The sequence below is a fragment of the Schistosoma mansoni genome, chromosome 2 (genome assembly GCF_000237925.1).
Source record: "Schistosoma mansoni strain Puerto Rico chromosome 2, complete genome".
Classification (NCBI taxonomy): domain Eukaryota; kingdom Metazoa; phylum Platyhelminthes; class Trematoda; order Strigeidida; family Schistosomatidae; genus Schistosoma; species Schistosoma mansoni.
Window position 1 is genome coordinate 9,292,261 of NC_031496.1, and position 144,179 is coordinate 9,436,439.

Genomic DNA, 144,179 nt, shown 5'->3' on the forward strand with positions numbered 1-144,179 from the left:
ATTTCGGATGATCTTGACGATTTTCTCAGGTACTCCATAGTGTCGGAGAAGTTTCCATAATGTTCTCCTATCCACACTGTTAAATACTTTTTTGTAGTCAAGGAAGTTATTGCATAGTGACGAGCCCCATTCAATCGATTGTTCAACATTGACCCATAGTGTCGCAATTTGGTCTATGCGCGACCGATCCTTACAGAATCCGGTCTGCTGATCTGGAAACCAGACGTCTACTGAATCTTTCATCCGGTTCAACAACACGTTGTGGAAAACTTGTCCTGGTACCGATGGTAGTGTTACATCTCTGTAGTTTTCACATGTGCTGAGATCTCCTTTATTTTGCATCCTCATGAGATATCCCTCTCTCTAGTCTGTCGGCACTAGTTCTTTCTCCCAAATCTTCCTGAATAGAACGTGGGGCATGTTTGCGATCACTTCTATGTCTGACTTTAATGCTTCGGCTGGTATATTGTCGGGTCCTGATGCCTTCCCACTCTTGATTTGTCCTGTGGCCACCCTGGTTTCCTCTATAGTTGATGGAGTGACATTTACAGGAATGTTTGTGTGTACTTCTCCGATGTCCGTTGGGTTCGGTGGGGCTGATCTGTTCAGAAGTTCTTTGCTGTTCGTGGATCCCAGACATACTTTGTCCTCTACTGGTCGCTTTTTTTACCATATTTGCGTGCCAAATTCTTTGTTGCATCAAACAGCCATCACATATTGCCTCCCCTTGACGCTTCTTTCTTTGTAATTGCTGGGTCGCCTTTGTATTTCGCCTTGTCTGCTCTAACGCTCATCTTCTCTCCCATATTTGCTTCAATACATTATGTTTGTCCTCTGGCTCACAATGCTTTTGTTCCGCAGTTGTTAATTGCTATTTTCTTGTTTTTCTTATGTGAACCCTGCCCGGGTTTCCGATAGAGTTCCATTCCTTATAATGATAACCGTTACAGCAACATGATCTTAGTGCTTATTTGATCGCCAAGTTTTATTTTGTTCACAACCAGGTGGTGATCTCAAACTGCGTCGGTTCCCATCCTGGTTCTCACATCTATTGTCCTGAATGTTTTAGAGATACTAGTACGATCTACTTAATTTCCCTTAGTGCTATGCGGTGATGCCATGTAGCTATATGTTTACATTTTTAGCGGATAATCATGACACCCATAGCCATTTTGTTGAAGGTACATCAATTTGCAAATCTCACACCATTCTCATTCCTTTTTTAGTGCATATCGTTCCATGATATCTTCATATCCGGTGTTGTAATTCCGATTTTAGCGTTCAGGTCTTATATCATGATGTTCAGTTACCTTTCCTGACAAATCTCCGTGATTGGCTGCAACCACTCGTAGAACTGATGTTTATCGTCACCACTGCTGTCATTGTGAGTGCATAACACTGGATAACATTCTTTGAAATGTTTTGAGGATTATGAATCCATGGGATCCACATCCTGTAGGTACATTACGTGATTCTTTACGCAACATCAGCTCAACTCCTTGTGCGCGAGTGGCCTTTTTCTTTTTGGCGAACAGAGTACAGAAACATCTCTCCTGAATCTATCCTTTTCTGTCCAGCTTCAGTTCAAAATATCCTACTTGTTCCGACCCCCAACAAGTTATCTCTCCTTGTTTCCGTAGCTATCTGTCCGGTCCTTCTGGTCTTTCACACTGTCTGAACATTCTATGTGACCATATAATTTGTTGCTCTGGTCGTAAGAAAGAGCACTGATCTCGTTGTTTCAGAAGAGTTTCTGCCTGCTCCACGAAGCGTCGTAATCCTTGTGCAAAAAGATCCTTCAACCCTCAGGCAAGAATTTAAATGCTTTTAATTGTTTTCTCTGGTACTTTTTGGTAAGATTGTCTTCTACAGTATGAGGTCTCTGACCCTAAGCTCAACCCCCCTTTCTCTTCCGTGCTCGAGACTGGCAACAATCCTAGAAGGGTCACGAGTGGAGTTGTAGTCACTGGTCAACAAAAACTTCGGTACCATTAAAATTAGGGATGGAAGCTCACATGTTTGTTTACGTCTGCTTCCACTTCCTTCAAGAAAAATGATACCTAGATGTATTACAAATGATGACAAAATTGCTGAAACTACCCCCTCCCCGGCAAAACAATTCTGACCTTAACCAATTCCACAAGTATTAACGAAACTGCTACCTATTCTCTAAAAAGGAGTGGCTTACACTGAGCCACGAGACGTCGGGAAATTTAATTTTTCTACTCACTTCGATATTACAAATATATTAATTTATTTATGACAATCTTCCAAATGTTCAATTTATTTGAAATTATCAAGCCAAACCTTGGTAATGATGCCTATGCTCTAGCCTGTTCCTTTGTAACTGCTCTCAGTTTCTGATTCTCTTATTCTATGCCTATTCTCACTCCAATAATATTATTCATATTTAAACCCTTTTACTCTTTGTTAGCCCAAGCATTATACCTATTACCAAAACGTGGTGACAACCATCCATGTCTCAACACTCCTTGAACGCAACTAACTATGTTTTCTTTATATCTAATAGACGTTATGGGATAGGAGGCGGAACAATTATCTTTGTTCGTTAGAACATTCAGGCGTGCAAATTTGGGAATGAACGTCTTAATGCAATAAATGACTGAAATTTACTTACTGTAAATTGTGGATAGCAAAATTATCAACCGGCATGATGCATATGTAGACCACCTCATGCAAATACCTGCTCTGACAAATCGTTGAAAAACATTTTTTCATTGTCTCGCACCGATCGCATACGCTTAAAATCATCGGGGGGTGATTTATCTGCCGAACATTACGTGGAATTCGACTTCGGTACCAGGACTATATGGAAGGATAGTTAAAACAATAAAACTTTTTAGCTGATTCCAATAAGTTCGGAAGCCAACTAAGTGGAATGATATGCTTGATTTAATACATATATTCAATCAACATCGACCTCACCTCAGTGTCTGTTGGTCATGAACATTTTATGAGTGATCACAGAGTCTTACTGGGTATTTGTTGTTCTTCAGACACTACACCCTCGAACTCTAAAGCTGCAACAGTGTACCAGTGCAGGTAGTTTAATCAACAAACACGGAATCACACCGTACTCCTATTAAATGTCTAACACGGTAATCTTACTTAACTGCAAATAACACTGACACTGTGTTTTCAGACTTATACCACAATCTGACATATTGGGCTGACTGCATTACTCCAGTTGATGACCATGTCAGTTATAATATTTATAGAGGCCAAAATACTTAAAAAACTTTCAAGAAAATGCTGAAAAAATTAAAGTGTCGTGGCCATAAGCACCATGACGTATATGTGCTTTAGAGCATACTTAATTTGGTTACAGAAATGGTTCGTCTCAACGCAAGTATCTTATGACTATGGAGAATAAAGCTTTCGGTAATAAAAACCCAGATTTACCAATACTTCGACCTTTCACATCCTGTGTGAAATCAGATTCTCGAAATACATTCAGATTCCTCACAGTTGATGGCAGCATTGTAGACAACCCTGACACTAGTTGTGGACAGTTCAGCCTCCATTTCTCGGAATGCTACAACACAAAATCCAAAACCATTATTAGTGCACCCCAAATTTTTACATCTTATCATTTGTGATCGGGGCGGTCAGATAGCATTTCTGCATCATTCATGAGATGCAGTGGTAGAGAAATCCCATTATTCTTTCTAAAGCTGTTCAACCTGTCCACCGACTATGGGGCCCATCCATCTAAATGGGAAACATCACTCGTCACCACCACATTTAAAGCTGTGTAACGTAGTAATATTTCTAACTGTAGGTTCACTGACTTGACACCCGTGCTATCAGGAATCATGGAAAAAATCACCCACAAACAGTTATTGTCACTTTTACCCTTGACAAGCCTGACTAGCTGATCTCAACTTGGGTTTATGACTAAAAGTTCATGCTCCACATCGCGCTTAGAACTTTTAGATCAAATTATGCAGAGAAGAGATGTTAGTCAGTCAGCGATAACTCTATGCCCCGATTTTATTAAGGCCTTCGTCAATGTCTCATACGACTTCTTAAAGATTCATTCGTCTGACAAACGGAGTCCCGTTTAGTCCTGGTGCAAATGTTTTTTTGGCAGACCGTAACCCAATCGTTCTCTTTGAATCTGGTTACTCTAAGCTTATGAATATAAGCAATGTGGTTATGAAGTGAATTGTGACCGGTACACTACTCTTTCTCCTTTCCACCAATGACTTGTTCTCACTCTTTTAACACGGCACACTCTCCCTTTTTGCTGATGATCTAAAAGTGATTCATACATACTCGTCTCTTACCGAAGAAATCTACATTTCATCAGTAATCTGTGAAAACATAAACAAGTAATGCGAGTGGGCTTTGTCGCGGAATCCGTCACTGAACGTTGACAAAAGTGGATTTATTTATTTTGACTGTAGCTTTGACTTAAATGTGGCTCTACAAAAGCAAATAATGAAGTTCCTCAATACTGTTCGTGACTTGGGTTTGAGGTATTGCTACAGTTTGGACCTTTCTGAGCACATGGCATCACAAGTATTCAAAGTAAAGAGCTCACAAGATTAATATTCATACATTTCGACAACATCGAATCGAGATTATTATTATATATAAAGGTATTACGTTCATCCTTAACAATGGTATTCTAGTTTACGGCAATTGCAAACATGCTGACTCGATGTAAACTGAAGATGTTCAAAATGGATTCACTCAAGCTATTTTTGGGTATTCCGACAAAACGGATTACCATCAAAGATGTCAACGACTCCAGTGAGAACCTCTCTCGATGAGGCCCATTAGACCAAGCTTTGTGTGATGATTAGAGGTATTTGAATTATTACTGTTATTATTATCATTATTGGCCTCTCGACACATTAGATATTCTTTTCATCTCTTCTTGTTCTTCTAAACATATTTTATTTCTTAACATCCATAGTCTACAATTAAAAACAAAAAACCCTATGTTACACTTAGACAAATAAATTCTCAGATTTTTTTTATAATCTCCACAACATACATATATATATAACACATAGAAATTTATATTTAAATTATCCTTTGCAATTAATTGTGACTATTACAGCATCATTCTAAATTATTATTATTATTGCACTAATGTTTATACTAATACCCGGTTTCACTCTGTATACTGTTACATAAATCTACACGTATTTATCCGAGTGCAGTAAAGGTTTATTATTATTGTTACTATTGTTGTTATTATTATTATTTTAAATTATTCGTTTATCTCAAAAGTCTATAACCATTACAATATTATGATCATGGTTGAACCCTTTCACTATGTGTTCATTTCTTTTCTCTCTTTTTTTCCTTCTAAATAAATATTATTCTTAAGATGACGAAGCTTTGGATTAAGACAATAACTTGTGTTACGCTGAATTCAACTTATCAGACTCGTTTTATCCTTACTATGTATATACACCTCATACACACTGATTATCTTTTGCACTTAATTGAGACTTTCATAGCATCACCCAAAACTATGACTGTACACGCACAAACATTTATTCTAACGTCATATCTTACCGCAATAATAAGTTATTTACTTATTAATTTATTCTGTTTTATTTTGTTTTTATTACTCGTTTTTGCTATACATACATAGTTGTTTATTCTTGTTCTGCGTTAAGATATTTATGTATTCCACGTCTCCTTTATTTCTATTTCCTTAGTTTCTTCCTTTCCTCCTTCAAACTCAATTCAAAATTCTTGCCAATTACGCAGAACCTGATTTATTATTACTATTATTATTACTATTCTATTATTATTATTTTATTTTCCTTTCCCTTCCTTTCTCAAACATGGCATATGTAATGCTAACATTATTGAAAATTGTGTATTATTGCATTTTTTGAAGAAACCCGAAATGGTTTCTTCACAGCACTTATGTACTCATAAGGTGTTTGTGAATAATAATAATAATAATATACTAACTAAGAATCCCCAAAATAGCTCAATTTAAACCAAACAGATCCAGGCGAACGCAAACGAGTGTATTGTATTTATAACTCAGAATCGGGCATGCATTGAGTCGAAAAGAATCATTAGTTCAAGCAAAAACCCCACCCTGTCCTTATATAACGTCTTCTAGATGGTATTTCTTACTCTTCGGCATCCACCCCTTCGCACTTTATTATTTCATCCCCCAACTCGATTCCGAGGACCTACACAAACGTACGCTACGTCACCATGTGAGACTAGTCTCTGTTGAAGCAAAACTATAACCTAGCCCAAAAGTCCTCTTGACGACCATTTTTTCAGAAGGCGGTTTATGTCACTTATTAAATATCTGTGTGATTACCAACGATTCACACGAATAAGGTCCGATATATATATTTAATTGTGTGTTAAACAAGGCAGAACTTTTGAGATTTCATGTGTTTGTTAAATGCTTTTTATGTAGGTACCCAAAGTCCGCCTACGTTCATATTTATTATCACTGTCATTATTATTACCACTGTTGTTATTGTAACTGGTCACTTGACATATTGGGTGTCCTCTTGTTTTTTTCCCTCTCCTTGTCTTCTACACAAGTTGTATTCCCAACAGTCCAAGATTTGTAGTTAAAAACACAATGTCTTATACTTCACTAAACTTAACTTTTTCAGATTCAATTTGTATTCATCACATATATATGACCCATACAACTTGATATTGGATGATTGTTCTTCCTAGCTTATTAAGACTTTCGCCGAATCACTCTAAACTACCACTGTACAAACTCATATTCTACCATTCAATCTAACTGTATAAACAAACCACTATTTCGTCTATATATTTTGCCATGCACATATTATCATTTATTGTTATTCTGTTTTGCACACATGCCTATTAACGTAAGTACATATTTCATTTTTGTTTTCCTTATTCTTTCCCACGAACATGAAGATAGTGGCCCATCTCTGTTAATGCGATAATTTAGCGCGCTGGAACCTTGTGAATCGTCTCGCTCGACTGCATTTACACGTTAAACTCGGCTACTGTTCCCTATCATCGAGGAATCATGTTTCAAGTCCATTAAAATGCTGCATTTGCCAGACACTTTCAGTAGGTTATTGACAGGACAATGTTCAAGTTTGCTTGGGATTCTTGTTCGGATATCATCATCCTCAGGTGAATGCAGGCTACAGATAAACACGACGCACATATCTGGTCTTTTGTCATGGAAGACAATCTGAATCCTTCTGTTATCTCCTGGAGAAGACATAAGTACGGGTAACTGCCAGGACCTATTAATGGACGATTATTCTATATATATTCTTATTGTATAATTATTCAGTGACTAGATTATGTATATCTATATTCATCTTATTATAAGCTTCATTTTGACCTATTGATTATTATTATACGATTTACTGTTCCTAAACTATACTCAGTTTATTGACTATTGTCTCTCACGCTCACAGCCACATTTGGCTTGATTTTGTACAAATATTATTTTCTATTTTATGGTGTGATGTGGCCTGTCTGTCTGGTATATAAACAAAGTATGCTTGAAATAAGCGATTCGCATAGATTCGCATAGCTGAAGCTGTCATTGATGTTCTGGACTCAAGCGGACGGGCTAGGCGGATTAAGGGCCAATAAGGACGCGAGATTACTCATACTGATTGGACGTCCTTGATTGTCATTGTGTTAAGGTCGGAGAAGTCGTATTTCTATTTGTGGATAACTCACACGAGTTACGTCCTTGTTTAATTTGTAAGGTCATAACAAATTAGCGAAGACCTTGAGCAAGACACAACAATCATTCTTTGCTCATGATTCCCGCATGTTTCACCCAGTTGTTTGCTTGTTATTTCAGTGTGATTACCAATGATATCTCCAAACAAGGTCCGATATCCATCTAATTGACGGTAATATGTAGTAGAACCTTTGAAATTTTGTTTGCTTGTTTTTTCGCTTTGTTTCGTTATCTTTCTTGTCATTTAAATATCACAAGTCTGATTGTGTTTGTATTTATTATCATTATAATTATTACCAAGATTAATCCCCTGATACATCTGATATTATTTTCTTCTTTCTTATAGTTTTCCTTGACTTTTACCTCCTACGCAAATTTTATTCCTAAACATCTAAAGTTTGCAACTAAGGTCACATTATCTTACGCTGGACTTAAATAAATTAGCTTTCGGATTCACTTTATCCTCACCACCTATTTATGAACCATTCAAGTTGAAATTTGGCGGTTATTCTTTGCAATTAATCAGGACTTCCATAGCATAATTCTACTTTATTACTGCACGAAATCTTATTCTGCCACAAAATCTTGGTGCATTAACGACTTATCCCCTTGTCTATTCATTCCCTTTCTGATTCGTTTTGTAATACATATATAATGGTTTATTCTTATTCTGTATCGCAAACACACTTGTTAAGTTATTTAACTATTTAACACTTATTTGCTTCAATTTTTTCCCTTTCCTTCGTTAAAGCCAACTCAATTTTCTCCCGAGTTCCACGGAACCTGTTTAGATATGTAAATATTACGTAAACGTTTTCGTAACTTGTGCACAGTTACATTTCTGAATAAACTCGAAGTGCTTTTTTCGCAAACCTTATGTACCAACAAGCTGTTTCTGAACAACAGTAATAAAAAAAACGCCCCCCAACTATTAACTAACGAGGTTTCAAAGCGATCAAACAAATATCAAGTACCAATATTCTATCTCGCTTTACATCCTGGAACAAACGAAATGGTCTACTCTCTTCGTTATGTTTGCCATCCTCTCTCCCTCACATTTTAATTTAAGGATCATTTAAGGTTACCATTTGATTAAACATTGTCCTAATCTAAACTCCGCGTACCACATCCTGTTAGCGAACTATAACTTTACGGGAGACACGTTAAAAGAACGTTAAGCTGTTAGAGCCTATAGGCTATGGAGTGAACAGCGATGCAGTAATGTATATTATACTAGAATAAAGTAGGAGTTTCAAAGCAAAGTACAGGTTGATATGAAAATAGAGATTGAAAGGTGCTTCAAATAAACGATAGAATAACATGAAAGTATGATACTCATAACGAAAACAATATTCAACGCAATAAAATGTGATCGTGAAATGTATGTGGAAAACGGTGAAGTATCAGGGACTTACGTTACTTCGGGGTGTTAATGTCTGTTGTGGGAAGATATTGATCACTTTAGGCTGTCCGTTTGAGCGTCTTTGATTTCTACAGAACATTGTTGGATAACAGTGACAGGTATTCATGGAAATCAACAAATAATTAATAGTAGTTAGTTGGTATGACGTCCATATTTTGATCTAGTTCGTTATCGAAGCACGGGCGATTGAACCACTGGTGAATTACGATCCAAATAACAAGAAAACCGAAACCCAAATCAGCTCCCATGATTTGTTCATAAATTACAAGTAATTAACCCTGAATATGTTGCACTAATAAAAATTATAACAATTACACATCAGTCTTCCAATTATTAGGTTACTGGAGCAAAACATCCCAAATGCAGAGTCGAAATAGGGTAAGGTTGAAGACGTCTGAGGTCAGAGTTATAAACAAATAAGTTTAAATTTTGAGTGAAGCAAACATACCTTAAACATAGCTTAACAAATGGTACTAAACATAACAATTAACAATAAGCCAAATACTTTCATTTCTTCCTATAACAGTTAAGCAGCAAATTGAAAAACTCGAACACAAGCTGAATATATATCCGTCCCAATGATCTGGCATTATGTATGGTCCTTTATACTAGCTATTAAATATTTCAGGTTTTCTATTTAGAAGACTTCAAATTACCGAGTAATTATATGAAAGAAACGATAGTTGAGTATTACACTATGATCGAAACATATATTGAGTGAGAAGCTTTTCTACTTGAAATGATAGAATAAATAGAACGTGAGGTTTTTGAGAAGGAAGGAATGCAACGTTACACTCTTTGGAAGACCATGGTTTCTGACCTACAGAATCTAGCTTTGGTCGTTGGTGGATAAACTGGGTGTAAAACTTTGTTTGATACGTTTACAACTCTGTGATTTGTTTTTTGGTATGATTGGAAGATTTTCATCAGTTGAAAAGTTGTAAAATGTACTTTTCTTGCCCGTCCAAATCCGCTTCCTAGAGAGGTGTTCAATAAACATGTCTGAGGTAAAGCATCTGAAACTGTGATTATCTGTGACTATACAACGAAGAATCTAGTACGGAAATGTGGTTAACCAGTGTTATGTCCCGATAAGAATAATGAACGGTAACTTTGGTACCCATTTATGGACCAATACTATGCATATGTTTTTTATCGTATAATTGCTAAATAACTAAACTATTAATATTCACGTCCCTCTGATTATGAGCTTTATTTTGACCTATGAACTATAATTATACGTTTGACCTTTCTTGAGTTATGGCCTGTCCATCAATTACTACTATTTGGATAAATCTTGTACAAATGTTATTTTTTATTTTATGGTACGATGTGATCTGTCTGGTTGGTATGTAAAACTAGTTGTAAGATCCATTTCGAAGGTTTTGTGTGTGAAAATCCCTCCATGCATACGTTTGCAGCTTTTTCTCTTTGGTTTCACTAGTTGTACGTTTTGTTAGTCTTTTTGATACCATTTGAGATTGTAGTGTTTCATTTCATAATAGTTTTCTCATTTTTTCTTTCACTTTCACTGAGTTTCTATGTTTCTTCCTGAACTGTTTCTATGTTGCTTTAGTTGATATTTAATCTTGGCGGCAGCCATATTGATCGTTCCCCCTTTGATTGTGTTGCTTAATTTGACTGGTTGTGAATTTAAGCACTTTCCCAGAGTTGGGAACACTTTGTGTTATAAAGCAACAAACTATTATCTTTTGAACGGATGTTTACTTTATCTATCCAGAAAGGATAGAACAACACTTATTTTTTGGTGCCTTCGATCGATTATTGTGGGGACAATTATTGGTTGAATAACTGAGTGGTAATATTTGTTTGGAACTGTTACTTCTCCAATCAACCTGTTCTGATTCTGATCAGGATCCAAGCGTCGCTACGTACTTGGACAGTTATTCTTCAGCCAAACTTAGTTGGGATTATACGCTGGTGTGTTTGAAATGAATGATTCATATGGCCGAGGTTGTTATCGGTGTTTCGGACTGGGCTAGGCGGAAAGCAGGACAGATAAGTACTCTAGACTGTTCGCACAGGCTTCGATCGTCATTCGTCCGATCGATAAGTCACTGCTTGTAGGTGGCGTCGAGTCGTTATGATCAACACTACAGGAAGATTACGGGCCAGGTATCGAATTGGATTCCTCGGTATGCCAAAGGCCAGAAGGCTGTTAATGGTTACAATAAGATATATTTGTTGGCGATTTCGTGGTATCGAAAGAATACCGAGACGTGCCAACGTTCACGGGCGGAACTGCCGAGTGTAAGCAAGTTCTTGGAAGGTCACAGGCACGCAGCTGAAACTTCGAGAACTACTACAACCACCATTAAGAAGTACAAGTATTTATAAATAATCGTCTACTGGAGATAGTTTCTTTAACCCGTTACCATCGGCAAGAGTCTACTATGCTTGAATACAAATCAGCTTACTTCTGAGGGTGAAACTGGGAAAATCCTATGAAGCTCAATAGAGAGTACATTAAGAAAGTTATCAAACTGCAACTCGTTGCGTGCGCTATTTTGGAATCCTGATGGGAAACGGAAAAGTGGGGAACCAAATAACACGATGCACCGAGAATCGGAAGTAGACATCAAAAGGATGAATAACAACTGGAAGGCACTGTTAACGATTACTCAGAACTGGTTTTGATTGAGAATGCTGGTGGGTTTATTATGCTCCTCCGCTAGAGGTGACGGGCATAGGTATGTTTCTGTCCAGGAACTTATTACAACATTATTGTAACTATAAAACGGGCACTTTCTCTGGTTATCATTTTGTGATTTCTTAGTTTATTGTTTTTCCTGATTACGTTATCACTCTCTTTCCCAACTGTTTGACCTTGCAAAATATACACAACTTTACAGGAAATATAAGATGAACCAATTATCTACCGAATTTCAGCTTGTTACCTCGAGTGTAAGTTCGGTACCGCCTGATTTCGAAATAGCTGTTCAGGTTCCACCAAACGAAGAATTTGTTATGATATAAAATCTCGACAAATGCTGTTTCTAATTAATTCTTCATACAAATAATGATTTCGAAAAAACAAGTAAATCCCTCCGGAAAAATGGTGTGTTTAAGAGAAAGGTGAAGAAAGTAACTTATGTCACATCTCCGGATTTGATTGTCTATTTGACTTACCCTAATTAAACTACAGAAAGCCGGATTCTGAAATGCCGTGTTACAATAGAACGTTAGGGGATGAGTTGAATTGCGTTCATGGACTAGGACATCTCTTTCCAATTTAAGAGAACTCGGTATCTATAGGTTTGCGAGTGTATATGCATATGAGTATGGTCTTTTTACTCGGTAGAACTAGGATTATATGAAAATATGGAATGTGTATTCATCAACGAATAACTCATGTTTCATCACTTTGGGTTCCCTATGATCCTTAAGTAAGCGATAACCCCACTATCGGCTTCACTTTAGTTTGTAAAGCTTAACCAAAGGCTCCTGTGGAAAATAGTGACAGGAAATTGAAATTAGAAGTAGTGAACAAATCCCCGAAACTCGTAGTTCTGTAAGTCTTCTACTTTGACGCTGATCGCATTAGTGTTGCTGGACACGCCCTAGCTGAAAGCGCTCACTCAAGCATCCGCGTACATTGAGTTACGCATCTTTCGCAATAACTGGTCAGCTAATATAATGTGTTTCTCAGCATAGCGGTCACCTTCCTAACGTGTCTTTGAATCTCTTCGTTCCAGATTTCCGTTTAGGCTGACTTAAGGATCTATTGCTTGAAAAACAAAGTATTTGACTGAATGATAAATATCATATTGATTATCATCAACTTCAGACACTTGTAACGAAGTAAACTGTATCGTCAGCAGACTTTGCTTTTACAAATATATAAGCTTGCAAATTCCAGTAGGCTGAAATGTATGGTGTAACTTCAAAAGAATCCTTTTAAAGCACATTTGTAAATACTAGCGTACTAGGGTTCAAGAGACTAAATAAGGCTGCTAAACTTTCCCAATCTAAGGTCAAATCACACTATACTGTCACTGCATAACCTGGTTGACCTGAACCTGATGGTCAGACTGTACTGCTTGAGCGGCTAACTTTAGGAAAATACAGAATCTTACCATGTAAATAGTTTATTTAAGCACGAATAGAATAAAACAATCTAATAAATGACCGAGTACCGCACACATTAGTCATGTAGCATGCAGTGGTTAGTTTTCTTCAACCAGTGATGCCGATAACGAGGTCCTGTATACCTCTCAATAGCACCCTATTTTAACCTGCCAATATTTCTTTGAATTCTGTTTATCCCGTTAATTTGGGAGTTCTCTTGAAGATGCTGGTTATTCGATTCTACTAGACACAGAAGCGCGTTGGATCCGTCCATAACTTCTTGAACTATATGATTAGACGTCCTGCATTTAAGTGTTTGCGTTACCTATGTCTTTTAAAAGGATAGGATGAGAAGCAATGTACGTTTGCAAGTATCTGTTTCACAACACTCGAAATAACACCAGTTTGAAATAACATTTCGAAAGCTGTTCCTGGCAAGGGGTATTAGTCAGTCATATCCTTTGGTTATGCAATTCATTTGCCAAGCTGACTACTCAATCACCCTATTTTGGGGTAGCCACTATAGAAAATATCGGAGTAGTAGCACAAAACTTCCATAGGTCTGGGAAAACAATCGCATTTATGTGAAGATCACGAATTATCACTTGACGTTAGGGGAAACCCAGAAATTCCCCCATAATCGAGAGGTGGGAACATTGTCAATAATATTTCCAAGGTCTGTCAGGCAAATAAAATGGATAATATAAAGCGAAATTTCGGGAGTACACTGGGGAAATTTAGAAAGAGTCTGTGTGAATATAGACTACCATGAATCGCATTGTAACCCTAATTAACGCAGAAAGTTTTTCACCAGCTCAATTTCACAGTTTCGGGTTTTCCCTAAAGTCATATAAAAATTCATAGTTTTCCGCAGTCTAAAGGAATATTGTGAAGGACCCAAAATCCATTCGAGCGTTTTGGTGATTTCCTCAAAATAACTCGCACGTTTCGTGAAAAACTCCTGACCATGAAGAATTTGGGGGATCTAGTCTTATTTCCCCTAGATTTCCTGTTGCTGTCTTTCTATGGTTTTCCTGTCGTTGATAAAATCCCCCGAAAATAGGGAGATTGGTAGTCTGGGGCAAGTAATGCGGAATTTTCCCTATGTAAGCGAAAAATGCCGAAGTTATGCCCTAATCCTCTTCAAAATTAAAATAAAGTTGTCTACTGTTTATCAATATTAACACGTCGAATAGTTAAGTTCGCTCGAAATTCGGCAGGATTGTCTACCAAAGTAATCACTTTAATAGACTTCCTAGGTATACTGCTGTACACCTAAGGCGTTTGCCTTTATTTCCCCCAGGACAACCAAATTTTCTACCCATTTGTTGTAATTCAAACAATTGATTTTTATGATGTGAATAATTTGTCAACAAGTTTCACACAAAGTTCTCAATATTATTTAGGTTTCGGTGACAGTTAAGTGTTAGTATTGCAATTAACCCGAAAGATTGTCTTCAACCATAATCTAAAATAATGTAGTTAATGCGAAATTTGTTAAACATGTGTTTATTAAGGCTTCTTAGTTAAAGTAAAATACTAATGCTTAAATATACTCTCACCTTTTTCCAAATACAGGCAGATGAGATCATAGTTGTGTGTTATGCATCGTCCCAGCTGCTATCTCGATGTAAATCTGTGGTCGAAGTGAACTCTGGCTTTAAATTTGGATCAGTGTGGCTAAACTAAGAAGTGATATGGTTTCACAAAACGTCCAACTGTTGATCCGGACCTTGCTAGATCTAAATTAGGTTCCTTAGTTTTAGTTTTGGTAACTGGAAACTGAGTAGCATCCTGATACATTTAGCAGCACTGAATAATACACTCACTAGATAACAATCAATTGCTTCGTACTAATTGAATGGTCCCATTGTCAGTTTGTTTCACTATTTTTATTAGTTTTATTTCTTTGTAATCCTTTAAAGAGTAACATATTGAACAAACAGATGGGTGCATTGCTTCAAGCTAACAAACTTCGTTCAATTTTTGTCATAATGACTATGTTTATCTCTATGTTACAGGAACCGTTTCCGAAAAGGTCTCAGATAATCGAACTGCCAACTGATGGTCCTACATGTTCACATGGTCCTATGTTGAAAATAGTTGATCAGATCTCCAATTCATCTCAATATGCTTGTTCGGCATTTCGTGATAAAGGTGAATGTGCGAAGCAAGACTTGTACCACAGCAGTACCTTAAAAAATTGGTCATTGGAAGATATATTCGGAATAAGTCAGTCAGATAGAGCCTATTGTTACACTTGTGATTGTTTGTTTTCATTGTCATTGAGTGGAAAAAAACATGAAATGCACGAGTATAGGAAAAATCTATCAAATAATCTGTTGGGAATGCCATCATACCTGTTAAAACCACTGGAAGATTCTAAGGCTCATGCAGTACGTCTTGTATTCTACTTACCCACAAGTCTTCTAGCAATATTTTTTCTCTTTAGATAGTTTGAATCGACTGTATTCCATCATTCAAAAACTGTCAGTAAACTATGTCATCTGTATTGGTTCACCACGTCTACATGACTTCATACAACTTCAGCGCATACATAGAGGACAGTTATTAGACTCATACTTATTAGATATGGACTTTCGGCTGGTAAGTGCATATTTATTTTTTGATTTCAACAGTCTAGTTTCTATCATCTAGATCGTTTCTCACGGTATAATATGGTAAATGGGTTTTTCTTCAGTCAAATGGAAGAAGAAAATTTTCGTCATTTCATGAAGGATAATATAAAACCTAGTGATAAATGCTCCATATTTTGTGATCCTCCATTTTCTGCACCATTATCGCTAATTGTGAACCAGATCAGATTTTTAAGCAATTCAATAAGACAGTATATTTCAAGTTTCCAAAGTAATGTGCAATATACGATAATTACACACTTTTAGTTACTAAGAGTAATTGCGAGAGTTTAAATGAAAACGATATTCCATACCTGCTAGTTCTCCCATTTTTCTTCGAGAAAAAGCTGCAGAAGATTGCCCCATTTTTGAACTTGCTGGATTATAAAGTAATCAAGTGTTGCTAATACTATTACACGTAAAGATCACTTACGAAAACCACTCAAGATTGGATTGTGATATCAGTGATGATCAAAACCACATGAATTTAAATAATAAAATTGGTGATAATTCAAATAGAGGACGGAGGCGCGACTCGATTGTTCGCTTATTTACAAGTTTACTTCCTTCCTTGGTCCATCCACCTAAATCAATTGAGAAATGTTTCAGGTATTTCCTAGTTATTTAGTGTATATAAACTGAATATCATGTTTTGTGTTGTTGATTGTCAAATGTACAGATTGGATAATCGTAAAGACGGGATTTAGTATGTAAATGTTTTAGATGACGTCGCTTCACTGAATAAAAAATATGCAAAAATTGTGTACTAAGTGTTAATACAAATACAGATAGACATAAGGTAGAACATAGCAACTATTAATTTGTAGAAAATAAGCCAATAGAATAAACATAAAGAGTTATTGTTGTTTCTGTGTCACACCGCATTAATTTCACCATTCCCATCTAGATAAATGACGAAATCTCGAGAGATCATATGAAGATTTTTTACTTGTAGTAGCTTATCTTAAAAATGAGGAGAGCGAACAACTTTGATGAGCGTCGTATCAAGTGATTCCCCGTTGTAGTATCTGGCGCGACTACTAGAGTATAGATTTGTGTATCCGACTCTGAACCACAATATTCTGCCTTATGGTGACAACAATCGAACCAAAATATGTTTTTGTTCAAATCCTCAGTAACTTTACGAAATTGTTTGATGCATCTCCCAGCAGCATACTACTGTACATGAGTTTGAGGTAAGCATTGTAAGTACAACTTGACGAAAACAATCATATGTACGCTTCGAAATGTGATGTAGAGTGAAAGTTTGATTAAAATACTCATAACCAGTCTTAATATGCCTTATTTCCCAAGATTCTCTCCTCCTGAACTCCAATTAGTCGTCCCATGTTTATTTAGTCTGGTTTCTGTCTGGTTACCACCGCAGGATTTCTGTTCATTATTATGAACAAAAATGATCACCCAATTAGGGTTAAATATGAATATATTTGCATCAGTGGAGAAATGACCAAAACTGCAAGTTCATTTTCGAAGCCTAACCAAATAAAATCCTCAGCGATTCAAAGAATAACCCACTAGCTTTGGTTTCCTATGTTTTCATGAGTTTAGGATTGAGAATTAATCAGTGAATAGCACTATCAATTGTTAAAACAGAAAAAACAATTATCTAATACTTCTTAACATTAAATGTTTCTTTGTTATAAACTCATATATTATAGTTTCAAGTATAATGATTGGTTCTTGACATTTAGGTTTTGTGAAATTTGTCAACGTTATTCGCACATAACAAATCTACACTGTTCTAAATGTGACCGTTGCACCACTAGAGTGAGTTTTACCTAAGAACACTTTATCCAATATTACTATGACATATAAATAACTGTTCAATGACCTGGTAATATTTAAGCATCTGAAGTGAAGTACTACAAATTCGCTTTCCATCTGTCGCCTCGGAAAACTTGTTTTACGTGCGTTTATCCGGGGACCCTGTGGTATCTTCTGTTTTTTCTGGCGTCGGTGTCGCAATAAGCGCTAGAGCTGAAGCAGCACCAATCGATTGAATCCCCATTAACAGTCAGTTATGTGCTGTTAGATTAGAAAGTTCCATCAAAGCAAGAAAAAACCGGTGTGAGAAACGATGTCTTTTTGTCATCTCCGTCTGTGCTCCGATAGATTGTAGCCCAGATGCTACCGAGGATGAGTTTTATCACCAGCTAACAGTTATTCTACAGAAAGTTCGTTCGACAGATATTGTAGTACTAGCCGGAGATTTGAATGCTCAGGTCGGGCGTCTAGGCACAAAAGAGAGTAGTTTAGGTGGTCTATGGGGACTTGTTGGTCGCAGGACAGGTAACGGGGACCGTCTACTGCAACTGTGCACAGACCACAACCTGTTTCTGGCTAGCACTAACTACCGACACAGTCATCGCCGATGTGCCACCTGGCGCCCTCTCTGCATCTCAAGTCTGGACCCAGATTGATCACATCGCGATCAGTTACCGCTGGCGTGGTGGTGTACAAGATTGTCGCTCCTTTTAGAGTACCTATCTGAACTCTGATCAAGCCATTGTTTGCGCTAATCTTACCTTGCTTTTCAGTGGCCAACAAATTCGTCGTCTTAAACGGATCGATGTCAGTAAATCGGTTGCAGATTCTGTTGCAACTAAATATCAAACCAAGCTAGCTTCTAGGCTAGATAACACTTCACCGAAAAGTATAAATTACCATTGGTTGCAATTGCACGACGCCATGAAAATGGCGAGTAAAGTCGCTTCCGGCTTCGCGAAACGTCCCACTTATAAGCACTGGGTTTCTCCTGGCTTCTTACAACTCATCGAAGCCTGTCGGTCTACTCCAGATGACCGTGAGTTCGACCACAAACAAAGGCTGTTACGTAATGAATTTGGGCAAAGCTTGCCTAAGGACCAAGAAGCCTGGTGGTCGTAGCGTGCCAATGAGTTGGGAGCAGCAGCTGCATCTGGTAACTGCCGGAAGCTCTTTCAACTCATCTGAGCCACTGGCAGCAAGAAGTCTGGTGTGAGCGACTGACGACTGACCCACCAAATGAAAAGGAAGTTCTCGAAAAACTTCAACTCTCGAGAAGCGCTACAAATCATCGGGACCAGACAGCTTACTTCCGACCCTTTTTAAAGATAGTGACGACCTTCTGGTTAAGGAACTGACCGTTGTTTACAAAGGTTTAGGAGTTAGTGTTCCAACGTCGTGGAATGAGTCGACAATTGTCCCTATCTTTAAAAAAGGTTCACGTCGTTTCTGCAACAACTGTCGAGGAATGAGTCTGCTTCCGATTGCGTCCAAACTATTGGCTTCCGTCATACTTCGTAGATTGTTCAAAACCCGAGAAAGATTGACTCGCGAGGAACAGGCTAGTTTTCGTTCTGGTCGAGGATGTATTGATCATATCTTCACCCTCCGCTAATGTTAGAACACCGTCATACAATCGTAGTGTTTCTTGATATCAAGACTGCCTTCGATTCGTTGGACAGGACTGCTCTTTGGGATTGTCTACTGAAGAAGGGTGTGTCTGAGAAGTTTATTAACTTCCTAAAAGCCCTATATACAAACACCTCAGGTAGAGTGGGCATACAACCACCTTTCTCCATTGTTCCATCCAAGCAGTGGGGTTAGACAGGGCTACCTAATCTCACCATTCCTCTTCAACTTTGCTATCGATAGCATTCTGGAAACAGCTCTGATAGATGTAAGTAATGGTGGTGTGGATCTGTTGCCTGGAGAAAGACTTCTCGACCTTGAGTATACGGATCACATTATCTTACTGTGCGATAATACCCAAGCCATGCAATCCGCACTTAATCAGTTAGCAATCAGTGTCCATAGGTGCAGTATGTGCTTTGCACCTTCGAAATGCAAAGTACTTCTACAAGACAAGCAGGATTCTAATCCTGTAAACACCTTGGGTGGTGAGCAGATTGAAGTAGTCGAGAAGTTCGTGTATCTGGGTAGCTACATAAGTGCTGGTGGTGGCATGAGTGATGAGATTGATTTACGTATAGTGAAAGCCAGAGCGGCTTATGCCAATCTGGGCCATTTTTGGAGCCTTTGTAATATTAGTCTAGCTGTAAAAGGTCGGATCTACAACGCTTCGGTGAGAGCAGTTTTGCTCTATGCTTGTGAAACCTGACCTCTCCGGGTTGGGGATGTTGGACGACTCTCTGCATTTGATCATCGTTGTCTCCGAAGGATCACTGACATCCAGTGGCAACACCATGTTAGTAATGCAGAGGGTTGGCATCATGTGTTTGGGCGCAGAGACGATAGTTCAATTGATGTCACCATCTCTAAACATCGACTTCGATGGATTGGATATGTTCTACGAATGTCGTCCCAGATAATTCCACGTCGTGCACTATTTGCTGACTCTGGGATTGGTTGGAAAGGGCGGAGAGGTGGTCAGTGTGTGATATGGTGTCGTCGTATGAGAGAAGGCTGTACGGATTGGCTTTTGTCGATCCTTCACGACTCCCTAGTTGGGGTTCTAGAGATGGTGCGATACAGTGGCTAGAGAGGTTATCAGATATGGCTCATAATAGAAGCCAGTTGCGATACTGCTGTAACTTGATTTTACTTCGAAAAAGGACGTGACTTTTTAACTGGAATAATTCTCTCAGGCTGTACTTTTGCTAATTGAACTATCTCTCCCATTATTATTATTTCACTATCATACACTAATTTTTATTCGTTACTGTTCCTTTTTTTCTTACACACACCTTACATTCTTTATCTCCTCACATTCTCATTATTATTGTGTGGAGCATATGTATCTAGTGCCTCTTTGTACCAATACTTACGTGTTTAAATAAATAAAAATAAACATCTGAATAAGTATACACATCCTTTCCTACTTCTTAAAGTTGACATACTCTGAATGCTTTCACACGGAAAAATATCTGTTCGTATTTTTCCATACTGTACTTCGAACTGTGTCTGTAACTTTTACTTCTTTCATACAATTACTTGTAATCACAATTTCGCTCACTAAAGTATCACTACCATAAAATCTAGCTGATTTGTAATGTCAGTGTGTCGGGATTCTATGTGAAAGGTCATCTGGTATTTTCAAATAATGGGGCGGTGGCCCAAAGGATATGCGTTTAAGTTTCATCCAATAATTTCCGTGTATGAAACTCACTCCACCTACTTCAGTTTGGGTAGTATCACTAGCTCATACACCTTGAGTCTGGTTCATACTCAAGTACCAGGTGAATAGATTATTTATCTTATTCCCAAATGATATTCTCTTCATTATTCACTGAAAAATATTAACAGTGCATTAGTATACCGTACCATCATCTTGCCTTAGTTCTCGTTTAGTCTTTATAACAGAATTAATTATTTTACGGATGGATGGCCGATGTTTTTAAAATATTTAATGAGTAATTCCTATCAACTTTAAAATAAAAATAAATATATAGTGTTCACTCATTTTTTATGAATATTTTCCATTTCAATATCCTAATCTAGAATGGACCAACCTATGTACACTGTGATAAATGTAATCGTTGTAGACCTGCAAAGAAATTTCATTGTAATCAATGTAAACATTGTGTATCTATCAATCAGTGTGTTCATCAATTCAAACGCAAAAAGCTCTCTTACAATACACCTGATAATGTTTAATTTGTAAAGTAATATTTATTCAATAAAATATTTTTCTACTTTAAAATCTTTAATTTTTTGGAATGGAAATATTATGCTTGATTTCATTGATCATGTATGTTGACCGACATTTGCACATACACTTATTAGGCTAGCTTGTGTTTGATGAGGATTTCTTGTCGTTATTTTGCTTCTGTATCTTATCTTTGTAATTGATACTTCATACGAGAATGGTTAGATTCTTGTTTTGTTTTTTTAATTGGTGTATTTAAGTACCTATCGGATGAGAGCTGTCTTTTACATTGTTTTCTTTAGATTAGCTTTAAAATGTTCCTTAGTGAACTTTTACGACAATGTATAATCATAACTAAACTAATATATAAGAATGGCGGACATTTTTACCGAAAATGGAATAATTCATGTTAACTTATTAGAAATTTACTTTTAAATGACCTCGTTAACAGATTCTTAAGTTATTATGTGCTTTGATTAGTTTCTGTACAAACAAAGGTATGAGTTTTTCTTATATGGAATAGTTCTTAAAATATTGCTTTTAGATGATAAGAAGAGTTATCTTCAATAAAGGAATTTCTACCAAACTTCACCCAATTTTAAGTGTAACTCGATTATCTCATAAATATCATTTTCTCGTTGTTACGCGTAACATTACACAAATATTCGCATTTCTGACTGATTGTTTGTATACTTGGTTCGCTAATTCTTATCTAGTTTTGCTGAGTCTTATAAGCTTAATTAGCCTAGTAGCATATCTTTAAGTGGTTCCGTTAGCCATTTGTATTAGTCCCATGTTAGTGGGACATAGATTGGATTAAAACATGTTTCATGCATGATGATGTTGCTGCGCGCTGATTGGCTAATTCTAAACCGATCAGCCCGGGCATATTATTGGAGAAAAAATCTAGAAGCTTCTTATGTATATACTATAAATATATGGACGTTATTCAAACTAGTGACTGCTGTTCACTTACTATTGTTTTTTTGAATACAATTTCATTCCTGTTCAACGTGTTCTGATTTTGGGGTCTTGTTGAGTGTCATTGTATAAGAATACTAAGCAATAGGAATAGCAGGGTCGTTTAGTAGCAAAATACAATTATAACATCCCAATAGCAGCAAGGGTGAAGATTGTTTATGTAGACTACTTCATTTATCTGGTGCACTGCGTTATTAGTTATGAAACATTTTAAAACCTGAAGTGAAATCCCATGAGAAAACTGTGTATACTTAGTTCTCAGTTTGTTTTATTATGCACGATTTTTAAAAAGCAATCAAGGGAAAGTTGTTGGTTTGCAACAGTAATATTTCATATAGGACGTAAGCAGATATTCTATCATCATCCCATGTGCTTCTATTTCGCACACACTTAATTAAATATTTTACTTTTCGACTGTTATACGCTTGCGTCGTTAGTTTTAAAACGTTTTTGGTTTCCTTCCGATGTGCTCAATTATTAAAATTCTTGCCCTCAAGTAGTTTCAAATAGCTAAGATATTATCATGCAGTGTATGTAGACGGAATCACATTGCTTTTTCCCTTTTAGATATTATTTTGTCGAGTATTGGTCTGCATTTTACCTCAAAGTAGTTTTAGGTACAAGTTAAATTAGTTTTAGAAACGAGAGGTTTCCATTCATGAATCCGTTGCTTGAACGTCATAATTACATAAATAATAGTAATGGTGTACCTGCAAGACTATAATTTATGGGCAAGCCAATAAGATTTAAGATAGCAAGCTTTGGATTTTGACGCGCAGTTCATTTATCCATCTGAGTAAACAGCATTTTGGCATTGTAGCTGACGCGAGTTCGTGACGGAAACTGTAACTCTAACTCTTAAACCCTAACTTCTAACTGCTCACATTAATTTACAACCTTCATTTAACCGTAGTAAGTAGATGGATATTTTTAAGGCCACCAAAGCATCGCTCAGACGTCGTCCATAGATTACAGTCTCGCTTGATGTACCTGTTTTATCTTGAGACTTGTTCAGTTTGGTCTACGGTAATCGCCATTAATGGACAATCGAGGTTATTATTATACGAACGGAATCTGTTAAGAACTTGATAAGATGGCAACTGACTCACAAAACTCTCTCACAGTAATCCAATTGATGGAACCCATAAAGTAGACAGCAGTATAAATAGAAACCTGATGTTTAATGAAAATCAAATTAAAGTGGAATGACTATATATGCAACAACTAAATAGAACTTTGGAATAGACAAATTAGCTAACTTAAGGTAGTAATAATGAGTCAGAAAATAGCCAAAGTCGTGCACCAACACGAATTAAGAAAATTGTGATCCCTGTTATCGTTACAAAAATGAACGAACATTTATTCACAAACGTTAGATGACGTGGATTCTTCTTAGCAGTAACTTGTTTATTAAGTGTAGGCTTGTGTACATGTTCGTTAAGTCACACTATTCTTATGAGTTAGTAGTACTAATCAGCTGCTCAAACAGAACTAAGTTGGGATAAAGTTTGAATTTATCACTTAAAAGCTAAAAGTTGAACGTGTTAGCCTCTGCCAAGGAAGTCCTACTCACTGCCTTCTCGTGGCAGGGGTGTTGTTCACAAAAGTGAGAGGACGAAAAGCGAATGTCCGGCGCTTTAACCGGGTTGGTGGATGTGGAGGATCCACCTAGGGGAGTTGGAAAACCCTGATTCCAAACCAATGGTGCACATGGGCTCCAGTATCCTGAATGAACGAATGGCGTATGAACCAACTGTTGGTCACCGGCTACCATGGAACTGCATCTCCTTAAGATGCTCCACTGCCTTGTGGACTAGACCTTCAGGTCAAAGGCTCGGGGTGTGGTCTCCTTAGAAAACCACCTGCTTCAGTCTGGGCACGTGGGCAGTATCACAGCCCTCACACAAATCAAATGAGATTTGTGTGACGCATATGTATCTGGTGCTTCCTGCTTCCCCCCACACACACACTAATTGCAAGCTTTGATCTTAGTTCAAACATTTACTTTTCATTAATCCCAAATCTACTTATCTTGTCAGTTAGCTTGATTGTACTTTTCATTTCTTTTATTTGTTTTTGTAGATTCCGGCATCCTACATCTTCCATGAGATCCTTATACTTTAAATTTAGGAAAAAAAATATGACCAACTGAATTATCTTGTTTGATCTTTATTCATTCTAATCATTTTTAAAGAGAATATTCTTTATCGTCGTCGTCGTCGTTGTTGTTGTTGAGTGTATGATCGTGGTAGTATTTCGTTATTTTCAATTAAGTCTAACAAATTTTTTATAATGCTGTTACCAAATGTCAATAGTTTTTATTGTTTTAAATATTTTCTTGTATGTTTCATCATTTTTTCAATGATATTTTTTTATTATTATAATAATACTACTGCTAATTTTAATTCATTATATAATATGATGATTATTTCAAATGAAGAGGATACAAAACAATTTCACCAATCTTATTATCAATTACCATTGTATATAAATAAACATTGTACATATTCTACATGTTTCAATATAAGTAATTGTGTTCATGAAATGATTGGTAAATCATTACATCATATTCGAATTTATATGTATCCTTTAAATAATAGTTTAATGTTTACAGGCTTTAGTCAACAATTTATATCTTTATATAATACCGTTTTATCTAGTAAATATTATGTAAATCAAATTGAAGAAGCATGTATTATTATTCCAGGATTAGATTTATTATATGCTTATCCAGATAATAATCAAATGATTGATTTATCTATGCGTTATTTACATCATTTGCCAAGGTTTGTCTTCTTTTTAAATTTATCGTTATATATAGAAAAAAAGTATTTGAGATAATTATGGAGATTGAAATTCATATAGTTTCAATGTTTAACCATGGTAATTGTTAATTACTTACGCTTGTTACCCCTGGTCGAGGAGCATGGGCCGCACACCAGTATTCTCCATCCAACTCTGTCCTGGGCAATCCTTTTCATATCTGATTCTATTTCCCGGCGTAATGGGGTCGCTTACCCCATGCCCAACTTTCCTCTTTTACTCGGGCTTGGGACCGGCAGTAAATCTAGAAGAGCTACAGGCGGAGTTATGCCAATTGCTAGTTTGAGCTTTTCCAGTGAAATAATCAAAGTGTATTTGTATTGAGTTTAGTCATTGTATCAACTCTCTTGTTTTACTATTGCGTTAAATATTTTGATTTGGATAGATAGGTCCGGATCATAAAAAGTAGACTTTCATATTGTTGAGATCATGAGTCAATTGAAGCTAGACCATCATGGAAAACCTAGAAGCACTGGACGGCCGTTTCGTCCTATTATGGGACTCCTCAGCAGTGCGCATCCACGATCCCGCCTCGCGAGATTCGAACCCATAACCTATCAGTCTTGTGCGCGAACACTTAACCTCTAGACCACCGAGCCGGCATCCAAAGGTGTTAATGTCTAACTTCAACCAATCCACGGAGTTGAGCGACTGTTCACCAATTGTCTTCAGTGAGTTGATATGTTCCAGCAGACCTGGTTGAACTCCACTAGTTGCATTGCAATCATTTAAATTTCAATCGCTAAAGTTTTATCAAATATAATGCCTTCTATATCATCAGCACTAATTTTTTGTCAAAATTTTCGTTGAAATGTTAACAACTATTCACAGAAATCATTATAATCATTTTTGTGTCTTTATTTCGTTTGTTTCTTTTACTCAAGCTGGAACGAAGGGAAAAATCATTTAATTATTAATTTTCTTTCAAATGAAAAATTAAAATATTCTGCTTCAGCTATTGTTGCCAGTGCTAGTCATACAAGTTTAACGTTCAGATCGAAATTTGATATAGTTCTACCGGCATTTAATCCATTGATTAATGTAATGAATCAGCCTATTCATGGGAGGTAATAATAATATGGAATGAATTATTTTTTCTTTATGTAGCTTCAATATTTAGTGTTTTTCCTCCAAAGATCTAAAATTTAGTGTGAATTATCAGCATAGTGTTGCAGAGATTGTGGAATTCTATGAAAATCATGAACCGATCGATGTTGGACCACAATTTGGAATCCTGGAACCACTGGACGGTCGTTTCGTCCTAGAATGGAACTCTTAAGTAGTATGCATCCAGACCCTCACATACGCAAATCGAACTTAGGACCCTCAGTCTAGCGCTCGAACACTTGGTCTCTAGATTACCGTTTACAGCTTCTCAACTGTATCAAGTGAGAGGCAGTTACCCACCGAAGACATTGGAAGATCGTAGCTCAATATCGTGGATTCATTAAACATTAGCACCATTGGATGGTGACTCAGTGGTCTAGAGGTTAAGCGTTCGTATGCGAGACTGAAGATCCTGGTTTCGATTCCTTATCGCGGAGTCGTGGATGCGCACTACTGGAGAGTTCCATATTAGGATGAAACGGCTAGGTTTCTAAGGGTTGTCTAACATTGATCGGTTCGTGATTTCACTGTAGTTCAAATATTTTACTGTTGTTTTCATGGAATTCAATGTATATCGATTGTTTGATGTTAATCAGAAATTTTAAAAACTGCCCCGTTTGACTGTTTTGTTATGATTCATCATTTCTCAGAAATCCATACATCTATTCACTTACATTAACATCTTGCTAATATGATTAATTCCCATCAGATATCAGTTATGCTTTGCAGTTAACAACTTGCGAAATAGAATGAAATACCTGCACTCTCTGTTTAGTTTTAAGTGTTTCATTGTTTTGTGTTAAAATCGTCAAGCTAAATCGGGTCCCTCTGAAAAATCATCATAGACGCTCTAATATTTTCGTTTTTTCCAGTTATTCTATAAAGTAAAATTCTTAATGCTTACAGTTTCACGTTGTTTAATAACTATTAAATATACTGTTAAAGTACTACACGAAGTAGACTCTGAAGAGGTAGTCCAGCAGGACAATGACAACTCCGCAATTAAATCATCTAGCTGTGAGAACTCAACACCACCTAAAGCTCCTCAATGTATATATTATTTTATTCTTCGTAATATTTCTCGTGAACTTCATTTGAATTATGTGGATTCACCTAAAACCTTTTTTAGAAATGGTTAACTTTTATGTATTGTGTTCAAATTGATACATTAGTTAACTTAGTACTTAGAATAAATCATTTTAATCGAATATATCCCATGTTGTGCTTTATCGTATGTATTAATGAGTGATAACTTTACGGTTAATACACTTAGCCTTCAGTCACTGGGTTACAGATTTGAATTATGTTTCTTCGGCAACTGGATAGTATCGTTAGCTTTTGCACAGAAAGTATGGTTGAAAACCTATTACACCTTTCTGTGCTTAATATCTGGGTTGCATCATCTTATTCAGCTTTTAATTTTATCGGATGATAATTCTAATAAATAAAGGTAAACCGGATATTTGACGAATAACTGTTTTTCATGTAACAACTTTAATATTTTGTTTGACTATGTTGAGAAATACTGTTCCCAAAAACTACCGGAATCAACTAAGGAAGAGTTCTTTGCTGGACCACGCGCGTACTTCTGAATTAGGTGTCATAAAGCTCATCCTGAATAACTATTTCTCAATAATACCCCAAAAATACTCATGAATTTTTTTGCGTATCATCGTTGGTTGGAGAGGGGAATAAATCTGTTTCTTTTTGTGTTTTCAGGAGTTAGGGGGCTAGATCAAGAGTCATTAGGGGATTGGTACAAGCTAAAGTACATTTAAATTTGGTTCACTCATTGTATCAACTCTCGTGTTTGCCAATACGTTGATATTTTGATTTCTGTAGCTGGATTCGAGCCATAATAAAATGTCAACATTTGTGATTTAATATTTTTGTTAAACAAAGCTCTATAAAGCTGGTCGGCTACAGTTCAGAACTGGGGTGAAAATATTTTTCACAATGTAGGTTTTTTCTCTTGCGTTTGTTAGTCAGAATTTCGCAGTCGAACTAGTTTTCCTCATCCACTTCCTTGAAATAACACATGTCGTTTAACTGGGAAAAAACATCGAGATGTTGATTTTTCACTGATTCTAAAGTAGCAGTCAGTGTTATCTGGCTGTTAGAAGTTAAATTTTGTCGGTTAATAAAATGTAGAATATTTTCGTTTTTCAGCAACGTGTTATATAACTGATTACTACGGTCATCTTAAGAGAACATACGTATCCTTTATAACGGCAAGAGATTATAGTTTTCAATCTTATTTAGAGGTTTGTTGATTTAACACTAAGTTTAAAATCGAATTATCCTTCGTTAATTTTTATGCATCTCTGAATACATCAGCTGTAATAACTGCTTTTCATTATTTCTTATTTTTCTTATTGAAAACCTCGGTTAGACGTACTATTTTTTTAATTGTTTTCCAATCGACTGATCAAAATTTGATCTACCAAGTGCAATACCTCCTATTAGATTCTCGCACATCAAATCCAAATTTAATGCGAACTATACTTGTCCTAGACTCTTCATCAAACCAATCTAATACAACCTATAATCAACGTTTTGTGCTGGTATCTGAATCACCATATCGTCAAGGTGTAAAAAAATGGATAGACTATTCGGTATCATTGTGTTCTAGTGAATTTTGTTTGATAATTGATGCGGACAATTTAAATCGTTTTAATTTGTATGACAGTCTAGCTTGTGGTTGTATCCCGGTGATTGTCAATGATGATATTGTTTTACCTTTCTCAGAAATTCTTGATTGGTATAAGTAAGTTGATTGCTTTTTTAAAACTAAATTCCTAACTTGAAACCTGAAACATGTACTTAAGGGCTCTTCAAATTTTTTATATTTTAGATATTGCATTGTTAATTATTAGTTGGGAGTTAAGTGATGTTATTTATTGATTGATGATGAATGTTGATTGTACTCAGATTGAATACCTTATTAATAGGTTATTGAATTACTCTTGGAACTATGTCCTAACCTTTAGCTTTTCGTCAATAAATGCCCGGTTATTACTCTTATTGTCAATACAAAAAAATCTGTGTAATTTCCTTCTGTGAAATTCACCATTTTTTGTTTTTGATGTAGGTTTGTTTTCTGAGCTGGATGGTTTGGTCTTGGAGCTTTCATCTTCCTTCTGAACGACGTCATCAGCACAAACTTCAGGTAGAAGTGAAGTGTTTGAATTTCTCCACATGTGATTCACGGCTTGTCCTGTGCACCTCGATGTTGATTGGTTCTTGTTGACCTTAAATCTATCATTGTTTGTTTCTTTGTTTTGGTTGTATCTCCTATTGGTTTGATTTTTGTTCCTATGTTTCTGCATAATTTTCTTGATTGGTTGATAAATTGGATTGATTTCAATGTGCTTGTTTATTGCTGATTGACCTGAGTGCCAAGCTTCTAAAAATTCTCTGGTGTTTTTGGAATTGCCTCTGTCCAGAATCTCCACATTTTTCCAGTCGAATGTGTGTCCGTAGTTGTCCACGTGTATTGATATGAGTGAAGACATGTCGTGGCGTTTGACTGCTAATTTATGTTCGTGCAGGCGAAGATGAAGGGGGCGTCCGCTTTGTCCGATGTAGTGTTTGTCGCAGTTGGCACAATTTATTTTGTAGATGATGCTTGGTTTATCTTCTTTTGTCATTTCATCCTTTGGTTTACATAAGACTGAATGGAGGGATTTTGTTGGTTTGTGGGCAACACCTATTCCGAAGGTTTTCAGCAGCCTCGTTGTCGTTTCCGATATACCTTTTATGTATGGTAGGGTGATCCTTTTGTTGATTTCTATACTTGATTTCGTTTCTGATGATGGGTGCGACTGGTATTTTTTGATGAAATTGATTGGATAGCCGTTCTTTTGGAGGATGGTTTTCAGGTATTTTTTTCCATTTTTTCGTGCTGTAATTGTGTTGCAGTGTGTCCTCGCCCTCTTGAACAAAGTTTGTACACAGTTGGTTTTGTGAGTTCTTGGGTTGTTGCTATTGTAGTTGAGAATCTGATCGGTGTAGGTCGGCTTCCTGTGCACTTGAGTCTCCAGTTTTCCTGTGTCGGTTCTGGTGATTAATATATCTAAGAATGATAGCTTGTTGTTCGACTCTTGTTCAATTGTGAACTTGATGTCGCTGAAGACGTTGTTGATCTGCCTGCAGGTGTTTTCTAGTTCATCCTTTTTGAAGATGACGAATGTGTCGTCTACATAACGGATCCAAATTTTTGGTTTGATCACTGGTAGAATCGTGGTTTCTAGTCTCTGCATTACTGCTTCTGTGAAGTCTATAGTACTACTAACTCAACGGATGAAGGGCAACAACAAACAGCCTTGAAGAAGCTCAGAACCAGAAAAGATATTTTCATCGTTCCAGCGGACAAAGGACGCACCACAGTGATTATGGACAAAGAAGAATACATCAAGAAGGCCGAGGAAATACTCGAGGACAAAACACATACAAACCGATGGACATAAATCCAGTCAAAAAACTAGACAATCGTATTTCAAAAACTTTAAACAAGCTCGTCAAAGCAAGAGAAATAACGAAGCAAGATCAATAGAGGATGAAATCCAATGGACCAGTACTCCCTCGGTTCTACGGCAGACCGAAGATACACAAGGTAAACATCCCACTACGTCCAATTGTAGCACTACCAGGAACACCACCCACCTGAGCTACAAATCTTCTCCACCATCTCAAAACCATTTCTTTGTCTCTATCAAACTAAACTTTGACACTAATCATATGTTATTGGGCTATCAAATAAGTAGAAATCCTAAATACCTACCTCCTTCTGGAGTACCATGCTTTGTACACGTAACTCAAGAGATAACAGTAATTTGTAATCTTATTAGGTATCTCTGAATACTCTATCTGGAACTATTATTCCATATCTATTTAAGTTTTACGCTCGGATATTCGAACAAACCATGTCCGCCTAAATTAAGCTGTGATGTCATTATTATTTGCATGATTTTATCTAACTAGGTCCAGTCTAGGTGACTCGACATTGCGTGCGCTGGTGGCCACATTGCAACTTGATCGATAGAAATCGGTCTGTACTAAGAAGGACCTGACATACATGACATTGATCACCACCCAGTGATCAATCAACTGTAAATACATCTCAGTCCTACAGGAGGTCAGTCGCGGCCTGGATAGCTCAGTGGTAAGGTCTCTGCTTGTGAAGCTGGGTGACACGGGATCGAATCTGTCAGGGAGCATCAGTTCCCTCAAGATTACAGGCGCACCTTGCTGACAAGGGTCAAGTAGCACGAAATCTAGGTCCAGGGTTTCCTGTTGACTACCTCCAACTACCATCTTAGCTCCACAATTTGTTGAGCATCGATTGCACGAAATCTGTATTAGTGTGTTTTCGAGATGTTAAACAACTAACTGTAAATCATTTGATCGTTTTTATTGCTTCAGTATTAATTGATCTCGTACATATCTGTGAAACGAGGCATTCAATCATTTATAAAAATATTTAAAATCTATTAGGCATATTCGCTCAGGTGAAAAATTCCTCTTCATCTGTCTACCTTTTTCGCAAATATCAAGCAAAACAACTTAAATATAGTCTCCAGTCTCATTCTCAATTATTTAATTTAAAACTGAAGACAATTAGTTCAGTAATATACTCTCTTAATGATGTTACTAATTAGATGCACTCTACATGAAAAGTAAGGTGATGCGAATTCGTATAAACTTCTGTTATTGAAGCAGATATTGCCTTACTTCCTCTTTTAAATAGGACTTCGGCTACTCGTTGCATCTCTGCAATCGTTTCGCCAATATAAATTTTATATACATGTTCAAATTCTTATGGGAGTGAGGATTTTACACCTCTAATTGCCAGCCAGTTGCTCTTTTAAATCTTCTGGCAGTGTTTTTCTAAAGCCTCAGGCGATGAAAACGCTACTAGTAACAAGATAGCTTGAAACACATTTTCAGTGTCGGTGACAGTGTTTGAAACAAATTGATTCATACTGATTAGATTAATGTTGCTCATAATAAAGTAAACTGGTAAATATTCCCATAAATTATTAATATTTTTATTTCTGTTCAAGTACTGGTTACCAGTATGGTCATTTTTAATGTCATTGGACGATAATTGACATTAATGCCATAGGGGGGGTGAAGAAATTTCAGTACTAATAAAATAGTTCTATTCTATTCTATTTAGAAAAACATTTACCCACACAGATTCATTTCTAAAAAAGTGCTTATCAATTTTACCACTAAGCAAGAAAGCTATTAAGGAAGCCGAAAAATTGACTATTTTATCACATATAAATGACGTAACACAGAATCCCACCAAATTATTTAGACGATTACAAGTGAATGTAACACACAAACCAACGAAAGCACTTGAATGAATGTTATATAAACTGAATAACCCATTGACAAAATATAATGCGTCAAACATCATCTACTTCATAAACTGTTTTAGCAGTAAAATCATTACATCAGTCAAAGTAACCACCTTACTTTTCGTTTACATGAACACTAATTAGGTGGAATGAAACTTTACTAAAATCTTCAACGACAAATCTTCCTTAGAATATAAACCTGTGTTATGATTGTTTTGCTAATTTACGACCCGGCTACTCCTATTGTTTAGTATTCTTATACAATGATACTCGACAAGACCCCCGAAACCAGAACACGTTGAACAGGAACGAAATTGTATTCAAAATAACAAGGGTGGGTGAACAGCAATCAATCGTTAGAAAAACGTTCATATATTTACAGCATATGCATAAGAAACATCTAGGTGCTTCTCTAATAATCTGCCAGTGCTGATTGGTTTAGAATTAGCCAATCAGCAAGCGCCGTCACGATCATGCACATAACGTGTCTTAATCCGATTTATTTCCCGCTAGCAACTTGGGTAGAACGTTTCATTTGTGGTCATTTCAGTTGGTTGGAACTATCACTGTAAATGTTTTAGGATCAATTTAGACTTTTAAAAATGTATAATTGTTATACTTGAAATAGTCTTTTTAAAATCTTTATTTCTTCACCGTAAATAAATTAGAATTGCTATTCGTATTCCACAAGTTAAATTTCAAAAGATTCCATCTATCTTATCAACATATTCATCAAAAGAAAAATTTCTTCTTCGAAAACAGATAATGTTTATTTATCAACGTTATTTTTCATCAATAGAGAAAATTATATTGACCACTTTGGATATATTAAATGATCGTGTATTTCCTCAATATTCACGGTCTTATGCTGAATGGAATTATCCTAATTATTCTGAGGTAATTCACTATATTTTTCCCTAGTTTACTAGTTTTCTTTGCCAATTTTAAAGCAATGAAAGAAACATTTTATATCATTAGGTAAAATAAACTCAGTTCAACAAAGAACAGTTTCTCTTTAAAGATATTTACCATAGTAGTAAAATATACTAAAAGTATCAGACAATTGTCCTTACTCATATTCTAAGCCCCCAAATTCCCTGGTACGGCCGAGAGTGGGAAGAGTCCGCTCTCCATCTCGAAATGCTCTCACATGGCCATGCGTTCCCAAGCAGTACATTATATAGAACGGTAGATTGATAGTTAAATGACACTTATTTCCCAATTACTGGACTCGATTAAGTTTGACTGATTAAGTAGTGTCATCTGTTCTTACTCGAAATAGTGCAATTCAAAGTTGTTAAATACATGAACGTGTACTTAATCACTGACTTATTCAATTTTAATCTTCAATTGCGAGCTAACGGTGGATAAACCGTTACAAACTAGAAGGCATTGGACAACCGTCTCTTTCCACGTTGCTTAACTGTTAACATCCACCACCTTACACGAGATTGAATCCGTTAACTTCCAGATGTTACCATAATCGTAACTCGTTCCCGCTACTAAAATCGAATGTTCAGCATTTCTAAACGTCACTCGATTTATTGTCACTCAATATCATCTTTGAGTTGCTATCTTACTTTTGTCTTCGTTGAGTCAATGGTTCACTACCTCTCATAAAAATCTAAAGAAATCCGTGTCCAATTCGGATTCTGTTAAGTACACAATTATTTGTTTAGGGGATTCCGTAGAGACTTTGTGTAGTTTGTAGGTTATTTTAATTGTGGACATTACTTATTCTTGTATATCAAATGTTCTTCCCAAATTTCCCGATTCAGGTTGGATTACCTATATCTCCAGTATTGTTTTACCCAGCTAAAGCTTTTCCACGTACTGGATTTACCGCTCTCATTCGAGCTCATAATCATTTCACACTACTTTGTATGTTGTTAAAATCAATTCAATCTGTAAAATCCTTGAGACGGATTGTTGTTGTATGGACAAATAAAATATATCCAGTTCCTGATTGTAAGTCTTGATTAATTACATATATTCTCCGTTTAGTGTTTTGACAACTGTAATGCTACACATGTTTTATATTAATTTTGAAATATTTAACGGAATAACATTTGTACATAAATGTCACACATTGATCATCAGGATGTCCCCTTATTGGATTCAGAACTGTTAGGACTGAGTGGATATTGGGGTAGGGGGAATGTTGGAACTTTTAAAATTATTATATGATGAGTTATCTCCATTTTTACTATACAATTACTAGTTAATTCATTTATGTTATTTTTAAGTTGTTCTATTTATAAGCTTGCGTTTAGTATATTAACTATCTATATACATTTAACTATTCCTAAATTATCGTTAATTAAATATTCCTCTCTTACTCCATTCTCTTTTATTCATAAATTATTGTGTATAAACTAAGACTTCTTATATATGGTATATTGTGGTCAGGTAATAAATGTACATAATCCTCTAAGTGTTCAATTTACAATAATAGAGGTCTTGTTTGCTTATTGTGTTTTGACTTCTGGCTGGCTATCGGGCGCATATGTATCCGGTGCCCTTTGTACCAATATATATGTGATTAAATAAATAAAATAAATCGGGCTAGAGCGAAGCTACGGTTCAGACCAATAGGAATAAAAACAACTGCAGTCGCTACTCAGGGCCATTTATAATTGGTTGAGGCGTGTCATCGAGTAAATTGGTCAGTGATCTAATAAACGTGAAGCATTTTCGTATTATTCGACTATATCTAATGATTTGTTGTAGGGTTGCATAAGAAGATCAAATGTCACAGCAAGAACACAGTTTTTGTAATCTACCGACGTATATATATATATATATCCATTTTGAACATCGGAATTTCTGTGAAGTACAGTGTGCAACGTGATCCAACCCCCAATAATTCGTGCTCCTTTAGTTGCGATAGACCAGTGTTGTTTGTTGAAATAAGCTAACTTTGGTCTCTTTCAATAAGTTTCAGCGATATTTGTTATTTGGATTAAATGAGACTAGGAAAAGGAAAAGAACTTGCGGCATCTAGTGTATCTTGATTAAAAATGAGAAGTTATCTCCGTATAGACAACTTGTAAAATATGTATCTGATTCTGGATAAAATTAAATTTCTTTGAATCGTATTGCTTATGTTCCGAACTTATTGGGGCTTTTTTCTTATTTATTGCGATTTTAGCTACATTATGGCCATCTTTAATAGTTCCTTTAAGTATAGTCCGTTCAGCTTATGGTTCAGTGAATGGTCGTTTTTTTCCTTATCGACAAATAAGAACTGAAGCTATTTTTTCTATTGAAGAAGATACATGCTTACCTTCGGTTGAATCAGTCGAACGTGCATTTGAGGTAATTAGATCATTTAAAAAATTCACTCATCAACCTCCAAATAGATTTTTTGGTGCAATGTTTCAATATTTTCCTACATAAACCTTTTTATTCCTTTTTGAATCAGATTCTTCGATTTTTAAACTTTCTACTTCTATTATTTCGATTCCTTTTGTACTCCTCTTTGTTAATTTCATCTAACTGCCTTAATGTGTAATGGAGACTTACTCTTGAAGCATTTGTGTCAGACTCAACTTTAATTATGATTATTGTAACAGTGATTAGAAAGCATAGGTTTAAAAAAATCGAAAATGATTTAATCCTTAATCGATGTTAATAAGATGTCTTTTTTATGAAGATATTTATAAAGCAATTCATGGAATACTGAGGACTCAAATACAACTATATGGAATTTTTGAAGAAAATGAACGATAAAAGCATGTTTCAAAGCTAATATAACATAAACTTCTATAGGTACGAATACCTTAGTAATATAGTAAAAAGGCAACTTTCAGTTTAGCGTTCATAACATACTGACATAGTGTAGAAACTATCAAAAATTACGGATCATTAAACAGCCTTTATACTGTACTTTCGAATTCATTAACCGACAGTCATGAACTCGATTTAAACCGAGCTTAATACCTTCAAATCTTACTATTAACGAGTTTATCACTCAGTTATTGAGTCAAAATTTATTCTGTCCATAATAACCAGTTTATGATTCAATGCAATTCAATCCAGTTTCTGATTTTAAAAACTCTACTTATATGTGTTGTGTCCCGTGGAGAATTACGAATGATAACTTTGAGGACTGTTTATGAACCAATGTGATATATATATTTCCTATTGTAACTTGAGTAGCTAAACTATTCGTATTCGTGTTCCTCTTATCCTAAGCTTTATTTTGATCTATGAACTATTATTATACGACTTACCATTCTTGAGTTATCCCTAGTCCATTAATTACTGTTCCCCCTATTCACATCCACATTTGGCCAAATCTTGTACAAATGTTATTTTCTATTTTATGGTACGATGTGGTCTGTTTGATTGGTATATAAACCCAGTATGTTTGAGAATAATGATTCATAGCACAGAGGCTGTTATTGGTGTTCTGGATTTAACTGGCTGGACTAGGCAGATAGCAGGACTGATAAGTACTCAAGACTGCTCATACGGCTTTTGTGTATCATTGCTACGATCAATAAATACACTGTTCTATAATTGGCGGTCTTATCACTCGTATATAACAGGGTACGCACACACGTACTTACACGATATAACAATATGCTAATTCCTTACTAGAAAAATTAGTAATATTAATCTAAAAGTCAGTATTTGTTTAAAAATTGAATCTTTAAATCATCCCAATTATATTCATCTCATTATTTTCATCTCGTCATATTAAGTCAACGGACATTCGCTCTCAGGTTCTTTTCTTAATATGAAAGGCTGATTTTAACAAAGGACATTTTCTTCAATCGAAATTTTAACCATTCAATTGTGGTTAACCTCATCTGAAACTTTAAAAAAAACTTTATTCCTCAATAAAAATGTTCAATACTGATCTTATAATTATTATTACTTTGTAGTTATGGTGCCAAAATCCTGAACGACTAGTAAGCTTATCTGATCAATCTATCTGGAATTTATTTGATAACAATCAATCCTTTTCTGCTAGTTTTTCATCAGTGTTTTTCCATAAAGTAAGTGATTTTGATGAATTTAAGGTAATGGTAATAATAAATGTAATTAAGTAGGAAGAATATGTTTGTAAAATCTCACCGATTGAATTTGAAGTAAATCCAACGTTTCACTCGGCAATCTAGTCCAAGCTTTTTCAACGAAATATAATCAAACATCAAAATTATCGAATATAAATAGTTAACTGAATACTAAATAGGTCATTCAATCATGTTAACAATATATAAGAACTTTCGTCTAAATTAGAGCGAATAGTTTCACAGTATTTGAGCGCCGAGTTGGTGTAGGACATTAAATAAGAATAATATATTTGTAAAATCTCAGCGAATGTTAACAATTCACTTAGTATTACTTGTTTGAATCTTCCCATTGATTTTTAGGACTGCAACTGGTCAGTCTCTTATTGGCATATGTGCATACTGTGCGTATTGCCTCGATATAGCCTTATTTCACAAGCATTGTAAGCAAAAATGGATAGTTAGAATGTTAATAACGTTTAAAGTATCTGCTTTAGTGTTTATCAGATATGTGGTGTATAACGAAAAGTATGTTAAGACAACAGATTGTATGTACACGTAAGTGGATCTGAAGTGTGAGAAGAAATTTCATTGACTATTGATCGTCTCTGATCAGTGAATTTCGCGAAAGAAAACATACAAATGTTATGCATGTCATGAATCAAATACGTCACAGCACGCATAAAAATTAAGATAAATAAACAAATTAATAATAAAGGAATGAATGAATGTTTGTGTTATTTTGCCCTTCCAGTTAATTGTTCAACATATTCAGATAAGACAACTGATTAGAACAGTTGGATGTAATTGTTGTTATTCAGATAATAAGTGTAGATAAAACGGAATAAGGAGTTCAGGTTTACTTATTAATTATTAGTTGCCACGGGATAGCTAATTGTATTCCATCTCTCCTATTAATATTACTTGGATTTGTCCATATGTATAAGGCTTCAGCTGTTAGTCTTCCTTTTATAAGAATTAAAATCTTTTTGAAGGATTCTTGTGCCATTGAAATCAATTGTATGACCCGACTCTACTGAGTATGATGCTATCGCTGATTTGTTTTCAAGATTTTTTTATATCATCTGAGGATTTAGGAATGTGTATTAAGCACAATTTGTGTTCCTTCACTTTCACATTCAGTTGTCGTGATGCTTCACCTATATATGATTTCATAAACACAATTTTGTTTATCCACCTTGTGTATTGGACCTTTGATTCTTACCAGTTTTGACTATTTGGTTGAAAGGAAATATAATGATTGTTTGAAAATTAGTATATTAAGAAAGCCAACATATGCAGAGAAATTTCTAGATTATAAGTTATCACATCACCACTTCACCAAAGTGACAGTGGCCAAGAATTTGATAACCAGAGTTCAAAAACTCGTCACTGAACCAAATGATCTAGTCACTGAAATGAATTTAATTATATCCACACTGATGATGAGCAATTATCCGAGGTATTTTACAAAAAGAATAATTAAAAACGAAGACCAAAACGATATTTAGGAAAGAGTTAAACAAAAAGAATGGGTAAACACAGTGGTGATCCCATACCGTAAAGGCATTTCATAAAAGATCAGAAATATCATAACTCTTCAAAATATAAGAGTATTCTTCCAAACAAACAATACTCTAAGATCAAAACTTTAAACATTGTTAACATGATTGGATGACCTATATAGTATACAGTTAACTGTTTATATTCAATAATTTTGATGTTTGATTATATTTCGTTGAAAAAGCTTGGACTAGATAGCCGAGTGAAACGTTGGATTTACTTCAAATTCAATCGGTGAGATTTTACAAACATATTCTTCCTCCCTAATATCTTACATTAACTCAGCGCTCAAATACTGTGGAACTATCTGTTCGAATTCGGACGAAAGTTCTTATAATAAATACATATCATTGTATTTATTATAATACACTTTAGCTTACAACGACAGGATTTTTTCTATTCAACGCAAACCTAGGCTATTAAATTTATAACAGCATTATTATCTTACTGAAATCAGTGTACCGGGTATCACTTTTCAAGTAATTTATCGTCTAGATATTAGTCTATTCATACTAAAACACTACATAAATATTCACGTGCCATAATACTTATGCTCTGATAAATGTTTGTATTCTTGATACTACGTTTGGGAAATCGGATCGGAATGTAGAAACAGTCTTAAGGATTCATGTCATGTATTATCCGCATGATGATGTGTGTGTATTGATTTCTCATAAATGTTGTTCGTGATGAATTTTGTTTTCTTGTTTTTGACATTCGGAACTGGATTTGATCTGTCTCTGTCGGTATATAGGTTCCTTGATTGAATCGATGTGTCGTCTGCAGTCGAAAGCTTATTACTTTTGAAAGTTTTTAGAAAACAAATTCACGAAATACGGTTCGCTTCATTTGGCACTCGACAGATAAATGTATATGTCTTCCAGTGTTCACATTGAGACCCGTACCGAGTACCTATCGCTTCAAAAGTCAGTTGTTGGTCACCAGCTACCATGGGACTGCATCTCCTAAGGTTTTCCCACTGCCTTGTGGATTAGACCTTTAGGTCGAAGGCTCCGGGTGTGGCCCCTCAAGAAAACCACTTGCTTCGGTTTGGTCGCCCGGGCAGTATTTTAACCCCTATGCAAATCGAATGATTCATATGGCGCATATATATTTGGTGCCTCCTTTTACCAATGTTTATCTGTTTAAATAAATAATTATAATGCATTGGGCTTCAAGATTGACAATTTTTTTAAAATTCTCAGCTTTTGGTATTTGTCATTTTATGTGTAACTTTTAGCTGTGTAAACCGCTAATTTTAATTGATGTCAATAAACTAACAATATGTTTGTTTTTTCTTTCCATCTTATCCGGACAATCAGCATTATTTACATCTGTATACAGATCTTTTAGCAAGTCCTATCAAAGCATTTATAGATGAATTAGATACATGTGAAGATATTTTCTTTTATTGGTTCATTATACAAACATCTGATGGTCAGTCGGTATTGAGCAGCAGTGGCAGTAACCGTTCACCGACAAACAATAATCACAATTATTCATCTAATCTATATCATTTATCAAGTGAATGTAATATTACACCGAAACATTGTTCATTTCATGTAAGTCGATTGAAATCTTTTTTGCAACAATTTGACCGAACAAATTATTATCCAATGAAAATTTCTCATATAACAGCTGGTGCCTTATAAAAAGTACTATTTTTAATGTTATTAATACCACTACTACTAATAATAGTAGTAGTATTACAGCTCATCTAATTATTTATTTTGTTTGATCTTTTTCAGTATTGAAATATGTTTATTCTATTATTGATCAACAGATTGTAATCTTATTCATTATGTTGTGTATATGAACAATTATTTATATCTCATCCGCTTCTGTTTCTCTCAAATTCAAAATAAAAGCCTTCAGATTATTGTGGATTTCTTTGTTATTTAAGCGAAAAGTGTGTAACCTAGTAGTTAGGGACAACTGGATAATATGCTAAGCTCTAATTATCATTTTCTCGGTATTGTGTAGATTAAGTGATACTACTAGGCCGCCTTGATCGAAAATGATGGAACCACGCATTGTCCAAGTGTTGAGATGCAATGGTTGACAGTAATCAATGTTTCGACAATTAACTCATCACTTTACTGTTTCTGATGTAATTTAAAGTCCAGAATTTTTTTCACTTATGTAATTTTGTACCTTTGTAGGGGCTGGTACCATGTCAAACCCGCATAAGTTATTCTAGCCTCTGGACAGACCGATTTTTTGGTTTTATCAAGCCACATTTTTATTTTCACTTTTATTTATTTAAACACATAAATATTGGTACAAAGGGGCACCAGATAGATATGCGCCGCACAAATCTCATTTGATTTGTGTGAAGGCTGTGATACTGCCCAAACTGAAGCAGGAGCTGCCCGTTTATTAATCCTGACCGTATTTCATATTGTCGTGTGTGTGCTATTTACTTACCCTACTCATTCTGTGTCTGTAACTTATTTTTGTTCAACCATAAATACCGATTCACGCTTGGTTAAATTGAGTTGGCTCACATACCTTCACTGTGCATCATTTCGTTCCGCTCCCTCCGCATTGTTTTTTGATCGTCTGTCTGGATCAATAATTGTATGAAATAAATGTGTTCGAAATCCATTTTCGTATTTGATTTATTTAATTCTATTATTCACTAACGCAGTCTAAGTCGATAATTGTATACGAGGATTGGCGACATGTATATTTCGACAACAATAAGAAACGTTCTAACTGGAGTCACATATTGGGCCACTAAATCTTACATGATACGGTTAAATGAAGCGTAAATTTATACTTAATTTAAATTTTGATTTATAGTAACTGATGTAATGGTCAATTGGTTTCACTTTTAGACCAATTGAGCAAGTACATTCTCGTCTAGTCATTTTTATATTATTTTTAAATTTATGAAAAGAGTTGTGCATTCAGTAAACTAATAATAATCTTTTGTAGTTCAGTGAAATGTGAAGTAATGAGGTAATGGGGAATGAATCATACTGTCTTTTAATTCTTACATAACTATTTTGCAAGCTAATAAAAGCATTGGTCATTTAAAAGTTACTAGAAAAATGTCATCAGTTTAGAAATCTCAATTATATGGACATCGAATGCATTTCAACCTTATTGACTCTGAAAATCCATGGGACGGACAACTAGGAATGATCGAAGCAGAATTCATCAAATAAAATTTGTTGAAATGATATACTTACAACTATGAACAAGAAACTATCGTCTCCACCGTAGTATTTTTAGCAGTCTTGACTTTATTAATAATGAAATTGCTTCTGTGCGTTTTATTGTACAATGGTAACTACGCATCATATTCACCAGCCATCTGATATTGATATAGTTGTAGTGCACATGAAACTTCAGCAAGATGAATATTTTGAACAATAAATTCCCGACCGTTGCTGCTACCTCGACGTGGTGGTTGGGCTTGCCTATCGTGATGAAGCAATCGAGCTATGCTGGCTGGAACAATCATTCCTCGAGGTCCTACCATGCCAGACAGGTCGGTTGAAGAGCGGTAAGACTAAAAGCAGCAATCCCAAGGTCCGAAGGCGAAGTCGTACTACCGACTGTACAGAGGTGTGACGGCAGTAAGGTGTTTCCTTCAGACAACCAGCATGACAGCGATGCTGCCTTCCCACAAGGAGGGGTGGGTTAGGAAAGGTCGACCCTAAAAATGCACACCTCGCCTTATCCCACGGATTTCCGTCTCCGGCGGTAAGGTCCTTTGAAGAACAGAGCTAACACGTCAAAACCCCCCCACAAAAAGGCCGTGCGTGACCGGCCTCAAGCAGTTGTCCCTTGGGCACTGCGGTCACGCTCCCAGGTCGTTAAGACCAACACTAATCCGACTTCTTTTTCAGGTCCCTCAAGAAATACCCTTCCACGGTGTGGGCAGCCGGGAAGTGATATTAGCCCTCATACCCGTAACAGCACACGAGACCAAGTTGGTCACTTTCAATTCCCTCCTACTCCTAATAACTCTCTTATCTCCACGACTAACCCTTCCCACGTCCTTTTATCACCTCGCACCGCTAGGGCATACGATTCAAGTACACGGAACGTTATTCCTGGTCTCCTGAAACCACGCTCTAAACTATATATAGGAACTTTTAATGTCCGAACATTGTGCCAAATAGGACAACAGGCTTCCTTAGCTAGGACTCTAGAATCTTACACCACCGATGTGTGCTGCGTCTCCGAAACGCGCATACAAGATCCGAGTAGCGTCATTCATTTGACCTCACTTAATCAAAATAAAGAACCATCTCGATACACGCTTCGTGTATCTGGAAGCCCTGATGCTGCTTCCCGTGGCCTCGCTGGAGTAGGTATAGCATTAAGTCCTAGGGCAGAACTAGCTCTTTTAGACTGGATCCCAGTAGACAGTCGTCTATGCGCTGTCCGACTAAACGGATCAGTAAGAACTCGGAAAGGTAGGGAAACTCGTCGTTGCCTCTTCGTCGTCTCTGCCTACTCTCCCACTGACTGCAGCTCAGACGATATAAAAGATGAGTTTTACAGGAAACTTTCTGACCTTCTTCGAAAAGCTAGGCGTTCTGATGTAATAATAGTGGCTGGTGACTTTAATGCTTAAGTAGGTAAACTAAGTGAAAGGGAAAGACACCTGGGTGGATCTTACGGTGTCATGGCTAAAAGAACAGATAATGGCGACCGTCTGTTGCAGCTGTGCTCAGATAACCGCCTATTTCTTGCAAATACTAACTTTAAGCATAAGGAAAAACATCTTTTGACATGGCGACCCCCGAATTCGTCTCAACGTTGGACCCAATTAGATCACATCGCTATCAGCCACCGATGGAGGGGCTCCATAGAAGACTGTCGCTCATTCTGGAGCACATGTTTAGACTCAGATCATGCTCTAGTGCGAGCACGTATCTGTCTGCGTCTTACTGGACGTAGGAAAGACACTGCAGGGAAGCCTCTAAGGGTTCTACTTAATGATAAGCAAGCTAAGAATATATTTCAGGAACAACTGGAAAAACAGTTAGACAGACATGCAAGTTGTGCCCACCCCGAAGCAGCGTGGAATGACATCCGTAAAGCTGTGGAAACAGCAGTGATATCCGCTAGTAAGGTAAGCCATAAGGTCAGGGAGAAACAAGGGGTCTCGGCAGCATCTACCACACTGATAGATGCTCGAAAACTCATCTTACCTGGCTCTGAACATAACGAAGAGCGGAGTCAGCTTAAGCGAAGGCTAATAAGAAGCCTACGCAATGATCGTGAACAATGGTGGGTAGCGAAAGCAAGAGAGATGGAAAAGGCAGCGGCAATAGGTAACAGCAGACAGCTATTCAGACTTATTAAAGAAACCGGCATTAGGAACCCAACTATTAGCGGAACTATCTCAGACAAAGATGGGCATATCATTCATTTTCAATCCAGGAGATTGGATCGATGGACAGAACACTTTAGGGATCAGTTCAACTGGCCTTCAGCCACACTTCAGTTACCCACGATCCCCAGTCGTCCTGAATGGAAAATTGAGGTAAGTCCTCCAACTCTCTACGAGGTTGAAAAAGCTATAGGAAATCTGAAGCGAGGGAGAGCCGCAGGCCCTGACAGGTTTACCCCTGAGATTTTTAAGGATGGTGGTCCAGTACTAGCAGTGAGATTGACTGAGGTCTTAGGTAGAATCTGGGAACTGGACGTAATTCCATCTGACTGGTCCCAATCACTGATTGTGCCAGTCTATAAGAAAGGACAAAAGTCCTCCTGTGACAATCACAGAGGAATCAGTTTGACTAATATAGTGTCTAAAATATTAGCTTCAATAATACTTAGGCGCCTAACCAAAGCTCGTGTTTGTCAGTGAAAGGAGTACCAAAGAAGTACATTAACCCCATAAAGGCTCTCTACTCGAACACAACTGGTCGAGTTAGAGCCTATGGCGAACTGTCATCAGAAGTGGTTACCTCAAGTGGTGTTCGTCAGGGCTGTCCACTCTCCCCATTCTTGTTTAACTTTGTCGTTGACATGCTTTTAGAGATATCACTTTCATCATCTCAATCTCCTGGAGTTGAACTTTTACCGGGAGATTCACTTGTTGACTTAGAATACGCCGACGACATAGTTTTATTCGGTGAAGACGCTGACAAAATGCAGAGTCTTCTGACCACTATAAGCAACAATACAGGCATGTTCGGGATGCGATTCTCTCCCTCGAAGTGCAAAGTGTTACTTCAGGATTGGGTTGCATCGACACCTGAACTAATGATAGGGAGTGAAGTAGTTGAGCGTGTTGACCGCTTCACTTATCTTGGGAGTCTCATCAGCCCTTGTGGTCTGGTGTGTGACGAAATCTCAGCACGGATACAGAAGGCTCGTCTAGCTTTCGCCAACTTGTATCACTTATGGCGTAGGCGAGATATCCGTCTAGCAACAAAAGGACGGGTTTACTGTGCAGCAGTTCGTTGCGTCCTACTTTATGGCAGTGAAACATGGCCGATAAGAGTAGAGGGTATTCGTAGGCTACTAGTATTCGATCATAGGTGTCTTCGACTCATTTCTCGTATATCTTGAGACCACCGAGTAAGTAATGCAGATGTTAGGAAACGGGTACTAGGTAAGGATGGCAAATCGATTGATGAAGTGGTGAAACTTCATCAGTTGAGATGGCTGGGACACGTGTTACGTATGCCCAACCACCGACTGCCCCGACGTGCAATGCTTTATGGTGTAGGAGTAGGTTGGAAGAAAGCTAGGGGTGGCCAGACCAAAACGTGGCACAAATCCATGAATTCGCTGACAAGTGGACTGAGTCATGTTGGTAGGTGTAGACTACCTGGTTGGGATCCGCGAGATGATAGCAACTGATTGTTAGAAACTGTTATATCTGTGGACGAGTGGATGATTAGTTAATGGGTGAGGTGATGAGACCGCCAATTAGGAAGCTGCGAATTATCGGTTGGAACGGTGACACACGAAACCGTACGAGCAGACTAGAGTGCTAACCGGTCCTGCGATCTGCCTAGCCCAGCCAGTTAAGCCCAAAACACCAATAACAGCCTCAGTGGTATGAATCATTATTTACAAACATACTGGGTTTTTATACAAACCAAAGTAATCAATAACTGAGTATAACTCAAGAATCGTATGATAATAAATCAAAGATCAAAATAAAGCTCATGATAAGAGAAACACGAATATGAATAGTTTAGTTACGTAACAATTGTACAATAGGAAATAGGCATAATACATTGGTCGATAAATAGACCTAAAAGTTAACATTCGTAATTCACCGGGGGATATAACAGAAACCTTGAATGACATGGCTCAAAATCGTTTGCAATGGCGAAGGTGCATACACTGTTTGTGTTCTACCAAATTCTAATCTTCTGAATTCTTCACGTCTTTATCCTTTTTCTCTTTCCAAATTTTATTTCACCATATTATACTCTTTCAATAACATCTTCAAACCCTTATCTTTCACATAATACTTATACTCTTACTACCTCTACCAATATGGGATTTGAATTGACAACTTCATCTCTGTGCTAATGTGTTATGGCAACTCGAACTGATGTACGTACGTACGAAATTCTACGTTGTAACTGACTGACTGACTGAACAATAAATTGCTCTTGTCTAAAGCGTTTAAGGCTAAGAGATCGGTAAATCTATCGTATCTGCAACTCCAGAAAGACCATTTATTTGTGGTTTATATTTTTAGTAAGTAATAAGAGATTAGAATGAATGATGTTTTCAACAGATTTTATCAAATCGTGAGTAATCTATTTATCTTTACTGTGTTCATTTATTTGACAAATCGAGGATAGCCACTATTTGAAACTGGATGAAGACAGGCTCTTTTCAATGGTTGCTTAAATCTATCTTCATTGATCTATTTGTTATGATTCACTTTTCTAGGTACTTTTCGTACCTGTCTATGATGTGATATGCTTGTCGATAAATCCTCCACATATGTTTATCCGTTTTATTCATGGTCAATACAATCAGTTCATATGTATGTTTGATTATTGCTCTTCAGTAATTATTCTAATGGCAACCATCAGGGTTCATTTTGAATTTATATCTCATCAAGTTTATCCAGTGGTGTCAGTTATTCTACTAACTTATATTAATATGACCTATACCAAACATCCGATCATTTTCACTACTGATTCCACTTGTCCGATTATTCACTAGTCATCGATTTAGAAGAAATTATGATTTCTGTAATAAGACATGTTTATTTACTTATATTTCAGATACCGGTCTCTGTCATTCAGTTGTTTAAATCTTCCTGGTAACAATTAGTATGGATGACTACAAGTGTTTCACTTCAATTTAATAAGTAACAGGAAGGTTGTAGTTTAAACAATTCTGTGTTTTTAAGTTGTTACAACTAAAGTATATTTATTATTAACCAGCCGTAAACTCCCAGTTGGTTTTCTCCAGTGTCTAAATATTTCTCTTCATGTACCTAGGAAAGCATCTAACTTATTCGATTAACCTCTGCTTACTTCATCCAAATAGTATAAATTCAGTAAAATAAGTCTACTAGAAAAAGAATACTAGTTTATTTCATTATCAAATTTAATTAATTTCTTATTTTATTACTATTGTTATTATAAAGTAATAACATCAGTGGCGAAAAATGGCGTCACATTTCCTATTGTTCTCCACTGTTCACTTCAATCTCTTGAAAACGATTCATTAAATGCTTATCGAATAAGTGTGATGGTACATTAGGTAAACCAAAATCCCATCCATATCGTTCACGTGCTTCAGCTAACTTAGCTAATCTTTCTTCACGATTTAATTTAGGTAGCCATGGATAACGAGGACATATACGAATATCTTGTCTATTTATAGTTTTTTCTAAAGAATATGTATGTTTGATTAAATAGGATAAATCAAAATGTTTTTGAATTAAATTTGAATATGAACCAGGTAAATTATTTGGTGGAGTGAATTTTCTAATAGGAGAAACTGAACGTTTACTTGAACTAGTCGATCCAGCTGTAGTTGGTCTCTTGAAAAAAAGATTATGGAACAAAATTTAAAATATATCAGAGATAAGTAATATGTTTACGACAATTGTTAGGTAGTAAATGACTATTTAAATGTCATTCAATAAAAAAGAAATATAATTTTAGAAGAAGATAGTCAGTTTTATACATTCTGGTCTTCAGATACAGTTGAAATTTGTTAACATCAGTGTATGTGGTCGAGTTATTTAGCTAAATTTCATGTAATATTTATCTTGTATTGTTTCTAGGAAACTGGCAGCTAATTCTTGTTGACATCTATCTACAAGTTACACTTACAAAGTTTGAAAAACTTATGTCAGAGACTCAAGAGTTGAGAACTTAATTTTAAATGTTAGGTAATTTGATGCAGTTCAGCTACAATCATCTGTATTATTGATTTAACTATGGATAAGTTTTTGATGTTCACTGTTGCAATTTGCCAGTATGATAGTCAATAAAACTTTCTTGACGGAATTTAATCAGTTACTGCTAGAATTGTATGTAAATAACATATGAAAAAGTATTCTTATAAGGTTTTGAAATATTTGTTAATCGTTATGAATGAATCTTGACCTTCATTGTCGAAATATAAGCTAACAAGAAACAATATAGCAGGTTCACTTATGTGGTGCTACAGAGAAGGTCAGTTTATTTATCAGATTAATAAATTTGTTTCGTATGCAGAAAAAAAAACGGTAATTCGAAGGAATAACAATCGACTGTCTATTAACGGTAAAGAAAAAAATAGGTACATGAATAGCAGTAATTTTACACGATAAACAGATAATAGCCGCTAATTTTAATCCTTACGGCTTCAATTCTTCAGTTAATTTAAACAAACGAGCAATTCTTAATTTATATATTTTCATACTTATTGTAAACGCGCTCACAGTATATGGTTCAATGTACATAGAAAGTTTACTTGTATGATTAGACTGACTGTAAGGAAATTGTATACAAATAGAAATGCTTCAAAACGAACTAAATATATTTGAGAAATTAGATTGTGCAATTGCTCATACGAAAACTAAGCGTTAGGATGTGAAATTATAGTTTTATAAAATTAATAAGTACTTCTAAATGTATGTTATACTGATACATTGTTTGATTAGCAGCTATTCGAAATACGAAATTCTCATTCTGAACAATATGTACAATTTAGTTTGGAACACTTAATTTAGACAATTTTTTCCTCAAAGTTGAATTCATGAGTCAATCTAGGCTAGATCACCTTTGAAAACTTGGAAGCACTAAACGGTCGTTTTGTCTCAGTACGGGACTTCTCAGTAGTGCGCATCCACGATCCTGCACGTGGGACTCGACCTCAGGACCTTCGGTTTCGTGCTCCAACGCATAACCTCTAGGCCACTGAGTCGGCATCCAACGGTGTTAATGTCTAACTTCAATAGACCCATGATCTTGAGTAACCCTTCATCCATTATCTGAGGTGGATAACTATCTTACACCCGACACGGATTGGACTCCATTGGTCACAGCTTCTCTCTAGAACTCCGGGAAATCCATCTTGAGGCTAGTCACTAGTGAACATATGATTATTATCATAATGAGGATTGAATTCATGAGTCAATCTAAGCTAAACCACCATTGAAAACTTGAAAGCATTGGACGGCAAGTTTGTTAATTAAGGGATATTTGATAACGTAAACTTATGAATTTATGTGTAAAGAACCGTAAGTAAAACAGAATTTGCGGGTACTATGTGAACCAATAGACGTTTCAGATACACTGCTTATGCTTTTTCCAACTCACTGAACGACAATAAGCATTTAAATTGTCATGGAAAATTTGATTCACAGAATGAGTTTTTATTAAGCAATCTTGACTGGAACAATAATGTGTGACATATTTGTACGGACTTTCATTTGAACAAGTATTTTCCTGAAGTGAATATTATATTCGTCTGACTAGACTTTCAGCAAGTTTACAGTTTCACCGTGGACCACTTCTATACAATAATACAAAGTGTGACTTGAGATCAATCCTAGTGGCTGTTTTAACTGTGCTTTTAGCAATAGGGGGGGCAATAGATGTTTGTTATCCGTTCCATTTAGTCATTCGAATCTGCTATTTTTGTTTTGTATAACTATATACAAAACATATTCAACTTTTTAATTTAATCTATATGGGGTTTATTATGTATACTTATCTTTGTTGTAGACTTTGCTATACGAACAGATTGAAAGTTATTACCTAAAAGAAAGTTTGAACTAATAATCAGATGTACTTATAAAGTACACAATACCACCAACTGGTTTTATAAATCAGTGTTTGATTTGTCAGATGAAATGCTCTATAATAGATAAACTCTAGTTTAGTGTAATTTATGAATTTATCCTTAATTGCTAACAGATTTACTTATGTGTGAATGAATGATCAATTAACTGAAACTTGATTTCAACCTGCTGACTAGATTTCAACACTTGAGCAGTTTAAAGTAATTAGTCCCTTCTGTAAAGTTCGATAGAGCAATGAGAAGACGGAGTTGATCTGAAAAATGCGATGTATTTGAGTTATACATTTCGAACAATCTGGTCACACGTATACTTGTCAGGGATGACTCACACACTAACATCAAATGGTTATTCACTGAAGTTTATAAATAGGTGCAAAAGTCGGTCAACACTAAGATCTCTTGTTTATTCTGTCCCAAAGAGAAAGGTTTATCTACCATATAGAGATGAATCCAGCAGTGTGGTTTTAAGACAGAGATTGAAAACAGCCATCAAGAAAAACCTATTAAGCTGCTAAACTGGATGCGATTGAAAAGTCTAAGCTCATGATTCCAAATAGACCTAGACAATGAACAAATGGTTACATCACATCCCATTGGATTTACCAATTCACATGTTTGTGCAAACACACATACATAGGGAGGAGTAATCGAGCAATGAAATGAAGGGTCATGAAACATATAGGTGGATGGCTTCAAAACTAGTTAATGTCAAATGATCCGATCAACGTGGGAAGTAGAAAACCATGTTCATCGATAGCAAAACACATAAGTGAAATGAGGCATAGAATTGACATCAATACAGCTTTTAAAACGTATAGATATCGTCAAGGACAAATTCTCAGATTTATTTAAGCCTTAGCTATTCGTAAATTTAAAAACCCCTTATGTGCGCAAAAACAATTTGTAGTAACCTTGAATTTATCCTAATAATCCTTAAGTCATTTTATGGCCTAGGGTAATGAGACAATATCTTATTCATTCTATACGATTTGAAAAGATTTTTTCTATTCCCTTTATCCCCTTGTTTACTTGAACTTTCATTTAATTTCAAAAGGGGTTTTGTGGATATTATAGTAATTTCAATAGTTGAGATCATGAGTCAATTGAAGCTAGACCACCATGGAGAACCTGAATAAACTGGACGATCGTTTCATCCTATTGTGGGACTCCTCAGCTGTGTCGCTCGATTTCGTGGATTGTTTGAATTAGACATTAACACCGTTGGATTCTGGCTCAGTGCGGTCTAGAGGTTATGCGCTCGTGTGTGAGACGGATAGGTTCTGGGTCCGAATCTCGAGAGGCGGGATCGTGGATGCACACTGCCGAGGACTCCCACAATAGGACGAAACGGCCATCCAGCGCTTCCAGACTTACCATGGTGGTCTAGCTTTAATTGACTTTTGATCTCAACTATTGAAATTTCATTTCATTGACATTTATTAATCTTCATATAAAATGTCTTGACAAGTATATACATGTGACCAGATTGTTCGAAATGTACTGCGCAAATACATTATATATATATATTTCAGATCTACTCTATCTTCTCATTGCTCTATCGAAACTTGAACAGTTATTGTTTCATGTTAAACAAAAAAAGAAAAGGAAAGATTTCAAATTAGCCAACTATTGAAAATCACCAATTGAATAAGCTATAAAAGAAAATCAAGTTAATTAAAAGACTTTTTACTAACCATAGTGATTATGAAATGAGAAACGAAAAACTCAAATTCTTACCACTTTATTATCTCTGTTTTTATATTGTAAACAAGAGATATGATATAATGAAATAAAAGTATTTCAAATATACTTAAAGCAGCAATAAAATTAATTTTCCTTTTGAAAATTGGAAAGAAAGCCTACTGAAAATATTATTTCATTGGACTAATATGTTTATACAAATACTAAGAATTGAAAAGAAGAAAAGAGCCTGATCTTTAATATGATAAACAATATGGTAAGGTTTCTTTTTATATTTGTAATCATGAGTCAGTTGAAGCTAGACCACCAAGGAAAACCTGGAAACACTGGACAGCTGTTTCGTCCTATTATGGGACTCCTCAGCAGTGCACATCCATGATTCAGCACCCGCGAGATTCGAACCCAGGACCTATCAGTCTCACACGCGAGAGCCTAACCTCTAGACTACTGGGCTGGCCGGTATCCAACGGTGTTAAAGTCTAACTTCAACCAATCCACGAAATTGAGCAACCGTCCACCATTGTCTTCAGTGAGTTACTATCTCACAACAGAACCGGTTGAACTCCACTGGTCACTGTTTCTCACTAGAACTCCAGGAATTATCTCTTGGAGCCAGTCGTTAGTGAGCATATGATTATTATCAGAAGGGGGTTTTGCGGTGATTTCCTTATTTTTTTAGTTGAAATCATGAGTCAATTGAATCGTTAGTTTTGATTTATCGGTGAATAAACCTATAAAGTTGATATTGCTTCAATTGTTTATAATATGTAATCATTGTTATATTTGTGTTAATATTCTTTATATAAAAATTCTAATTCATTAAATGAAATACCTATTCTACTTAGTATCAGTCTTTACATGTAGTGTAGTGAACAAGAATACGACTGGGGACAATCGAATGTATATAAACACAAATTACAAACTATCTTACTAAATTCTGATAACCATACAGCAAACAGTTAATTTGCAAAATAATAAACAATTGTCTCAATCTTAACTGTTCCTTCTGCAAATATCAGTTTATCTTCTCTAATTTCATTGTTTGTGCATTTTCCTACCTTTCCTTATCGGTCTTCTGCCGAAATACATTCTACTTCTGACCATCGCCATATACTACTTATATGGATATAAATAGACCACACTACAGTAGTATCGATTCACATTCAACGGTTTCAATCAAAAATTCAGTCTAGAGAGTAGATATTATTCAAACAAATTATATTATTCCATAGTATGTCCATTATTCAGTATTCTACACTTTTGTTTTAATTTCAAAATCTCTTAGATTCTTTTATTAGAAACCTTAAAGTTCCCCTTTGGAAATACAACTGTACATAAGGTAGTTCGTACTGAATTAGTAGGATATTTACTTTTAATAGATGAATGCATCTACATGATAGAAAGTAATTCGAATAAAAATGAATGTCTGAATTTTTCTATTTAACGTTTTTCACAAGGTAACAAGTGGATTTGTGGTTTCATGATATATATCTATCGTTTTTTTTCAATTGCGTAGCTTCTAGGTCAATGAACATCAAGATTAACAATTACAGTTTATGCTCATCACTGACTTTTCAACAGACTCACAAATTAAACTTTAGTCATTGACAATAACTATTTCATTCAACTTCAAAATATCGTCAAGTGACTAATTCCTTTCATTGGTTGAAAAATCATAGGGCTGTATGACGTTATAAACTCTTAATTATAATCTTGGGACTTATTCACTTGTCAAAACTCAAGAATGTAGAATGTGCCAATAAAAACTGAAACACCATAGTTGCGAAGAGATAAAAAGAAGAGTGTCATATGTAATGAAAGTAGTATATACAACATTACACCTCTGGAAAATATCTTGAAAAGAAATCTAGGAGTCGCGTTATATCCATTCTAGGAATCATTAGGTGGATATACTTTATTTCGGTGTTGATGCTACTAGTGAGTGTCGAACTTACTGCCTTCAATACTGGAGTCTAGTTCATTATGCTATTGAATCATGATAACCACTAACATCTCCAACAGATACATTTTATTATTTTTCAGAGTTTTTACTGCCTTAATTAAAATCAGTTCAAGCCATCAAAATCAGCTATTGAAAACGACAAAATTTTCTGCTTATGAAATGTTACCATAGAAGTAAAGTAATCCTGCAAAGACAATAACAGTACGAGAATCGTGAAGATTGTATAACAGAAATATAACTGAAACCTGTGGATCAGGGTCTTCTGTTTCAAACTTTAGTGATAGATTAAATTGGCACCTAACAACAACTACATAAATTTTTTTACATTGACTCAATTAGGTGTTTTCAAAGTATTGTCTTATCATTAATCACATTCAAATAAACTTACTTTGCGTTTTGCACTTCCCTGTTTCTTCTGTTTATCAGCTGCCTCTTGTGCTAATTCCCACTTATCATGTACATGTTCTATTACTCTTGGATCAGACCAATTCAATGCCACTACATATGGGTTTTCTCCTGTAATAAAATAAAAATTACCTTACAGTCATTTTCTTCCTATATATTTCTTACCTACTTGGAGAGATCATGTTCTCGATCATGAAGTCATCCACTTAAGTCAGATACAATCTATAATAGTATGATACATGTATCTATATACTTGTGAAATACAAGTCCATTGAATAAAATTTGAAAACCTAATGGTGTTTATTGTCGAACGGTAACGCGCCATTAATTATTAAGCTCACTTCAGGGATATCCATAAGATGTCATATGTATAAAATATTGATTTTATGACATCCAGATCTGTTACATTATTTTATCTGTTAATGACAAATGCTTATCTGTAAATATTATAATGATTTTCTATTGATAGATCATCAATAAAATAAATGCCTTTTGATTGATTATACTGGGTCTTAAAAAAATCTTCACCTAATAAATTGATCTAACTCCAATGGGACTCCTCAACAGTGCCCATCCACGATCTTGTTTCGCAAGATTCGAACCCAGGACTTACCAGTCTTGCGCAAGAGCATTTAACCTCAAGACCACTGAGTTAATATCAAACTTCAACCAATCTATGAAGTTAAACAACTGTTCTTGGATGCGCACTGCTGAGGAGTCCCACAATAAGACGAAATGGCCGTCCAGTGCTTCCAGATTTTCCTTGGTGGTCTCGCTTCAATTAACTGATGATTTCAACTGTGAAAATACTGAAATCTCCACAAAACCTCTTTCTAATTATCAGTTAATCTTGAGAATCGAATATAAAAAGTTTTTAATTCTGAATAAAATAGATATTCAGACTTATACCAAAATGAGTTCTTTCAAATTGAATTTCTGTTATGTAATCGATACAAATTAAAATAAGTAAGTCCACTTTTTAACTTACAAAACAAATTCACTTATTATCTATTAATTTGGCTGACTTCATTTGGAATCAATAATCAGTGTATTAAAGTTTCTATGTCCTAATTTGATAACTCAAGATGTACCTGAAAATCAATTTAATTTACTTTATCACTACAATTTACTTTGAGATAATGTAAATCTCCAGCTTCAGTGTATAGTTTAGATTGAGTTCTGTCTTCTGAGCTGAGTAGTTTGGTCATGTCAATCAAAGCTTCATAGTTAAACTATCCATCTCACGGAATGCAACTCTACGTATAGTAACTTACCACACTAAGATATGGTTTAAATAGATAAAAATCTAAAAACAGAAGGAGTTTTGTGGAGATTTCAGTATTTTCATAGTTGAGATCATGAGCCAATTGAAGCCAGACCACCATCGAAAACCTGGAAGCACCGGACGGCCGTTTCGTCCTATTATGGGACTCCTCAGCAGTGCGCATCCACTGGTAGGTCCTGGGTTCGAATCGCGCGAATGCGGGATCGTGGATGCACTTAAAATTAGCGTGTCAACTGTTGTAATCTGAATTCAGTTTAAAGCTTACAATTAAATTTGTCTCTTATCAGTCAATAAAACAATTTAATGATTCAAATAAAAATGTACCCTGTTAACAGTTTATCTCACCTTTACGTGTTTCTACAAATAATTTAGATCCTTTTGATAAGAAATAGTCGACTAAATTAAGTCTTGAACATTCAATAGCACGAAATAATGGTGTTGCACCATTCAATGCTTTTGCTTCAATTAATGCACCATTATTTATTAATAATTCAACCATATCAATCATTCCTGAATGAGCTGCATGATGTAATGGTGTCCAACGGAAATTATCACGTGCATTAACATTTGCTCTACAACAAATTCATGAAATTAGAATATTTAAGGAAAAACGAAGATATTGGTCTTAACATTTAGGACAACATTTAAATTTGTTTATACTTACAACTAGATTTTTGTCAGTTTCAAAGTAGTCTATAGTAACCAGTACTATTATTATTTCAGTTAAATGAAGTACCAGTGATAAGTCAATAAATGATAGTTAAATCACCAATTAATTTTAGCTACACCACCTTTGAAAACCTGGAATTTTCACGAAACCTTCTGTAGTTATATTAATTATGTACTCCCTAGTGAATAGCTTCAAGATGCAACTCCTGAAGTTCTAGTGGAAGCAGTGACCAGTAAAGTACATATATGTCTGATGTGAGATAGTTTTACACAGCAGGTCATGGATGAGGAATACACGGTATCATAAATTGATCGGAGTTAATCATGTTCACCATCAAATATTGGTGCAGTGGTTTGGAGGTTTGGCATTTATGCTAGAGATATGAAGTCCTAGATTTGATTAACGGATGCAAGTTCGTGTATGTCCACTGTTGTACAGTCCTATACTATTTCGTCCATTGCTTCTGAGCTTTTGTTGGTATTAACTTATTGATGTCATTTATTTGGTAATTTAATAAGCATAACGATATAATGAACTATTAATTCATTTCAGAATTATATCACTTTTAGATTACATCAATATTGAGAATTTATAAGTAACAAATTAACTCGTAAAAACAATTAACTTACCCTAATTTGATAAGTTCAATAGCTGTGTCTAAATTACCATGATGTGCTGCTACCATTAAAGGTGTTTTATAAAATTTATCTCTTGTATCAATGTCATATCCTTCAGATAAGGCTAAACGAATTGAATCTATAATGAAAATTAAAATGAAAACTAATAATCATTGTATGATAGTGTAAATTACAATGATGTCGGCGACGATATTCTTCCGCTATAAATTTTGAAAATAAAAATGCTTATAGAAAGTTCACGTTAAGGTTTAAATATGTAATTGATCATTGAAAAATATTGAAACTTGAATGGTAATCGAATTGTTCACAGTAATATTACTTACTTAATAACGACTGTTACCCCTCTTGGAGGAGCATAGGCCGCACATCAGCATCTTTCCCACTTCTTTCCAGTTAACATTCATCCTTTTAATATCTGCTTCCAATTCACGATGCAATGTGTTCTTTGGCCTCCCTCTTTTCCGCTTACCTTCAGGATTCCAAGTTAGGGATCGCCTTGTGATGCAGTCTGATGATTTCCTCAATATATGTCCTATCCACTTACGTCTTTTCTTAATTTCCTCTTCAGCTGGAAACTGGTTTGTCTTCCCCCACAGAAGGCTGTTGCTGATGGTATCCGGCCAATGGATGTTTTGTATTTTGAGTAGACAACTGTTTATAAATACTTGTACCTTCTTGATGATGATTGAAGTAGTTCTGCACGTTTTAGCTACGTAGAGTAGAACTGTCTTGATGTTCATATTGACGATTGTGACTTTGATATTAGTTGACAGTTGTTTTGAGTTGCAGATGTTCTTCAATTGTAGGAATGCAACCCTCGATTTGCCAATCCTCGCCTTTACATCTGCACCAGATCCTCCTTGTTCATCAATGATTCTTCTCAGGTGCGTGGATGTTTTCACATCTTCCAGAAATTCACCATCAAGTGTGATTGGCTTGGCGTTCTCCGCGTTGTATTTGAGAAGGTTGCTTTTCCCTCTGTGTATGTTGAGGCCTGTTGACGAAGAAGCTGCTGCTACATTGTTTGTCTTCGTCTGTATTTGTTCGTGTGTATTGGATAGGAGGGCTAGGTCATCTGAAAAGTCCAAATCGTCTAATTGGTTCTGAGATGTCCATTGTATTCCGTGCTTCTCTTCAGATGTCGAGGTCTTCATAATCCAGTCAATCATCAGAAGAAAGAGAAAGAGTAGACAGTCTTTACCGACTCCCGTCTTTACTGGAAATGCTCCTCTCAGCTGTCCTCCATGCACGATTTTTCACTGTAGTCCGTTGTATGAGTTTTGGATACTGTCGATAATTTTCTCAGTAACTCCATATTGTCGAAAAAGTTTGCATAATGTTCTCCTGTCCATACTGTCAAACGCCTTCTAATAGTCAATGAAGTTGATATATAGTGACATAATAATATGCTTGAAATAATATTTAACTTATGCGATAACGAAAGTTAGATACCTTGATCTATAGATGTTTCACATCATTCTAGACTACTTCTTTCAAGTGTAAATGGCTGAGATTCTTGAAATTCAAGACAATATGTCTACGTTACCATAAATAAATGTGTACACTATTTGGTGTTTTATCTTATTTTATGTAACTCAGCTACTCGTTCTTTATATGTGTTTTTTGGCGATGGGTTGACTATGTTTAGTAAGTGAATTTTTTAAACCAAGATAGTATATATATATATATTGCTGAGAAATCTATCTAAGAATTATCGTCCTGTTTTCATTATTCATAGTGTCGTAACAGTGAAAGAATAATAAAGAATATGATCAAATCAACTATGATTCTCAGAAGATAGAACATTGCTTTTGTTTCAGATTATGTAGTTGTTATATCCCGAAGAGAATTATGAACGGTAACTTTTGAGGACTATATATGGACCAATACTATACGTATATTTTCTATTGTGCAATTGTTAAGTAACTTAACTATTCATATTCATGTTCCTTTTATTATAAAATTTATTTTTACCCATAGACTGTTATTATGTGATTTGCCGTTCTTGAGTTATCCTCAGTCTATTAATTACTGTTTCCCCTACTCACATCCACATTTGGCCAAATCTTGTAAAAATGTTGTTTTCTATTTTATGGTACGATGTGGTCTGTCTGATTGGTATATAAACCCAGTATGTCTGAAAATAAGGATTCATATTACAGAGGCTGATATTGGTGTTCTGGACTTGAATGGCTGGACTAGGCAGATAGCAGGACTGACAAGTGCTCTAGACTGCTCGTACGGGTTTCGTATGTCACTGGTCCAATCGATAATTCGCTGCTCTCTGATTGGCGGTCTTATCACGTCATATATTAACTGGGCACACAGGCCACACGTTATAACAATAGTCTTTTATGTTTCTTATTATTTATGGTAACGAAAATTTGTAAATCAAGTATATGGTTTTGCTAGAATTTCGTTCACAGAACCAGATGGTTTATGTTATGATCATACTTTTCAATGACCAACAATTAGGTAATAAATTTCATAGTAATATAAGTAATATAAGAGCACTAAATAAATGAAACTATACTTTGAATGCGTTATATTTTTCGATAAAATATGTATAGATCTACTATTGATATCGTACTAATTATAAATTTTAAGAACTTTATCGTCTAGCAATCATGTGAAAATTGGTACTTTAGCTCACTTTTCAAGGTAATTGGCCGACTAATGAAGATGCTTATCAAATAAAGTTAATACAAATGTGCACCCAAATGCCCTGGTACAACCGAGAGCGGGGAGAGTTCGCTCTCTCTCTCCAAATGCTGTCACATGGCCACGAGTATATAGCCTCTGCTAGGGAAGTCCTGCTCACTGCCTTCTCGTGGCAGGGGTGTTGTTTGCAAAATTGAGAGGACGAAAAGCGAATGTCCGGCGCTTTAAACGGGTTGGTGGCCACGGAGGGTCCACCTAGGAGAGTCGGAAAACACTGATTCCAAACCAATGGTGCACATGGGCTCCAGTATCCTGAGGGAAGAAATGGCGTATGAATCAATCGTCGATCACCGGATACCATGGGACTGCATCTCCTCACGATGCTCCACTACCTTGTGGATTAGATCTTTAAGTCAAAGGCTCCGGGTGAGGCCCCCTCAGAAAACCACCTGTTTCAGTTTAGGCACCTGGGCAGTATCCCAGCCCTCACACAAATCAAATGAGATTTGTGTGACGCATATATATCTGGTGCCTCTTTGTACCAATATTTATGTGTTTAAATAAATAATTAAATAATACAAATGATTTTACTTAAAATCAATTTCATAAATTACTAGAGAAAAATAGTTAATTTATCTTTGTTGAATAGTAGTCTATGATAACCTTTTCACAAAACAATGTAAATGATTGATACTATTTAGTCTAGATAAGTAAAATGAGAAAAACAAATATGAATTAAAAAGCCAATCTCAGTTTAGTTAAAACATCCGGAAATGTCAACAATATATAAACAGCTTAACTAAGTGAAAATCGTAATAGTGTAAATTCTGTTGAACACTAGTCATCATCACACTGTAAGTTCGATCCGATTTCTAATAGTAAACGTCATTTCCAGTGATAAACACCATAATAGTCTCCAGTCATCAACCTCGTACACCACCTCAATGTCAAGACACATGCTAATTATAAGATGCTCACATATTTGTATTCTAGAATTTGGTGAAGTTATGTTTGATTAAATGGAATTGTTTTTAAAATACGTACTATTGTCCTGAGGTTTATTGTGACTAGGATAGTTATTCGTTGAATAGATGTGTTTAACATCTGTTATAGCCGTTATTTCTCACTGATGACCAGGATGAAGTGTACACCTATTATAAACTCAAATGACTGGAACCCATGTTGAAGGGAATACAAACAGTTTATGTTTATCGGCTAATATTTTCTTATTTTATCCAGTAATGATCAGATACCATACTAAAAATGCCCTAACATAATATCAATGGAACGTTTTAAATCCTCAAAAACTATTAAAAGAAGACAAATATGAAGTTTTATAGTTGAATTTATGAGTCAATTGAAGCTAGACGACCATGGAAAACCTGGAAGCACCGGATGGCCGTTTCGTCCAATTGTGGGACTCCTCCACAAAAACCCTTCTGAAAATATGAAGTTAACTAACAATACTTTAAACAAGTTGTTCGGGGGGCTACAAAGCTAGTGTAAAACGTGTTTTAATTAACAATTTTGGGAAGTTTTTGAAACTTAATCTTAACAATGGTAAGTATTTAAAGTTTGATAAAATTTCAAGGCGTAAAGTTGGATATGTGGGAAATTAGTCATACACATTTATCCTATTCCCCATATATCTAGTATTTAGCCGATTTGTCATCATATAAAGAAGTAAGCACACAGAATGACGAATGTCATAACCTGTTAAGTTATTACACAAGTAACAAAATATAATTTAGATAGTTAAATCATGTTTTAAAAATAAAAAAGTGGTCATTAGAAGATAAAAATAATTCATATAAGGAATAGAAATAACAGAGAACTAAACAAACACCTTACCCATGTCATTATGTAAAGCTGCAGAATGAAAACTTATATACTGACGTCTTGGAGTATCTAAATACCAAACAGAATCATCTTGTAAAGGATGCACAGGTGGATGATCTGCATCGAAACGATCTAAATAGTAATAAAAACAAATTACTTCCCAGGAAATATAACACATAAAACAAACATCATTTGTTCCGATGTATATGAATGGGTTAATAGGTACCAATAAAAATCAGTACTTAACATATAAATATACCTACTAGAAGCTACTTTGTTGATGTAGCAATATTCTATCTTGTTAAAAAGCATAAAATATTTCTGCTTTATGGGATAAGCGTTGTAGAATCACATTTTAATATGTTAGCCGTTTGTAAATATTGGAACCCATCTCAATGGTGTACCATGTATCATTTCATGATAAGAACTGAACAGCCTACTTTTGATTCCGTGCTAAATCATTCAAGCCTTTCATTGGAGATTCTTCAAATAGCGTGAAACAGCGGCTCATCATTAATTGTCTCTTTTTTTTAACTTTTTCTAATATGATGTCAGTTCATGATGGGAACTGATTTCAGCTATTGTTAAATTTTATCATGGTAACTAATAAAGGAGAACGTTAAAAATTTTCTTAGTTGTAAAGATGATTGAGCTTTATTACTATTAAGCTGTGGTTTTGTTCCGAAAATTTGATGAATTGAGGATTTTGGAAAATAAGCCATGGAAATTTCAAGCTAAAGCGTTTTTTGGCACATTTACCTTGCATTGGAATAGGTTACAAGTTTGTTTTTTTTATTTCCTATTTATTACAGACATTACAAAAACATATTCCATGGAGAGCAGCTATCTAATTATCTGAAAATGCTTATTCCAAACAATACATTTTTTTATTGATATTGTAAAATAGGATTTAACGAATGAATGTATTGGTGAAACTGTGATATGTTCTACTTATATCCACATAAGTAGTATATAGTGATGATCAGACATAGAATGTATTTCGGCAGAAGACCGATAAGGAAAGAACAGGAATGAAGCGCAATCGATACGAAAATACATGAACAATGAAATTAGAGAAGATGAACTGATATTTGCAGAAGGAACAGTTAAGATTGAGACAATTGATGGTTATTTTGCAAATTAACTGTTTATCAGAATACCTATACCTAGTTCAGACATTTCTAACGTTGTTGGATGACCTATTCAGTGTACAATGAAACGAAGAACCATGTACCTATTTATATTCGATAATTTTGATGTTTGATTATAATTCCTTGAAAAAGCTTGGACCAGCTTGCCAGGCAACACGTTGGATTTACTTCAAATTCATTCTCTGAGATTTTACAAATGTATTATTCCTATTTAATGTCCTACATCAACTCGGTGCTCAAATACTGTGAAACTATTCGCTCTAATTTAGACGAAAGTTCTTATAAATTTAGTGAGATAGTCTGTAATTTGTGCTTTAATACATTCGATTGTCCCTACCCGTGTTCTCGTGCACTACAAAACCTATCGAGATTATAATTTTGTTACTATGATCCTTAAAAGTGAAACTTCAAGGTAAAAGACTGAAATATTTAACAGTTTTGTTGATGGAGGCTTCGACAATTTTAAGACATTGACTACGACTGCAAAAATAAATATTTTATCAACAATCCACCTGTTCGTTTTCTTCATACATATTTCTATATTGATATTTTAGTATAATTGAAAGAGGTTTTACTTTATGCAGTTAAATAAAATACAAACCTGTCTGTAAAATATTTGAGCAATCATTATTGCAACTGAATTCATGTGCAGTGCATAAAAATAAAATATACGGTACTAAAAACTTACTTAAGTCAATGGGATGAATCTCCTTAGGAATGTACATTATAGAGGGACCACCATCTGCACGACGATAAATAGCCTCTGATGGTAGTGTACATATATCCATAGGTATTTTTCTACGTTTACTACCTAAGAGAAACAGTAAATAAAAAATAAACAATACATTTGACAAAATTAATCACTGTATGACATCAGCTATTTTAACTGGTATATAACATTCAAACCACAAGTAAAACTTATGTTTTTTAGTAACTTTGCCATTCACAATAACTTGAACGGAAAAAAACTAAATTAATTCTCAGTTTGGAATTGTGGAGATTGTTGGTTTTCATTGATCAGTTCATGGTTTCAACAAATTACTTCTGTAGTATAGTTAAGAATTCTTATTACATAATCAGTCTAGTCGGGAAAAAAGCCATAATTTAGGTCTACACAGGTTTTTCTTCAAAAAGCACAATGAATAAATTTAATAAATTGATTTCTTCTTGACTGTACTAAATTATATTTATTTAAACTATAAGTAATTCTAGTCTCAACACCGAGGACAGAGAAATCAAAGTAAGTTAATTGTTAGCAGCCAAACAAGAAGATTTTAGACAGAAAATAATAAAATCTGATGTTCTGCTTTTGCAGTGATTTATTGTATCTCAATGAGATGAACTAATTTAGTAGTTCAAAATTTCAGTCAGTCAGCTACAACATAGGACTAGGCACATTTATGCATCAGTCCAAGTTCCCATACCTCATTAGCACAACAAGATCGACACCGGACTCATAGAAGTGGTTACTTCAATGGCAGTAATACATAAAAGAAAGATTGTGTATAAGGATACAGTACAGGAAGAAAGAATTAGTTGGTAGAAAGAAAGACATAAAGCAATTTTAATCTCATGGTTCAATGAAGAAAAAGAGTGTTTACATCTACACCATTTTGACCGATTCTAAGCCATGTCACCCAGAGTCTCCAATCATTGGTCACGATAAATCGCGCTGACCCCAACCAAGTAGTCTGCATCTACCAACATGGCTTAGACTAGAAGTTAGTGACTTCAAGCATTGATACCACGTTTTGGTTTGGCCGCCTCTAACTTTCTTCCAACCGCCTTCAACACTGGTTAGCATTGCGCGTCGTGTTAATTGATGTTCGGTCATACGTAACACGTGGCCCAACCATCTCAGTCGATGAAGATTTAAAACCTCAATAACTGTTTTACCATCATTCCCGAATGCCCTGTGTCTAACCTCACTATTACTTACCCGGTGATCCCAGCAAATGCGAGCAATATTTCTAAGGCATCTGTGATCAAATAATAGTAACTTACGAGTATCTTCCACTCTTAATGGCCACGTTTCACAGTCTTAAAGTAGAACAGAGCTAACTGCTGCGCAGTATACCCGTCCCTTAGTTGATAGACAGATATCTCGTCTTCGCCATAGATGATGTAAGTTGGCAAAAGCCAAACGAGCTTTTTGAATCCGTGAAGAGATTTTGTCAGACACCAACCCATTAGAACTGGTCAGACTTCCAATATTTAGTATGATATTATTTAAACGAGAAATAATCACAATGCCAGAGATGTATTCGCTATTTGCTTTTTCCTAAATTGTTGGTTTTAAAATTATTTTGAACCCTTCCTTAGGCGAGTTCATTTGTTCTTCATGAATCATCTACTCTGTGTGTAATTCTTCTTGATACTAGTGACGCTACTACTACAACTGGAACGAACGGAAACTTAGGTAGGCTAAACCAATTTATTGTAATAAGCAAAATCATACACTGGATTTTAACATATGTAAACAAATACTCAATACACTCTTTCCACATCATGCTTGAATTACCTCTTACGAACTTCATTGTTCTTTTAATATCCTTTCATATAAGTAGTGCACAACACACGGCCACTATTACTACAACTAGTTTGCTAATCATCTTGATAATTTTTTCTGACTGCGCTGATATGGTTCGGGAACATAATCCAACGAACATACTTGATAGTATGCATATAAAATGAAATCAACTACATAACTCTTAAGAGTACTGATTATTGAATTTCAACTCAAATTTCTTTCTTTAATTAGCCCTTTGAAAAATTATAGGTTCTGAATTTACCAGAAGGCGATAATATTAGACAAAACTAAGACTGGTACTCTGATTTTTTACGCCTTCTTTTGTAGTCCATTTCAACTGATTGTTGGAATTGATATTAAATATCTAACTCAATATTATATCATTAAATGTATTTGACTTTGTTAACAGTTGAATTCATGAGTCTATCTAAGCTAGACAACCTTTGGAAACCAGGAACACTGTACGGTAGTTTTGTTCTAGTATGGGACTCCTCGACAGTGCCCATTTAAATGTTAAAATACAACAATCTCCACAAATCCCCACACTGATATTTGATTTTATTCAGTGAACAATCCTCATCATCAATGAGAATGCGTTAACGTATTATAGTTACTTTAAAGGGGTAGATGTTTGTCATTTACCAATTATTTCCAGTAAGATATATATGCTTGAAACGATTAAGAAGGTTCAAGTATTTATAAACAGTTGTCTACTCAAAATACTCAACATTCATTGACCGGATACCATCAGCAACGATTTTCTGTGGGAGAGGACAAATCAGATTCCAGCTGAAGAATAAATAAGGAAAAGACGTTGGATAGGACATACATTGAGGAAATCATCAGACTGCATCACAAGGCAATCCCTAACTCGGAATCCTGAAGGTAAGTGGAAAAGAGGGAGGCCAAAGAACACATTGCATCGTGAATTGGAAGCAGATATTAAAAGTGTTAGGATGACCCTGCATTTTTCTCGCAAGCGACATAACAAGCTCAGGGGTCATCAAGGAGTATTTCAACCAATCAGCGATTAATTAGAAATTATGTGAAGTTATGTTACTAAAATAACGAAAATGGAAAAGTCACATGTGGAGATCCTGATTGGCTGATTAATATACTGCTACTATGTTTAGCAGTATTCTAGAACTTTCAGTAAAACTCAAAGAATCTTAAATTACTATAAAACCCCTATATTTTCTGTACATGAAGGAACCCTGTAGTAAAGTGCTTCCCTCACACTTTGTGCCTTTTCTCTGGTCTTCAAGTCGTGGTGTATAGTTCTAGCTCGGGGGTACGGAACTAGCTTAGGGAAGCGAATATAGCGTTCACAATCGGCCAGACGTAACAAAAAGGATGAATGTTAACTGGAAATAACTTGAAAGGGTTGTCCAGGACAGGGTTGGATGGAGAATTCTGGTGGGCAGCCTATGCTCCTCCACGAGGGGTAACAAGCATAATTATGTAAGTAAATATATATGCTTGAAATGTATATTTTGAATATCTAAGGTAATTAGTGCTTTAAGAATAACCAATAGACTCGAAATGCAACAAACAAATAAATGAAAATCTTTCGAAAAACTGAATTATAATATGAAATGAAATAGTACAAATTAAGGAAGTTTCTGCAATAGAAAAATTCAAATTCAGTGCAAACTAAAAAAAGTACATCTTCGAGCCATAAAAATGAATAGTGTATGAGTGAACTTAAAAATGTCTAAATTATTTATTAAACCTACAATCTTCATTGCAGTATTGCATAGAGATATCACTATATTTTGTAATTAACAATGAAGTTAGCAAAGTTTTAAGAGAAAGCTGCCAAAGTTTTATTGTGGCATGTTCTACTGATGTAGACAAATATAAGTAGTATGCATTACCATTTGAACGTGGAATGCCTAGCAGCAAAAGGTTGAGAAAATCGAAGATAAGAGAACGAGAACAGAAGGTGAATGGGATGGAAACGAAGGACCAACGAGGTCTGAAACAATTGATGGATTTTTTGCATATGAATTATTTACTGTATAGATCTCAGATTTTACCAAGATATTCTGTGATGTTTTATTAAAATGCATTTGATTCTCCTCACTGGTGTTCTCGTTCGCTACATTTTTGTTGAAATAATCTTTCTAACATCACTTAGATACGTAAATAAATAATAAATCGGGCATATTGAACATAATTTATCAATTCGGATGATATATCAAGTGTTTATGGTAGAAGCTAAAAGTGACATGCTTAGTCTCCAGAGTAAAGTCACCTCTTCTTTATCCTTAGCATTTGGATTATTTCGACTACTGTAGGTATATCACGTATGACAAGTAATTTTTTTCTTTAAACAGTAGGAATTTAAGCGCGAATCATATCCGTTGATTTTATCAACAAATTTAAATATTAGTATGGTGTTGTGGAGATTACTAATATTTACAAACAAAGTTCTTACTTAAATTCAACTAATTATTGTTTGTTTGAGTCCCAGAGTGAACATCAACTCTGAGATGCAGGTACATCCATCTGACGAGTTCAAAATAGGATGAAACACGTGTCCTGGATTCCACTGCTAGCTACTATACATCTTTGCTTACAATGGTCTTACTTGTTTAAAATCGGTCTCATCACAAGTAAACTTAACACAAACCATTAAATCTAACTAGCTGACATGGAAGTAATGATAAAAGAATCCATAAAACAGAGTTATTTAGAAGAAATTATACTTTCAGAACAAACCTCAAATTTATTATTTCCTAGCAAAAATGTAGAAAATGATGAGGATTATATATGTCAACTGAAATTGATGGATGAACCAGCGTATTGACTTATTTGATCGAGATTAAATATAATGAGCAGCGATTAGTAATTTAGTGTAAAGCTTATCTAATATCATCAGTAGGTAACAGTCACACTCTCAACATAACTGGATCCCTCTAATCATAGCTTTTATCTAAAAGTCTTTGATCCATTCCAATGTTCACAAAGATACTTGAACTCGGTATCCATAGGCACAAGTTTTAAAGGCTTGTGAATCATACTAAACCTCATTCGTTTGTCGATAATAACATGTATTATTAATTGTAAAGGTTTGTATTTCCCTGTTGTTAATACTGCATTTTGAATTGACAAACAATTAAATGGAATAATTTCAAGTTATCCGTTAAGGAATTGCATACCCCCAAGAGAGCATGACCACTACAGTCTTCATTATAAATAATGGAAAAATTTAAACATATAAAGTTAATACCAAATTGTATTCTTATAGATGATAGAATTTCAGGTTTTAAATTACGAAATGTATGAAAACAAAATCGATCTTAGTCTGTCTTCAGAGTTTACATGTATGGTTAGCTTCAAGCATCAATGAATCACAAAATATGTAAAATGCGGCACTATTTCGTAATGGTTCAACTCGTTACACCTTAAATTATCATAGTGATCCAAGACAATAAACGACATGAGGTAAAGAAAATATGTCTGGGAAATAAACCCATGGCAAATATGTGAAATGTGACTTAAATGGAGGAAAGAATGAAAAGTATGAAATAACATAGACTGAAAGCATTAAAGAATAGCAGAAAGCATAATTTATCACATATTTACCGGTTACTCATTCATATCTTTTACCTTGAGCCACAATCTTTTTGTGAAAACTATTGATATTATTTTGTTACTCAAACCAAAATAGGAAAGTGGGGTTCGGTCCCGCTACTTAAAAGCGAAAGGTTAAACGCTTTAACCATCAAGCCACTACTTCACTATGATTTGTTGAATTTGATACATAATGGCTTCTTATTTAGCAACTGACATATCTATTGTATAGTAAACTAAGATGGGGTTACAATCTAACATTCGTACAGTAAAAAAGCATGCAATTAATTAGATGTTGATGGCTCGCTATAACTGAAAGAAGGGAGTTATATTAACTAAGGAAAAAAACCGACTTTTATCCCAAATTACCTTTACCGCCTTTTCTTTTTTTCTTTTTGCCTTTCTTCTTCTCAAAGGCTGATACTAAGTAGTTTTTATTCAAATATTTTTTTCCAGTTAAGAACTCTTCCCAATCAATACAACCATCTGCATTTTTCTCATGTAAAGTAAGCAGTGTTTTACTAATTATCTCATTGATTGGTCCATTCAACGAACTAATTACTGATATGAAATCTTCTATGGGAATTCTTATGGTTGATGCTTTTCTAGATCTGGAACGGCTTGTACTACGTTTTTTTGATCGTTTTCTCTTTTTACTTGGACTGGTTTTCGTGCTTAATTTATCTGATTCTTGTTGATTAGAAGCATGCACTGCTGTGATTAAACTTTGTTCACTAACTTGTAAATCATTTCTACTGTCTAACTCTCTTGAAACACTTGAATTTGTTTCTTTCTGTTCTTCTAAAGCACTTGATAATCGATGACTAATTTCAATGAAACGTTCTCTTAAATCATTTGCAAATACAATTGACCAATCGTATAGTCTAATGGCCCAAGATTCTGCATTTTTTATTGTTTTACTTGTCACACGTTCTAGTTTACGTAGTTCTTTGGCACATAGTTTTTTACCTTCATCAACAGCAATGTTTCGAGGTAATTTTCCATTTGCGTTCTTTACTTTTGCATCACAACCTTTTAAAAATTAATGGAAAACAATCATGTAAGAAATGGAAACAGCGAATGTGTAGTATTCAAGCATTATACAGCTCTCTTATAAAGTCAGACCGTCTTGATAAATATCTCATTTAAAAAAATAGTTTCACTTAATTAGTCTGGATTTTCTATCTACTAGTTCCCAGTTTATCTTCTTTGTGTTAATATTGGGCTAATTTCAATGAGATCTTAAACTCAGATGGCTATGAACAACAGTAAACTCAGTCAATTCTATTTCGCATCCGATATTATACATTTATTTGATAGGTTATTTGTAGTCTGGAGGAGCAGTATTACAAAGGTTTATCATAGCCTTTCTTCGAGATACTGACAAACTCAACCAACTCAAGATAACTCTCAACAATAGGCTCCAAGCTTTACACGATCTACAGAAAGAAGAAACTACGATGGAGGACAACTGGGAAGGAAAAAACAAACAATAGCTTCAGTGTGTCAGACGTTAGAAGTGGATGGGACATACATTGAGAAAATCACCAAACTGCATCACGAGGCAATCCCTAACTTGGAATCCTGAAGGTAATCGTAAAAGAGGAAGACCAAAGAACACATTGCATCGGGAATTAGAAGCAGATGTTAAAAGGATGAATAGCAACTGGAAAGAAGTTGAAAGGATTGTCCAGAACAAGGCTGGATGGAGAATGCTGGTGTGCGGTCTATACTCCTCCACGAGGGGCAACAGGCGTGAGTAAGTATCTGTAGTCTAAGCTTAAAAAATCTTCATTCATGTTCATTATTGTTCTAGTTTGAATATGATTAACTAGTGCATCGTTAAACCCAACATTTAACAATAAACTTAATCATCAATTTTTATTGTTTTGTTAAACTTTAAATTAGTTAAACGACATTATAGTTTTCTACGCTGTTTTCTTAAGGTATTTAAAGCAATAATTTTATTTACTCATCATATTAAATTAGAATAAAATATAAATCAGAAATATTGTCAATTCACCTCTTTGCCCAAGAAATTTACAACACATTTCATCGACTTTAGCAGCCATGTGTAATGGATTATTTCCATCGTTATCAAGCTGTTTTGAATTAAAGTGAAATGAATATCGAATCAGTGTTCATTATACAAAATTGATTAAACTGATATTATTATTATTATTATTATTATTATTATTACTAGTAGTAGTAGTAGTAGTAGTAGTAGTAGTAGTAGTAGTGGTAGTAGTAGTAGTAGTAGTAGTAGTAATAGTAGTAGCAGTAGTAGTAGTAGTACCGAAAATGTTAGCTAAACAAACTTAATATATAATGACATTCAAAATGAATATTTTGTTGAAACTAGTGTTTATATAAATTCAATTAGTATTGTTTGTTTGAATCTTCCCATTGATGTTTAGGACTACAACTGGTCAGTATCTAATTGGCATATGTGCATACTGTGCATATTGTCTCGATATAGCCGTAATTCACGAGCATTGTAAATAGGACGAAACGCGCGTCCTGGATTCCACTGCTAGCCACTATCCATCTTTGCTTATAATGCATGTGAATTAAGGCTATATCGAGGCGATACGCACAGTATGCATACATGATAATGAGAGACAGATCAATTGCAGTCCACATATTTTACTAAATTGTCAAATAAACAATACCAAGTGAAGTTAAACATATGTTTCTTTGACAATTTAGTAAAATATGTGTTTAGAAGTCTGTATTTGTTCAATTATCAGAAGATGTAAGTTACATCAGTAACTATGAAATTCATTGTACAAAGAGCTGTTACTTTGAATTGGTAGAGGCTAACAAAAAATTCCAAAAAAGATTAACCTTGAATGAAAGTGTTCCTTCTTAACTAGTTTTAATCAGTCTGACCTTGGAGATTTTATAGTAAAGATACAGAAGAAATTTAGTCATCAGATAAATAGCTTATTCGGACTTGTGACTTGATCTTCTCATTTATGTGATATAAGAGAAAGCGATTGAATGAAAAAGGATGAAGCTTTATTTAAAGGCTGACGATATGCCTCATTAAATCACTACTGCCTAATGTTAATAGTGAGCTGAAGTTATGCGCAGCTGCCTACTCTGAATATTTCCACTACAAAGTCAAATATCCAGAATGAAAATACACAAATATTGTCGAAGTTAGAGGTTGAATTGAAATCGTTGCATGAAAATTGCTTTCTAATATGCAGCACATGCCCGCTAAGTGAAGAAAAAATTGATTGGGTGTACTGTGTAAGACATACTCATTCAATGTATAATGCTTCTTTGTTATACTGGTCGTTCTTTTACGATATTAGCTGAGAATCAATCAATTTCAAGGATGTAAGTCACTCTGAGAATAACACTAATAGTACACTATCCGATTCACCAGATATTTATTTGATTTATAGACTTAAAAAAAACTCCTAATGCTTTGTTCGCTTGACAGTAGTTTATAATTGAATTTCACTTACAGCATTGAAGTTGAATCCAAATGCAGAAAGTACAAACAACACCTTTAAATGACCATTTTTAGCAGCTTCATGAGCGCCACTTTGTTTGTCTTTGTCACAAGAATTTAGATCAGCTCCAGCACGTAATGCTGCTGCAACTGAGGTACTACTACCTGTTCCACATGCTTCTAAAAACGCAGTTTTTCCATTTTTCTAAAGTATAATGTAAATAAATACAGAAACAATACGGTATGAATTATTGAAATTCCCTTTTTGAGTATGGCGTGATAGTCTCTTCCAATTAATTATAGAAGGGGTTTTGTGGAGATTTAGTATTTATTATAGTTGAGAGCGTGAGTCAACTCTTCCAGTTAAGCTAAGATCCCCTACATAGTTTATGGTAGAGATCCAATAACTTTACTTAGTAAAAACAGGTTAATGTGTTTGGTTTGAAAATTAGGAAAAATATAAACAAGATTTATTAGATTGTTTTTCAAGATTCGTTTGATTTGATCGTAGATCAACATAGGCTAGGGAATGTTTTAAAAAGAAAACTATGAAGCACAGGATCTATCTTTCATTCTAGTTTAATATTTCACAGTATTACCTACTTATGACTCTGCATGAGATTCAGTTCGAAAATTTGATGACTTGTAACAGACATTTTATCAGGAAAGATGGATAGTGACTAGCAGTGTAATCCAGGACGCGCGTTTCGTCCTACTTGGGACTCGTCAGCCAGATGTACCTGCATCTCAGGACTCAGTGGTCGAGTGGAGAATGCGATGGCGTTTGAAGCGAAGGGTACTGGGTTCGAGTCCCAGAGTGAACATCAACTCTGAGATGTAGTTCCATATAATGCTTAATCCTACTTCTCTTAATAGAAAAGAAGGCTTTACCATACATCCTACTTGGACTATCTATCCTAGCCACCTAGTGTGATGTTAATGACAATTCACACTATTATCTTACAGATTAAACTCTATCCTTTATCACCATAAAGGTCAAACATTTTTCATCTTTAACACTGCACACACACAAATTTACATATATGTCGCTTATGAATCACCTTGATCGAAATGACATGATATTGACATATTCAGACCTGTTTTTTGATTGACCACATAATATTCATGTTGTTCCGTTGTACAATTTAAACTTGGATTAATGTTAATTTGGTTATTTATTCTCTGAAGAAGTGGCTTACATTGAGTCACGCACGTCAGAAAGTCTAATTTTTCTACTCATTGGGATATTACAAATATACTACTTATTTATAAAAATAAAGATAATTTGGGTATGAGAATTTGGTTTCTTTTCGACGAAATTATTTGCTCAAGCTGTACGTTCGTATTTATGGCTGTTTGATAGATATATGAATCTGCAGAAGAATAGAAAGGGAATACATAATAAGGTAATTCGAGATCTCAAATATCAAAATGTTGTGAAGATGAGATTAATTCACGGGTAAGAAATATGAGAGGTAATTGTTCATTTAACAGATATGAAGAGAAAACAAAAAACGTAAAGATTATAATAACAATAGAATAATAATCATGAAAAGTTGTTAGAGGATAGTAATAATAATAATAATACCACTGAGATCACAAAGCAACCTAAGTTAGATAAACGCTGAAAAACCGGAAACACTAGTGGATGTTTCATCCTAGAATAGGATTCTACAGCAGCGTGTATTCACGACTTCGTATCCAAGAATTGATCTCAGGGCCTTTATACTCAACCTCAAAGGCTTAACCGTCAAATTAGTGAGCTAAAATTCAACTTAAAAGTTATACTAGTACGCCTAAAGACTAACAATCCTGTACTTTAACCACATTTTTGTAGTAAAAATGACCTTAAGCTGAACACTTCACTAGTATAAAAACAAGTCCTAATTTTAAAGAATTACCGCTAATTGAACGTTTACGGTATCAGTTAAGTTTTTTTCCAACGGCAGTAGTTATGTATATTTATATTTTACCACTAAAAGCTGGCTGATCCACATAATGGGCCCTCTGACAGGAATTTTACATAACCAGCCTAGTAACACCCAATAAATATAGCTTATGATGGTCTGAACTATGTATATGTGAGACTTCTTGGGAAGTACAAACCATAAACTATTGAGTAATTCTACCACATAATGACTTTAAGTACAGTTTGACTTGACATATGTCAATAATACAGCTGGAAATAAATCACAATAAACCCAAAGTCTGATTGATAAAGGCATTTCGTCAATCTTTAAATTCTTTGCTGTTTCATGATTCATTCAATGAAGTTTTTAGTCCTCCTCTAAGAACACAGAAATTTAAAAAATCAGCCGTTTATAGCATTAGATATCAGAGCAGTATACAGATTATCGCAGTGCGCCCCTTCTTCATCTTATCCACAAAATGTTTTTCAGTACGTTCTGGCACTTCTCAGTGCTATTTTCTCGAGACGTTCTGATGACTTCACAGAATTTTTTCTTTGTTCAATTTCTTCTGATGCTTATGACATTCTGGTCGATTTAAACAATGCTTTATCAAATGGAACTTGCGATTCTTCAATCTCACTTTTATAAGCATATAGTTATACTGAGAATTTTGAAGTGAATAAAGTTGAATATTTTGACTAAAGCTTGTGTTTTTGAATGTGACCGTGAGTAGAAAACAAAGAAATGAAATCACTATAGTCATTTAAATCTGAGGATAGGGGTTCATTTCCAAAATATCGAACTTCATCTTGCTAAGTGTCAGAAAAAAATAACTCAAAACAGTCAGTATAATATGTTCGTTGTGCGGAAATAAATAGGTGGCGAGTTGTATAAATAACATACCGAATAAATGTTTGGATTAGCACCATTGTTCAATAATTCAAGGATGAACTTCTCATTTTCAATAGATCTTTTACATGCAACATGTAATGCTGTTTCTCCATCACGGTCCTGTTTATTAATGAGCATACTTTTATCTAGTAATAGGCCTAAACATTTTAAATGCGCATCGGTTGGTGAAATACAATAGAATAATGCGGCTAAAAGCAGTAATTATAGACCAGTTAAAATTACTTCTTTCATTGAAATCATTTGCATTCCTATTGGCACCTTTGTCAAGTAATTTCTTGAAAATATCTACGTTTCCAAGTTCAGCTGCCGTCATTAAAGCAGTTTTGCCATCAAAATCTACTATGTCTATGCATGCGCCATTCAAAAGAAGAAACTAAAACGTTATTTACAAGGTTTACTTTATTACTTCAATTGTGCAGACGTCGTCCGACTTGACAGCTGAAATTACAGCCGTTATACCATTATCTGGATCATTATAATTGATGAGATTCGGCACCCCATGTTCAATCAACTTCTTTATCTGGTCGATGTCCTTATTATTCACACACTGAAGAAGCTTCCTTATTTGTAAACGTTCCAGTCGAGAATCTGCTATTGGCATATGGCGTAAAGCTCAGTCAAATATTTGTAATGAAGTTCCCAAAAATGTTAATTAAAAATATTTACTAGTGAAAATTCAAGACAGAGAAAAAAGCAAAGACCAAAATGAGAAACAGAAACTCTCATTTTACAAAGAACAGTTATGAAAAACTCGACATAAATAAATGAGCATGACCTGAATTAGAGAAATATGTAAGGTTGACAAATAAAGGTTATTTAATACTTAGGCCTTCCGCTAGTACAAGTTAATTTGAGAATAGTCAGAAATTCAAGCGTTTGTTTTATTTTTTGTTTGATGTGTTCATCAGTTCCTCTGTTCTCATGATTTTTCCAGAGTCAGTTTGTCATTTGACAGTCTATTTATCATCCAAGAGTTATATTTATATAATTACTGAAGTTACCCTCACTAGTATTCCAGATTGCACATACTTGAACTTTAATTGTCTTAAATGCAGTTACAAATTCCACTGACATAAAGTTCTATATTTGCATAAAAACGTAATAGGAAGTTCATAGAATAATTTAATCAACTGGACTAAGATTTCCAGCTGTCACTATATGCTTACTGTAATAAAGCAAAGTGAGGATCAGTTTGGCAAAAATTTGCTTTGTAGAAATAGATCAATTACTACTTATACGAAAAAACAAGATGTATGTACATTGGCATTTAGAATTACTGACTTCTATCCTTCAAGATACTAAGAGTTCCTTCTCCTAACATAAATCCAGTCGAAATATCCGAAGTTATAGGATCTATTTTAAAGATATTTTAAGTAAACGTTCTTTATTTTCAATATGAAGAATACCTCGTAAATGACAAAGCAATTTCAAACTACCATTAACTTCCTTCTGAATTTCAGTTTATTTACAAATTATAGCGCTTTTAATTCTAAATCTAAAAAATACACTCATGTACGTCAACAGCCTAATCCTGTTTTGAAGGTATGGTTCATTTGTGGCTACTTAAGTATGCTTTTAGCAGATTCGAGCTTTGACCGCACATAAAACATTTAATAACTACTTTTATATATTCTTACCATCAGATATGAATCTGCGTTAGGATACTTGGATAGACTTTTAATACCGGATTGTCATGTATTGCTACCCGGTGTTCTTATTAAAAAGTCTATTAATTTGTCTAAGGAATGCATTTTCAGCCTCAACGTAGACATATTTACGGTGCATGACACACTTTTGAAGCAAAAGTATGAAAACATTACAATCATTATTAAGGAGTATAAAACGTATATCAGATTCGTACTGTCACCATTTGTAAACTCATTAGCTTCGTAAAGAACACACCATTTATAGTTCACTTCAAAATAGATAGCACCACTTTAATACTTAGACTGGTAGGCCGCATTGTTATAAAAGCTTTCAAACTATTCTGTTGATTAGTATTTCAAAGGATTTCTTGAGAATCCACCAAGCCTGTAGACTACAGAGTCTTTGGAGACATGTGTCAAGTATAAATCACATACAAATAAAATCCATCAAATCAACTTACCAACCCAAATTTGCTTTATTACCGGATATACGCTTTAAGATTGTCGAAATTATCTATCATCAGTATCAATTTCCAAGTATACATAATAGAATGAAAGGCATAGGTTTTTAATCCGTAATACATTTCATAACTCCGTAAAACCTTCTTTTTAGTAAGTACAAGACGTTATAGGGTCAGGAAAATGTCGCTAAGCCGCAACCAAATTACCTAGCAAACTGAACCTGAGTTATACAGCGGCTAACGACGTGGGACAGTTTATCGGATACCGTCAAGAACAAGGGTAACTAACGCGAATCAATCTATTGCACATCATCGGTTGATCCTAGTGAAAATGTTTTTGCTCTCTATCTCTCTGGTCTTCTTTTACTAATACATTTCTGCATTCGTCATGTTTATTTTATACAGTCATAAAAGTAGCCAAAGTACATACATACCACGAAAGAGAAATCCATGTAAGGTATTCATTGGGAGACATAACTTTGGTGAAAGCTAGAAGGTCATACCTTTCACGTCTAACCCAAGTAGATTACGATTATTCACATATATTATCTATATTGACGATCTATAATATTTACAAGATTTACCGCTTATTCAGTAGGTGGAAAAAAGTTATGGCATATTTTATGAACACTGTTGCTCAACACTATAAACTCACTAGAACGTTAGGTTCTGTTATTCATTTTCTTTTTAAATTTGGAAAACCTTTATTGAATTATTTGAGTATTTATAAAACCAATGCTGTACTGTTCAACCATAGTAAGTGCAGCTATTAATGTCTCAATTTTTTTAAATAGTGTAGCTTGACAACTTGCTATAGGCAGAGATGAAATTTCTTCAGCAGTGAAACCCAGGACATGCGTTTCGTCCTATTTGGGGATCGCCTGCCGGATATATTGATAAAGTGCAGTCCTTAAACATCAATGGGAAGATTCAAACAGCCAATAAGAAAATGAATTCAATTTGCTCATTATAGCGTTTGACAATTTTGCTTAGACGTTGGCTTGCAATAAACAAGATTCCATAAGAAGTATTTCTAACATGAATTCCATTTCATTAGACGCCGTCTTATCTGAATTGGTGAAGACAGAGCTATACTTCTTATTCTAACAAAAGAGTTATAAAGTGTTTGACACATATCGGTAAACTTTAGCCCAATGTTGCTTTGGAATTGATTGAGTTTGTTTTGTTTTGCTCTGACGATAAGATAAACCACAGAATCAATCCAGGAGATGTTGTTGGACACTCCGCTCATAATTGAGCTCCAAAATTTAATATGTTAAAATAAGTGTAAACTTGCAGCATATCAGATTGTTTATCCACCTATTTCAAAATAATAAAGCCATACAGTATTAATAGTTGCTTTTCCCGCCCCTTTAAATTAGTTCTCGTTAGTTTCTTCGACCACATTGTGGTCACCCTCACACATTAAATTATTAAAACATACTGACGTATCCTAAGATGCTAAAGCTTCAGCATGTATTACCCCCATATCTGTATTTTAATAACTTCTTGTGTCTGGATACTTATCCACTATCTACTTGTCATAGATAATTCAAGTCCATTAAGATAAAAAAAAAGATGGATCAATTACTTTTCACTTGTTCTTATGGTTGTATTTTAGTACTTTTAGCGCTTGAAATGCACATTCTTCCAGTACATTTCGTAATAGACTTACTACATCAAAAAAGCATAAAACAGTCAGCCGAAGTACTGTAAACAAAGTCAGATGGATAAATTTATCCTACTGCAGTCAACCAACACCTACAATTTCAAAGTGATCTTATGACTGGAAAATCACACGCCGAAAATATGCTGGCAATCTTTTGTATTGAATGGAATTTTTTAAAAATTCGAAATCATTAGTTAGTTAGTAACAGAAGCTTTTTGCTATATTTTAAACCGAATGTTTATTTTATAAAGGGAATCTACTATTGTTTATCATATGAGTAAGCAACCGTCACTATCCATATACAGCATGCATGCGTACAATAATATGAACGAAAAGAATAAAGATAATTAATGCGCATTAATTACCAAGAGGGATATAATAATTAAGGTTCAGGTCAAAAAGTATCAGAATTAAAATCGCACTATTAATTATCATGAAAACATATACCTTGTGGCAGATTAAAACAAACGCGCGCAAAATTTTCATCATAATTAGTTCTACAAGTAGTGGACAAAAAGTCATTTTTGGAATATTTACGGAGGCTTAAGTACCCTATATCCTCTACAAATGTCTATAATAGATAATGAATTCACCAAATGAGTTATTTATTCTATGGAACGCACACTATTTAAAAAGGACATTGGTATTGTTTTTCGTCGAGTTAAATTCACTGCTTCGACCATAAATTACGCATCAGAACTACCTTTTACACCTCAATTTAATTTATTTAGGCCAAAGTGATATTTTATTTGTGTATTTTGATCTTGCTTCTGTGTATTTACTGCATCAAAGCATTCTTAGTCGACTTGGGCTTAATTTATTCGATCAAGGTTTGAGGTTTGTCTTACATATCCATTTTGTACACCATTTTAGTTATTTTTTAAGATGGCCGGCTCTGCTCACAAGTGTGGACAGATATATTACTTATTCCTTGTAGAAGGAGAAATGCAACGCGATGAGTGTAAGAAGTGGTGCGATAAAAGATGTACCCGTTTAAGTTCCACTGAGTATAAAACGTGCTCAAAACCTAACTCTCCTTGGCTTTGTATGTTTTGTTGTTCGAGCAAAATATTACTCATTTAAGAAGCAATTAGCCTTCTGGCATTAGCTAACAAGATGGTTGGTGAGGGCTGTACAAGTAACATGAATAGTGATAACGAAGAATATGTCAGTGTCGTAAGTGCTGTCACGGCAAGAGCCAGACACCTAACTGTGCAACACGAAATAGAGCTTTCTACCCCGAAACAATTAATGAGCGATACACTTTTAGATATTGATGGACAAGTTGCTACAGCAGCGACTGATTATCCGGTTAGAACCATTATCGTCCCGAATAGTTCTAATCTGGATGCTGCGACTGATGGGAAATGGATTACGAGGAAAAGTATAAGAGAAGGAAAGATAGCCAAAGTAAGAGTCCGATTAGTTGAAGAGTCCTTATTAGACTTACATTCTGAATGTAAGATTATTCCGCTAAAGTTCGAAAAAAGAAAATATTTAGCCCTGTTGTAGATAGGAAAAGTTTGGCCCCATCAAATACTGTTGTAAGTCATTCGCTCGACTCACATGACACTGTTATAATGGAAGCTAATGGTAAGATACCAGCAGTCAACAGGCAGGACCTGAGGTCACGGTCGAAAGCCGTAAACACGAGTTTCAAAGTAGTTAACCACGTTCCTAGTTTAATTATTCAAAATCTAAGAGAGTCGAAAGACAATGACCCTGCTAAAAGACATGCACACGATGTGCAGTTAATGGGATCTGTCATCGAAAATATGCTGCCCGAAGAGGTTTCAGGGGTACATATCACGAGAGTAATAAGACTCGATAGATTGGTTGGAGGCGAGGCACAACAAAGAAGGATCTTGAAGTTAGTACTCGGGAATTTCGAGGGAAGAGACGTAATAGTGAATAACGCACACAATACTCGGGATTCAAATATTCGTATTCGACCAGATTGGCCGCTTGAGGATCGGATCAAGTGGAAAAATGCCCTTACAGAGTTAAGAATTTCAAAGCTAAATGGCGAAACGAACCTTACGATTAAGGGTTTTCGGGTAGTCAGGTCTTGGAAGCCAATGCTTCCGAGACCAGTATGGGTAGAACGTATGATTTACAAAACACCTTAAACGTGTGCTATACGAGTGTCCGTAGTCTTCGAAATGAAATGCCCGAGTGAAGTTTGGTGTTGGATGAATTAAATCCTGATATAACTGTTGTCACAGAAACTTGGCTCATTGTAGATAATGACTGTTCTCCCATCATTTCAGACTACATCTGTATCAGAAGTGATAGAGTTATAAGTCGCAAAGAGTAAGGGACAACTTTCGCATACAATCGATCATGTCGGAGGCCCATGCTAGTGGTACGTAAGAGGTAGTATGTTGTACAATCAGATCTAGGAGCGGGTTGGTGACTATAGGAGGGATATATCGTAGTCCGCGTTGTCTTGCTGACGACTTTCTCATAAGACTCATCTGTTCTTAGAGTAAGGCAGAATGTTGTCTCATCGTTGGAGACTTCAACGCACCCCATATCAGCTGGATAGAGCTCACAGCTTCAGGTGGGGGTTACGATAGCGACCTTCTATCAACAATTATTCAGTGTGCACTCGTATAATGTATCGTGAAACCGATACATATTGACTTGAAACATGATCTGTCGTTTCTGGATCTTGTTCTCACACACCACTGTGAAGATGTCGTCCACATTCAACACCTTTCCTCACTAGTAAATAGTGACCACGTTGTACTTCGGACACATGGTATAGAGTTTGCATCTGCTTCACCCCGTCCTAATATCAGGAGAGCTATTATTCCGGCAATCACAGACTGTCCTATCTCTATTGACTGGTTGGTCGATGCTGATGGATGGATCGAAGATGAATGGAATAAGTTTAAGGCTATATTTGAGTCCGTAATACAACCGTTTATCCCATGGTCAACACGTAAGTTACCACATTGCCTCCCATGCGTTAATAAGGAAACCCGGAAGTTGTCGTAGCGTAGGAAACACTTTGGGGACTTATTCGTGTCAACAGGACAGGCATCATTAAGTGGGAGTATAAAAATCCAGAATATAGGTAAAAAGACCATAGCTAAATCCCGTACCATTTACGAACAACAGTTGGCATATTACAGCCGTACTTGTTCGCAGCGATTGTTTTTGTACGTTAAACGGCGAACAGAACGTAGTGATGGTATTCCCGCGTTAATTACACGAAAATTCAGATTTACTAGCTGAATCTAATCTAGCAAAAGCTTAGACTTTTTCAAACTATTTTAGTGAAATATACTCTACGTGTAGTGTTACAGCTAATTGTCCCAATTACACCTAGGTACCAGCCATAGGATCTGCACATATGACTGAGGAAACTGTTCTTCCATTGATAACTAACCTTAGACCTTGCAGGATACCGGGCCCCGATGGGTTACATCCACGCTTGCTGTCGTTGCTTGTGGACATTATTTCGAGACCGCTCGCGACGCTCTTCAGCATGTCCCTTTCACTCACTCAACTCCCTAGAGACAGGAAAGGCGCTTAGTCAGTCCTATATTTAAGGACGGTAAGAGACAGATCTTATCTAACGAACTGTCTGTCAGGCTAACCAGCACAGTCGTTAAGTTACTTGAAAAGATAATTCGGGTTAAGTTACTAGGTCACATAGATTTGAACAGTCTGTTAACTCTCGAGCAACATGGGTTTCATAACAATCATTTATGCTTAACTAACTTACTTATTGCGAGAGAGGATTGGACGGCAGCCTTAGATAACGGCCTGTCTGTCGATGTGATATTCATAGATTTTAGCAAAGCGTTTGACAAGGTTTCACACTTAGGTCTTATACAGAAGCTCTCGAGCTTTGGAATAACAGGTGCTTTACAAGAATGGATAGTAAACTTCTTATATGACCGCTAACTCATTGTCTGAAAGTACTGATGATCCATTGCTACCAGACATGGAAGCTCATTAAGTAGGAGCTGTAATTTTGTTCAAATTCTTTTGCTCCATTGAACTAGTGAGCGCCTTTTTAGTATCTCTACGTCTCGTCTTATCGATGGTTTATGACTCGTCGTTTCTGCTGTCTGTGAAGGTTTGTCTTCCTTTTGTTTAAGGGATTAATTTAAAATGCTATAGGATCGCGTAACAGATAAACTTAAGACTCTTGGTGCATTCATTGATGATGAACTTCCGGATTATATTATGGTTATGGTTGCAAACAAAAAAAGCGAAAGCGCTATGGCTAAAGACTTACAGTTGTTCCTGGGTGAACATACCAATAAGTTTACTGAATGGTGAGGGGAATTTTGTCTTTTATTCCTTCTCTAGGCTCCACCAAACGCTGGAAAACCTGAAAGCTATGGGTCGTGGTAAGTTCTTGCCTCGCATTAATTTAATTTCTAAAGACTCTAGTGATGGACGTAGAGATAATGAAAGTGTTCGATCTTCACGATCAAAGTCTAGGCGACGGAGGGGTCGTAGGTCACGTTCGTCTGAATCTCGCAGTGGTTCTCCTCCCAAGTCCTTGAAGCGTCCGAGATCAAGGTCTCCTTTAGGACCAGTTAAGCATGGTAGATATGCTAATAGTTCTCGCGAGCCCCACGCAGAAGTAGATGGTAGTGTAAAGGCTGCAGCAGGTGAGATAAATTAAAATGTAGACAAGTTGTAGATGTATATGTTTCTGAGGATAATGAATCTTATCACATTAAAGAAGTAAGTTTTTCAGCAGCATCCGTTTACTGTTTAGGAGCGCAAAATCATGTCCACTTCTTCCTTATCCCGAAAAATAGTTCAAGAAAGTGAAAATAATTCGGAATTATCGGATAAAATGAACAACCTACAATCAGTTGTTGAAGTGAAAAACTCAGATAGTCTTAAGGTAATCATTGTTTTTGTACTGCATTGCTATAACTGATATTATTGACTACGCCAATAACGTCAGTTTTTCTCAAGACTCACGGGGTTTTGTGTTTGTTGATTCACATTCGATCGCTGGTGTTATCGAAACATCTCGTCGATTCGAAAACCCTTCGAAATCGATAGTGATCACATCTAGTATTGTTCGCTAAGAGTTCTAAATACTTATATGCGTATTCGAGTTTGCAGTAGACGTAGTTTAAAATATATTTCTTTGCAATTCCCACTGACCTATCTGTCTATAAAAGCATGATATCATTTTGTTCAGGAACTATAAAAGTAAACTACGTTGGATCTGGTAAATATGTACATCGGTCCAAATTGCTACTACACATCACCACATTAAGGTCAAATTGTTAAAGCAGATGCCCGAGTTGCAGGAGTAGTAACAGTATCTTTACCGACAGAAAAGACTCTAGGACCTTAATCAGGAAGTTGGTGTAGTCAGACGTGCCAGTCCTATATAGATTACTTTTATACTCTGTTGCTGTATCATAATTTGACCATCTCTTCACTTCCACTTGATTCCATCGTCAGGAAATTAAGCATGATGTGGAAGCAGCTGAAATATTTGTATCACACCTAACCTCCTAAACCTGTTTCACCATAGTTATATCATGAGTTTTCGCTACCATGCTCGAACATACACTACCGAACCTCACTATTACTAACGCAGTGTTGCCACTGAAATACCAACAATCCTTCAGAGATAACGTTGGTCGGACGGAGTTCCTGAATACCCTCAAATCTGAGACGCTAGGTTTCACAAACATAGGGTAGGACCGCTCTCGCCGCCGTGTTGTAAACCCGAGACTAGACAGGTATGATAAGGATGTTAAAGATGTCTCAAATTGGTATAAATCACTCCAGCTTTCACTATACATAGATTGGTTTCATCTGTGACCCCACCACAAATACTCATGAAAAATTAATTAGGTACACAAATAATGAAGAGAGGTAGTTGTATATCTTCAGTATACCTGAAGTGTTCGTGTACCTTTAGAACATTATTAAACTCAGACACGCTATCCTTCGACATATAGTACCAAAAAACCTCTCCAATGAATGAAAACGAACCGTAATGTAAAGAAATACAACTGTTGTTGCCTCCAAAACGTTTGGCGGCTTTTTAACATTGGTAGAATGTGAAAATATAATCAATACACCGACTACCGAAACGAAAGGTGACATGCACCTCGCAAGTCGGTCTTTTACAGACTTTGCACAATCTGCGAAGTATGACGAAAGCCAATAGTTTGAATGCAGTCGGAAGTAGACTCAACCCTCAAAGTTTGTTGGACAGATGACAAGCCTTTTTTTAAAGCTGATGACGACAATCGCTTCAGTTAGGGATCTTGAAACACTGTAATTAATAAATTTTTCAGAACAACCCAATCAGTTCTCTGGTCAGTTGTTCACCTCTTAAAGACAGCTAGAGTCAGGTCACTTGGGTGTGGTCACTTGTGGAGCTCCGGAAGTTGAAGTTCCTTGCGAACCTTCCTGGGTGGACCAGTCGCCATCAGCCTTGGAGGACAGAACAGCTTGATCGGTGTTACTGGACTGCTTACCGGCCAAATTGTTTTTCAGAGGACTCTGCTCATCATCCAAGACGCCGTTGGATGCCAATAATCGGCGTCTCACCAGCTCCGTAGATTTTTCTCAATCTAACACTCAGGTACAATCAATTAGTGCGTGTAGTGCTACGCCGACAACGATTTAATAGGATCTCTCTGCTGTTTCTGGCTTTCAGTTTGTTGTTACGCCAACCAACATCTTGAGTCGTGATAGGCGTTGATCGAGGGTACGTACTATATTTCCCAAGCATTCCAACTGAAGATTCACAACCTTATTAACCGGCTTGCCACTTTTCTCTTCTACTCTGCGCCTAACCTTACCATTGCTTACTCAGAAATCCCTTAATATATGAGTACTGCTTTGAGGACACATTTGATAAAAAAACTCCCAACTTTCCTATATCTTTCTTTTTGAAAACAATTGGGCACGTAATTTGAGTATGGTTTGTAGTAAGCCATTTACTTCTTATGACCGCTACCCAGATTTCGTACTGATGTAGTTAGGAGGGTCGTCCCCGCTACATTATTTGGTCGGTTTATTGAGCCAAACATTACACTCGAAATTGAACAGAAAAACAAATGTCGCTGTCATGTGTCATCATTTCGTACGTGTAAGGATCGTAGCGTACAAAAATTCCTAATTCTGCTCGGAACGTTTATGCTGCAAAACTTAAATGTTCTTATTCATTAGCCATTGGTGTTATAATTATTTTCTTATTTTTCAAGAACTGACATATTATTTGAAGAGAGAAAATTTGTTGCAATGAGTTGTTTCTTTTCATCATAGCATGTTAGAACAAAACAAGAGTATCCTCAACCATCAAGCTTGCTGCTTAAAAGAGCTGTGAACGAAGCTAAAGCCAGCACAATGGCAACTGAATCCAGTTTGCACACTCCAACAAAACGAAAACCAATCGCTCGACCAATAGCTTGGTTAGTTGTGAACATATAAATAATTTTAATTTTGTTGATAATGTTTTCCCTTTATAAATTCACCTCTACGTAAAGAAGACATTTTATAGTCAGCTTATTATGTTGAATTCTTTTCCTGTTTTTTGTTTTGAAATTTTCTGGTGTTCGTAAGTGGCCGAACTCTTTTGAAATAGACCAATAACAATAATTTAGATAAGCTTTTTGTAAACACGTCCATAACCTCACTCAATTGACTATAAGGTAATGAGGTAGCATTATTATTATGTAATCAAAATTAATAAAGCGGACATCCCCAAGTTGAAAAATCTTTTTGCGCTGGTTCAATAAATCTAGGGATAGAACAGAATTCCGAAACCAGGTAAACAGAAACAGTGCGATATTTGTGTTATACAGTTTTTAAGCCGTGTTCAATGTACGGAGATTAGTGATACAATTTGACTTCTCCCAGAATAAGGTACGTGAAGCAGAATATAAAACTGTAATCCAGAGATTTGTGATCATCTCTTTGAAATACTAAGCCATAAACCACTTTTAATAATGATTATGCAGATTTTACTATAATTGTTTGATAACAGCTGCCTTAGCAAAATTTAGTAAATCCGGTTATTTCTAGCAATTATAAGGCATCCATGTGTTGTTAGTTATGGAGTAGTTGACAAACAGTATAGTTGTCGAAGATGTATCAAACTTTAGGCCTCAATTTCAGTGGACTGTGTCATTTAATGATACTCCTATATGCATGTCAGAATGAGTAAATTGATATAACTCCAATGGAAGAATCTTGTTTCAATTTATTATTCTTATTCTAATAAAAAAACATTCCAAGATTTATTTTCTGTCCGAAACCATCGTTTGACCTCTATCACTCGCTAGATCCCATTATCTGAACTTAGTGTTCTCAATAATTGGTTATAGTGGCATAAAAATTGAAATATAAATTAAAACCCGAAGTGCTTTGTGTGATATCTCAATAACTAGTTGTTATAAACGTAAGGATACTGATTATAACTCTAGAGTTTCTTGTTATAACATTCCTTTCACTTTTTACACGTATATTGGACGTTAATTTACCTTAGACAAATATCTACACTAGATTCCCACCCAGTGTCTATTCTAAAGGACATCAACACAACTCAGATCAAGAACACGAGATTAGCCTGACTATAACGTCAATATATTTCCACACCAAAATCCGATACAAGGAACAGTCAGTACATAATAAGGATATGGAATATATATATATATATATATATATATATATATCACATATGACACCTGTCACACTATCTAATGTCTGACTCATCAAGACAACCAATCATTGTCATTCTCGCCCACACATCACTAGTACTGTAATAAGGGTTCACAACAGTATATACGACCACCTTTAGGATAGGAAACAATACATCAACTACATCATTTCAAGCTGACAATTAAAACAGTAGGAATATGTATAACACAACTGCCAACTACTAACTATTGAAAACTGAGAATACACCCTACCCACATGTTCAGAGTTGTATTGCCACCTGTAAAACTCGTTGTACATACAGATGAGACTTTGTTTTTTCAATTAAGTATGACCATTGACAATGTATTACACCAAAGTATTTAATTTGATGAATGCTTATTTGCTATCACTGGTTTAAGGTCTATGAATGAAGAGTGGTTATTACCACTCTTTGTGACTGACTTGAACTTACTTCAATCATATCTGTAAAATGTTTACATTAAATTTCATCTACCTTCTCTCTAAATTATCTGCTTTTTATTTATATTCTTTATGGCCTATTTTATTACTCAATTGAAATGTTTTGTTCGCTCATTTATACCACATTTATAGTAGAGTAAGATAAAACATATTATCTTCTACACAGACTATGACAGATGTCATCTGATATTATCAAATAACAATAGTATTTTAGCCATTTTGGGTTTTCAATGATTATATGTTGACTGTATCAAAGCGACCATGTTTGGATAAACAATATATCCCATAATATGAAATTTTATTTATTTATACTTCTGCATAGAGATACTAGAGATAAAGAGATGGATTGTGATTCGTTTCTATTTATTCACAACGCTTACTTTTTAAAATGAAATTGTGAGACTTATTGATTTGTAGTAAAATAAACTGAAGATATCTTATAAGCAGCTCGCTGTTTGGTATCTAAGCACAATTTAAAGGTAAACCTATTAGAACAGTACCAAGTAATTTTTTAAGACTAAACTTAAAACAGTGACTGTGGGAAATTAACAGTAGCCCTGTCTTTAACGAATTACTATTTTTTCCCTACTTGTTTATTATTTGTCTATATTTGAACCGTAGTTTTGTTCTTAAGGCTAGATGGTTAAGTATTCACATCATATTTGGGAAATAACACCATGTCATACGTAAAGCAATCACTCATTAATGACATTAGAAGGTAGTTGCACAGTGTTGCAAACTCAAGTTAGACACGTAAACATTTGGATGAAGCCTCAGTTGTCTAAAGGTTGTCCGCTCACCGTGATTCTTAAAGGCACTAAGTTCAACCACCTGTGAGGTTGTAAACGCACATTTTTTTAAGAGTTTCACGGAGGGACGAGACGGCTTAACAGTGCATTCAAATTTGTAATGGTTCCCTAGCTAGGATCTCTCTGTGATATAAACCACAGAAATCTAACTATCTCCACAAACCTCTGCAGCAACTTTCATGAAGTTTCATAGAACTGAAATCAATAGAAAAGTAAACACATTTACTGTCATGCTAATAGTTTGTTAAGTTTTTATTATCTTTAGAATATTGGGTGGGTCGTTTTTCATTTGTGATGATAATCTGTACTAACTTGACAACTGAACCTAAATTGATCTTATTTCGTAGTACGATGTGTAATGTAATAATTTTATGACTAAACGGTGACCTTTTGCTTATTTTTTGCTCAAAAAAAGTTCTGATGTGTCGTCGTCTTCACAGCCTGATTCTACAAGGTTTTTCATTACGTTGTCTGGTGCCGAACCTAAATCCACACAAATGATTTCTCCTCCTAAACTTCGTAATTCTTCAAGAGTTGGTCGCTTGCGTTCTGTCGGATACTTCGACCAGACAGATGTACTGAATGATAGAAAACTTCGACTGGGTCCACGCTTGGTAAATACTAAATCACTACATGGGGAAGGTAGAATAAGTGCTAAACATCGCCTTGGCCCTGTTATTCAATCCAATGGACGCGTAGTTAGTTTATCTCGAAGTGAGGAAAATTTCGACTACAATTCGGGGAATGAATTTGACGATTTTGTTGAGGGTGACTATGTAGAATTAGCATGTGACGATGCATTTGGAAATGATGGAATCGATGATGAAAGCCTACAACTCAAAGGAAACTATGTACCCTTGTCAAAAATAACTCTAGCTGATAAATTAAGTCAACCAACACCTCAGTTAGTGGTGAATTTGAATGAAACAGATGAAGAAGAAGATGTTACCAGTTTTTCAGCCGGAGCTGATAGGCAGAAGAAAAACAGCTCAATCAAACATAAAGAAAAGATACAAAATCCAGTTGATATTACCACAGAATCGGAAACTCAACCAAATATTCCAAGGTTAGAATTTTTATGATTTCACTAAAATGTATTTCAAAATTTGAATTAATTTCGTCACGGTGTAATCTAAGTGTTAGGTCGGCTTACAATAAACTCTAGAGAGGCTCATAAAGAGCCCAACCAATCAGCGATTAGTTAGAAGCTATGCTACTAAAATGCTACTAAAATAACAAGGTCCTGATTGGCTGTTAACATACTGTTACTATGGGATCTCAAGGTCTTTTAATTACTATAAAACCCCTGTTTTTCTGTACATAATTGAACCTTGTAGTAAAGTGCTTCTCTGATACTCGTGTCTTCTCTCTGGTCTTTCAAGTCGCTGAGTAGTGCTAGCCTGGGGTTATCCGAATAAAGCGTCCACCCTACGAGCCATAACACTAAGTTATAGAAAAACTCAGTGTCAGTTCGTAAACATGACATGCTTGTTTATAGTACAAACTCTTAGTTTACGATTTATCTGATGCCTAATTACTTTAGTTAAATGTTACTATTTGTTTCTCTTCTTACTTACACTTAAGCTATATATCAACGGTATTAGTCTTCCGTAGATAAATAAATATAAAAATTCAAAATCTTAAACAAAACGCCAACATAAATGAAAAATGGAAAAAGTTTCCATAAGTGTAAGGACGGCCCGTCGGTAGACTCTCGGAAGCCCTAAGAAGCCCAGGAAGAGCCGCAGACATTCCATCCAATCACGGCTAGGGGAATGTTCTAGAAATGCCAACGTGGAGCTTCTCCATTGGATGGATTAGTTTGATACCTATGTGCTTATTGGTTGACCTAAATGATAATTTACTTTCAGCCAAAAACTATAAATACACGAGATTTCTGTGCTATATTTTAACACTGTTTGGGGCAATAAACTTCCTGCTTACCAGTCTTTGTCTTCTCTCTTTTGCGACGTTTGCGGGTTCTATCGTTCAAGTAGTCAAGTAGTTCGCGGCATATTAAGAATCAAAGCTCTAGATATAACAATAAGCTTAGTGAAAAATAAGTGGTGTCCAATTTTTAGTGGGAGAAGTTTACTAGACCTGCACCATAGTGATCAATTTTACATCCTATCTTTCAAAGTTCTCAGTCATTCATTTCTGACTGCGTGATGGTGTTAGTCAAATAATCTATATATATGGCCATAATTTAGACCAGTAATAGACTATGAACCCCGGCAACTTGTTCTAGTTCTATGACTGTTCATTTAAATTTTATTCTGTAACATAACAAATTGTATTCGAAGACATCCAATGAGAATTTAGTGATAGTTTTATATTTTGGAACAATATAATTGTAGTCATTCCCTATATCAGTTCAAACTCCTAAATTATTTTTAGATTTCTTCATACTCTTGATATTAGAAAGAATAATATATATGATTAAGGTATATACAGATAAAGACACCTAAAAATTAACTGAAGTAAAGACTCTTAAAGTATCATTTATTTCAAACAAGACGAAAAGTTATTGTTCACTTCCTTACAGTTTCAAGTAGTTTTTTCTCTTATAAAAAACATAATCAAAACTTATTTATCTTTTTACTTTTAGCTCATTGGAGCGTTGTAAATTTTGGCCTAATTGTCGCAATGGTAGTTCCTGTCCGTACATTCATCCCACAGAACCATGCCAGTTGTTTCCACGATGTAAATTTGGAGCAACATGTACATTTGTCCATCCACCATGTCGTTATGGGGCATTATGTACTCGTCCTGACTGTGCTTTCACACACTCATCGAAAAAAGTATTGCGTAAGTGTTATATATATATATATATATATATATATATATATATATATATATGGTAATACCGTTGCCGACTGATTGTTTTTTTATTAATCCTAGTTCACCATCCCAATACCGCTGAGTTTGCTATTCAGACAGCCAATTCGAAAAACATCTCTTTTCCGTTTAGTTCTAAATGAAGATGTGGGTTTATTTTCGAACATTGTTTCCCACCATGTGAGTGTAAAGTGTACCATTATGGCTTATAGTCAGTCAAATATCACGTGACAGAACCACCAATCAAAATACCGACTTTTATGACCTTGTCCTATACTAAAGAAACAACGCGTTAACAAGCATGAGCAGCCTTGAGTCAACTCGGAATTCTTATTGGTCCTCATCATGGTAGCTTCTTGCCTAGTCTAGCCAGACCAAACCAGAACACAAATGTCAACCTCCTCTGTTGGAATCGTATGTTTCAGACATACCTGGTTTATATACAAGGAGACCAGGCTGCATCAAACCATGAACTGAAAAATATTAGTCATACAAGACCAAGCCAAAGGTAGCTTTGAGTATGGAAGACTATAATTAATAGATCGGGAGTAAATTAAGAGTGGTAAATCGTATAATAGTCAAACGAAAGCTTATTATAAAAGATATATATAATCTAGTTACTTAATAATTATTCAATAGGAATATATGTAATGATAGTCTATAAATAACTCCTAGCAGTTACCATCCATTTATTCTTCGTTGGAATAAACAAGAAATCATAATTTTCATTTTAAAATAACTATCTTTTCTTAATTGTCCATGTCTCATAGAGAGGACATTTTACATTGATAAAAGTAAAAAGATTTGTGCTCTGTTATTAGCGTCACTTGAAGCCAAGTGCGAAACCCAAGATTGTCTTATTAACTGGAAATGTTAACCTTAGCTAAATTATCTATTTATATGGTTCTCTAATGTAGTTTACCCATCTATCGATAGTTTAATTGTTGATATTATTTACTAAAGTAATACTTGGTAATTCCACTTCATATAATACCAACACCACATTTGTGTCTGTAGTGAAAGTTTGAAAGATTGGAAAACAAAGATAAAAATGAAACTGTATATAGGGAGAACCTAGCACAGTTATGGACTTGTTCAAATGATTACATCCCCCATTGTCTAACTGGAATGAAAACTGTGTTATTGACCAAATACTAATGTCTAACTAAGCATCGTGACAAACACTTTTAGACCATGCCGTCCAAATTCGAGACATTACTTCCCATGTAATAATAACAAGTCTATTTTCATTAGAAACAACCTGTGTACGTCTAACATAACTACGCATCCTCAGTAAATTAATTTGAATTAATGAGTTTGATATTGTTAATCAGAACTATTACTTAAACATTCCAATTTCTGTGTTGTCATCTTATAGATGTTGTAGAATTAATCTATCAGTATTAATTTTCACGCATTAGTATGTGTAAGGGGGGGGGGTTACAAAACCTTCTGTTTATTAATGTATGTTACGTTAAAGCGAGTATGAATTTTTCTAATTATCGATTATAATTATCTGTTTATTTTACTATTTGCGTTTTTATAGCTGTGGTATCTGCCAACCCAGCTCAAATAGTATGCCGTTTCCAAAACAGATGTACAAATCCCCACTGTCAATTTTACCACCCACCTGTTGTTGTTCAAGCCCCTCCAATCATTGTTCGAAGTTCAGCTTCAACTGTCCCTGTTTTCAATAGCCAAATTCCATGTCGATATGGTTCTGGTTGCACTAATCGTACTAAATGTCCTTTCCTTCATTCTGATTTACCCTCAGTTGATCAACTTAAATGGATTGCACCTTCCAAGAAACAACAATCATCTAATCCAATTTCCACAAAGGCAAACTCTACAGAGAAAGCAGTTAAGTCTGTAACCACACTTAATGAATAATGGATTAGTTGTTATTAATGTTATCGACTAAAGTTTTCTTAAAGACTATTAGTTAACAATATTATGTTTTGTCATGCATTTCTGCTGTTTATTTTTTCAATTTTAATAATAAATAATTGGGGGTTCGTAGTGTTTATATATTGTTGATGGATTCAAATATAAGACATTAATAAAGGGATATTTGAACTTGAGCTGCATACTTTTTGCATGCATCTGAAAGTTTATTAAGAGTGCATTACTTTCTCGTATTTCTTAGAATGTAAAAAAATATAAATGTATGGAGAAAGTGGGTTAAAACTAAGATAATAAAATGCATATAAAATTTTTTATCGATAGTATCTCATGTTCTCAGTCAATAATTTATGATAGCTCTGGGTTGTTGTTACAGTAAATTGTCTTACACAACATAATCTGCTGAAGATTTTTATCGGGTCTAGCAGTACTCGTGGATGCAGTATGTATAAATACTCAACAATTATTTGCAATACCGTTGATTCATTTACATCACAACAAAGTATTTTCATACTTAATTTTAGCCATTACCCTAAGTACGTATATCAATTGTGTCAGTAGTATAATTAAACATTCGAGTATTTGTTTCTTCTGGACATCTGAATAAAACTATGCCAAAATAAAATAATGTCTTATCTTTTAACATGTTCATTCTAGCTTCTTAACTCTCGGTTCATATTGAGACTGTTAGTACACCTGATGATGTAATATGGAAATGAAAATGATAAAACGCCAATGTTTTCTTCCGTATCATTAGGAAAACCATAATTTCGCTCAGATTAATAGCAATTAGTCAATAATATCACTATTTGCTTGAATATTTAAGTATGGACGGACGCAGAAATAAACTTAACAAAACATTGTTTTATAAAATCACCGATTCAAGGCAGTATTTTAAAAAAGTTGCTTTTCATGAGAGCATAAATCCAACCAGCCATATTTCATCAAGCAGTCAAACGAGTTTGACCGTAAATGTAATCAATACAAATATCAAGAAAAGCCTTTCATTTACCAATGTGTATCATGTATTAAGAAATGAAGTAAACAAGTCTGTTGTATATGTCCTGATAATTTTATTTATTGTTTTCTAGATAGTGTTTCTTGAAACTAATTATCTCAGAGAATATGGTTCAACTCTGTAATAAAAACAATAACCATTCTGAGTGCACAAAAATCTTACCACTAATATTCTACGCTGTAAATGTTAATCACAATACAATCTAGTGTTAATAACTATGAGGGCTTATACCAAGTCACATAACAATAGAACAAAACAACCTGTCCGAATATGTTTTATTTTGTGGAATAATTAGCAATTATATCCAAATATAAGTAGTATATATCTATACACCTAGTGTTATTATTAGTAGTAGGAATAGTTTGTTTATTAACAAATTCATCGAAAGACAATGTACATACCGACAGTAACAACAACAAGACAGAGGTAAGAAACTAAGAAAGAAAATGAAAAAGAAAGATCCCGCCACTTTAAAAAAAATGGCCCAGTTTCCGAGGGAAAGGTTATTCGTAATATTTGATGTTTCTCTTTTACTCTATCTCTTAGTAAAGACAACGTAAATAAGAGAAAAACAAAGCAATTATATCAATTGAAAAAGAGAGAAATGAATTGACAAGATAGAGAAGTTGTTTTTTTTTTAAGAAAAGTGGAATAAGTGTGATCATGGAAGTCACACAACATGTGAATAATACGTAACATTCGTTATTTATCTATTTCTGAGTTGTTGTTGTTGTTTGTTTTTTCATTAACAATGCATAATCTATCTATCTACTCATAAATGAATACTAGTATTAGTTATTGTAGAAAAAGAATCTTCACATTAAAAACAAATACAATAATTATCCATTACAAGTTCGAAACATGCACACACACACACATGAAAGCAAAGGAATTGAAAGAATATGTATAATCCTGTTGAAAGTTTACATACAACAACAAACAAAATATGGCCAATAAAATATTTTCTTTCTCATAAAATTAAATTACAATTATAATACTAGACGGAAAAAAAAATTACAACCATAATAATCACAAGAATGACAAAATTGTAACTTTCGAGTTATCTATCAGATTGTGTTTGTCTTTGCTTTAGTCATACAAAATAATTCTTCTAAATGTTTATAAATGAAAATGTGTGTGTGTGCATGTGTAGACAGGGCAGTTATTAGTTGTATTATAAACACCGTGTGCACTTGCAACATACGTACGCATGAATTTGATCCCTGTTTTTTTTATTTATTAGTATTATTATTATTATCATCATTGTTTACAATTTTAATAAACATACAATCTAACAGTAAATAGTACAGTCTAATTGTAAAGGTAATTTGTCAACAAAATAATATGACCGTAAATATTTTCAATATTATAATTATTATTCAGACAACATTCTAAATGAAACATAGAAAGTACTAGTGTTTTTTCTTTTAATTCAAATGTGAGTAGAAAAAAAATGTTTATTGCACAGAACACATTCAAACTATATGATGTAAACATATATGTATATATATGAGTGCGTAAACAACCGTAAATTGTGTACACACATATGTAACAAAAAAAATTCGATAGTTTAAACGAACGGAAGTAATAAAGGTAGCGAGTTATATCACAGACGTAATACTTTTCAACTCAAAGATTCATATGTATATACGAATATCGAGCATTTATATCAATCACATAACGGTGGAAAATAGTTATCAGAAGAGTGTATATATGAGAAGAAGAGGTGAGGGAATAGATTGTACAACAATCTGTTGTTTGACAAAAAAAAGATGGTCGGCTTCTAGTTTGGGAAATGCTGACGAAACTCATTGACTAGTTACTTGAAATTAATAAACTTGATATAGATCAATTACATTAGTACAATAAATTTTTCGTTGATATCCACTATATACTACTAGTCACAATACATAATTAGTGATAACAGTATACAAACGTTTACAAAACTATGTTTGGTGAGTGTATATGTGATTAGTGGAGTGAGCAGTTGACATTTGTAATGATAAGAAATTTAACTTTATCAACACAGAAATAAAAATTAGAATAATGATGGTAACATTAAGAGTACTGTGTTTTTGGTCTTAATCAATTTTGAGACACTGACAACAGTACTAATGTAATTTATGTCATGAACACTAGAATGATACATTGAAGAAAATAGTATAAACACCTGTCACATCACAACACAGATAAGAAGAAAAAGACGACGGAAGTGTTCACCCTGAGGAATAATAATAAACAGAACAATGATATGAGCAAATAAACGAACACCGAAACAACTGAAATCTGTTTATGCAGTAAAATCGACCAGAAAGAAATGCTTGTTTCTATTGTTATTGAATGAGAATCTAGATGACAGTTGCACGTTTCAAAGCTAAAAGATCTTCTTCATATTTGCGGATAAATTCTTCACGTTCCTGGCGAGAGTGTAAAGGAAAAAAAAGTGTATAAGATAAATATAGATTGTATAGAAGAAGCATGACTGTTTTCTAGTTAATACACTAAAAGTGTTTACTTCAAAATTGCTTTTATTTTAAACGTGTCCGTAATATCAACCTTTCTTTCGATACTGTAATAAGAAGACGAATATTATTAGAACTATATGATATATTAGCGCAATACATTTCAAACAATCTGACTACACATATACTTGTTAAGAACATTTATATATAAAAATAAAAGATCAACTGGACTGGAGATGGGGGGTAAGAGGAGACAAGGATAATAATAATAAAAATAGTGTGAAAACAATTTGAAACCTAATCACTCTGGATAATAAGCTGATAATACCAGGGTAGGTTTAAGGTGAGAACAAACTGTTTTCGAATACACAAATGGGGTTTGAATTTTCGTATGGCCAAGGCTTCAATAAACTTCAGTATACGCCCTTTTACACTTTTATACAACATCACAAAAGCCGAGTTAAGATCAATCTTATGGCCTGTTTCGATTATATGTTTGGCAATAGAGGATGATGGATGTTTATCCTCTACTCTTATTGGGTCATTCTTTCACAATTTTGATAAAATTCAATCTCTTATTTAATATAAGATGAATGAATGAATGAAAAGATTCATAAAATGGTGTCAGCGCATTAGTTTACATGGTAAATTATTGTAGTACTTCAGACAGCTTGTATACATGAATTTTATTAGATACAAATATTGTACATCAAAATAGCTGACCATGTACCAACATTTACGAAGCAAAGATGATAAAGGATACAGAAAATGTTCACTTGGTTGATATGGTAATAATCAAGATTACTATTAAACAATAGGTGTCCATGATAACTCGTAATTATTTTTTATCTAATTCACGTATACAACACAAGCGCATAGTGTTGTCACACAATGCTCTGATTGAAAATTTTTAAAAAAAGCGCTATCAAACAGAGTTGATGTGTGGTTAGTGATACTAAAATATGATTGGTCGTTGAGCTTGGACAAACAGCCACAACCTATAGAATACTAAATATGCGATTTTCCTTCTAATCATTTCTACTCCGGACTCACGGTGTAACTGCTTGTAGTTGTATTGAGTAAGGTATTCTCTAATGCTAATCTGATTCTCTCTTCTGGTTTGCGAATCCTGGTTCTCATATAACATGATTAGTCTTATTGACGTGTTGTACGAGAGGAAAAATATTGTAATCATTAGTTATATCAAAAAGATTACTGGAAAATTTGATGAATTCAATTGAAAAGAAAACAAATTTATTACCTTTTTAATTCCGTTGATGATTTCTTGTTCATCTAAAGTATGATGTTTATTTAATTCTTGTGTTTGTTTATCATGTCGTTGAGCTTGTAGTTTACGTTGATCAATAAATCGTTTTGTATTATAATCATTTAATTCGCGTATACGACGATCACGTTCTGCTTTATTACGTAGTTTTCGATCATTCATTACAGAACGGTTTGATTCAATTGAAGCTTTAGTTTGTTGTGCTTTCATTTCTTTCACTTCACGATCTTGTATGATGCGTAATTCACGTTTTTGTTCTTCTTGAACCTCCTTCATAATCTAAATTTTAGACAAGAAAATACATTTACTTGGTATTTTTATACTTCAATTTTCCTAATGGTGCTTAGGACTGTAATTCATAAGTCTCTTATTGACATATATCCATCCTATTTAGATTGACTCAAAATTGCCTGAAGTCACAAGCATTATAAGCAGAGATGGATGGTGGTTAGCAGTGGAATCGAGCACGCACATTTCGTTCTATTTGGGAATCATCAGTCGGATGTATCTACATGTCAGTGTTGATATTCACCGTTCGCTTCAAATACTATCACGTTATCCAATTAGCTACCAAGTCCAGATAGTCGTTAGCTTATGCAATGATGTGAAATTTAATTCATTTTTGTATTGGTCGTTTGAATCTTCCTATGAATGTTTAGGATTCCACTACTACCATCCACCATCCATCTCTGTTTATAATTCAATTCTGAGATAGTTTCTGTGAAGGACTGACCGTAGCTTATGGACCATTGAAAAGTGAAATATTCACCGGAATAGACGTTCCATTCTAGTTCAAGATCTTCAACAGACTGTGATGAATACTCATGGGAATGACTGAATTTACAGTCATCAAGTCTCACTGTCCGCTCATTACTTGTGCAAGTAGCTAAGTGGATAATATGATGGCATTCGAAGCAAACGATACTGGGTTCGAGTCCCAGAGTAAACATCAACCCTGAGATGCAGCTATATCCAGCTGAGTCCCAGATAGAACAAAACATTAGCCACTACCAATCTTTGCTAAGAAAATACATTTCATGAAATAAATAATTAACCGAAATACATAGCAAAACATTTGAAGAATAGTACTGATTAAATCACAAACAGATCGTAGTTAAACAAGCACTGAAGACCAAGGAGCGCTGGATAGATTTTTCATCGTATTGTGGGACTTCTAGTCAGTGAGCGTTCATAACTCCGCTAGGGATCGAAGCCAAGATCTTCGAGTCTCGCGGCGAACGCTTAACCCCTAAACTACTATAAACCATGGGATGCCGACTAAGTGGTCTACAGGTTAAGTACTCTCCATGAGACGTGAAAATTTTCAGTAGATTCGGGAACGCCTGAGAAGTGTCCTACTATGTTCTAAAGCAATGACAAGATTATCCGATTTTTTGGTAATAACGTTAAGGATTACTATAAATGTTAACTGTTTTTCTTTCAGATTCAGCTTGCTTTTTTGATTGGTTGCTATCAACTTTTGTTCGTTAGTTTTCTGTATGCTTGAAAGTCATGTTTTTGTTACTATATATACTGAATTGTACCATTTAAAGTTGTTATGTTTGGTTTTGGTTGAATATCAAGTTTTCCATATACTTTGCCTTCTAGTGTTAACGGCTAATTGTTGAATTATTGCGTGCCAGCTGCCATTATCAAGTTCACAGTAGAACCATCCATATTAGTATAGCTAAATCGTTCTTTTATACCCAAATATTGTAGGCCGATTGGAAACCCCAATATACATAAACGTTCCGACCAAGATTTAGCGTAAGGATGAAGCAGTTATCGAATGCTTCCTGGTTTCCAATACTTTATCAATTAAGGCCGGTTAGTGATTTAAACTATAAAATTCAACAACCTCTTACACAAAATGTTCTGCAATTTCCTATCAAGATGACAGGACCTAGCTTTTTTTCGATAATATACAGATTAAATCTGATAATTCAGATTTGATAAACAAGCAAACATCTTTTTTAAAGTTTTCTGATACTTATACGGTAATCACAAGCTGTCTAAAGTTATATTGTATCTAAATAGAATGCTGATTAAACGGACCTAAAACCTGCCAATTTACCACTGTGTATAACCAAAATGTGGGGAGATTGTTACTAAAAATTATTTTGTTCTATTGGGAAATATAGAACTAAGAAGAACACACATAACAAAAGACAATGTTTGTAAAACAGTGGAAAGAAATATAACTCATCAATCTATTAAATGGAAGATCTTTTGATTTAAAAAAAAAACAATAAACAGGGTTAGATTTGATTTCATTTAAAACAAATCTTGTTTGTACATTAGACACAATAAAAATTAGTAAGTAGAATTGCAAACTGATTGATATTTTGTTGCCATACCCGACAATGTTTTAAAGCGTTCAGTTGCACAGACATTGTCACCATATTTATAAAATCAATAACGATGAGCGTAATTCTCACATTGAAGCTATACTTATTAAAAAAAGTTAATAATATCACGCATAGTATAAAACTGATTAGTTAGACTAGTCGAAAAATTCCGTTTGTCTCTTATTTCGATAGTTCCACTAGTGATACGATTACATATAAGAAGAATTTTCATTCAATATGCGTTTGATCCAATCTTTAAGGTGGAGTTAAATAACCCAATGGTTAAAACATTCCACATTCAACCGTTGGGTTGAAGGGGGCGAAATTCAATCTATTTACATTATTTAGGTTACTGATGGGGTAGAATAGTGAATTCGGATAGGTGAATCTATAACATTGGTTATCGAGTCCAAATAGTTTCTGGATATAGTAAACTGTAATTGCAGTACAATAATGATGTACAGTTGAATTTCAAAATGTTATAGAACCGATAATGTACAATGCAATATAGTTAATAACGTGAAGAATTTTAAATTTTTTGGTAAAATAAATTTTCAGTAGTCAAACAGAATGTGATGCAACAATATACAAAGAAAAAAAAAAGGAAGTTTTCAAAGAATTATAGGAACCATTGCTTCACGAATAAAAGACATCATATGATTATATACAGATTATTAAAAAATATGACCTACTGTGTATAAATGTTTTATGAGAATTAGAGTGAAAACTAAAATTTATTTACTCTTGTCTATCTGTTATTATTGAAAACATAATTATCATCGAAAGCCTTCAACCTGACCTTGGACATGGTAAAATAATCACAGTGGTGTAACATTTTTTTATTACATATCCATTCACTAACGACGTTAAATCAGATTTTGTTTTACCTAGATGACCTAATTATGTAACCGTTCATTAGTTAAACATTTTACTTATTTTACATCTCAACAACTAATAATAACACACTTTTCTTTTTATGAATTCATTTTCAACATATACATACTAATCATTTTAAACAACTACATTAAGTATATTTTGTCTTTGCTAAATAGATATATAGTTATAAAAGTTTTTATTATTACATCTTAGTTCTTTCTTAAGAGGATAACATCTCGACAACACTTTCCTAATTCTCATTTTCATAATAATATTTGTCGCTATTTGATTGGTTGTCATGGCTTTTAGTTTGCAAACTTTGTTATATCTGAAGGTCCTCAGACGTTACGCTAACTACAGAGTTGTTTCTCTTCAAATGTGACTTCCTGGTAGTTCCGTCTCTTCTATTAATATGTGAACTATTAACGTTTAAGTTTTTTTATATGATAGACATCCCATCTATTAGAGTTCCTATTCATTGCGTAGTGTTAGGTGAATCATCAATCGTGGGTAAACAGGATTTACTGTAGCTTAACAGGAAACTCCAATAATTTAATCGTTCTTGTTAGGATATGAACAATCTTCTTCATGTTCCTAATGTTTTTCGCATGTTGTTTTGAAATAAAATTCCTCAACTTCCTATATGAAAAACGGTGTTTATTATAGTACTATTAGTAGTAATTTTAAGCTATGGTGCGGCTGATGAGAACCTTCGAAATCTTACGAATTCATGCTATTCTCCAAAGATTGTCATAATTTATTTAAAGTTAATAATGGATCAAGATATATGAAGCATCAATATTAATATAAGAATATCAAAATACCGTTATTTTTTTGTTTTCTATCATTTGTCTTACCTTAATTAATAACTCTTTACGTGAATCGAAAAAGCTCAACACCAATTCATAAACTTCTTTCATTTGTGTTGATTTTAGACTACTCCATTGATCTGTATGCTGACGGACAAGTTCACACATCTAAATGAATGAGCAAACAATATAAAGACGGAAAATTATTAGACAGCTAAGCAGTCGGTAAAATATTCATCCCAAGATTATTTTGGAAACAAATAAAATACTCAGTAAAATTTTATCGAAATAAAGTTAAGACTGTTAAAGTGAAAGTTAAGGAGGTTCATTGGTAGATGATGAGCAATCGTGATTCAAAATATAACTGAGTAATGATTAGTTATCCAGACTAATTATCAATACTAACCCCTTATGGACAGTTTGAAATCAAAGATAAAAACCATTAGACAGAGAAATACGTTTTTTCCTACGATAAAATTAATAACATGCTTGTACAAAATACTAGCAGAAAACTAAACATAATTAAATAGCATACGCTGACTGGAGAAACCAATTTGCTCAATTATCTCTAATAATTGATAAAAAACATATATTAATTTGTGAGACTTGACGACTGTAAATTCAGTCATTCCCATGAGTATTCATCACAATCTGTTGAAGATCTTATACCACAATGGAACATCTATTCCGATGAATATTTCACTTTTCAATGGTCCATAAGCTACGGTCAGTCCTTCACAGAAACTATCTCAGAATTGAATTATAAACAGAGATGGATGGTGGATGGTAGTAGTGGAATCCTAAACATTCATAGGAAGATTCAAACGACCAATACAAAAATGAATTAAATTTCACATCATTGCATAAGCTAACGACTATCTGGACTTGGTAGCTAATTGGATAACGTGATAGTATTTGAAGCGAACGGTGAATATCAACACTGACATGTAGATACATCCGACTGATGATTCCCAAATAGAACGAAATGTGCGTGCTCGATTCCACTGCTAACCACCATCCATCTCTGCTTATAATGCTTGTGACTTCAGGCAATTTTGAGTCAATCTAAATAGGATGGATATATGTCAATAAGAGACTTATCATTTGCAGCCCTAAACATCAATGGGAAGCTCCAAACAACCAATACAAAAATGAATGAAAGTTGGATTGTTTCCAACGACCAACCAATCAAAATTAACCAGTAGAAAATTACTGAAATGTTGGTCAAAAATTTACATCTCAGGCAAACAACAAAAGAGCCTACTTAAAGTATGATGTTAATTTTGATGATCATATTCAGAATAACATTAAAAGCTTTAATGTTGTCACACAACCAGCTTTCAGAACACAACACCAGAAAAAAAAACAAAAGGAACTATTGTTTTTAGCGCTCATTTTATTACAACCCACAAGATATCAATGAAATCAAATTAAATGGAAGTCATATCAACGAACAACATTTATGAATTAAATCCCAATTAATGACAATCACAATAATCTAAAAAAAAACAACCTATTATTATTCACCATAGAAATTACAAGCTGAAAAAGATATATACCAATGAAACTACATAAAAATGAAACTTAACATTTATAAAATTTTATGATTATGCATTAAAATGTCCGAAATGAAAAAAAAATATATGAGTGCAATTTTGAAACGTATGAAAATTCTATTATTATTATTATTATTATTATTATTATTATTATTATTATTATTAGTAGTAGTAGTAGTAGTAGTAGTAGTAGTAGTGGTAGTAATAGTGATCAATTATGCAATTTTCATCATGTTTTCATTGTACAAAAATTACACAATATGATGAATCGAAAATTTTCAAATTAAACCAAGATAAATTTTGAAGTATATTTATTTACTTATTTATTTATGTAAACACATAAATAATGGTACAAAGGGGCACCAGATATATATGCGCCACACAAATCTCATTTGATTTGTGTGAGGGCTGTGATACTGCCCAGGTGCCCAAACCGAAGCAAGTGGTTTTCTTAGAGGGCTACATCCGGAGCCTTCGACCTAAAGAGCTGATCCACAAGACAGTTGAGCATCGTGAGGAGATGCAGTCCCATGGTAGCCGGTGACCAACGATTGGTTGATACGCCATTTGTTCCGTCAGGATACTGGAGCCCATGTGCACCATTGGTTTGGAATCAAGGTTTTCCAACTCCCCTAGGTGGACTTCCCGTATCCACCAACCCAGTTAAAGCGCCAGACATTCGTTTTTCGTCCTCTCACTTTCGTAAGCAACACCACTGTCACGAGAAGGCAGTGAGTAGGACTTTCCTGGTAGAGGCTATATACCCGTGGACATATGGGAGCATTACGAGAGGGAGAGCGGACTCTCCCCACTCTCGGCCTTACCAGGGCATTTGGGGGCTTTGAAGTATATATGTCGTAACAGATGCAAACCTTCACCATTTTTAACATATAACATTATCATATTCATTAATACATGCCTTCTTTTGGCCTTTGTAAAATATCTCACTAATGATGGACTTATTAACTGTAGAGCCTGATGATGAAGTTATTGAAAACAATTGTTCGCTCAAATATTCTTCATTTCTGAATAAATTTTATTGTTAAAAAAAGGAACAGAAATCAATGAAACAATAAGTATTTCATACATAAATGTTACATAATCATTTGCAAACAATATATATATATATATATATATATATATATATATATATATATAGTTGAGATCATGAGTCAGTTGAAGCTAGACCACCATGGAAAACCTGGAAGCACTGGACGACTGTTTGGTCCTATTGTGGGACTCCTCAGCAGTGCGCATCCACGATCCCGACTCGCGAGATTCGAACCCAGGACTCATCGGTTGGTATATTAAGTCTATTCAGAATAATTAACAAATACAGATTTCAACTTCTAATCTATGTTAGAAGTTGGAAATTAACAACGTCGGATGCCTGCTCAGTGATCTATCGGTTAAGTGCTCTGGCATGAGACTGGTAGGTCCTGAGTTCGAAGCTCGCGAGGCGGGATCGTGGATGCGCGCTGCTGAGGAGTCTCACAATAGGACGAAACAGCCGTCCAGTGGTTCCAGGCTTTCCATAGGGGTCTATATTCAATTGGATCATGATCTCAACTACATAAAATTGCTAAAATCTCCACAAAACTCCCTTCTGATAATATACATATACATCTATAAGTTATTAGATGATTTAAAACATTTCCTTTTAATACACATACATGCCATTTACAGTGATTTTTAAAGTGTTAAAAAAGAATAAGAAAAACACCACAAGTTAAGCGAATTTGAATGTGAATAGACTGTATATGAATTTGGTTTAAATTACTTGAGTGTGTATGTGTGTGTAGAAATACAAACAAAATCAATAAATCATTTAATGGAATAATTTATTAATATATTGTTACTACTCAAATTCTTTGTTATTAAGTTTAGATTGTGGTTAATAGTGGAATCTAACAGCAGGGTTTTGTTCCACTTATGATCCTTCAATTGAATGTAAGTGAATCCTAATGTTGAGGTTCATATTAAAATTCAAATCATGTACCTTATGCTTCAAACATCAAATGCATTATCCACTGAGTCTAGATAACCACTAGCTTGTGAGACTGGTATGAAATTTATTTGCATCTATCTTTAGTTTCCAGTTGATAATGTTAAAGAATAAAACTGACTAGTCTCAAATAAGACAACACATATGTCCTGAATTCCAATGCTAGTCACTATTCGGCCGTAGTAAAAAGTTTTGACTGAATGTCAATAAACAGACAATTCACTTAAGATGCATCTTTCCCTATAGAGACTGATTGATAAGATAAGATGTAAAGGTCAATCTTCGTTGTAGTAATTTAATATGAATGTTGTTCCGATACGACAGGTGTGAAATCTGTTCAGTGCGACATTATTTCAGGTCAATATTTTTTTTTAAAATATCAATTCAGTATGGATTTCATTCAGTTAGATATTTATATTCCCTACATAAAATTCGGTATAAACTGCATTCAGTATATGTATTTTGCAGAACCTCAGTGAACTATATTCTTAACTAATCATTAGGTGAACGTAAAAAGGGCATTACATAAATGAATGTAATTTTTGGTTTGGTTAAGATAAATTACTTTTGAGGGTCAGTCAATAAACTCTCCATCAGCATCTGTTTTCATATTCTTATTTTGCATCGTGAAAATTGCAGTCGTTAACGATTTCATATAGTAACGGTAGAACTGAAGTAACAGCACTAATCAATTTTAATCTTAAATATTAACAATAGGAAAATACAAATGCTTACAAATAAAATCTTTTTTTAGTTGTAAAATAAACTATTTAACAAGAAGATACGTGAATAGCCCAATTTACGAGTTTCATATCTTCATAGTGAAAAGATTTTAGAAACATTGAAAGTACATATTTACTCCTTATTAAGCAGGTAATGGAAAAAATTCTAATATTGGACATTAAATAGGAATAATATATTTGTAAAATCTCAGCGATTGAATTTCGAAGTAAATCCAACATTTCGCCTAGCAATCTGGTTCAAGCTTTTTCAAGGAAATATAATCAAATATCAAAATTATCGAATATAAATAGGTAAATGGTTTGTCCAGTTCATTGTACATTGAATAGGTCATTCAATCAGCGTTAAAAAGGTCTAAACTAGGTATATGTATTAGTGTGTAAGAGACTTTTGATGTGAAATGAAATGTATTAAGATAACATATGATTGGATTTACTTCAGATTCATTCGCTGAGATTTTACAAATATATTATTCCTATTTAATGTCTTACATTAACTCGGCGCCCAAATACTGTGGAACTATTCACTTTAATTTAGACGAAAGTTCTTATAAATTCTAATGTTGTTTTCTCTAAAGAAAAATTCTGAATAAAACATTGTAATGACTATTAAAAGTTGAACATTCAATGTAAATAATTTTATTACGATGTTATAACATATATTTTCTAGAATTGATAAGATATTCTTTTATTAAAGAGATAATGAGGAAACTAGACAAATTTTTTCATTATATTAGTTGTTAACTAGTATAAATTAATGAAAAATATCAGTCCAATTGTAACCAATTATCAGATAGTGAAATTATTAAATGTTACTGCGGACCATACAAAACAACTAACCAAACAGTACATTATTAAAGTGTGAGAAATTATTTTAATCTAATGAAAGCATGTTCATGCACTCTTTGTAAATTTCTTTGTATTTCAGTCAAATCAACATTGCATATTTTCATTTTACAACCTCATTTACAATTTTCTAGTATATTTTTCATGTGTTTCAGTTATTCATTACTTTTGACATCATTATTATTATTTCAAGTGAGATCATGAACCGATCAATGTTAGACCATTAGTGGAAACCTGGAAGCAGTAGATGTCCGTTTGGTTCGACTATGGGACTCATCAACAATCTCCACAACCCTATACCGATAATTACCATATCCTCACTAGTGAATAGCTTCTAGAAGTAATTCTCTGAGTTTTAGTAAAAGCCGTTACTAGTAAAGTTCAACCGTGTCGGGTGTGAGGCAGTTACTAAAGACAATAAAAGATAGTCGCGGAATGTCGTGGATTGGTTGAAGTTTGACACAAACACCGTTGAATACGTGCGCAGTGGTCTAGAAGTTGTGTTTGCGCGCAAGACCAAAGGTGCTGGATTTGAGACCCACATGCGTAGTCGTGAATGTGCACTACTAAGGAGTCCCATGCCAGAACGAAACGGCCATTTAGTGCATCCATGTTTTCAGTGGTGGTATAGCACAGATCGGTCGATGATCTCAATTAAAGCTCAACAATTTACTCAGACCTATACTGATTATTATTATTATTATTATTATTATTATTATTAACTTCCGTATAATTATGTTGATTCTGTCTCTTTCATACTAGTTTTCTTGCATTGTGCTAATGTAAAATGTGGAAGTCTAAATAGATATAAATAACTTGTCCCGAAGTTAACATTGACCTCCACTAACCAGCTATCTGGCCAAGTAATTTTTTTATTGGTTAAGGCTATCAATACTTTATCACAGGTGGATATAAATAAACATTATATATATATATATATATATATATAGAGAGAGAGAGAGAGAGAGAGAGAGAAACACTTTGAATTGTAAACTTGGAAACTAACACATTACTAACCTGATTATGATGTGTATCTTGTAAAGCAGCATTTTGTCCATTTTCCCTAGAAAAAAGAAAGTTGTGAAAAACACATATGTATTTAGTAGATTAAAAATAGAGAAAACTAATTGATTACACAAACTACAATACACAACCAAAACAAATGACTGAGGATAAATAATACAGGGATAAGAAATGCCTATACCTCCCATTAATTATTCTTTACCAAGTGATAACTGAGTTTAGTGTATTTCAATGCATCTAATCTATCTAATTATATATTCGTGGTGATTATCTTTACACTACGATTTAGAATAATGAAGTGAGAGAACATTCGACTTCTTAAGATCGGCTACGGTATATATTGAAATTTGAGTAGAAGTAAATTATTTCAAAGATGTAATCATGTCTTAATTACTAAGTATCATAAAATTTAAGTGTCCATGATGAAACTCAAAACATACAGTATTGGACATATAACGATTCATATAGAATGACAATATGGATAGTTTAAAACAACTAACTGATCTTAGTTAAACAATCATTGAAATCTACGTTGAAATCTACATTGAAATCTTCTTAGCTGTTTTGTCCTGTTATGAGTCTACAGTGGGATCATGGATGCACGCTACTGAGATCTATATAAAAATAAATTAACTACTTAGTTTTCCTGTTTTTCAACCCCCATAATTCACCGATACTAAAAATAAGAATACATCCACAAAAATAACCACTTAACAGAATTAATTTAATGGAGAATGAAAGTTTTCACTTTAAATAATGATAATAAATGCTGTAAAAAATTAATAGAAAATAAGTTCACATAGTGTCAGTGGATAACAGGAAATAATTTCTTATCAATTATTTAGTGTTTAAATATTCACTCATGAATTTATTTATTTACATCGTAATAGTAAATATATAAATATATTTGTAAACACTCAAGGGATTGAAATCAAGCAATTCTGACAGGTGCAACTTGCTGACAAGTGCCAAGTAGCACGAAACCCGGGTCCAGGGTTTCCTGTTGACCACCTCTAACCACCATCTTACCTCAATATATATAGTGCACGCAGTGTCGAGATACCTAGACTAGTGGCCACATTGCAACTTGATCGATAACATTCGATCAGCACTAAGAAAGACTTGACACGCATGACATTGATCACCACCCAGTGATCAATCAATTGTGATTACATCTCAGTCCTACAGGAGGTCGGTTGCGGCCCGAATAGCCCAGTGGTAACGTCTCTGACTGTGAAGCTGAGTGACACGGGATCGAATCCGCCAGGGGGCATCAGTTCCCTCAAGATTACGGGTACACCTTGCTGACGAGTGCCAAGTAGCACGAAACCCAGGTCCAGGGTTTCCTGTTGACCACCTCCAACCACCATCTTATCTCAAGTTCACATAGTGTCAGTGGATAACAGGAAATAATTTCTTATCAATTATTTAGTGTTTAAATATTCACTCATGAATTTATTTATTTACATCGTAATAGTAAATATATAAATACATTTGTAAACACTCAAGGGATTGAAATCAAGCAGTTCTGACGTTTCTCTTGATATATATACAAATAGTTCAATTTGAATATTTTTATTGTTATGGGTTGGCAATAAATTGGAGAACTAGCAAGAACCGGGATACATTATACAATCAATCTATCCCTGTTTGGTACTTTTACAGAAGTGAAATCATCCCCTACTTTACATGAAATCGAAATCAGGTTTTTTAAGTCACTCATGCAAGTCATAAAATACCTGAAGGATCTAATAGTATATTCTTGTTATATCCGAATGAAGACTAAAGGAATTTTAACTTCCAGGATAAATTTATAGACTATTATTTTATATATATTCTTGTTACGTGATTATTAAATAGCCAGATTATTATATATTTATATTTCTTGTGTCATAAGCCTTCGGCTGACTCATTAACCGCTGTCAAATGAACTACTATTCTTAATATATTTCCAGGTTATTATTCAGTCTCGCAAACTCACAGCCACTTTTCGCTCGATCATATATAATTGTTAATTCTTTTAAGATGTGATACGGTTTGGTCTATTTGTATGTAAAGTATAATTGTCTGGAATATAAAGACGATCTTGGACTGATGATCATTGGTTTTATGTCCTTCCTCTTCGTTCAAGACTAATTAGTATTGGGTCAACCAAAGGGCAATTTAATGAGTTTCGGCGAAAAAAAGATCATGATGTAACACACTTAAAAAATGTTAAAGTAAATAAAAAAGGCATAACTGCATCGCCTGAACCACTTCAGCACAATTGATTATCTTAAGATAAATTAAAGGAAAAAAGCATGTTCTGCAAGTACAAAGCAATAGACAAATAAAAAAGAAAAACACACAAAACAAGTACACCATATAAGTAGTTTAACCAACCAGAAATGAATGTGTGCTTAACAAAAAATGATGAAAATTCCAAATTTCAATAAATAAATTATTATCCATAACTGAACTACATATGCAGATTGACTGTTTAGTAGAATTCTTTTTTTCTGCATAGTCTATATTACAGACTGATCTTAGTTAAACGCTGAAGACTATTTTACTTATTAACCGTAGTTGAGTTATATTCTGCTATCAAATTATTTGAAATTAATTATAAGCGAACTATTCAGATATCGAACCGTAATATGTTGGATTCTCATAAGTTTCTATTTTTTATTTATAATTCTTTTTCATCATATGAATCGCCTGTTCAATGGCGTGAATTTTCGGGTCACGTATACAGAAGGATATATCAGATGTCGTATTCACTGACTTCTGGTTAGGTAAGAAACTCGACGAAGGCCAATAGCGTTCACAAATCAGACCACTCATTCAGGGCAATCATATTATGGGCTCAAGCATGACAGTACACAACGTTACTTCAATAAACTTTCGATGCGATAAGGTATATTGGCAATCTTTTTGAGAAAGTTTCAAATATTTTCTTAGTGAGAAGAGAGCTTTTTTCAAGAACTAACATCACTTGGTGAACTATTTTTCGACAACACAGAAAGAGAGAGGGGAAAAAAGCATTGGACAATTATTTCATCCCATATCGAGATTTATCAACCATATATTGTGGGCGTATGTCCAGTCTACATCTACTCAATCACGCAACATTTATACACACTTAACAGTTTATTATCGAGTAAAACAACGAGGAGAAATTTTGAAACGAAGAATTCATCAGTAAAAATAAAGTTGTTTACCTGTATCTATTTTTGTTTATTGTTTCAGTTTCAACAACAGAGTGATTCTATTATATTTTATTTTTCATCCATTATACACACACAAACACACTGATCTGCTTTAAATGCTGTTGTTTTGTGTGTAATGAAAGCAGTATGTATGAGCAAAAATAAATAAATAGCTTCAGAAATAAGTAGTACGGAGTATTATCTAAATAATCTTGTGCATATTATACATATACGAAAAGGTACGCGAAAATATCACATGAAAAAATACGTATCTTTTATACATATATATACTACTGAAATCATCAACTATAACGGTTTCCTAGGAAAAATAGTTTTGAACTGACGTATAACATGTATTCTTTATGCAGCATTCCATGTAGATTTTAGAGAATAAAGGAGGTGAGGGAAGTCACAAGGTTTTTTTTCAGTCTTTCTGCTTCCATGTGAGCACAACAACAATCTAATTGTTATATCAATGTAATTTCTATAAATTAGGCTACTATGATATAAGTATGAGACATTATTCAATATAAAATTGTTTCAATAATACGCCTTAGCGACGAAACAAATGAAAATAACATAAATGACATACATACACAATAATCATAATATATATCGTCAAATTATGTACTTCTGACCATAACTGTTATCCGTTTACGAATATTTAGTTTTTTTTCAGTATTTTTATTACAGAACAACTATTATCGTGTGTAAATATTACAAATGGTACAAATATATATCGATTTGAATGAATTTTTATATTGAAAAACAAAGTCACAGTTGTAAAATGCAACTAAACTCAATTCACATGTATGTATACCAGTTTTTTATGGCTCTCGTAGAGCTAGTTACCTAGGCTGTAATCAGAGACCCCTACTTTTGTGTTCTAGAAAATATACCAATATGGCCAGGATATACAGCAATGAAGTTGATCAACAGAGCTATACTTTCTCAATTAATAGATCGAGGAAATTATATCAAAATCGATGAAACCTTTTTGGTTCTGTATCAGGTCCCAAACAATCTACCTGAAAAAGTAAGATTACGCCTCTTTTACATGGCAGAAACTAATAGGATTAACTCCAAACAACTGAGCTTGTGCATCAAAAGAGGTATATTCAACCATTTACAGAACTAAACTATGGCGCATAATATGATATGAATGAAAACTAATAAGTAACTATTGTCCACACCAGAGTGATCTTTATCAAACATACGTCCGAATCCAGGAAGCGCTGGACAGATATTTCGTCTGAATTTGGAACTCCTCACCAGTATATACACATGGCGCCACTGAAGACAGAAACCAGGACCTTCAGGTTACGTGATGAGCCCCTAACCATGGGACCACTGAGTTGAAACCCAATGATTTACATGTCATAATATCGCAAATTAAGCTGGATACCAGCTTAGTTATTGAAGGGTTACGCACTAGCCGCGAAACATTCAAATCCTGGTCTAATTCTCCAGTTGGGCCGTATGTGTATGTACTGTTGAGGAGTTCCGTGATGGCACAAAACAACCGTCCAGTATCCCTTGACTTTTAATGGATAAATCCAACTAGTTATTCCGTGATCTGAACTATGAAATCCAACAATCTTTACAAACCTAAATTAAGAACAACTATTACTATGCTAACTAACCTTAATCCATCGCCCTCAAATGCCCTGGTAAGGCCGAGAGTGGAGAGAGTCCGCTCTCCCTCTCGTAATGCTCCCATATGTCCACGGGTATATAGCCTCTACCAGGAAAGTCCTACTCACTGCCTTCTCGTGACAGTGTTGTTTACGAAAGTGAGAGGACGAAAAACGAATGTCTGGCGCTTTAACTGGGTTGGTGGATACGGGAAGTCCACCTAGGGGAGTTGGAAAACCTTGATTCCAAACCAATGGTGCACATGGGCTCCAGTATCCTGAGTGAACAAATGGCGTATCAACCAATCGTCGATCACCGGCTACCATGGGACTGCATCTCCTCACGATGCTCAACTGTCTTGTGGATCAGCTCTTTAGGTCGAAGGCTCCGGATGTAGCCCTCTAAGAAAACCACTTGCTTCGGTTTGGGCACCTGGGCAGTATCACAGCCCTCACACAAATCAAATGAGATTTGTGCGGCGCATATATATCTGGTGCCCTCTTTGTACCAATATTTATATGTTCAAATAAATAATAAACAAAATTGAAGGATGAATTTTTTTAAAAAAAGAACAAAGCCAGAGAATTATACAGCAATCTATATTACTCTTGCTTAATGTTAAAAGGGGTCGAATTTCCTGTCTTTTAACTATAAAAGATGACTAAATTAAAAAATTATAATGATAATCAAACAGTAACAAAGTTGTGTATCAAAAAATATTTGTATCAATCAAAACTTTTTTATTTTTATTTTACTTAAAATGATTGTTTTTCAAAAGATAAAAATCATCAAACCGATGCATAAAAATATCACTAACGGACAAATTAGAAGTAAACAATTATATATATATATATATATATATATATATATAAAGTTTAGAAAAATACTGTTGATTATATACAATCACAACAACCGAGTACTCCTAGAAAAAAAAGCCGCCTAAATAGAGAAAAACGTGGGCATTATAAAACGATACAAATGAATCGTAAAACAGGATTAGATTGGATAATACAAAAAAGAAAATGTAGGCGTAACCAAGTTATTAGGAATGTAAAGAAGAGATTATATTAAAAAAAATTATATTCATCATAAAAATAAACTCATTCAAAATAATACAAGAATATAAAATAGAAAATATCAATTGGTTATTTGTTAAAAACTGTCTGTATAATCGGCTAAAGCACTCAGATTCAAATGAACTCATTCGTAGAGGTGACCTCACGACTTCATCAACTGATTTACCATCATTCCCTAATACTCTGTATCTAACCTCACTATTACTTATCCAGTGATCCCAACATATGCAAGCAATATTTCTAAGGCGTCTATGGTCAAATACTGGTAACTTACGAGTATTTTCTACTCTTAGTGGCCATGTCTCACATCCGTAAATTACAACGTAAGGAACTGCTGCGCAGTATATTCTCCCTTTAATTGATAGACGGATATCTCGTCTTCGCCATAAGTGATGTAAGTTGGCAATAGCCAAATGAGCTTTTTGAATCCATGCTGAGATTTCGTCAGACACCAACCCATTAGGGCTGATCACACTCCCAAGATAAGTGAAATTGTCGACGCTTACGACTGCTTCACTCCCTATCTTTCAGGTTTTGACACAGGCCAGTCCTGGAGTAACAATTTACATTTAGAGGGGGAGAAAGGCATTCCAAATATCCTGACATTGTCACTCAGTTCTAACAGAAGACTCTGCATTTTGTCAGCATCTTCACCAAACACGGTTATGTCATCTGAGTGTTCTAAGTCGATAAGTGGACCTCCTGGTAGATCAATTCCTGAAAATTCAGTCGACGAGAGTGTTATTTCCAGCAGTAGGTCTATGATGAAGTTAAACAAAAATGGGAATAGTGGACAGCCTTGTCGGACACCACTTGAGGTTGTAAAATCATTTGACAGTTTGCCGTAAGCTCTCACTCGACTGGTAGTGTTCGAGTAAAGATCCTTCACAAGGTTTATGTACATGTGACATACAAATAGTAGTGTAGAATGACAAAAATCCATTTAAACACAGTTATAATAAAATAATATACATTTACAATGAGCTTATACATTAGAGATATGGAACTGATCGGAGAGATTATCTCAATGAATATAAAACAGTTATGAACATGGGTAGTATTTCTACTACAACACTACTAAAAGGTAATTAGACATATTTGTATTATATTAAGTGATATATATTAAGCAACTTGAATATATCTATGAGGACATAAAAAAGTAAATACTTTCATTTCAACTCAGTCAGTTAATTAATCAATCATAACCAACGTGAAAATCGAGGTAGATCTGTACCAGTTTAAAAAGTCCTGTACATTAAAATCACTACAGTAAGATCAAATGATCATGACAAATGTCAGAACAGTAGAAGTAGCAATAATTATTAGTAATAGTAATAGAAATGATTAATCGTAAAAAAACATAATTCGAGAAAAAGGAATGAATGTGAAAAGTAAAATATATACGTTGATGATACTTTAAAGACAAAATCAAACAATATACTCAATTAGTATTGTTTGTTTGAATCTTCCCATTGATGTTCACCCCATTGCACAAGCAAGTGGCTATCAGAACTCAGTAACTAAGTGGATAACGCGATGGCGTTTGAAGCGAACGGTACTGGGTTCGAGTCCCAGAGTGAACATCAACTGTGAAATGCAGGTACATGCAGCTGACGAGTCCCAAATAGGACGAAACGCGTGTCGAAGTGGATTCCACTGCTACCACTATCCATCTTTGCCTACAAACAATATACTGATTGAAAATGGTTTTAATCGTCTTAATTTTCAAAAATCAAAAAAAAGAAACGATTTTATTTTCTCACTAGCTTACGAGTAATAATAATCATAAATGTGAAAATAATTTATTTTGCCAAAACAATGAGAATAAAAAACAACAACAAACAAACACACACACATATATAAACATCAAAAATGGTCATCAAATAGAATAAAAATAATGAGAATAAATAAATCTGAAGTCACTTGTCCTAAGCACGCAATTATATACCAATATAAATAAAATAAAATATATAGACAAAAAAATAATCACCATTAGATTCAACTAATGTCCATTGTTTATTATATTACATAGAATAAAATTATTTCATGCGTTAACATATTTGAGATGATGTGATAAATAAGATCCAAAACAATCCAATTTAAAATGACTTTGATTATTCAGTTGTTGATATTTTGATTTAAATTTGATCAACCTTGGTTGGTATATGGTCATCCTGTGCCCAATGCCTTAATAAAGTCACTATGATACAAGTCAACATTGAATAGATAGAATGTAGCTAGCAATGGAACCCAGGATGTGTGTTTCGTCCTGCTTGGAAATTATCAGTTGGATGTACCTGCATCTCAGAGTTGATGTTTATTCCAACACTCTAACCCAGTATCGTTTGTTTTGGATGCCAACATGTTGTCAACCTAGCTATTGAGTGCAGGTAGCCAGACAGCCACTACTAGACACATTTTATTTATTATATGTTGACTTGTGTCATAATGGCTTTATTGATTTAACGCCCACAAGATGGACATATGGCAACTAAAACTGATCAAATTTCAATCAAAATATTAACAGTTGGATAATCCAAGTCCATTCAAATTGAATTCAAACTCATGCCTGATAACAAGTGAGTGGCGATCTGAACTCAGTAGCTAAGTGAGCAACGCGGTGTAGTTTGAAGCGAATATTAGTGGATTCGAGTACTGGAGCAAACATCAACTTTGGGATGCAGGCATATCCAACTGATAAGTCGCAAATAGGACGAAACGCGCATTCTCATTTCCAATGATGACTACATCCCACCAATTCGATATCAATATAATCTTTTTTATAAGTGAATGATCACTGAGTAGTAACCAACAAATGGTAAACATCTCTATTCAGCAGAAGATCAGTCACGACCTGAACAGCTCAGTGGTAATATTTTGGTCAGTGAAGCTGGATGTCGTAATTTCAAATCCACTAGAGAATAACAATCCCATCAAAATTAAAAATACACCTAGCTGAGGTAGGGTTTTCTGTCGAATACATACAACCCAACTGGCATAATTCGTACAGGATGCACATGTGTCAAAAGAGACCGACCATTTACAGTTCTTAGCCAACAAATATAAAAATAAACGACAACTAATGCTTTTAGTAATAATTATGAAGAAAGAAATAGTTTTAATAATTGTAGTTTTTTCAAGTTAAAACACTTTATTTAGGAAAAAAATTAGTCTGAAATATTCTATGATGATACTTATTCCGAAAATAGTTTTCGTTATAAACTAATATTAGATGAACATTAGTTAAAAGTCAATAAGCACTGAATAGCTATATCTCATCACAGCTTAGACATGCTGTCTAATGAGCACTCATAACATCAGACAGAATCAATTCTAAAAACATATTTCCATCAGTTGTTGTCCATGTTACCATGAGTCAAAAAGTTGAAATTTAATGTTTATCAGAAGGGGTTTTGTGGAGATTTAGTATTTTCATAGTTGCAAGCGTGAGCCAATTGAAGCTAGACCACCAAGGAAAACCTGGAAGCACTGGACGACCGTTTCGTATCATATGCTCAGTAGTGACTGACTTCGAGAGGTAAATCCTGGAGTTCTAGTGAGAAGCAGTGACCAGTGGAGTTCAAACGACGTCTGTTGTGAGATATCAACTTACTGAAGAGAATTGGTGAATGGTCGCTCAACTTCGTGGATTGGTTGGAGTTAGAAATAAACACCATCGGATGCCGGCTTAGTGGTCTATCGGTTAAGTGCTTTGGTGCGAGACTGGTAGGTCCTGGGTTGAATCTCGCGAGGCGAGGTCGTGGATGCGCACTGCGAAGGAGTCCCACAAAGAGACGAAACGGCCGTCCAGTGTTTCCAGGTTTTGCATGGTGGTCTAGCTTTAATTGACTCACGCTTGCAACTATGAAAATTTAATGTTTCTCAAATTCGATATATAAATTAATAATTAAACTGTTGAATGCATGGTAACAAATGAAAATAAAATTATATGCTAATCAAAGAAAGCTTTGCATGACTGATTCCTGCTATGATATTTTAAGGTGATATAAAATTAACTGTTACTTATCAGGGATTAAACGAAGAAAAATATATCTGAATACGTAATAACAGTTAAATTAACTAGTATAAATGTGAATGTACATAGTTAGGAAATGTTGTTTTTTATATACGGTATACAGAGTAATTAAATATTAGTGATTGATAAGCATTACATTTGAAAGTTACCATGCAATCTAAGAAAATAGTCTATATATTTGACTAGATATATTCATATATTTACTAAAAGTCGTACATACTTTAGTTTGTTGAAAGTGAATTCGTTTGAATGTATACTTCACTATACAGTAATTATGAGCTGAATAATATATATTCATCATTATGGCGGATGAACAGCTAAGATTCGTTAATATGATAGAAAACGTTGATATTTATAAGCAATGATTTTTCAATGATAGAAGCATTCAGATTTTTGACCTTTGAAGCATCAAATCACTTCTGATTTATTTAACTTAAACCTGGTAGTATATGTACTACGAATAATTTTTTCTTTAGTTCTAACACTTAAACATGAAATTATCTATTAGAATACATTAAATTACTTCTACTTTCATTGATACTGCTGATGTTGATCATTGCTTTTAAGATTACATATAATATGATTAGTTGCCCACTATCGTTGATATTATTATTATTCTTAATTAATGATTTTTTAAAAGAAAATTGTTTATTAATACTGTCGCTGTACTGGCATAAAAAGTGGTGATTAATGTCGACAAAGAGTAAGATGAAAAAGAGAAGCCAAACGATTTACGCTTTGCTGTCAACCCTCTATTTTGACTAGACTGACCAAATAAACAGTGAGAGAATTGCGGAAGAATTTCGTATGATCCTTGATTGTTGAAAAAACAATTAGTTGATTAAGAATCAATTTGCAAAATTATTTCAAACACTTTTTACTCATATTTAACTACAGTTGGCACAGTACTTTTACAGGTTCTATTAAGGCATTTGGGTAAACACAAATGAAATTTAACAGGAAAAGGATTTCTTCTCAAAGAATTCATTATTACGATTTACAATTCCAAGTATATATATATATATATATATTAATAATTGTATGTTTTCAGTGAGTACACAACCAAACTCTGTAGAAAAACTCAATTGTTATATATATACATGTTTCCTATACTCATTTATATGATCATTATTGAATCAAAACAAGTCAAGCGTTTTATTTTTAAAAGAAAGAAAAATGTTTTTCTAATTTTTATTGACAGACTAAGCGATGAAACAGTTATCCCCCTTAGATTTTACGTTTCAATAGTGATTTTAGATAATCTCAATTTATGATAACAATGTGCAATTTTTTTTAAGGGAAAATACCATTTCATAAATTAGTTGAATCTATTCAATTCAATAAACTGATAAGCTTTATCAAAAGAAAAATATACCAGAAATAAGTAATCGATAAACTATAAGTTTTTTTCTTGTTTGTTAAATTGTCAACAGTCACAAAAGAAAATCGAATAACTTGAAAACTTAACCAAATAATCATCGAAATTAGGAGTTGAGTTATTTAACGATTATTGAGCAAAGACATTTCTTAAAACACATATAATAGGATAGGAAAATTGTTTCTGCATTGTTTGTGAAGATTAGTCTAATTGAAGTATAATCTTTATCACATAATAACATAAACCTAGAATAATATTAAAAATCAAGAAACATTGAACAGGTGATTTGTGGTGGTTTTGAAATCTATGAATGTTGGTACTGATCACCTCATTCTGGATCTAATACAATGATTTATATAACTAATCAAGTTCGGAGCCGATGACATAGATAAGGAGTGAGATAGACGGTCAAATGTATAACTACCTTTCTGCACAAAAGATTAGAAGGACAAAGCCTGCTGTTGAAAGGATATTGCAGGAATTGACGGTCTATAGAAGGCTAGCTTGGAGATAATCCCGCTCTATCAGTTAGTGGCATCTGAGGCATCAATGAAGCCCATGAAAGTAGCCTTCGGATTTATAGCCAGAGAGACATTAGATCTAATAGAAAGATGCTTAATGTTTTGTCCAGGACAGCTGTAGAATGTTTCAGATTCTGTGAAGATCACGAGGAGGACGTGACATAGTTCCCTTTAGAGCCACTTTACAAAATGATTTAAAAGTTTCTAACTTTTATGTCCCCAAAATAGTAATTTTTCAATAGCGAGTTGACATGAATGTATAGTACGTGCTCGAGTTTCCCAAAGAGAATCATTTCCATCGAAACTGCGGGTACATTGTATTGATGAGTCCCAATAAGTACGAAATCGAGGTCAAGAATGTCCTACTAACTACCTCCAAACATCTAACCAATTTTCCCATTCACTTGCTACTGTAAAGCTGAGCGATTTCGATAATATACTGATGATATATGCAGGCAAAAAAATAATGAGAACGTAATTATTTGATTTCTAAACTGATATTTAAAACGTCAATGAACTGTCATACAATGAAAGTAGTATATGACCCATACATTTTTCCCCGCACTAATAAATGTTCCTAAAGAATCTCTTAAGACTTTGTTATTAGTTCTCTGCTAAAACATTTGTTTGCCAATTTGTTTAAAATGTAAGATATGGGACAAACATTATACATCCCCACAAAATGATGGTTGTACACTATCGTGAACCGATCACATTTATGAATGCAAACCATTTGATCCCAACCCAATGGTACTGATAACTAAGCAATCATCACGAGAACTAAAGGTTCTGGGCTCAATCACTGATGAAATCAACGATGTACACTGATGACGATTCCCATAATAAAATGAAACAGTTTACTAGTACTTGTCTAAGAAAGGTGAGACTATGATATGAAACGACACCCGAACCAAGAACTTCCATAGCCCCTCCAAAAAAAATGCACACTAAAAGCATACCGTGCTTCATTGAATTTTACCTTCAAACTATTTTCCTACATAATTTTTGCTATTGATTAGTTTCCCAATATGTTTTCTTTAATTTTAATCATTTTAATGGCAAGGTAAAGCTGAATATAAAAATTTTAGGCTTACTCTAAAAACATACTTCAACGATAAGAACCTGTCCTGTAACCATAGTATTCCAAGTAAAGCAATTTCAACTCAATATTTTGTCATCTCTATGTACAATGATATAAATTATTCAATTAATATAACAAGAACAAATAACAAACAATAACATTGATTTACTTATTCACTGTTCGTTTTGTACTTGAACGTTCTTTAGCATGGCTTGTATTCAATTTATCTGTAATGATTGTATGATTGCGTAACATAGAGACAGCATCTTTTTCTTGTCGTTTTTGTAAAATTTCTAATTCTTTTGCTTGTTTTTTAATCAATTTTTGATACATTTTATCAGTTTGTAATAAAGTGATCGAGATCGGATCAAATTTAGGATCATCTAAACACAAGTATACATATATGTAAATTGGACAAAAAAAAATAATAATGACTAAATTGGTAGTGAATAATTACATTTTCATTAGTAAACTATATTTGTATCATAAACAAAGACAGTTATAATTACTGATTAATCCGCTATGGATGTAATGTACTATTATTGTCAAAATAAATATCAAAAAAATATTTAAGATTGATATTGAGGAAAACAATACAAAGAGGAAAATAATGTAGAACATGGTTAAGTATATTCTGAATCAATTGAGTCATATTTTTAAGTATGATTTGTATTTACTTATCAGTATTGTATATTTCAGGCATGACACCTAATAACTGAAATTTATATCTATAACAATACATGCTAATTCTAATATAAGCAATGTGTAATCCCTAATTTTATAATATATTTTTAAAAAGAACTGTCTATTATTATCATCATCATTATCATCAGTTATTCATTAAATATTTCTCTTGAAAAAAGAGGGATACTAATGATGCTATGCTCATTCATTCTGGTTCTTAATATATTTCCTGATAAGATATGAGGACAAAAGTTATGATGATACATAATGTTTCTTCCAATTATACGATACTGTCGATGAACATTTATACTTTAGAAACGAGTTCACGACCAATAATATCGAATTCAGTGATGAGTGTTTTGAACAACAAATTGATCGATTAAGGAGTAAAGAGGTTTGTTAGAGAATATTCAATTATCTTTCCTTCGTTTGAACTCACAGAAATTGATCAAACACTTAAATTAAAGTAATCGATCAAGACCTACTAGATTACTTAGGAATTGAAATCCAATAAAACCTTAAAATGAAGTACTTAAGTGAAATGTTAAAAGATACAGACAATTTCGACGACTGGCTTTCATTACGTCACATAAAACAACAAACTATGACAATAAATGCATTTCGATAAACTGATTAGTATTAGATGAAAATGAGCTGTGATCGATAACTGGTAGAAGAAAAGCAGGCTCACCAATGTGTTTTATTAATCATTATCCTTATTCGGTAACTAACTTCTACTTCCATAGCGTTTGTAATTCCTTGTATTTGTACTCATAAAATGATTGTTCAGCTCATACTCTGGTTCTTTATGTGTGGTCGAAAATAGTGTCCCCGTGAGCCCAGATTGGCTCTATGATGTTATTATTTACTCTAATCGAGGAAAAATCATGATCAAATTATTACGTTATGTTGCTAATTTAGTTAGGTCAAAGGACGGAAAGGAAAGGTATATACAAATAGTATTACAACTATACACGTTAATTTATATTCAAAGTGTTATCCAATAAATAATACTGTATCATTTTGTGATACTTCTTACTGACAAATAATTATTTGATTTATTGATAATAACATAATAAATTTAAATACCGGAAATATTTGTTGGAATGAACATGGTGCATGTGTATTTTTGTTATGAATAGTTGATTACTTGTTGATTCAAAACCTAGGTTCCAACTGGATGAGGAATTTTATCAATAGTAGAATTTTTCAAGTTATATGTAATATTAACCAAACGTAAAGTTGTCATCAATTTATTCTGTTACCGACAATAATTACCTTATATACAATAGCAGGTCACTTTGATTCATTGCATACAAGTTAAAATCGCATTGAATAACAGTAGTAGAATATCATTTATCATACTGGCCAGTTTTGATATGTTTTCGTGTGTGTATTAGAGGCCTCAACTAGTCATTATTCCTAGGACTATATATATATATATACTAACTACTGTTATAACTGAACACATTATCAAAATACATTCAATAGGAAACATTACATTTTGCAACTGCGGTATTCAGTACAGGCATGTGTAGTAACGTATTAGATATTTTTGTATGCGGGATTGAGATAATGATAATATCTATCTGTGTAAGTTGCTCTACACGTAAATCATGAAACACTAATTCAGGTATGTCTAGTGAATATCAGAACAATTATATATTAAAGCAAAAAGACTTCACAACCAGATGGCTAACAATTTCTAAAAGAGTTTAGGACAAATAGTCAATCATTCAATGAATTGATACCACAAAATGGATTGGTCATCATCTAGCTTCATCCAAATCACCATCATAGATAGTATTGCATATTTTCGTTGAGGTGTGAGTAAATACTTACTTACTTACGCCTGTTACCCCTCGTAGAGGAGCATAGGCCGCACACCAGCATTCTTCATCAAACCCTGTCCTGGGCAATCCTTTCAAATTCTTTCCAGTTGTTATTCATCCTTTTCATATCTGCTTCTGGTTTCCGACGTAGTGTTAATAAAGATTGATTAATTACAATTTCTTCATACATTTATACAAATAAAATAATTTCTATATATCACAATACAATTACAGAGAATTGCATACGAATAGAATCCTAACACAAATTATCATTATATCTACTTTGTTACAGGTATCATACGCAAAGAGAATGAGAGACAACCGACAAGAGAAAAGGTAAATAGCTCAAGGTCAGTGTGCAGTGAATCTTAGTTTATTGAATTTATTATATTGGTAACATTTATCTATGATGAACCGTTAACTTTAATTGAGTTTTCTTTAAAAAAACATCTGACAACTTGATCAAAGTGTGCACATAAATAAAAAAAAATGTGAACACAGTCTATCACATTACTTTACTTCGCTCACTATGGAAAAACCAAATCAATTTGTAACTATAGATTCCAATTACCTTTCTTTTCATCTTTTTTAGTACTATTCAAAGAAACATTTGAAGTTTCGCCAGAGCCGGAAATATTAGACATAACAGAACCACTTAATTGTCCGGAAGTACCGCCAAGACCACCACTACTACCACCACCGGCACCACCCCCAACACGTTTAGCATTACCACCACCACCGGTTGACGGTACATCAGCGATTTCTGATGAATCAATACCCATACTGGCGAGCTAAAAAATTTATATTTCGAAAAAAAAGTAACGAACATATTAAGTTTTAAAAAATGAATAGAAAGCATAAGAAATAATCACACATTAATAGAGTAGGATAATTAGGGTATAGAGCTTTTAAACGCAATTATTTGTATATATATATATATATATATATATATATATATATATATATATATATATAGTGCGAATAAGTAACGTTAACTAGAAATAACTAAAAAAATTGGGAAGTGAAACAATTTAAAATTTATTTTGCAATGTAGTTAGTTTTTAATGACTCATAAACAATGTGACTTTTTTTATTATCCTTACTTTCGATTGAACGTATATCTAGTCTATACAACAGGACATTGTTTAGATTGGTACTTTTATTTTGTAAACAAAAAGAAAACAAATGTATTCTGCATTTGGTTAGAAACCTTTGTTTTTGTGATATTTTATTTGAGCAGGAAACGTATTCCTGTATAGACAGTTTGATTTCATAAAAGCACGAATACTTATTATAGGTATATGAAAACAGGGATAAAGTTTAAGTGTTGAAAGTGACCTTATCAATCAAGACGGTTAACAGTGAACTTAACGCCACACTCATAGCAGTTATGCTTATTACGTGCTTCAGATAAAACTACACATCATAGCAAATATTTGACTGCTTTAAACTAATATATATATATATATATATCTGATGTGGAATGGGTGAAATGCGATATGTTGAACTGGACGTAAATATTGGAAAACGATGCCTATTACTAAGGATGGTCATAAGACACTTGAAGAAATTGAATAAACACTTTCACATAAAAAAATCCCTTCATGACGATATTAAATAATAAACGAACTACTCTGTAGTGTGTTACTATGCTTCAAGACCCAATCCATATAATTAAATGACGGATAACTGAGCTATACATAGTTATGAATTCGCTGAATATATGTGACGTACTGCATAATTAAAATATATTTTTCCTCCGAAAAGACAAATTTATATAAATTCAGTTTGTGTAAAAAGAATTAAAATCTTATCGGATTCGGTAATCAGCACTCTCAACCAATGAGGCATATAGAAATTAGCTTTCCTTATCTGGAGAATCATCGTAGACATGGAGACGATGGAAAGTTATTTCATCCTAGTTTGGGTTTCATTTCAGCAGTAGACAGTGATGACATCTATAAAAGACTAAGCCCAAGACCTTTGGAGTATAATAACTCCAGACTAAAGAGTTGGAATCCAATAGTTCATTTCGATAAATTAAGCCAAATTGTGATACTAAAGGACGATAATTTATTGCCACTAATGTTATGCTTCATTTATGAAGTAGTTTTATTCATTTAATTACCTATTTGCATAAAAAATCTCAGAATACATCAAGAATTTACAATATTGTCTAATCACAAAGTTAAGACAAACAAATAAACAGTTCTGTCATAACACATTCTATGGATTGTTACAGAATGCATAAATTTTAAAAATGGTTCATGCACATAATCCAGTTACACTAGTCAAGATTGAAGTAGGGTAGTAAAAATAAAAATTGAAAAGATATCGTAATCTGTCAGCAAAGGAAATTATATTAAATGTTCAAACAATAATGAATAATATATTTAGTAATCTTACTTGCTTCATTCGTTGTTCTTCTTTACTTAAAAACGCACGAGGATCTGATAAAGCATCAACTAAATCATTTAATCCTTCAGGAACATATGTTGTAAGTGATACTTGACAAAACAGAGTAGGTAAAGAAAGTGGGAAATTGCCTTCAGTACGTAAAGATATATGACGATAACCAGCTTGTAAACCATCTAATGGTAAAACACGTTGACCTATTAATTTTCCAGTATCTTCATAAACTGCAAATCGTAATACGGCAAGATCTGGAAGAACGACCTAAATATAAATAAGTTTAAATAAAAATATTTCAGTCCAGAATAATTTATGGTAGACACGTAAAAAGCAATGTTGGGAGTATTTCTAGAGAAATGAACTAGTTTGACACAAGCTACTTAGGCGTACATACCACTTTTCAGTAAGCTTATTAGCAAGAAATGAAATATTTTAATAAAATTCTGTATAGGAGTTATAACACCTTAACAGCCAGTGTTTAAACTGTTGATTAAAACATAAAAAATGATGTCATTATGTACAATTCATTGAAAACTTGGGATTAAAACTATTTTCATGAAGAAATGACCTCATTTGGAGAAAAGTCGAAAAATAAGGAAAACAGTAAAGATATTTTACTGTTACAAGGGTTCATTCAACAGTATGAATTTCTGACTTGTTTCAAGATTGAACACAAGGCTATTCAAGTATTGAAACGAGCACGATACCTAGATATCAGGTAGTCAGGACTCGATCATTTATTTTCGTATTCCAACCTACTTATACTGTAATACTATCCACGTTAAATTTCATCGGTGAGTTACTATCTCATTATAGGCCGTTTAAAATTCAAAATCCAGTGGCTCTATAAAACGTGTTCAATGCTCCTTATACACTTACATTCAGACAATAGCAGTTTATACTTGTCCTAAACTTTTTTGACTTTTATTCTACCATTATTAGTAAATAGAATATATTTAACAAGTAGAGGGATAGCTCGTCCACATAACATGCACATGCGGTGGATGTCATTATTTGGACGTCCAGAAAGCTGCTCAACAATTGTGTTTATTCCAAAAATGTTAGAAACACTATATATTATGTTACTGCATAAATAAAGCCTAGTTAAATACTATGCTAATTACAAATAGTATTTAATAAATAGTTGTATGAAAATTGAGAGCCAATTATTTAGAAATAAAATATTTTCTAAAGAATTTGTTTTGATACATTTTACAGGTTAAAATGAAGTAGTTCCAGTGCTGTCTAACGGTCTGGTCTAGTCAATCAGTCAGCAATAAGTAAGGTAGGACTAGGTATAAAAATCCATCAGCTTGAGTTTCTATTGGGATTCAACGTCTTGGGTGGTGTTTGGTGCATCAGCACGCGTATTACATGTCTAGCTCAATCAAGCTCCAGTTACTTTGAATAAATAATAAAGGATAAATAACAACTATATATTGAATAACTAACTCATCATTTTCATGTATTTACTATGGCTGATATTCTGAATAACAATCATTAAATGTGGAATGTAAGCACATTGTGTAGTGTGAGGTCGTACGTTTGTAATTCTAGTCAAAAGTTTGAGTAAATAAGACTATTAAAAAAATTATTATATCAAGTGATCATAAATAAGGAAAATGGATAAATTCAATAGAACATTTATGTTCTAGCCCCATAACATTAAACAAATAAATCTGTTGAGGTTTCGGGTAACTTTCGAATACTATAATAAAGAAGTATTTAATGAAAATGATCTCAGATAATCATATGTTTAATTTTCTCCTTTATTTACTAAGCATGATTTTCAATATAGGTTTGTGGAGCTCGCTGAAGTCTATTGGTAACACTAATCGATCTAAGTCAGAAAACCATAAGAAACCTGAAAGTACTGAAAGGCCATTTCGTAGGTTGATTGAAGTTAAACTTGTACCCCACTGAATCCTAGTTCAATCGTCTAAAGGTTAAATGTTCTTACTCAAGACCAAAGGCCATAGCTTTCATTCCAGATCGTGAGGTCGCGTATGTGCACTGCCGATGGGTTCCATAACCGAACGAAACGACAGAAAAGTGCTTCCAGGTTTTCAATGGTTATCTAACTTAGATCAGCTTGTGGTTTCAATGACATATGATTTTGGTTAAAACGAGACAAAAAAATTGAACTAAAAACTAAACTGAAGAACTCCGAACAGTTGAACATCCAGCATTAAACAAAAAACACTCTGATATAGTCCTTCATTTTTATTTAGGATAATGGTTCAGAGATTAATGGTCTAAATTATCTTATGATTAATTTATTCTCTATTATCAGCTAATATCGTTGTACAAAAGTTGAACATAATAAACTTACTTTTCTAAATACAAAAACAGCATCATCTCCATACACTGGATTTAATCCATTATTAGGGACAACTCGAGTACGAAATTCTTTACGAATTGTATCTGTTGGTAAACCATACATATCTACTTCAACATATGTGCCAACTTTACGATCTGATAAAAATTGTCCTGATATAATTTTCACTTCACATGTAGCTGCAATAACACCATCCATTGGGGACTCAGAGAATGGATCAAACTGACGCTCTGGACGTCGCATAAATTCCGGTTTTAGTAAATAACTGAAATTGAATTTATTGAATATTTTTATTTATTTTTATCACATGCATAATAAAGTGACATATTTATTTATAGTTGACCGATTAGGACAACTTAACACGAAATTTAAGAGATTTAGGCAACAGTCACATTATTTATTCGTAAAAGACAAGTATAAATTAATCAGGAAAGTTGAAGTTCCCGAAATCTTGGCATCTTCATAGGTTATATCACAGACCGATGTTAACTAGACAATCATTAGGAAGCAGAAAGTACTGGACGGTTTTTTTGTCCCAGTAAGGGGCAGATACATTTACTTGTTATTGTGTAATAATTTTAGGGAAATTAAACGAAACCTCCGTAGCATTTCACTGCACTATTTATTGATACAAATGAGAAAACGTAAACAACTATTATTCTTATAATTAAAAATTAAGAGTTGTTCAGTTCCTCGGTAACACCTATAGATGACAAAAAAAAGACTGCAAACATTTTGCGCAATCAACATACGACACGAAAACGCTCAGAAGAATGTCATAAAGAATCAGACTCCGAACAAATAAATACAAACTTAATTTGATGTTTTCCGGACTTTTTGTTTAGAGTTTAAATGTTATCAATAAACCTATAGTTAATATTGTTTTCTATACATAAAGAAACCTTGAAGTAAAGCATCTATTCTTACTTCACATCTTTGGTCTACAGCATTGATGCTTAAATCTAGGAGTATTTAGGTAATATAAAAAGCAGCTATAAAATAAGTAGGAAGCATTCAATAGCCAGATATATTACCAATAAAATTAGTCAGATTATGTAACTATAGGAAATAATCTAAAACTATTTTAAGAAATTAAGGCAAGTTCGTTTATGTGAAGCATTCAAATATGATCTTCTTCATAAAAGATGTATTGCAATTTTAATGAATTTCAAATTCTTGATATTTATCGGTAATAATTGTTGTTTATAAAAGATACATCTACTGAACACGTATCTAAACAACTGCAGAACGTTATGACAAGTGTTAGATAAATCATTTGGGATGCGATTCAAAAGTGCATTCATAATTTCACACACATAAACATACACCCCTACAGGTGTGACGTAAGCCTAATCTCTATTATTTCAAACTCTAAAGCATTATATGCTAAAATACTATCGAACAGAAACTGTTTATTTTCGCGTAAACAGAATACCAACTACGTTCAAAAAAGAAGGAAGATTTATGGATCTATGGTCATGAGACCTCTAGAATGTTGGAAACTCATTATTGTGTTATCACACAAAAAAAGAAAACTAGACACATCTATTACGTCAATTCCAATTGTAACATTATATATATATATATATATATATATATATATATATATATTCAATTCTATAATGCGCTGAAACCATATATATGGAATTAATATTGACAAGTGTGTTGTTGAACGTGATCATTTGTTAAAGTTTTCATTATTATAATGATTATTAAAAATATAATGTATTTTCATAGTTGAAATCATGAGTCAATTGACGCTAGACCACCATGGAAAACCTGGATGCCGGTTCAGTGGTCTATCAGTTAAGTACTCTGGCGCGAGACTGGTAGGTCCTGGGTTCGAATCTCGCGAGTGCGGAATCGTCGATGCGCACTGCTGAGGAGTCCCATAATAGAACGAAAAGGCCGTCCAGTGTTTCCAGGTTTTCCATCGTTGTCTAGCTTCAATTGACTCATGATTTCAACTATGGAAATACTAAATTCTCCACAAAACCCCTTCTGAACCAAAAATATAATGACAGAAATAATTTTTCTGTGTCAATGATTAGTAAATAGTTTATTTTCCAATCCATTATTAATAAGAAAAAAGTAAATACATAAGTTCGTCTGGTTAGATTTTCAGGAGTAGCTAATAACAAAATTCAGTAAACGCATACCGTTTATTTTCTACTCATTACTCTGTAGTGCCGCGATTCGTTAATCGTTTACTTCGATAACCGTTATAATTCTAATCTCAACGGTGCGTAAAATCAGGAGACAAAGGATAGCAGCAACTACAGTTTATTGTCGAATAACTCAGGTCAAAAGTTAACAACACCTGAGCGAATATCAACGAGCGAGCGAGCGGGCGGCAAGCGAGAGAGCAAGTTAACAGGCGAACAAGCGAAGGAAGCGAACGTGGCGCAAGCGAGCGAATAGCAAGCAATTACATAGGCAATTTAAAGTCAAATTTAATAAGGGCACAGCAAACCAAAACAAATGCTCATAATAATATTTGCGTGCGTACATATATGGGGAGGAGTATGAGTCATCGAATGATATTTAAGCAGTCAACATTTCGGATAGAGTGTCATGTGCTCTAGTGGTATAGCCGTGCAAAGAATATGCAAATTGTTACTACCCAAATGACGATGTCTGTTAAGTAAGTTAATAAAAAGGGCTTAACCAAAATTGACTAGAATCGAAATTGATTGTAGGATGGTTGCTATAACTCTTATGTATTTGCAGCCCATCGTTGAAATTAGCATTAATAATTGAACTCAGTATCCAATGTCTTTATACGACAGTGCACTATTCCGGTAGATCCATACGTCACGATATAATTACATGCAGGTGATAAATTTCAAAAAGTACAAAATAAGTTTTCTAAATCCAACTGATAGTCACTAATCTACTAATGACTGTAGATAATACCAAGACATTTAGGAAGTCTATATGCTCTAAAGGAACTGATCAAATGTCGTCATCAGTATCAAAAAAGGGAAAAGAAGAGAAAACCTCTTACAAAAAATTAAAAAAAATACATTGGCTAAGAGTAAATATTCAAAATATGAGTATTGATAGCATACACAGTTTTCAAGTTATGACACCTATTCTCAGGTAACTTTTAAATAGCCATACACATTTGAAAAAAAAATGAAATAATTGCATAGAAAATGGGTTTATACTTAATGAAGATATTAAAAACCATCTATATAAAAGAAAGAATAATGACGTTTCGTAAATAAATAAAATATATGAAATACCTGGCCATAAAGTCCTAAAGTATATTACTTCACTGACGATGTATGAATGAACATATACAACCTTTTAATCAGTTGCTTAATCTTGTGTAACTATTGTATAAGTGTTATGCATAAATGAAGGACAAACAGATAATGAAATTATACAGGTAAACAATCGTTTCGTATACCAAATACTATAGAGAATAATGTCTTATGAATATTTTTTTGGAAAATGAATTTTTACGCCATATTAGTGAAACTCGATAAAAACTCACTTTAATTTTTGTAAGAAGATTCCAGATACTTAATCAGTTAGTTTTGTAAAGCTAGTTAGCATGTATGGGACTCCCCTCCCCATGATCATCCATAAAGTTTAATTTACTATATGAGACCTAGTCGGCTGTTTTAAAAAACAATTAATGGCGATTGATTTAAATCTTTGATGTAGTAATACATCATAGAGTATTAAAAACACTCAAGGATAATGTCGTTATGTAAACAGAATATTTCGTTGACGCTTGTGTACACTTATAACTGTATTTACCATGAAGTTATATATCAGGAAGAAACAATACCACAAAAATAGACATGAGGAAAAAGGGAAAAATAATACGTAAACTGACTTACCCACAATTACCATTGTATTCGAACTTCCCTTGGTTCAACTGCATGGCTAAATCGGGGGTTTGAAAATTCAACGCAACCATTTGACAACCAGCATTCCAAAATATCTGCCATGGTAGTTAAAACACATGCATACACAAAAGAATAAGTTATACGGAATACTTTTGAAGGAAATAACGATTACGGAAACCAGCAAATGAAATGGGATATGGTGTAGGTAATGAAGAAAAACAGAGATAAATACTTTTTTTATTAGTAGTTAAATGAGGCTGAAACCCAATTTTCGATCGTTTAAGAAAGTATATAATAATAAACATTTTAAAATACTGTGTCATTGAGAGCACATTCCTCAAACATTTTAAAAAACAGTAGATTCAGATGAAACACATTTGTTGTATATACACATTTTAAAATATAAAGATGATATTCATCATTACTCAGTAATCAGTCAGTTGTTAAAAGCCTCAGTCCTACTAGAGATCGGTCTTAACTTGAGAATCGCAATGCTAAGGTCACGCTATGTTAAGCTGCATGATGACTGTTCAAACACATCAGAGGACATTGATAACCTCAAGTTTACAGGCATCCCTTGATGACAAGCGTCAAACAGCACGAAATAAAAGTCAACGGTTTTATATCGACTGCCATAAAATATGTAAGATATAAACAAACGCAAATTATGGGGATGACAACAAGAAAGTAAGTACAACTTTTTTATGTGCACTTGTTAAAAGTAGTTAATCATTCATGTTCCATGAATTCACTAGATGCTTTAAGTATTTATTATAATTTGTAAAATAGTAAAATACCAGAAGTATTTTTTTAAATGGACGTTGAAAGTTTGCTTCAATGTCTGAAGGGTGATATTTCTTAAGATAATTGTAATCCTAATAACTTCGTTCAAACCGCTGAACTAACTTAAGTGTATTTACGTATAGGAAGCGCATATAACGAATAAACTTGAAAACAAAGTGCTATAATCATCACAGTCTTCCTATTAACTAATGTCAATTAAGTCTTAGTTATTCATACAACACGTCATTGTGTGAAGTACAATATTTTTAAGAAAAGTGCTTCGCTTACCTGTTGTGTGTAATCTTTAAATATAGTCAGCATTTTTATGAAATCCATGTATTTTTTGGCGAGGGTATTAGTTATGGCATGTATTACTATTACACATATTTGTCCAAGCTTTCGAACATACTTTAACAATTTAACATGTGACTATCGAATCATTTTCACGTCCTGAGAACTATTTCTGTCATAGAAGGTGTACGACCTTTTCCACCACCCATACCCCCTATATTCATGAACTCGCGATTCTATTCACACTACGCGTTATCTATTTGGAGCTAATATTAACGCTCGTAATCAGTAGTATTCTTCAGTAGGTTGGAATCTTTCTTAGTTTTGCACTTCTTACCGTTTTTTTCTGTGTAAAGGAATGTTTATAATTAACTCATGCAATGCAACCGTTTATTATCAACATTGCTTAAAAGAGTTGGCCTAAGTATAACATACGGAATTAAAAGGAAGACTAACGTTTTATGCTTCATTCATTGTGAACTCAGCGGACACCAAAATTGATCCATCAATCTATCATATATGATCATATGGAATAATAACACCAGTCTTATTTTTAATGTGATGGATAGGTAATAGTCAAATTACAAACTATGGTTGTTGTTATAATTAGTGGGTTGTTATGAATCCTTATCATAATGATAATTACAGAGAAAGATATCTTAATCGTTGACCTGGGTGAAAAAGACACGCAAGTTAATAATTCCAACTTAATCACAATTTACTGATGGGAAAAGTTAACTGACAATAGTAAAGGTATTTAATTCAGTTAGCTGATTACTATAAGAAACAAGATAACAGATTAGTAAATCGGATATTGTTTATTTGTTTAGTTATGATGTTTTCTAATTTATGCATTATTTATTTGTTTATTGGCTTGCAGTAATTTTGTTGATTACTATTATTCAACAGAGTTTAGTACATTCCCACATGTACAAGGAAAGACGTTAGAGGATCCGTGTTTATCGACTTACCACTTGAAAGATGTTCGAGTAATTAACATTGTATGTCAAGAGTATCACAACTCAGTATTGTAGTTATGTGTTTGAAGTGGTAAGCATTAGGCTGAGTAAAAACAGTAAAACTAGCAAACTGATCCAGTTATCAAAAGAGTAATTGGAATAAACACGTGTACTACATTCCACAGTTAATGTCCGCCCCAAAATATAATTGTACCTTTATTACCAACAACACACTAAGCAAAAACCTACGTAAACAACCAACCACAATTGATGTTATCCATACAAATTGATCTACTGTCTGTGGGAAATAAATTTTATTATTATCCGAAGTGGATTAGCAAGGAAAGTTTCACAAAATCCAGCAATTCAACTCAGAGAATCCAACAGTGTCAAAAACATCGAAAAAAAGTGCTCACATCGATAACCAACAGACGATCATTGCAAAATCAAAAATCCTTATAAAAATATGATAATATTAGAAATAAATGGGAAAAACACATATTTCTTAATTTCCAAGTATATTTTACGAAAAAGAAAGTATAATACCTAAACGAATATTTGGAATAACCCAGTAATCAATCAACATAGTTAATAACATATTTATTCAATTAATGATAAATTAATTTTACATGAATTGTCTTTTTCACCTTTCTCAAGGTTATCAGTTTACACATACATACCAGAAGAAAGACAATGAGTGAAGGAGAAGGGAAGAAAGAGAAGCGACAGAGAAATGTTTAATTCAACGAGAGAGAATATCATTGAATCAGGTTAAATTTGATGACAACGACGACAATAACAACAACAAGTGACCCTAGCATTGGTAATCAATTTTCCTCTTTACTTTAATTTGCTTATTATATTACATAAGAAAATAATGTGAGGTCATAATTTATCAACAACAAAAAAAGTTCTAAACGAAAAAACGAGTAGAGGAAACGAATAGATTGAATGGATGAAAAAAAGAGAAGGACCAATTTATTCACATTCATATTATTATTGCTAATACGAAATGGTAATCAAATTAACGCTGAATAAATAAACATAATTTAACATTGATTATCTGAGGAGTATAGCTGTTAAGTAAATTACTATACAGTACATATCGCTCATATAACCCACTGGAGATACTTACATTCCTCTGTATGGGAGATCAGTTAGTGTGCTTGCCCACTTCAGTATACATGTACCAGCTGGTTTGTTGATATGGAACTAGGTACGAAAACCCTTCATAGACGACTCTTCTTTGCTAAATTCGGAAACTTTTGTCATGATGATTAGGCTAAGGTTAATGAACATCAATTAACATCATTATATGTAATTTAAAATAGATTTCGAAATGTTTAGCCAGTAATTCTTCTTTTCACATCATTTACGCTTATAGTTAAAATATTCTGAGAGGTTTATACCATAACCTAGTCTACATTCTACAAGTTTAGATACGCTAACTAGATTCATTTAAATTACTAATACAGGAATAAAAGGTAAAAATAATCGAGATAGATGTATAAAACCCACATTGGTGTCCATGATAATATTGGCTGTATAAGTAATGTTAAGTAAAAATGTCAATAGACAAAACATAATACAATAAAAAAGAAAATAACTTCAAACTGACTTACTTGTGGCATATAATTGCTTGAATCGACACGATTTCCTCTAGGATAAATTCTACTCATTTGACGTTTATTATAACTGTTTTATTTTCATTATAATAGTCAATGTTAAGGTTGAAATTTATAGGAGATTTAGCAAAAGAAAAAGACATTGAATATTATTGCAAAAAATTGGGTTTTTTAACAAAACAAACAAATTCAAATGAACAAAAAAAACGAACTACCTAATCCACATGCAGTGAAACCAAAATGCACAGCTAACAATACAACATGAAAATAATGATTGTTGAAACAATATTAAATAAAAATGCACGTCATTATGAAAGATATAAAAAAGGGGTACTTGACAAATGCAATACAATGTTTCTTGATCAGACCCAATGCGATACTTTCATTGAATGAAGACATATGATGACTAATATTACCCGCTGAATGAATGTAAAGAAAAACAGAAAAGAAAAACAAATTGGAACACGAACTACAACAAATAGAGACCGGAAACACAATACAACTATTAGCATATAATATGACATGCTACAAGATATCAGAAAGACAAAATAAATAATAGTAACTAAATCGTCTAAAATACATGTATATATATATACGACAACATATAGGCATGCTGTAAGTAAATTGTACGAAACAATCCAATGTGTACATGTATTACATAAGTAAAGACTACACAACATAACAATAAGTAAAACGTAATGCTATGTATAATGATGATAGATAAACGTTATCATTTAGTAAATTGAATAAAATATTACTATTAAACAATTTTATTACATTACATAACATTTCCATAAACTGATAATGATGGATTATTCAACATAGATTACAAGTCAACTGAAAATTAGCTGCTTTAGTTTGGGCACCTGGGCAGTATCACAGCCCTCATACAAATCAAATGAGATTTGTGCGGCGAATATATATCTGGTGCCCCTTTGTATCAAAGTTCATGCGTTCAAATAAATAAAAAGAAAATTAGCTATATAACAGTATTATTTATTGAGTGATGAAAAAGAAACCTCAGTAAAAACAATTATTTACCATTATTATTACATAAATAAAATGATTCATAAAACAAATATTCAAATTCTCCGTTTTTTATCAAGGTCAAACGAATTATTTAAATATTTAAACAAAATAAGGATTTAACTGATTTTTATTCCCTAAAACGTTGTAACACTAATGGGAACAATATTTTTTTTAAAACGTTACAATTAACAGTTAATTATGATCACTTTTAAATAGACCACTGTGGAATAGCTATGACATAAGTAAAACAATTCGTTTATTTGTAAAATTGTTAGATTCCACATTGACTTGTTACTGAGTAATAACCATTGTTAAATTTATCCACTTCGTAATAATGATCTAATATCACAGATCAATCACAATTTGACCACTAATATTAGTGTATCAAGGTAGGATGCACTACATTTGAATGTTAGATGATTAGAAATAATTAGTAGAAAGAACTAAATCTAAAGAAACGGGTACCGAACTCGTTACTCAGCATCGTAGTCACAAACGTTATCACTCGTGTATTCCAGGAGTGGAGAATTTCAACTTTTATAATGCCTAGATTTGAAACTATCTTTCTATGGCTTCCAACCAACAACATAATAAGATTTATCTAACTATTTTATTATCGAAACGTTTCAATGAAAAAGACAATTTAGATGCTAAATGTTATTACAAAAATGAAAATAGATTATTACCATTTGTTTTACTGTGACAGATGGCGAACTTCGTAATTAGTATAAAGGTTGTAATAACTCCTTACACAAGTGCCTTAGATCGACCTTAATATATATGAATACATCTAGCCTCTGGCTTTTATTAATAACTTATGATATGAAGTCTTTTACAGATAATATAATGTAATTACAAAATATAATATCAAATAAGACAGTATGTAAGCAAAATGTTTGGATCACCAGGAAAAAACTAATATTTGTCCTAAAAGTCATACTTAATGTTAATATTAGAGGTATTTCAATATCTCCTTTTTTTCAAGTTTACATTTGTAGGATAAATAAATAAAACTATCTAAACACATACTGACAATGAATAAATATACAAATACATAAAAATATATTTGATACATTTAAGCATATGAGACAATGGCCTGGAACACACTAATACCAATAAATCTTCTCCAAGGTACAGATACACATCTTCCTATTAGAATTAGTTGAAACATTCCGATAAATAATAGATAACAATATAACATGCAGTACTAAAATAAAACCTTACAATAACAACGTAGATGCGTGCAAATATTAACAGAAGTACACTCGAAAAACTTTCGTTTTTTTTCAAAACAAAATAAAATGACAATAATGACATGAAACTGTTTTCTTATCAAGTGAATAGGATACTTGACAAATTCTATTGCTTGATTCTTTAACAATCCCAATGCCACTGTTTCACTGAATGAAGACATATGATGATGAATATTCTCGTCTAAATAAGTAAGTGAAGTTGAATACGTATACAATTTATGTGAGAATAAAGAAAATAATTAAAGGACATACTTAGTCAAAATATAATATCAAGGTTAAAAAATACGAAACTGAAATAAGAAAATTATTCATTTCCCAATAATATATTTGTGGAATTCAAGTTACGTAAAAAGAGGTCATTGAAAAATAAGGTAAACATTAATGTGACGATCAAATTAAGTCGATAAGTATTTTACGTTAAGGACTCGCTTCAGTAAGACACCTATTGAATATAAGGAAAAACTGAAGGATTGTTTCGTTATAGAATATAGGACTTTTTAATAATGAGTACCTGTGATCATCTAATGGGTTGAATTGAGAAATTTACTATCTCATAGAGATCGTGATCGCTCGTTTTAGAATTATAAGTTTAGAGTTCTATGCAAATTCAATTTAATAAACTTGGTGAGTTAAGTGAAATAATGAACTTTTAATTTACATGATATTTATTTATGATGTGTAAACATTCATCAATGATAAAATGAAGTTGGTTTTAGTAAGTGATAAATTTTCAATGTATTGCATGAATTGTCATGTAGTGATTAAAATATATTTGCTGTTAATTTATACAAGTTAACATATCCAAATTTAAACGTTAAGAATATAGAGATATGAATAAGCAACATAGTACTTGTTATAGATGTACATTAACTTAAGATACCATGTTTGATGAACATGATTAGATGAAAATAATAAAGTAGTTTGATGTAATGTTGTGACGATGATAAAAAAGAAAGACTTAACCTCGTGAATTGTATGTGTAAAGATGGAAATGTATGTATAAAAAGATACTAGAATTCAAGAAAGAAAGATAAATAGTGAATGCATCTGTATCACTTTTGAACCATGTCACCTAAAGTCTCCAAAAAGCAAGATTACACTATTTTAAATTTCTTGATTCCGCTAATTAGGTGTACTATTAATTGTTATAAAGTGAATATTTATATTTATTGAAAATATGTAGCACAAGTGTTCATAATTCCACACATTCGATAATTAAAGCTTGTAATCACAGTAATCAGTTTCAGGTGTAGAAAAACAAGTGAATATATGAAATAACATTCCGTATGTAGATGAAAATATTAACTGATACGATTCATCATACAGCTAAACATTTTATTTAAAGTAACCCGAGAATGATAACTTCAGTAAAACACCACATATACACACATACAAAAAGAGTAAACAATTCTGCATTACTAAAACAGCACGGTTTTATATATCCTCCACATAAAAACATACTTTTTCAGACTCTGTTTTTTTTACAGGAAAATCTTTTTTTCCAAATTTTCTATGGCTAGGAGCCTAGTTTAACAATTATTCATATTCTTGATTCATATCATGGATAGATCTTATTTAAAAATGAACAATATTTGAGCGAACAATTGTTTTCAATAACTTCATCATCAGGCTCTACAGTTATAAGATCTTATTTAGACGACCAATGAGAATCACAATGCGACAGACAGCTGTTTCGTCCTAGTAAGTGATGTGAAATACAACAAATTGACGATTTCTACAGAACCCCTATACTAATAATTAATTATTCATTTTCCTACTATATTGCTACTATTCTCAACATTGAAAAATTGCAACGAATTATTTTACAGAGACTAGCACATCAATAAAATAAAAAACCTAGGATAAAAATGCAAAATGTAAGTGATTATTTAGACAGAGAGGGAAACAAGAAAACGAAACACTGTCACAATATCAAATTGTTTCCCTTTAGTAGTATTTTCGAATCAAATAGTTAAAAAGTGAAAACGCATTGAATTTGATATGGAGGAAAAGGCTTAGTCAGTAAGAGAATGAATGTGAAGAAAACTATCTTTTTTTTCATATAACTACGATCCGATAAACAAACTGGTAGAAAAGAAATTATACGATGTATTGAAATGGATAATTTGTTATTGTTCTTGGAACTGGACAAAAGTAACAACAATCTGTAAATATTTATTCTAACAACAACGATAATGGTAATAATTATTCAAAAATGAATTTTAGAGAAATCATTTTGTAGAAACAAAATAAACCATTAACAGAAGTTAAGAAAGCTGGGAAAGAGATATAGAATTCTCCGGGGGCACGTTACCAGAACGAATACTTTAAACTTCAATATAACGATCGGCCCAGTACACGTCTGCTATTACTACGATTACAGGAAGAATGACTAGCAGTTAATACAAAATGAATATATATGATAGGACTAGGGAAGAGTTAAACCTGATAGTTTGACTTTAATTTCATTGGAGAGTTCAATGGCTTATTAGTTACTGAACCGTACGACTGTTTATTTGCCAACTGATACTGAAACACGTTTGTTCTTGTGTCAACAACTTTACATAAAAGTTTATTACATTGTTAAACGGAGAATCGGTTATATACGGACGAAGAATGAATGCTAACAGCTAGGAATTATTTATGGATTATTATTACGCATATTCTTATTGGATAGTTACTAGGTAACTAGTATATATATATATACATATATATATATATATATATATATATATATATATATATATATAGTCAAATTGCTTTTATCATAAGCTTTCATTTGATCTGTTGGTTACTCTTATACGACTTACTATTCGTAATTTATTTCTAATCTATTAGTTACAGTCTCCTAAACTCACAGCTACATTCTGTTTGATCTTGTGTAGTTATTATTTTTCACCTCATGATTTGATGCAGTCTGATCTGCTTGTTTATAAACGAAGTATGACTGAAATATACGATTCATACAGAGGAGGATGATATTTGTGGTCTGGATTGAACGGGCTGGACAAAACGTATAGCTACTATATTGAGGACCAATGAGGAGTTGACTTAAGGCTGTTGATGCTGTGTTGACGTCCTTTTGGTTCACCATAGAGACAAGGTCTTGGTAGTTGGTATTATGGTTGACGATTATGTCACGTGATATTCGACGGACCGTAAGATTTAACAGAAACTGTTATAATGGGAAATATAGCGTGGGTATTGCGATAGGACTACACGCAATTCTACCGATTGACCGAATTCAGATATCCTAGTTCGACCCCAATACTGTTCCCCAACTCCAATAAATCAGAACACAGCCGTTAAATGAGAATTGTTTATGGGGTCAGCAGCAGAACAAAAATGGTTTACAGACAAGGCATATTTATACAGTTACGATGACTATTAACAGTAACCAATGGAAAGGAAGGACACGTGAAGGTTATAATTAGGACGACTCAAAATTGACCAATAGGGAAACGACACATGAAAGTCATAGTTAGGACACTGTAAATAATGGCCAATAGGAAATAACATGCGAATTATGTGAAGAGTCTGAAAACATACCATTTTACATTCGAGATAATTTTTGGGATATTCTTGTGAATATCCTAACACCTCCCCTTGGAAAAAATTAATAGCGACGCAATCGTGGGTTTACCTGAAAGTTCTTTGGTTTTCTTCGTTTGCGCTTTGACCTCCTTCGAGGTAACGACGAAGAACCTGAAGAATGTTCTGCTTGGTTAGACGACTCAGTTGCCTCCGTTGTAGGCATCGGCGGAAGTTGAAAAGTATCTAGCAGTAAGTCGAGGGGAACTCGGTTAATAATTCCAACTTTTTCTTTGGCATCTCTTGTCCGTAGTTGATTATGATGCCTGGTCCAGATTTCTTGGTTTACTCTGACCTCATACATGACCTTCCCCTGTCTCTTTGCGACTTCACCCTCTATCCATCTATCATACCCATGTCTATAGTCCCGAACATACACTTTCGCACCAACTTTGTAGGGAATTCTAGTGTTCTGCATTCGAGGATTCTGCCGGGTTACTCGCCTGGGTGCCATCGCACTATGGACTGTTCGTAGCCTCCAACCAGGCTGGAGGAGTTCGATGAATCGATTTTGGAGGTCTGCAGCATGCTGTTGTGTAGTAGCAGGAGTTTTTACTTGATTACAGATAGTGCTGATAGGTAGATTGGCAAGACCAAGTTCTTCGAACCAATCTAAACCCAGAAGATTGAGAGGGGATTTGGTGATGTAGCACGTACCCTTGAAGGTTGTACCTCTGAACGAAATACAGCAATTAAGTTCACCATGAAGGCGGAGATGACCACCACATGCACTAACGGCTGTCTGCGAAGATGGTTTGATGGGAGGTTGACCCAAGGTTCGCCAAGTTTCTTTTGACAGAATAGTGATATCTGATGCAGTGTCCAACTGCAATCGAACTGGCTGACCATTGATTGAGAGGGTTAGAAATTTGCGTCGCGTGGCGGCATGGGTGTGGAAGACTGCTGCTAAACTTCCTGATGAGGGAAGCTGCTTTTTAGTATGACGACGTTGCGTCTGTGCATTTCGACGACTATTGGGTCGATGAGATTGACAAAAACCGCTTTTGTGACCAACTTTATGACAGCGATCGCACAGCTGCTGTTTGAATGGACAAAATTTCACATAATGCCAGGCTCCACAGTGCCAACATGGAGAGGGGGGCTTCTTGTGAACCGGTCTGGAGTGATTAGAGAAAGAAGGAGCATTGGCTTTCGTAGGACCACAGGTTGTTGATCTCGGAGATTTGTTCTGACGTTGGACAGCGTGAACTTCGCAACCACCCTGGCCCCCAGATTGGACCAAAGTGGTGTCACGCTGCAGGTTGACAATGCGTTGATACTCGTCGGCGATTGCATTAAGTGTCAGCGTAGGGTCTTGTTCAAGGCGGTTCAGCAATCGAGTTCTGATGTCGGAGAATTTGGGTGACTGAAGACTACATATGAATACGAGGGATTTGAATTGGTCGTCGGTAAGGGATTTGAGCTTGAACCGTTCGCACTCACGGTTGACAATGCCAACATGGGTTAAGAAGTCATCGGACTCGTTCATGACCAGTTTTAAACAGCGATAACGCGTATTAAAAAGTGAATGATGGTCACCAAAAAGTTGACTGAGAGTTTGAACAGTGGCATCGAAGGAACAGTCTCGTGGGTTCTGCGGTAGAATGTAGTTGCAATACTTATCAAGCTCTGATGGACCAAGTTTTCGAAGGAGAAGACGCACCTTCCACGAATCATCTCTGTCAGCAAGGTCGACTTTAAAAAGATCTTCATAACGTCTGAACCAGGTATCAAATGTAATATTGGCATCAGGATCATAAAGAAACTCTGAAATACCACTAGTAATACCGTCGACTGATTGAGGGATTGTTGGTGTACATGAGACTCGAGAAGAGATCTGCGTCTGAGTAAGCATCTCCATCAGCTTCAGCTGTTGCTTGAAC

The 144,179-nt window shown here is 34.2% G+C and overlaps 5 protein-coding genes across 6 annotated transcripts in view; 2 read left to right on the forward strand and 3 right to left on the reverse strand.

Moving 5' to 3' along the window:
• Nucleotides 1-13,530: 13,530 nt before the first annotated feature.
• Nucleotides 13,531-41,201, forward strand: Smp_146320.1 (putative exostosin-2; the record flags this gene model as incomplete). Of its 2 annotated transcripts, XM_018795601.1 has the most annotated exons (16): nt 13,531-13,585; nt 15,248-15,622; nt 15,660-15,833; nt 15,866-16,094; nt 16,130-16,251; nt 16,287-16,471; nt 17,575-17,650; nt 21,326-21,398; nt 25,069-25,240; nt 26,162-26,344; nt 28,777-29,151; nt 33,421-33,649; nt 34,531-34,720; nt 35,904-36,070; nt 37,645-37,758; nt 40,659-40,988. In XM_018795601.1, the coding sequence occupies exons 1-16, from the start codon at nt 13,574-13,576 to the stop codon at nt 40,986-40,988; spliced, it is 3,006 nt and encodes a 1,001-aa protein (XP_018649897.1). In that variant the 5' UTR covers nt 13,531-13,573. The 2 variants fall into 2 exon arrangements, with proteins under 2 accessions (XP_018649897.1, XP_018649898.1); XM_018795602.1 differs by lacking the exon at nt 13,531-13,585 and having other exon boundaries at nt 14,808-15,622; nt 40,659-41,201.
• Nucleotides 41,202-47,971: 6,770 nt separating this feature from the next.
• On the reverse strand, nt 47,972-79,531 carry Smp_044800 (putative ankyrin repeat domain protein; the record flags this gene model as incomplete). Its single annotated transcript, XM_018795603.1, has 15 exons — nt 79,520-79,531; nt 78,059-78,723; nt 75,703-75,961; nt 75,519-75,669; nt 75,288-75,484; nt 72,488-72,679; nt 71,032-71,110; nt 69,773-70,040; nt 69,378-69,529; nt 63,588-63,710; nt 61,761-61,880; nt 57,240-57,366; nt 56,286-56,512; nt 54,639-54,766; nt 47,972-48,334 (listed from the first exon to the last, which is right to left on the reverse strand). Exons 3-15 carry the CDS (start codon nt 75,895-75,897, stop codon nt 47,972-47,974), a joined length of 2,322 nt encoding a protein of 773 aa, XP_018649899.1. The 5' UTR covers nt 75,898-75,961; nt 78,059-78,723; nt 79,520-79,531.
• A 3,598-nt stretch (nt 79,532-83,129) lies between these two features.
• Smp_044810 (hypothetical protein) lies at nt 83,130-93,869 on the forward strand (the record flags this gene model as incomplete). Its single annotated transcript, XM_018795604.1, has 9 exons — nt 83,130-83,165; nt 83,210-83,367; nt 83,402-83,709; nt 83,742-83,785; nt 83,820-83,951; nt 86,351-86,496; nt 89,429-90,079; nt 91,622-91,821; nt 93,398-93,869. The coding sequence occupies 9 exons, from the start codon at nt 83,130-83,132 to the stop codon at nt 93,739-93,741; spliced, it is 2,019 nt and encodes a 672-aa protein (XP_018649900.1). The 3' UTR covers nt 93,742-93,869.
• Nucleotides 93,870-96,771: 2,902 nt separating this feature from the next.
• On the reverse strand, nt 96,772-98,728 carry Smp_044820 (hypothetical protein; the record flags this gene model as incomplete). Its single annotated transcript, XM_018795605.1, has 2 exons — nt 96,772-97,188; nt 98,495-98,728. The coding sequence occupies 2 exons, from the start codon at nt 98,726-98,728 to the stop codon at nt 97,120-97,122; spliced, it is 303 nt and encodes a 100-aa protein (XP_018649901.1). The 3' UTR covers nt 96,772-97,119.
• Nucleotides 98,729-121,801: 23,073 nt separating this feature from the next.
• Smp_146330 (putative phospholipase C beta) overlaps nt 121,802-144,179 on the reverse strand; it is a gene marked incomplete at both ends in the record, with an annotated part of 91,637 nt that continues 69,259 nt past the window's right edge. The window contains 8 exons of the mRNA XM_018795606.1: nt 121,802-122,019; nt 124,724-124,806; nt 124,900-124,943; nt 126,559-126,828; nt 128,897-129,167; nt 132,757-132,860; nt 136,421-136,493; nt 138,802-138,886. Coding sequence (XP_018649902.1) covers nt 121,802-122,019; nt 124,724-124,806; nt 124,900-124,943; nt 126,559-126,828; nt 128,897-129,167; nt 132,757-132,860; nt 136,421-136,493; nt 138,802-138,886 — 1,148 coding nt within the window. The remainder of the gene's footprint in view (nt 122,020-124,723; nt 124,807-124,899; nt 124,944-126,558; nt 126,829-128,896; nt 129,168-132,756; nt 132,861-136,420; nt 136,494-138,801; nt 138,887-144,179) is intronic.